Here is a 135,012-nt window from a genome sequence, read left to right on the forward strand (position 1 = left end):
ACGGTTTCGTTTGTTATTTAACAATTTTAACGCATATAAGTGAAAGAACATGGGTCAAAATCATAAAAATTATTAAGGCTAATAAAAAAAAACCGGCCAAGTGCGAGTCGGACTCGCGTTCCAAGGGTTCCGTACATCACACAATTTAAACAATGTATTTTTTATGTGAAATGTGAAACATGAGTCTTAAAAATGTCTTTAAAAAACCCGTAGGGGTCGGATCAAAAACTAAGTAATTAAGTCCGACTCACGCTTGACTGCACATTTCTTATAGGTTTTCCTGTAATCTATAGATTAAGATCTATTTTATGTATTTTTTTCAAAAGTTTAAACCCAGTAGTTTCGGAGATAAAGGGGGGAATGTTCATTTTTTGCCTATTTTCTTGAATAGCTTCTAAATTGTTTATCGTAAAATTATAAAAAAATATATATTTGAAATTCAAACAATGAGCTCTTTCAATTTATATGTAACACAATATAGTTTGAAAAACTTTATTTTTTATTTTCTCATTTACCCCCCAAAAGTAGCCCCCATGTTTAAAATTCATTTGTTTACGTTACATGTCCGTCTTTGGGTCACAAACTTTAGTATGTATACCAAATTTCAACTTAATTGGTCCAGTAGTTTCGGAGAAAATAGGCTGTGACAGACGGACAGACAGACAGACGCACGAGTGATCCTATAAGGCTTCCGTTTTTTCCTTTTGAGTTACGGAACCCTAAAAATCATTTATCCATATTTAAATACATTTTATCGTATTTTTATAAATCTTAATTTTTAGTTTTAAAGTATGTCGATAGATGGCAGTGAATTTACTGTGGTTACAAATTTTACTATGACAGTAGCGCTCTATCCTATATATCCTCTTTGCTCGTAGACAAAGCATTTCTAATCAATAAGTGAATATCTAGAAGACTACTGAGGTAATGTTTAATATCTACTCGTGTCGACCTCTCTGCCACCCATTATATGGTCGGCCATTACATATAAATAAAGGTATTTAGTAGTGTTATTAAGTAGTTGATTATTTTGTAATTTTATTGCAGTGCCCGTAGTTGTGTTCCAATCCTAAGATCTTTTTGTACACACAAAGCAATGATTAAATAATTAATATGAATATTTTACAGTTCGTAGTTTCCTCGCGTTGGTGTGGTGAAAAATGTTGTGTTTCCCTCGGTGGCAAAATTTGTTTAACCCTCGGGTTTTGAAACTCTCGCAGGCTCGCAACGCTCAAGGTTCCACTCGCTACGCTCGTTGTTCTATTTTGGAATCTTTCGCTTGCTCGGGATCTATAGATATTAGCACGAGCGATTAAACAACAACTTTGCCCCCTTGTAAAACAAATAACTACATATTTGTATTTAATAAAAAAACTGGCCAAGTGCGAGTCGGACTCGCCCACCGAGGGTTCCGTACTTTTTAGTATTTGTTGTTATAGCGGCAACAGTAATACATCATCTGTAAAAATTTCAACTGTCTAGCTATCACGGTTCATGAGATACAGCCTGGTGACAGACAGACGGACAGTGGAATCTTAGTAATAGGGTCCCGTTTTTACCCTTTAGGTACGGAACCCTAAAAATTAGTATTACTAGATGAAAAAAACTTACGGATAATGTCATTCAGCCAAAAAAACAATTAATTTTATAGTTTTTTTATAACTATTTAGAAATAGTCATAAAAATAAGCCAGACCATATGATCTGGACTTTCTACCTGCCAGACGATCTAGAAAGTTACGTATGGCACTTACTCGCACGCAAAATTAAGTTTGTTATCCTGTATAAATGTATTATGCGTTACAAATTTATTTTTGTAGTGCAGTAAATTAAAGATAGAAAGCTACAAATCAGGATGTACGATTATGTGATTGTGAGTATGAAGATGTTTATGTTTATAATAATTATGTGTATAGGAATTATGGTATGAATAGGGTATGGGCATATTACATATGAAATTTGTGACAATGTCCGGTTGTGCCTATATATATCTCCATAATATTGTAGATCCATGGGTAGTTATAATTATAACGACTGAGAATAACTACTCCAAAATGCTAACACAGCGACATGATAAGGCGACATGCATACTTCCTGCCTCGCACAGCTAAACTGTGGAATGAACTGTCGCCTGCGGTATTTCCGGACCGATATGACCTTCAAACCTTCAAGAAAAGAGCGTACTCCCATCTTAAAGGCCGGCAACGCACTTACAACCCCTCTGGTGTTGCGGGTGTCCATGGGCGGCGATAATCGCTTACCATCAGGTGATCCGTCTGCTCGTTTGCCTCCTATTTCATAAAAAAAAAAAAAAAAACTTTTTTGAAAACTGATTAAAATGATGGAAATTGGCTTCATGCCTGAAGTTATTTTATGTTTTCTTTTATATTATGTAATGTTTGTTTATGCTCAACAATAAAATCTTATTCTAATCGAAATTAAGACATACTAACATTAAATAATTTCACGGTTTAGACTCACTTGTTTTAGTCACTCGCGCGACATGAGTGCTTAAGAAAGTATAAGTGCTTGAGAAAGGAGACCTAGGCTCTCCGAAGCATGTCGCGCGAGTGACTAAAACAAGTGAGTCTAAACCGTGAAATTATTTAGGTAATCTTATTCTAAGTTTGTATTTGAACGAAATATTTTTTATTCGGATGTTTATTGCCGTAATATCACGTTACAAATATATTTCCTTTATTAATTTTTTTTATCATAGTATGTCAATTTTAAATTAAAGAATTACAATTTAAAATTAAATAAATAACTACCTAAAGATAGAGTATAAAAATTAAACTAACCTAAAACATAAAACCCAATCATAAAAAAAATGCCCCGTCCAACAGGTCGGCCTGCGGCATGGACCCCATTACGCCGGCGGCGTTACCTCTCTGTACCGCTAAGGCGATACGCTGAGAGAGGTACGCACCGGCCCTAAAATTTAAAATAAAATTTTAAATTTAAATTAAATTTGAATTTATTAAAATATTAAATAAAAACTACAAAAATTACGCGTGAAAAGCTAATCATAATTGTATACATAGGCAGGCCTATGGAACTCTCCGCGCGAGCTCGGATTTATACCTACGACTCGTTTCCCGCCGGCGGTACTAAAGCTAGCCAGTTGCCAACTTGCCACACGCGCTCACGCACGCACGTCACCGCGCGCTATGCCAAAGTAATGTCTTCGTAACGAACAAATAACACAGCTTATAGTGTGGAGTGATGCAGACATAACAAAACGAATGAAAAATATCTTTTTTTCCTCTTTCGACAGATGAGGAAAAGTAAGTAGACATTCTCAATATAGGTATTTACACCTACTGTTATTACTTTTACGTTAGTTACAAGCTACGTAGGTACTATTAAATTGTTTTAAAGATGTAGGTAATGTTTTTTACGACACATTTATAGTTAGATATCTACCTAAGTTGGGCAGACTTAGTCCCTGGACGAAGTAGCTGCCAGCCCTCTGGTCATCAGAGGCGTCTACGAGGCGCTCGGAAATGCTTTTGAATAATAATTTCGCACTGGGCCCCCACGGTCCCAGAGTTTCGACTCCGAACGGCGCAAATATGTAGCCCTCGCCGAGGACAGCATATTTGCGCCGTTAGTTTAGTTCTGCCGTTGTGGCCGCAGCACCCGCCTTGACGGAGGTCGCCTGTAGGTAGGACGGCGCAAGCGTGTCAACGCTGGTGGCGTCCCACACAAGCGTCCTCCCCAGCTTCTACCTAAGACACCTAAGTGTTTGAAAAAAGCGTCGGCAATACTACCGTTGTGTCGGCGCGCGCGGTGCGGGGAGCGGCGTGTTGAAGGTCACTCCATTGTATTTTTGTGTAGGTATCAAAACGGTAGGTATTTGCGTTTTCTTTGAGAGATAAGTATCTGTTCGTAAGAACTAATATAATCTGTGACATAGGCTTCATAATAAATAATATGTATTTATTCATTTAAATAAACTTTATTGCACAAGATACAAAAACTGTACAAATGGCGGAGCCATAGCGCACTTATATCGGTAAAACCCCCGCCGGTGGTAGCACTGCCTGAATAACATGAATCTAAACTCAAAATTTTATAGTACTTAATTCACACGCGTCAATATTTCAACATCGTTCGAGATCTCGAAAATATTAATCGAGATCTCGATCAAGATTGCAAAAATCGAGATTTCCTGCCGTCGAGATTGAATCTCGAAAATTCGCTCGAGATCTCGCGAGATCGAGATTGCATTCCCTAGACTACGCTATAGTTTATGTATGACAAAACATTTGTGTAATTTTTAAGCAAAAGGTACCACATTGTCGCTTGCCATAAGGACGCTCTGACAGGTTTTTCGTATACATACAAACAATTTTCTTCCTTATGGTAAACGACAATGTGGTACCTTTTGATTGAAAACGTCACATTGACTAATATATGTATGTATAGCCATTCCAACCGAGACTATAAACAGTTTCTAAATAAAACGAATAAATCATTATTTTGCCGATCTTCAAAGTGAGCGCATCAACCAGGAGTAATTATATCATTTTAGAAGTTATATTGTAGACAAAGGTATGCATTATTTTATTATTATTATCTTGTAATTATTCAGTCAAAGAATTCGGGTTTAAGATATTTTATTACCTGTTATTTAAGTAGCTTATGTCAACAGTTTTTACTGTTGTGCTCATTTTGTATTACTGTCCCTCTCACAAACATAACATTATGTATTATCTATAACCATTAACATATGTTTTTAGTTTGTTTTTAAAAATTTTGAAAGTTGGTACATTCTTAATATTTGGTGGTAAGTCATTGTACATTCGCGCTCCCTGATATGTTATGTTTTTTGTGCCAAAATTTTTGCTCGTATAAATGGCAGGGATAACTTATTTGCGCTACGCAGGTTGTTTCACTTTCTTATTTGGTTTGACAGTGCATGGTTTTATTAAGGATTTTTTTATTCAGTAATATAAAATAAAATAAATAAAAATCATTTATTTTAGAAAACATAGGTTCCATAATATAGTATTATAAGTGTAATAGTTGCAGCAGGCTCATTTGTTTAGATTTGGAATAAACTGTATTAGTTGGGGTTACGAGTAGGTAATCGTAATTAAACAATAGTTTTATTATTTTGTTTTGGGCAATTTGGAGACTCTTAACATTTGTTTTCGCGACACTGCCCCATATGCCAATCAGGTTATTTAGATGCGATTTAACTAGTTAGTTATATAGGTATATCAAATTTAACAGTAGGGGGAATGAATTTAACTACCTATGTTTCTTATTGAACCCATGCTGCTAGATGGTATGTCGATAAGGACACGAGTGAATTGCATCGTAGCTATTGTACATTAATTGAGGAACTCTTCAAATCTTTTTAGGGTTTTTAGGGTTCCGTACCAAAAAGGTACAAATGGAACTCTCATGGTGCGGCTCTGTTCGTCTGTCTGTCTGACATATTGCTAAATATCTCGAGAACAACTGAAGCTATCGATTTGAAATTTGGAATGTTTATGAACAACGCTAACCCAAACACATTGGATGTGTATTTTTTATTTTTTTTTATTAATTATAAAAAATGCCTATTTCAAGGGGGGCAAAATTCCAAAGTCTAGTTACTAGGTCAAGTAAGATATCATTTGAAAGAGCTCGAATTGGACATAACAAAACAATTTTTTATTTGTTTTTATAGTAAAAAAAAATTGACTTATGAAGGAAAATCTGAAAACAATACCATCCCCCCCACCCCCTTATCACCGAAGTTTACCAACGAAAAATTAAGAAATTTTTGCATAATAATAACATTAGCATAAATATTACAGGAAATATTAATCACACCTCTATCTTGAAAACGTTTTTTTTATTATCATAAAACATTTTCTAATTTAATTTGCAATTTAAGCCCATTTGCCTGTTTTTGATATGGTGAATTATCTATGAGATTACACTAAAAAACCTTCTTTCAAATAAATCAAAAGTTGTTGAAATCGATTCACATGATAAGGAATTATCCCTGAAAAACCAACATACATACAGGTCGCGCAAATTAATTAGCCAATTTGCCGATAGATGGCGCTGTACACAATTACGCTTAGTACCTTACTGGTTTAACGTTACTTTTATAATTAAGTTGTATATTATGTGTATTTACCTGAATAAATAAAAAATAAATAAAAATACTTCTGGTTAAAAGTCTTTCGTTATTCTATTTACATGAGAAAATTGAGTTAAACGAACTCGCACTTGACCGGGTTTTTTTTAAATTTTCATCCAAATACCAGGCATTTGCATATTGAGTGGTATTTGGTGACATAGGGTGATAAAGACTAGAATGGAACTCTTCCACGATATACGGGCCAATTCGAACAATGATCTAGATATCAGATATCCACTAGATATGAAGCAGAAACGTTAACGTAGTAGGTATTTAAGGAAGTCATGTCAAATTTGACATTTTCGCCATTCCGAATGCCCTCTTGAACGATCTCTTTAAGATTTGCTTAAGATATTACCATAGAGTAACTTATACTAGAGCGGTACTGTCATAGTAAATTTTGTAACCCCAGTAAATTCACTGCCATCTGTCGACACACTTTAAAACTAAAAATAAATAATTACATAGAGTAACTTATACTAGAGCGGTACTGTCATAGTAAATTTTGTAACCCCAGTAAATTCACTGCCATCTGTCGACACACTTTAAAACTAAAAATAAATAATTACATAGAGTAACTTATACTAGAGCGGTACTGTCATAGTAAATTTTGTAACCCCAGTAAATTCACTGCCATCTGTCGACACACTTTAAAACTAAAAATAAATATTTATAAAAATACGATAAAATGTATTTAAATATAGATAAATGATTTTTTTTATTTGCATTAATTATTTTTATGATTTTGACCCATGTTCTTTCACTGATATGCGTTAAAATTGTTAAATAACAAACGAAACCGTCAACGCCATCTTTACGACAGTTGGCCAAAGCTAGTAGCGCCCTCTGAACGAGAATCAAATTTTCTTGATTTTCGAGGCACGTTTTTTCCTTAGACTTTATCCATCTATTACGGAGTTATATCTATCTTTGACATTACTTAGACATCCAACGGATATCTAATGGATATCCCAAAACGTCACAATAATTGTAACGTGAAATGACAAATTGGTTTCTCGAATCGAACTGCAAAAGATAACTATATCTCGTATTGTCGTAATAATCTACTAGATCTCGTATTGTTCTCGTATCTAGTAATTATCCCTCCTCCTCCTTGCTTCGTTCTCCTCAGTGCTGAGGGTCGTGACCTCCTACGTGGAGCACATGATTATCACTAGTAATTATCACGTTGTTCGAATTTACCGGATAGTATTTTACATCTTGGGGCTAATTGTAATGGTTACGTGATGCACTTTGGCCGTAAGTAAATTTAATAGTTTAAATGTCATTTCGAACTGTTTATTGAAGTGGGTTTTTTCTATTAAAAAATTACACATCGGTTTGTTTAAATATTTGATCCTCGTTATTACCACGATTGGTTGGCACCATTTAAACAAAACATTACCTAATCTTTTATTTATTCCAATAAATATTTTCAAGCATCCGTCGACTCACGTGCCGGTTATCAACTGTCAATGACTAGGGTAAACTCGCATTATTTGGTGACACGCCAAATTCGGTGACAAGTTTTGAAGCATTACACCCAGGAAAGCTAGTGAATTAGGGCATTTAGGGCCTTTTAAATGGGACCTCACGGCTTCACGGCTCCGGCGGCTTTGCCGTGAGGCCCATTTAAAAGGCCCTGATTCACTAGCTTTCCTCGGTGTCATGCTTCAAAACTTGTATCACCGAATTAGGCGTGTCACCAAATAATGCGAGTTTACCCTATTTGTCGTTTTTGTCAAAAAAAATCTGGTTTCAGAATGATCTGGTTCATCGCCCTTATGCTGTCTACTATGTTACTTTACTGGATGAGATGGCGGATTAAGAACAAGAAATTGCTGGATATTTCCGATCGGCTCCCAGGTCCCCCTACGATACCGATATTGGGTAACGCATTACAACTAGTGGGCCCTCCTGAAGGTAAGATCGTTTCCTATCCAACCTAACATAAAATACATACATACATACAACATCGGTAAAATACATAGTATGTCCTGAAATTTCTGATGAAAAAAAAAAGGCTAGAATACCTGTTTTTATCCCATACCTCAGTAAAATAATCAGTATAGATCGAAAATCGATCAAAGATAGACGCAGACAACATACATACATATAATCACGCCTATTTCCCGGAGGGGTAGGCAGAGACCACGGATTTCCACTTGCTACGATCCTGACATACCTCTTTCGCTTCCTTCACTTTCATAACATTCCTCATACACGCTCGCCGGTTTAGGGTGCTCTTGACCTGGCCTTTCTTCAGGACGCAGACAACAGGACTATGATAATACTATTTTCATATCTCATGCTCTGAAAGAGGGTCATTGTTGTTCTAAAAGGTGTGCAGAAAATGATATGTGTCTGCACTGGAGCATTTTACGTTCGAAGTATGACTTTTTTTACGATAAGCAATTGAAATTTGAGTTTAAATGGATTTGTTATAAAATTTCCATTCTGATATTTGACTCCCCATTCCATAAATAACGATACTTTTGTCTGAATTGTTAATTTAAATTACCCTCAAGAAATACTTATTATATACTATATGGATGGTATATAATAAGTATTACGTTATGGATGGTTGGACGTGTGTTATGAATGCTTGAGGTTCTGCTAGACGAGGAATGAACGGCCTTCTTCTGTTATATGTTAATTTAGATTTGTGTACTATGTGTATGAAATGTCTATTGGTTTCACAGTGCTTTGGATCACTGTTATGCTGTGAAATGTAATGAATAAAAAATAAAATATACTTAGTCATGTTAAAAAAAAATGCATTTTACTTTCCTCGTATTCGAAATGAAAAGTAGAATGTTTAACTCGGGTGAAAGCCATCTTGTCTGCCTCGGACTATTGGCGCTCTCACTGCGTTCGAGCGCCAAAATGCCTCGGCAGCAGTGAGTGCCTTTCATCCCTTGGTTAACAATCTACTATACTTATTCTGTGACAGTACTGTTACCGTACGAACTCTCAATTATCTCATGCAATGCAACTATAAACAAAAAATATTTGAAAAGAAGTATGTCTGCAGCGCTATCTTATATTTGAGACAATATGTTCCTATAGTCTCTAAAACTATAGTAGGTACATATGCAACATTTTGTTTTATGATCGCTTTTCCTTACTCTTTCTGACAATGCGTACAATTTTTAGGGTTCCGTACCAAAAAGGTACAAAAGGAACCCTTATGGTGCGACTCTGTCCGTCCGTCTGTCTGTCACATTGCTAAATATCTCGAGAACTACTTAAACTATCGATTTGAAATTTGGAACAGTTATGAACAACGCTAACCCAGACATCTTGGAAATGAATTTTATTAAAATTATTTTAATTAAGTATAGACAATACCCAATTTAAAGAGGGGGCAAAATTTCAAAGTCTAGTTACTAGGTCGAGTGGGATATCATTTGAAAGAGCTCAAATTGAACATTACAAAGCATTTTTTATTTTGGTAGTAAAAAAAATGGAATTATGAAGGAAAATGTGAAAAAAAAATACCATTCCCCTCCCCCCTTATCTCTGAAGTTTACCAACGGAAATTTATGTAGTTTTAACATAATAATAACAATATCATAAATATGGGGCATTTTCTATGAAAAGGGAACTTATTGTCGATGGCGCTTACGCCGCACAGCGTCGCGCGGCATTGTATTTATATCGAAGCATTGTTTATAATGGCGTAAGCGCCATCTACAATAAGGTCCCTTTTTATAGAAAATACCACATATTACAGGAAAAATACAATTACACTTCTATCTAGAAAACTTTTTTTTAATTATCAAAAAACATTTAAGTACTAATTTAATTTGCAATATCAGCCCCTTTTCGGGTATTTATTATAATTTAAATTTCTATGAGATTAGGTACACTATAAACACCTTCTTTCAAATAAATCAAAAATTGTTGAAACCGGTTCACATGATAAAGAATTATCCCTGAAAGACCAACATACATACAGGTCGCGCAAATTAGTTAGCCAATTTGCCGATAGATGGCGCTGTAAACAATTATGCTTAGCCATTACAATTCTACTGTACTTCTGGTCAAGTCTTTCGTCATTATAATTACATGAGAAAATTTTAAGTTTGTACGGAACCCTCGGTGCGCGAGTTAAACGAACTCGCACTTGACCGGTTTATATTTTACGATAGGATTAACCTAAAAAAAATACACTGCCCATTCATTTCGGTTTTTCAGGGATAATTCATTAACATATTATGAACCTGTTTCAACTTTTTTTTATTTTAAAGTATTTTTTTAGCTTAATGTCACAAAAATTCTATAATAATAAACAAATTCTGTTAAATTGCGAATTAAATTTGGAAATGTTTCTTTGGTAAGTAATCCAAGAAATAATATTTTTTCACAGTGTATAAAAAAAAAAATCACAAACTACATTCAATGCGTCTGAACTAGCCTATTTTAACCGACTTCAAGATTTCAAAGGAGGTTCTCAAATCGGTTGTATGTTTTTTTATTTCTTAATGTTTGTTACTCCATAACTCCGTCATTTCTGGACCGATTTTAAAAATTCTATTTTTGATTGTAAGTATATACATACAAATTGGTCCCGTTTTTGTCAAAACGCAGTCCTGATGATGGGATCCATGAGGAATCGAGGGAACTCCTCAAATGTTAAAGGGATATGATTTTAGTATTGTCATAAACAAATCAAGCACTTACATTTAAAAAAGTGACATTTGATGAAGTGGAACTGCTGATAATGATCAGAACGGAACTCTTCAATGACGCATAGTTCACGTTTGGCGATTTGTCCTCTTCGTTATGTTTGTTAAGCAAGTTAGGTTTTCAAGAAACATTTTTGTCAAACTCGAGTTCTGATGATGGGATCCACGAGGAATCGAGGGAACTCCTCAAATGTGAAAGGCATACATGTAGTGATTTTTGTATTTTATCAACAAATCCAGCATTTCCATTTTAAAAAGTGACATTTGATGAAGTGGAACTGCTGATGATGATCAGAATGGAACTCTTTAATGACGCATAGTTTACGTTTGGCGATTTGTCCTCTTCTTTATGTTTGTTAAGCAACTTAAGTTTTTAAGACATATTTTTGTCAAGCTCGAGTTCTGATGGTGAGACCCACGAGGAACCAATGGAACTCCTCAAATGTGAAAGGCATACATATAGTAATTTTTGTATTTTCATCAACAAATCCCGCATTTACATTAAAAAAAGTGACATTTGATGAAGTGGAACTGCTGATGATGATCAGAATGGACCCGGACCGAACTCTGACCCAAACTTGCACCCGGACAGCCGGACACGGACCCGGACTCGGATCCGGACCCAGACTCGGACCCGGAAATGCTACTAGAAAAGTGGGTTAGGTTGGTGCGTGGGTTTTGAACTGCGATTCTCACAAAACAGAACTGCTATCAGAAAAGTAGGTTAGGTTAGGTTAGAGCTGTGACCCTTACAGAAAATAAAGGCTATCAGAAAAGTAGGTTAGGTTAGGTTAGAACTTACAAAAACGAAATGCTACTAGAAAAGTGGGTTGTTTTACCTTCTTTTCTACATAATTAGGCAAAATATGCTGTCTTTTTCATTTCATTGTCTGGAATCTAAGAGTGCACCATCAACAATAAGTGAACTTTCAGCGGCATCCCCCATTGAAGTCGTTTTTTTTTCTTAAAAATTATTATATTATAACTATCCTAAATTTAAAATCGATAGCATAACTGATTCTCGAGATTTTTAGCGAATGTGACAGACTGACGGACAGACAGGCAGATAAGGATTCCTTTTTGCTTTTTTGGTACAGAACCCTAAAAGAGACATAGACCATACAATAAAATGTGTCATTTTCAAACACAAGGTACCACATTGTCGCTTGCCACTAGGACGCTCTAGCCTCTAACAGGTTCAGGTTATTCGTATAAAGATACAAGCAAATTTAGTCCTTATGGTAAGAGACAAAGTGGTACCTTTTGCTTGAAAACGTCACAAATGTTTTATTGTTACAGAGTTAACAAATATTATTAAAAGGTACCTGCAAGAGTATGGTGACCTCTTCAGGGTGTGGATTGGACCTGATCTTAATATTTTTGTGAACGATCCCGATGACATAAAGGTAATTATAATAAAGAAAAAAGTTTAAGGCGGTTCCCTGAGCCAAAAGGCGAAAAATCTCCTTATATAATCATATTTTTCTAAGAGACGTTGATATTCGTAGACGTGGAAAAAATATATGTAGTTATTGATTATATTATCTTTAATTTATAAGCTTCCGATACACGAATTATGACACTTCGCTCGATACAATTAATTCCCAAAGTAACCTCTAACTAGGACTTTTAATCCAACTTTACTCGGTTATTTATTATGTGACACTATAAATAAAAAAGGAAGAAAAAACAATCTTAACTTAAATAGTAATTTTACCGCTTTCCAACTTCGATATTGTAAGGCAACGTTTATAAAATAAATAAAAATCAACAAAATTCGATCAAAATTGACACTTGGCGCGCATGGTCTTTCCCGTTCCTTCTTGCGAAATGTGACAGTGATCCTTTTTTTGGTTTCGTCATAGGTATCCCATAAGGGTACATTTCGGATTGCGATTGCAGTAGCGTTGCAACAGCAGAAAATGGGCCATCTCCATGAAACCGCATAAATAGCTGACATAAATTACTTATATTTAAATCTTTCGTTTCTCAGACGCTTCTCAAAAGTCAGAAGACCAGTATTAAAGGCCCCCAGTACAAGTACATAAAAGATTACTGCGGATCCGGCCTTCTCAGTGGTTCAGGTACCTCCGAACTTATTTACAAAATAAGCTTGTTGATGGAACTTATTAATTGATCAAGAAATCTCTTATTGAAATACACCAGTACAAAATTATATATCATTCGCATTATCTACTCATGTAGGTGAGTTATGGTGTAAAATTATGGTCCCTGAATAAATATTAATTATAGTACCTTTAATACGTCAAATTCTAGGTCCTAGTTGGCGAATCTGCAGAAAGACGGTACTACCCAACTATGGCAAAAAAGCTTTAGAGGCCTATGATGAAGTGATCAACGACGAAGCTAATGAAACTGTAAACCGGCTTATGACTAAATCGGGAGGAAAACCGTTTGACATCTACGATGACGTAGTGTTGGGCACCACATACACTGTTTGCCGTAAGATACTAGTCAAACTGAACATTAGTGTCACTAACATCATATCTACATATAAGGAAAGGCCTTTTCTCGTTCTTTATATGAGGGGTTTCGCCTAAATAAAAAACTAAATTAAATTAAATTATCTGTCTATTTCTAAGATGCACGGATTAGTTGCCAAATCTACGTGTTACTGGTATAGTCAAGTGTAAAAAAAATTATGAAAATATTTATTTCAGACACCAGGTGTCCATATTTTTGTCTACAAGACTATATTAGTACGTTACTAAGAAGAAATAAGACAGAAAAAAGAACAAAGAAAAATATGGGTGCATACAACTTACTCAAAAATATGTCCCAAGGTTCTTAGTTCGCCGACATAAGAGCTATGGGACAAATTTTTGAGTAAGATGTGTGCACTTATATTTTTACACGACTGTACTGTTTATTGTTTCATAGTTGGGAATAAGTTTGTTACACCATTGATAGATAAGTAAGCTTAGAGTGTTCACCCCATACATACATACAATATACATACATTAAAAACCATTTATAATTTAAGTTTTAACCGAGCTTTGCGTAATCTTATTTGTAGTAAAATTTAAGCTTAATAAGTATTCAGTTTTAAGCGAGTTTTAAACTCATTACTATTGCGTTTTACTATACGCCCTATACAACTTGAACTTATTATTATTAAGGGAAACTGATTCACACTGATTGGTGAATGCGAAATGACGTGAAACTCGTGCGTGAGATGCGCGCCAATCATCCAGACGATCGTAAAGGTCGTTACAAAACCAGTTCAATCTGTAACAAGTTGTTATATCTGAATCGGTTTCCTATACATGTGATTACAAATGCCTGAAAAGATTTTACTTTTTCAGGGACATTAATGGGATTGACAAGGGAACAGACCATAAACCTGCCAAATATGAATGACAAATTTCTACATGATGCACACGAGTAAGATAACTTTTGTATTGCAAATTCCCATGAATATTACCACAAAGTTGAAAATTGGAGCAGTAATCGTGATCGTCTGTCCATATGTCTCTCTGCTATTAAAACAATTAATAAAATTATAGATTGAAAGTGGACGTCCATAATAAGAAACGTCATTTTTATGTGTATTGCCACCAGCAGCGATTTTTAATAAATCCTAATAGATAAATATGGAATTTTGCCTAGTAGGCCAATCAAATTAGATCCATAATATTTTTTAAGAAAAAAAAAACCGACTTCAATGGGCGATGCCGTTGAAAGGTTACTTATTGTTGATGGTGCACTCCAGACAATGAAATGAAAAAGACAGCATCTTTTGCCTAACTGATGCTGTCTTTTTCATTTCATTACTAAGCAGGTAAAACCACCCACGTTTTTAGTAGCATTTCGTTTCTGTAAGGGTCATAGTTCTAACCTAACGTAACCCAATGTTCTAATAGCAGTTGGTTCTGTGAGGATCGCAGTTCAAAAAAAAGTCCAGGTCCAAGTTTGGGTCTGGGTCCATAACGAAGAGAATAAATCGCCAAACGTGAACTATGTGTCGGTGAAGAGTTTGATCATCATCAGCAGCTGCACTTCATCAAATGTCACTTTTTAAAATGGAAATGCTGGATTTGTTGATGAAAATACAAAAATCACTATATGTATGCCTTTGACATTTGAGGAGTTCCCTCGATTCCTCATAGATCCCATCATCAGAACTCGAGCTTGACAAAAATGTGTCTTGAAAACCAAACTTGCTTACCAATCATAACGAAGAGGACAAATCGCCAAACGTGAACTATGCATCATTGAAGATTTCCGTTCTGATCATCATCAGCAGTTCCACTTTATAAAATGTCACTTTTTTAAATGTAAATGCTTGATTTGTTAATGAAAATACTAAAATTACTATATGTATGCCTTTAACATTCGAGGAGTTCCCTCGATTCCTCATGGATCCCATCATCAGAACTGCGTTTTGACAAAAACGGGACCAATCTGTATGTATATACTTACAATCAAAAAAAGAATTTTCAAAATCGGTCCAGACATGACGGAGTTATGGAGTAACAAACATAAAAAAAAAACATACAACCGAATTGATAACCTCCTCCTTTTGAAATCTTGAAGTCGGTTAAAAAGCGTTTTGAGGAATGAAATTCCCAGCAAGCTGGAAATCGTTTTAATACTTTCATTTGATCCTAATAATCCGTATAATCCGAGTTTGCGCAATCCCAGGAGATGTGCATACATTTTGGGAACCTTAGGAGATCTCGGTTTTCGCGGTAGGCCCTCAGACACTGGTGAAAAGGCGTTTTAAGATTTTTTACATGATCATACCAAAAATAAAGAAATTTTAAATGGCGGCCATTTTTTACAATATTGAATACGAATTCTTATCAAGGTACAGTTACCTGCAATAATAAGTTACTCTTCGAAGGCCGCAAAAATATGTACTGTGACATGCTCTTGTGGCTCTAAAAATAAAATCGTGTCAGATATTTTAGCGGCGTTTGTTGTGTAACATATTATTGCAGGTGACTGTACCTTTCGGATCCTTAAATATCAATTTAAATTTTCATTTTTTCATTTTCTGGAGGGGCGCGGGGCGCATTTTGTGAATAGTTTTTGTGTTTGTTAGGTTCTAGTTTAGGTTAAGATCTTTGTAATGTTTTATTTTGTATGACATGTGTGTTATAAATTGTTTTTCCATAATATATTTTAATAAAATTTTCATCATGATTAGAACAAATTTTCCGTCGGACCTACCGTTTTCGGACCAAATGAAGGTATAAAAAGATTTGCAGCATGCTGGGAATAAATTCTTCAAAAAAATTGTAATTTGATTGGCCTACAGTGCGTATTTCACTTGTAAATAACATGAATGCTACTGTCGTCTTGTCATATAAAAACAGTTTATTTTTAGTATTGTACGTACAAAGGTACGAAACCCGTTATTTTGCCTGGTCCAACTCACTTTCTGAAGAACTTTTTTAATAAATATATTAATAACGGGTCACTCACGTATTTTAAGTCGAAAAACGCTCGACATGTACGTCGACGAATACGTGAGTGACCCGTTATTAATATATTTAATATGTCTGAGTCTCACGGAAGTTTTGTTATTAAAACTTTTTAGTATATACTTAACAGTTTTCATGAGAATGACTCAATGGTACCTTCAAGTTGATCCATTTTACTGGATGACCAAATATTATCAAAAACAAAAAGCATTGATAAAAAAAATCACTGAAATCGCAACTGCAAATATAAAGCATAGACTGGAAATTCTGGAATCGATGGACGAACGTAAGATCAAGGAAATCCTGAACGCAGAGGGTGACAGCACACGTAACACAGAGCTCAGCGTCATCGATAGGCTCATGTTATCTAATCAATTACCGAGCCATGAAGAACTGGTGAAACAATGGTTCACTCTTTTTACAGCAGTACGTATGATAATATATAAATATATTATTTTCTGTTCTTATCAGCACATACTAAAAAGACTTTCACAAAGAATTACTGGGGTAAGTAAGTGCAAAAATGTATGGAGAGGTATGCATGCACTTTTTTCTTAGGCGAAGCCGCTTGGCACGATTGTTACTTAGGTCAAAAAAAGCTGATTTGGCCTCGTAGCCACGAGATCGTACCGTACAAATCCCCCAAAAAAAAGCGGGAGCGGGGGGGGGGGAATGGACGGCTCCCCAGGTCCTATTTGTGCTAAATTTCTATTTGCTTTTAGCAACTAGGGCAAGTTATATATCATTTTCTTATAACTTAGACTAGAAATTCATTTTTGATATAACCGTTTTACCTTTTCATACAAAATAATGATTTTCGAACAAAAAATTAAAATAACATTTCATTTTTTGTGACAATTTTGGTCTTTACAGACACAGTGTGGCGATTTTCACTTTATGAAAAAAATGACAATTTAGCCCATATGTATTCTTTATTCTGGATAGGATAGTATCACATTAAAATAGTAATAATTTTAATATAACTATAGGCATTCATACATTTTTTTACAACAAAATAATTATAGCGCGGTGGCGATTTCCATAGATACTTTCATTTGATCCAAATTAATTGGAATTAATGGCCAAAGACAAAATTGAAAATAATTAAAAAATACGCTGAATTTGGCATATTAAAAGCATGAAAATGTGCTATTGCTTGCTCAATGCATTTTTGCCCTTTTTTGCTACCAATTTGTTGTTTTCGGTTTTCTTTCATACAAAAATTTTACCCTCCTAGTTGACCCCGAGTTAAGGGTTGATTTTCTAAAATTTTATTTCAATTGATGTTAAAAAAAAAACAGATTTATATTTTCAGTCGTTTTTAGGTTTTACGTGAATTTCAATTAAAAACAATTATTTCATAATATCCCATACATTAACACCTAATAAAACTCTACATTACTTAATTTATTTCCGGACATCATACAACCTGAACCACTGATGAAATGGTGCTGAAATTTTCAACATCGATAATTTATTACTAAGACTTCGCTGTCCGTCCGTCTGTCTGTCTGTTCGTCTGTCACCAGGCTGTATCTCATGAACCGTGATAGCTAGACGATTGAAATTTACACAGATGATATATTTCTGTTGTCGCTATAACAACAAATACCAAAAACAGAATAAAAAAATTATTTAAGTGGGGCTCCCATGCAACAAACGTGATTTTTTCGCGTAATGGCACGGAACCCTTCGTGCGCGAATCCGACTCGCACTTGGCCGGTTTTTTAAACATTTTCGATCTTTGATTTTGGCCATAATTCCATTTCTATCTGGAAATCGTCACCGCTAGGCGCTACAAATTATTCTTTCTTGACAAAACTATGTATCAATGCCTATTTGAATGCGATGATTTTCAGAATCATTACATAGTATAAAACAAAGTCGCTTCCTGCTGTCTGTCTGTCCTTATGTATGCTTGTTTTTTTTAATAGATTAGAGTGATTCAAGGGGAAGGTTTATATGTATAATACATCAGCATTGCACCCGTGCTAAGCCGGGGCAGGTCGCTAGTAAATAATAAATGGGCCAACTTGAAAAAAAAAAAAATTAAGTGAAAATAGCCACACTGTGTTTGTAAAGGCCAAAATTGTCACAAAAAATTACGTTAATTTCTTTTTTTGCGCGAAAACAATTTTTGTTGCATGAAAATCGTTCTAGATTATTTCAAAAATGAATTCCTCGTGAAAATTATAGATAACTTGCCCTAGTTGCTAGAGTAGACCGAAATTTAGCACAGATTGGACCTTGGGAGCCGACCCTTTCCCCCCCTTTTTTGGGGGGCTTGCACGGTACGATCACAGGGCTACCGGGCCAAATCAGCTTTTTTTGCATGTTGCACTTACTTACACCAGTAGTGTCACGACGTTGATATCATCTTTGTGGGGTGACCTGGCAACAAATATCTGTACCAAACAAATAAAGTTTACCTACTGGCATATTTATGATGTGCGTGTACCTATTTATTAGGTTAGTTACAAAATAAAATGTTTTAGTTAGCTTTTCAACATGTTCACAGAGTCAAGAGGCGACTGCCAAGATAACATCATACGCTTTGCTAATGATGGCCTATCATCCCGAATGCCAGGTATAATATAATCCCTTACCATGAGTTTCCCACAAGCGTTAACGCTTGTGGTTTACGCTAGCGACTAATGCATCTCAAGCATGATGATGATGATGATGATGATGTCATCACCATCAGAATGAGCCAGACGCACATCAGTGCGTTTCGACTATCAAGTCGAATCAAAAATCAAAATGGAAAATCATTTATTTATTATCAGGCAAGTGGCAACCAAGCCTCAAAGATACGTACCTACAGACTAATATACATAAAATAATAATAATCTTCAAAATAAAGAATCATTCAATTTAGGTGATCAGGTCAAAACTAGACCAATGGAGTGCCTGCGCAAACATTATAGCAAAACGCCACAGAGGGCAATCGCCTCTCATAATAATTTAAGGTTTTATCAAAATTTTGCACGTTACTTTACTTATTCCTGTACCACAAGACTTTTACTGTTATGAGCCCGTCAGACCCTTGAACATTATGTAACACAACAGTTTTCTGCTGTCTCACCAATTCTGTAACGTATTTACGCATTCGCTAGCAAATGACACATAATATTTGAAAAAAAAAAAACGGAACTCAAATATTATCTTACTTCACATAAAATTATTTAAAAAATGCATTTATGTCAGACAACATGGTCTATATTTTGTTAGTACATCCTAACAAACTTAAAAATAAATTTAAATAACTGTCTTAGGTACTAAAGATAAACGCAAGGAGGACCAGTGTCTTATTAGGCTAACGTCCCATCTGTCAGCCACAACGGCCAGGATACTGTGGCGGCTGTCGCGCACCCTACGGAGCGTCGCGGCGCAGCGCTTGCGCAGTCGCGTGGAATCCGTCCACATGAGCATCTGCGAACATGCCCGACGCTCTGCAGTACCGAGGCAGTCGCAACAGTACCCTAAACGCGTCATTATATAGTACGCGCATGGCGTTAAAAGCCGTTTGCGTGTACCGCGTCCACAGGCTGCAGGTGTACAGCGATGTACAGAACGCTCGGAATAATGTTATTTTAACTTGCGCTGTACACCGGCTGAACCTGCGAGCTGTCATATTGACCCTGACGGCCAAGACCCTCCGCTCGCTCTCAATATCAGCGTCATCACGGAAATCGTCGGTTACACTATGTAACACCAAAATATAAGAAGGCCTTTGTCATCCCAGTTCCCAAATTATCAAACCCTAGTTCTCTAAATAATTTGCTTTGGCTTAATGTTTACCAACCTATGTGTAGTGGGAGTGGATGGTTTGAAAATGTGATGTCTACCCCAAACTTTTTCATACAGTTTTTGTCGGGTAGTCACACTAAGCTCTGTTTTGACATTTTCGTTCAATTTCTCGTTATACTTTATGAATCTCTCCTGCACCAACATTTCTGTCTCTGTTTGACACAATGGTTGACTGGTAGAGAAGGCCTTTTGACATTAAGTCCGCCAGTTGTACATTTTTCTTTGTTTGTGCAATAAAGTTTAAATAAATAAATAAGAAGCACATTTCAGACAGATATGTAGTTCTTTGACGGTCTGATGTTTATGTTCATGTTGATAAATTATAACGTACAACAAAAAAAATTGAATGCGAATGTTAATAAAACATTGTTTTTTATAATCAGGAAAAAGTCTACGCCGAAATAAAGGAGGTTTTCGAAGACAATGTCCGAGATGTCACCGAAGACGACCTGAAATTGATGCCGTACCTAGACATGGTGTTCAAGGAAGTAATTCGGCTCTTCCCCATTGGAGTGATGCTTCAAAGAACCATAGCTGAAGACATTGAAATAAGTATGTACGGAATTCTCTTGTACAAAAAGGGCTTTGGGTATCTCTAATCTATCACGATTTTTATAATACTTACTTAGGTGACAAAAATCCGTGAAAATAGATTAAATTAATAAAACCAGTTCAAAATAAAAAAATAACCCATGAGTGAAAAGGTTGACTGATTTTATTAAAGGGAAATACGTAAACACAAACGTCGTTCTATTGGTGTTCTGTTGTTACCCTTTAAGGATGACTCAGGCTAGACCGGGCCGGGGCCGGGCCGGAGCTTCTGGCGCTTCGTTTTCTATGGAAAGCACCACGTGATCACCGATCAGCCGTCATAGAAAATGACATGGCGGACGCCTATTCCCGGGTACGGCCTGGTCTAGTGTGAGTCATTCTTTATTTGCCTCAATAGAATGGATCTGAGAGAATAATAAGTGTAAGCGTAAGTTCCATAGGTTATGGAAAAAATACCGTAATCCTTTAGACTACGAGACCTTTAAAATATTACGTAAACGCGCAGAAAAAATGGAATTACAATGCTACAACGGTTATATATACTACGCGGAAAACAAAATTAAATCATATCCAAATTATTTCTGGTCGTATATTAAGTCGATTAATACTAAAAATAAAATACCTAAGACTATGAAATATAAAGATCGCACAACCTCAGACGGTGCAGAAATTTGTAACTTATTTAATGATCACTTTCACTCCGTTTTTGAAAAGTCAGATACTAATTTGCGAGTTGATACATTGGTGCCACCAACTGAACCCTTAATTGACGCAAGTAGTATATATATTGACCGTGCTATTGTCCACAAGATATTGAACACAATCAATACCAACAAAGGTGCAGGCCCGGATGGTATTCACCCAATTTTTATTAAAAATTGTTCAGCGAACTTATCGTCCCCACTCACTATTCTTTTCCAAAAATCCATTAAAACTGGTTTCGTTCCTGAAATCTGGAAAAAAGCTTTCGTAACTCCAATCCCCAAGGGTCAAGTTAGCCAAAATATTGAACAGTATAGGCCGATTTCAAAATTATGCTAATTTAACAAAATTTTCGAAAAGATAGTCACAAATCAACTCTCGCAAGTAGTCAAAAATCACATTAGCCTTAATCAATACGGTTTCTACAAAGGTCGTTCAGTAGATACTAACCTATTGACTTTCACTAATGATATATTAGTAGCGATGGATGGAGGCGCATGTGTAGAGGCCGTGTATACAGATTTTGCCAGGGCTTTTGACAAAATATGCCACAATACACTTTTACTCAAGCTTTGGCACCTTGGAATACACGGAGACTTATTCCGCTGGATAAAGTCATATATAGAAAATCGGAGCCAATGTGTTGTTCTAGCAGGTTACGCCTCTCAATGGAAGTCTATTAGTTCCGGAGTACCACAGGGATCTCATTTAGGCCCTTTACTGTTTACGCTTTTTATTAATGACATAGATAAATATATTAAAAACTCGAAAAGTGCTGCTCTACGCAGATGATACAAAAATTTATAAGATTATCAATTCTGTTGAAGATTATTATTTGCTCCAAGATGATTTGAAAAATTTTGAGACATTTTGTACTAAAAATAATTTATTTTTAAACTTGAATAAATGTTGTATCATCAGTTTTTCTTAGAAAAAACATAATGTTAACTATAATTTCACATTAGGCAACAATAATCTGAGTAGAGTAACACAAATCCGCGATCTTGGTGTTATTATGGACTCAAAACTAACGTTTATACCTCATTTAGAATCGGTTATAAAAAGGGCGTACAAACAACTAGGTTTAATTTTACGGGTGGGAAAGCCATTTAAAAATAGTGTCACTTACAAAATCCTTTTTAACAGTTTTGTTCGCAGCCACCTAGAATTTGCCTGCGCAGTATGGAAACCCTATCATAATGTTCATATTGAAAGAGTGGAGCGAATACAAAAAAAGTTTGTTAGAACCCTCGATTTTAGAACTGGTCATACTCACCTTAACTATAACGAGTCGCTGATACATCATCTTTTCAAAATTATGAACAATGTAATGTCCCCTCACTACTACATCAAATACGTTTGAGAGTTCCTCGTAGACGTCAGCGCCACTGTCAGAAGAAAAAAATGTTTTCCATTCCCTATAGTAGAACATGCTATGCACGAAATGTATTTATAAGACGTGTTTGTAAACTTTTTAACGAAAATGAAAAACCTAATAATTTGGATTTGTTTAACTGTTCCATTAATTCATTAAAATGTGTTTTTCGGTAATTAATTAATTATGTAAATTTTTCTTATGTATACTTATGTCACTTTCCGGTAATCATGTCATTACTTAGTAATTTCTACATTACTTATTAACTTAATTACCTGTACCTACTCATGGGTCGAATCACGAGAATCGGCGAGGTTTTTCTTTTAGATATAATTTACAGTTTCAGTACAAATCTTCCGCCGGCTCTCGTGAGTTTTACCTATACCTACCTTCAAACTGTTACTACCTAGTACCTACCTACATTATGTTTTTGTTGTTTTATAGACTGCAATTTATATACAATAATGAAACTCCAGGTCTTAATTTAAGAAATATTTGTAAACTTGTTTGTAAACGACTGTTTGTTTCTTAAATAAATAAATAAAATAAAAACAATATAAGAAATACTTGTGTTTTAGGCAAAGCGACACTGCCTGCTGGGAGCTCGCTCGTGGTGCCAATATACCACCTGCATCGCGACAAGCGGCATTGGACCAAGCCGAACGCCTTCGAACCGGAAAGATTTAGTCCTGAAAACTCCAAAATACGCCATCCGAATTGCTACATTCCTTTCAGCCTTGGACCGATGGATTGCATAGGTAATATTTTTTCTGTTACACTATCTAACCTCTGTACTGCTTGTATTTTTAAGTACGTATTATGATTGGTGCTCTATTAAGAAGTTTATTTTATGCGATGGTTTTATAATTTACTACATTTGAATCTTTTAAGATGAATTTGAACAACTCTATAACCTAAAATATCATGTTGAATATAAATAAAACCAAATGAATAGATTAACAAGCAGTGGTGTAAAAGTGACGAAATGCAAGTGATTATTTAACGAAAGATTAGTTGGAAATTTAAATTTTACTTGTTCATATATAGAATGTCAGAAACTAATCTACAGTGAGGAAAACTACCTAAATTAGTAAACATATAGGATTCGCTAATTATTTAACAAGCAGAAACGTCTGCGAACGATGCTATTGAGCTTTGAGTAAATTTTAAAGTGGAAAAATTACTGCCTTGGGTGAGACTTGGTAGTAAATTTTTCACTTATGAATTCACACCTAAATATTGGGGGATCTATAGTCCATTTTGTCCGCAGCCATGACATATGACCACATTTTGATTTCAGGGAGGTACTTCGCTATCAAACTTGTGAAAACTATATGCGTCAAGGTGCTTCAAAAGTTCCGGCTGACTTCTCCAGAGTCGTACGAGGACATGCGGCTCGTGATGGCAGTATCGGTTGCCTCCGTCAATGGCTACCCTGTTCAAGTGCATCCGAGGAGTTAAAAATGTGTTCGCGATAACTGTAATACAAGAAGAAGATGGTGATCAGAGATTAAGTTGGCGTGCACGAATGTAAACTCAAATTAATAATAAATGGGTCATACACCTTTTATTGTCTGCTATTAAACTCGTTCGTGTCTTCCCTGTAGCAAAGTTAAGATAAGCCAAGATAGGTACTTTTTCGTGCTATATATAAAGATATGTTTAATAAAAATGGAAACTATAGGTCTAGACTAAGAGAAGAAACTGTAACAATATTTTATGTATGACCGTTTGTTTCATATTTAAATAAATAAATAAATAAATAATCAAAATTATGCTGTTCACAGTAACTTTAATACTCAATATTTTTTATTGTCCTACAAAAGATTAACACCAAAATTCAAAAACAAGTGCCCATTATATACTACTCAAAAGAAAATAAGCGCCACTATAGTACATTGTGCAACGTGGGGGGTAAGTGTAATTTTGCAAATGAGGTCTTAAGATGCACGACAGCCGCAGGCTAGAGTGCATTAAAGACTCGAATTTGCAATATTCTTACCCGTGGAGTTACACACAATGTTTTTCATCACACTTGCGAAGAAAAAACTAAATTTTAAGCGAAATTATTCTTAAATACGGTGACATTTTAAACATTCTTCCGCCATTTTTATTTTTTTTGGCAGTTTAGGCATCGAAGGCAGACCCATTAGCATTAAGCCACAATTGAAAATTGTGTAAAAATATTTTAAACGGCTATTAAATTAATCAAATTAAATATTTTTAAACATAAACAAAAATATTAGGTTATAAACGTCAGTATTTTATAAGTAAAACTAATTTATACGTACTTAATTCATATGAATAAGTAACATAATTAAAAAAAAAGCTATAACTCACTCGTGAATTTTTTTTCACAATCCATAACTCACGCGGGAACGATATATACCTTTGTCCTTCAGTACACCTGCATGAAATAAGATCTTTTTTGAGCAAGTGTGATGAAAATAATTTTGATCATTACAGGAAAAATAATTTCATGCTCATTGAAATGTGAAACAATTGACTTATTATGTAATTTTTATAAGCAATGGCCAGACTGCACAGGATCGGGAAGACTGGAAAAAGTGAGGGGGAGGCCTTTGCCCAGCAGTGGGACATTATAGGCTCCTAATAATAATCATTTCATTTTTTTAAAGCATGGCAGCTTGTGGCGAGCTGTTGGGGAGTAACGACCCCACGGAGCCGAGTGCTCCCGAGAGTCGGCCAGGGTCGGTCGGAGTAGACCCCACGGGGACCCGCAGGACTCTCGGCTCTGGCTTGCCTTCATTGGCCGTCCAGAGAGGAGTCGTTAGAGCTATTATGCTCCAGGGGTGGAAGTGAAAGATGCATAACACGCGAGTTGGCACTGTGGCTGTTATCATCAGTCACCACTTTAGTTGTTATTATGCTATATATACATAATTATATAGCCTCACAAGTCTCTAACTTCTAGATCTAGACCATTTTGCGGATTGTTGGTTACTAAATTGGATTTAGGTGGATTGGTTTTGCAGGATAGGTAATAATTTATTTTCTGGAAAATATTATTTGAAGCAAATGTCAAAATCATAATAAAATTAAAAATGTAATGATAACAGAATCTGCTGATGCATTAATGTTTTTAACAGCTTATTTCAACGCCATCTATCTAGCCGACTTAACACAACAATCTAATTTGGTTGGAAGGTACCTCGTAGCAAGGGTAAGGTTGTAAATCTTTTAAAATATGGCGTACAGATGTCGCTAGAGGCGTAGAAATAGCAATAGTAGTTGTGATTATTTGCTTTAAAAAAATTATATTACACAGAGACATAGCCAGGTCACAACTTTTTTAATTAGTATTCAATTTTTACGAAGTGAGGTAGCCTATGGATACGCGACCTGTACACTTCCACAGCCGGAGTTTTTTTTTTTTTTTTTTTTTTTTTATATTATAGAGGGGAAAATGCTTTTCGCATACCACCCAGGCGCGGGGACGGGCCTGGGATGGTTATGTGGGACTCCCGTATAGGCTCATGGGACCCACGGTTTACCCACTAAAAACCCCTCTTGACCGCCTCAGGGCTATAAGGCGAGGCCACAGGAACACTGGAGCACTCTTCCGCAGCCTCGCCAGCTGACGATGAACACCCTGCCGACGCGACGGCGAGTGGTATCATAATTTCAAGTGCAGTTTAAAAACTGCATGTGTAAATATTGCACATTCTTGCTATTCGAGTTTAGTAGGCACTTCTGCTACGCATAAATACCATAGTTGACAACGTTGACCGTAGTCCAGTCTGTCCAGTCCGGTCCAACCGTAGTGTCAACTTGACATGCGTAGTTGTCAAATTGTTTAAAGTATTCCCTCTCACATTATTCTTGGAAGTTAGACTGATCTTCATATTTTCACCAAAGAACATATAATAGGATAGAGCGGTATTGGCATAGTAAATTTTGTAACCACAGTAAATTCACTGCCATCTATCGACACACTCCTTTAAAACTAAAAATGAAGATTTATAAAAATACTATAAAATGTATTTAAATATGGATAAATGATTCTTTTTATTTGCATTAATTATTTTTATATGATTTTGAGGCATGTTCTTTCACTGATATGCGTTAAAATGGTTAAATAACAAACGAAACCGTCAACGCCCTCTATACGAGAGTAGGCCAAAGGTAGTGGCACCATCTGATCGAGAATCAAATTTTCGTGATTTTCGAGGCACGTTTTTTCCTTAGACTGTATCCATTTATTACGGAGTTATATCTATCTTTGTTTTCACGCAATAACTTCAAGTGAATGCTCTTACGGTAGATGTCGCTAGGTGCCTCCCTAAGGCGCATAGAGTTAGACCAAGAAAAGTCTGCCACGATTTTGATAGCACACGCAGTGCAAGTGTTATTTTAAACGTCAAACTTCTATGAATTATGAGTACCTATATGACGTATAAATAACACATGCACTGCGTGTGGTATCAAAATCTTTGCAGACTTATCTTGGTCTAAACTTATGAGGGATATGGTGGAAATATTCGCTGTCATCGGACAAGTCTCGGTAGCTCAGTTGGCAGTAGTATGGGCTGGTATCCCAGAGTCGTGAATGCGAGTCTCACTCGAAACAGTGGGTTTTTCCACTTTCACTATATATCTAATAATTGTTCAATGTTACTTACAGTTGCTATAGAAAATATAAGTAAAGGAGTTATGTATGAAGTAGGTCATACTATATTAAACTGTTATTTGAGGGTACGTTCCAATATAACAAACGTAACCGGTGCGTCCTACATAATATACCTAATACTTTCTCTGTCGGACGCTGATACCGATTCGGCAAGTGGATCGAATGTATATATCGATTAGAAATCAAGGGCCTGCGCCTTTTAGGGAATCGAGTGGTTAATTTAACATTTAAATGCAACTCTTTGGCCGATCATTAAATTTCATATCGATCGATACAGGTATTGCGTGCAATGAATAATATTACTATTAAAAGATTGTCAGTCATGAAATGTTGATAATTAAAACAACTGTATATTTTTTCGTCATCAAAATTATTTCGAGTCAAATATTTTTTTATAAATTTTTATTCGGTAACTAGCTTATTTTTGAACTAGTCAATATGGTAATAACCATATACTTACAATTTCTTGCTAGGAAGACCGTCATGGGGCAAAAACGTTTAGCATTTGTAATTTGGATACGTACGTCGCTCAGACATAGTAAGAAAGAAAGAACTTTACTCCTTCAGCCACCGACCTTCTGGAATATGAAGTATGTGTACAAACACAGGAGTTAAAATCGACGAAAAAGCTTCTAGACGGACTTCTCCACTTTGACCTTACCTCAAATGTGAATAAAAGAACATAAAACATTGAGGATATGAGCAATCTATCAATTTAATATTTATATATTTAAAGAAAAATTTAAATTTATTTTTGTAATTCCTATGAAAGAACATTTATGACACCATGTGAAAGATTTATTACAAAAAAAAGAACACGCAACCCACATCCATGTCAACATTTTTTATACAATTTCGTGTTCTCCATCAATTAAAATTAATTTAATAATGTAATTATTTAATTTGACTACACGTTCAGTATATTTTAATTAAATTAAAGAACACGCAACCGAAGATCACATAAAATTTTCATCAATTCCTTGTTTTCCAATACTAAAATACATAATTATTTAAAAATAATTTACACGAAATAAAACTATGAAAACGGATTATATCGCGTAATTTACACTATTTTTAATTCATAATTTTTAACAAATAACTCTACACGCTTATTCTCACTTGAACAGATGCGCAACTATCAACTATTATCGCTGCTGAAGCTAATGATAATAACTTTCGTTAAAATCGTTGAAGAGGAGCCAATTCTAACCTTACCTATGAATTACCTTGATAATTTCAAGTCTTGATAATTTATTCTAATTTTCATTTTATTCGAATTAGTTAAATTTGCTTGTACGAACGCTAGGCAAGTATGTGCGAGCGCATCATAAGGTGAGTTCGACAAAGTTTCGGACGTTTTTATAGGTGGGCTGAGATGATGTTGGATTTTTTTTCTCAGCTTCTGGATAGGTTTCGGACGTGATTCAAACACATACAGAATTAATAGTACATTTTGCAACATGGGGCGTAAGTTAAATATTGCTAACAAGAGTGTAGTTAAATCGCGAGGGCTTCCGGAGCGATTTATAGACTCGAGTTTGCAATATTATTACGCCCCGAGTTACACACAATGTTTTTCATCACACTCGCTATACAAAAATGAAGTATAAAGACAAGAAACTGACCTCAAAGCGAAAACTGGCTTTAAGCTTTGGGTAATTCTAAGTACAGTCTTTTTCAATTCGAGTTGCTTTTGTTTTCGAGTATAATTTGGGTGCGTAACAGCGGACACTGTTCTTAGTGAAAAGCGTACAAAGTGAGACCTCAAAGCGAAAACTGACACTGATGAGCTTTAAAAAACTCCTGATTCTAAAGTTCAGTCTTTTTTGATCTGAAAGTTTTTTATTTTTTATTTCAGTTATCAGGTACAATGTATTCAGGTAATTGTGGATAGTATTATTTAAGTAAACACCCAATAATGGGACGTTTACGTTCAGCGCGAAGGAACGCAACGCTTGAGCACCCAACGAAAGTGGATGTATGAAAATCCGATGTTTCCAGATTTTTTGTCGACGTATGATCTAGTGAGAAAATGTTACCGTGCGTGGAAGTCGCTAGCGTTTCTTACTTAACATTTTTAAAAATTTCGGCTAAAATCCCTTTTTTTGTATTTCTGCTTTCAGATGTGACTAAAGCAAATTGATAGTAAATTATACAACCTTCATAAACATTAACAGTTAAATTATGTAGTTAGGAGAGGCTGTCCGAATATCATTGAGATACCGACGGTATCCGAATATATTCGAATATATAATAATAAGTATGTTACATGGCCCTTAACGCTGTACACCTATAGCTTATCTTCTCTGATGTCTCAGTGCCGAGGTTGCAGTAGGTCACAGTCAAGTCACGTCCGTGATCAAGGCCACGGCAAGACAACGACACAAGCACTTATATTATTATACTTATTCTTAAGAATTGTAAAGAAAATGCGGTAAGAACCTCAAACTGTCAGTCTATTTATTAGAAACCCTGAGAGCTAAGGTACATATGCATTATTTTGCACATATCGCTAACAATTTCAAACTGCGTCTGGGTGACCGAGAAAATGGTCAGATGGTAATACGGAAATGTAAATTATAGACTGGTTCTTTATGTATAATTTTGTGTAATATTATTTCGATTACGTAATAAGTCCCTTTTTGTAATTGCGTAATTAATAGTTATTATATATTATTGTTTTCAAATAGGTGCTTTAATGTAAGTTGTAGTTGCAATAACCTAATTATTTGCTGGATAAGGGATCTTTGCTAGGATAGAGAGCATATAATTATAATGACATTCACTGTAAAATGAATTAATGAAGAAGAAGGCAAACATTCAGTAATTACCGATGCAATGGGAAAGTAAAACGCATTGCTCACAAATTTTAGTAAAAGAAGACAAACATTGACAGGCAGACAATATTGACCGTCGGCTTCGCTAAAGAGAAACGAAAGAAAGAGTACAAAAAGTAACCAATCGTTTACTCGTCTCATGTACATAGATAACGGTAAGAGTTTCTTTTTGCGATCGCACGTTTTGACGACAGTTATCCATACATATTGGCATAGCTGACACACAATGGTGGCGCAGGCGCCGGCACGCGAACACTACTCGCTCGCAAGTCATTCCGTTAGTCGGCTACTGAGACGGCTTCACTTTCCATCAAGCATCTCGGTCAACGAAAAATCGAAAAATATTACAAGTTTTATCTGTGAACGCATCGCAACTTGACGTTTGTTTCGGCGGGAAAATTGTCTGCAAATATGAGAGGCTTTTTAATTCTATTGACGCTGTGCTTGGTGTTTTCATCCTGTGAAATGAAGAGGAAAAAAGTGAGGGATTACCCAACGGAGAAGCAGTTGACTTTGCAACGAAAGGAAACGACGCCAGTGGACTTCACTAGGCTACTGGTGATGAGGGTTGTGTATGGAGTGGCGAAGATGATGGGCTTCCAAGAGCAAGTTGGTGATGTGTTGAATGGTGCTCTTGTGCCACCGGGAGCCGATGATGATGATGATGATGACTTTTTTGGTGATGATGACGATGACGACGGTATCTTTGGTGGTGATGACGATTACTAGTAATTTTGAACAGCAGTTTATGTGTTTGCCTTTGATAATTGTGGTTGTAGCCAACAAACATTATTTTAGTACTATGCTCAATTGGTTTCATCTACTATGTACCTACTTATCAAAAATAAGAGATATTTTGTATAATCTTTAGGTGTTTAGTATGTACTAAATGATAAAGTAGTACAATTATATGATCACCTATTTCTTCAGATTACCATGCTTTAATTTTTACAGGACAGAAGAGAGTTTTAAATGTTCATATAAATAGAAGCATTCAGTTTTACGAGTATGTTGTTGCATAATTCGTATTCGTCTTTTTACTTGCAATTTCCTCAAGAGTACCTAGTTTACTAATGTGTCTACAAGAAAGTGTTTATGTATATTACTAATGCTACTACTACATATCCTTTAATGTGTATCCATTATAGTACAATTCGCTACAATATTTCAATGTAAGTACATATTTTTAATTCACAAGGTTAGGCTGCTTCTCTGGGATATTTGACTGACAACCAGAAATTGTGAAAGAACACACAGTGTGTGTGAGTACATGGGGCCCATTTCTGGAGCTATATTAGTCGAATATTATTAGTGTGTTGTCATGACAACCCATACGATTTGGCAGTTCGTGGACTAATAATATTAGTCTAATATCGTTCGCGAAATGGGCCCCTGGTCACTAAAATGTATTGAAATTAATGTTTGTAATCAAGCCATAAATTTAGGGTACGAAATTTTTATAACTTTATTACCATTATCAATGGCAAAAACAAACACTTTTGCGTTAATTCAGATAAGTGGCTGTAGAGTTCTATAGCTAACCGTATTTATTTTAGTAGCTTTTATACCAAAACAAGACGTGCATTTATAATATTATTAAGTACTTATTTATAATTGTACTTTCTAGATTTAAGATACGTTACCTTGTTAACAATATGTCTAAGTTATTATGTACCTGTTAGTATTTAATCTTATTTGTTTAATAAACAATTTAGAACATTTTAAAATGAGTCACAGCTCTCTCATTGGTGAAGATAACACGGTATTTTACCATTAAAAACTGCTGTACGGTATGTATGTAATGAATGTACGTTTTCATTTCTACTTTGATATAGGTGAGCTATTTTGTCTAGTAATAAGGTCTAAAATTATACACGTGGCTTTAACCTTTTATTGCGCCTTGCCGTTTTTCATAAAAAACAAAGAGTCAGCATTATACCTACTTTTACTTTTTCTTCATGCCACAATAGATACCAGCTTTAAGTTCACTAGCTTATCAGGCGGTCTATTCAGGTAGTAATTTCTTGTTATCAATTTTTTAGTCTTATTTTAGTTTAGTTTTTAATTAGTTTTATTTTTGTTAGGTATACAGGGTGGAAAGGCACGACGATCCTTTCCGTAAAAGGGGGATTGTTTGGATTTAGTATTTCCTCTAAAGAAACTAGGCTCATATTCGTAACCGTTTTAAAGTTATAGGCAGTTAACTTTTAATGCAAAATACTGCAAGTGACAACCCTCATTAGGTTCAGTAACATATATGGTTATATCCTCTATGCTTAGAACTACTAATATCTGTGACCTAAAGACATTTCAGTGCAGGTGACAGATTTGACGTGCGGTCTGCAGCCGCAGTTGCAATAATACACTAAATACGCAAAAATGGCCATGCTATGTGCAGTCGGCCTTGTCATTAATTTTACTATGGAAATTGACAACAACACCGGCGTGTCGGAGCAGTAGTGCAGCTGCGGTCGGGAAAACGTTAAAATCACCATATGTGCAGTCGATATAGTCATTCATTTTACTATGGAAATTGACAATAACACCGACGCGTTCAGGCCGCTGCAGTAGTGCCGGAGCAGTAATGCAGCTGCGGTTGGAAATGGATTGTCACCTTTACCCGTGATAAAACCGTGACGCAAATAAATTGCAAATTATGCGAAAAAACCTATTTTCAAAATGCCCTTGGGAGCCCGCGATTACCTAAATTTGCTTATGTTATACGGGGAGTGTAATTATAATGCCTCCGAGACGTTACGACGCTTTAGACAAAGATATCCTCCACCATACCCAACTAGCCGTATGTCAATTTTATGTCAAATATTTTTATAAACATAAGTGTCACATTACACTTACATGTAGGTTGATAGTACGTAGTAATAGTAGGGTTGTCACGAAGAAGAAGATTCTTCTTCTTCTTCTTCTTCTTTGCCATGTCCCGTTATTTGGGGTCGGCCCTCCTCGTTCGAAGGCGCCAGGTTTTTCTGTCCTGGGTTGTCGATATGTTAGTCTGCGCCCGCTCCATGTCTTTGGTAACGGTTGTCCACCACGTGGTAAGCGGCCTCCCTTTGCCGTTCGTTTTGTCTGGGATGGCCAACGATCGTAACGAAAATCTAAACATTACGAATCGATTCTCCATCACTCAAACTAACCCCCCTTTGCGAGAAGGATCGTCGTGTCTTTCCATCCTGTATAATGTCTATAATATTATAATTAAATATTTGTTATGGATATGATCGGTCAGTGATATTTATATATTAACCAGCAATGCGCTGAACAGTGACAGTTTATTAAACTACTGATCAGCCAGCCATGTTATGCATACCAGCCAGCCCTTTCTTATAACTGATAAATGGCGAGACAAAATTTACTTGCCTATAAATAAGAGCAAGACTTAATAACTGCCATTCACAAGAAATAGGAAACTAGATAATTTTTAAGAAAAAAAACCGACTTCAATGGGGGATGCCGCTGAAAGCATTCTTAGATTCCAGACAATGAAATGAAAAAGACAGTATCTTTTGCCTAATTATGTAGAAAAGGAGGTAAACCGACCCACTTTTCTAGTAGCATTTCGTTTTTGTAAGGGTCGCAGTTCTAACCTAACCTAACCTACTTTTCTAATAGCATTTCGTTTCTGTAAGGGTCACAGCTCTAACCTAACCTAACCTACTTTTCTGATAGCAGTTCTGTTCTGTGAGAATCGCAGTTCAAAAGCTACCTACCCACGTAACCCACTTTTCTGGTAGCATTTCCGGGTCCGGGTCTGGGTCCGGATCCGAGTCCGGGTCCGTGTCCGGCTGTCCGGGTCCAGGTTTGGGTCAGAGTTCGGTCCAGGTCCGGGTTCGATTTGGGGTCCATGTTCAGACCCGGGTCCGGGTCCGGGTCCGAGTCCGGGTCCAAGTTTGGGTTTGGGTCCATAAGGAAGAGAACAAATCGCCAAACGTGAACTATGCGTCATTGAAGAGTTCCGTTCTGATCATCATCAGCAGTTCCACTTCATCAAATGTCACTTTTTTAAATGTAAGTGCTTGATTTGTTGATGAAAATACTAAAATCACTATATGTATGCCTTTAACATTTGAGGAGTTCCCTCGATTCTTCATGGATCCCATCATCAGAACTGCTTTTTGACAAAAACGGGACCAATCTGTGTGTATATACTTACAATCAAAAAAAGAATTTTCAAAATCGGTCCAGAAATGACGGAGTTATGGAGTAACAAACATTTAAAAAAAAACAAAAAAAAACATACAACCGAATTGAGAACCTCCTCCTTTGAAATCTTGAAGTCGGTTAAAAAGGTCGTAAAATTAGAATTTAATCGTGAAGCAATACCACGCTCGACCAAAAGCTAACTTGAAGCCATGAAATGAATGTCATACAGTCAAACGGCGGGGTTTTAAACCCAAAATGGCTAGGTATATGGCTTTTAAGGGTCACCAGCAAGCTCGGTTCTCCATACAAATGTAGTTACGCTCACATTTTAAAATGAGTAGCTAGTATGATCTGAAACTTTGTGCTAACAATTAGGAAAAGTTATATCTGTCTGTAATTAGTTTATGTAGCTTCAGATACTATAGTCCGTTTGTATGGGAAGGTGAAATTCGGCCGAGCTTGCCGGGGACTCTTAACAGCAGTAGTTCTCACTATTTCAAATCCTCACACATGCAATTAGCAACAGTGACTTTTTGTTCAAACCTAGATGCACCACCACCTGCAAGTCCAATAAGAGGAGGCCAAGCATGTGCTTATACATGGCTTATACATTATGCACGTTAAATGGCGCTTTCAAGTACCTACACAGAACTCTTAGCATGTCCACCGATGTCAAGCATACCTAATGTCAGGTCAAACCTGTGGAAATACCTTCTAGTGACGCTGACGAATAGATGAGAGACTAGAATGTATAAAGATGCATTAGAACAATGCATGGGATCGGAGCATTTTCCTTTGTGTACGAATATATGTCTCGTGACTTCGTGTTATTCATATTTATAACATTTTCATTATTCCATAGTATCTTAAAAACCTGCTTGACTTGAATATAAAGTTGTTGTCTTATTTACACTTTGCGATCCGTAATAATCTTGACCGTCCTCAAGCTACAGAGCTTTGTTTGAAATCATTGAGTATTTTTTTTATAAAAGCAATGTCCTTTGACTGAAAAACTGCCTTCACCGAAAAGCTAGGTAGGTTATTAAATATTATACGTAGTCGAACGGTGCATGTTTAAACTGCAATAAATGTAAGTACCTAAGGCCCCGCAATAAGCGGACTGTACCTGTAGTGAGGTGAGAAAGGTGAGATTGAGATTAGATGAGGGCGTGTCCTGAATTAAATAAACTCGAATAAAATAATTTGACTTACTTCTGTATGCTGCTGCCACCGCCGACGTAGAAGTCTCTGTGGGATGCTTGTTTTATAGGGTTTAAATAACTTTTAATTTATGATCAGAGATTTAATTTCAGGAGGAGTATTATTTAAAAAAAGACAGTGATATGACATAACTGCTTGTCGCTTAATTTAAGGTGGCCAGTACCCACGCCTTTTAGAATGAAAAGGTTAAAGTAAAGAAGTAGGTATAATATTAAACATAAGTTATAGTTGTTTCTAAGGCACTTATATATTTATTGATCAATTATATGTACTTTAAACGGGTCTCTATTGTTTCCCAAAAAGTTTTATGTAATAATGTATTGTTTGTCCGCATTTTCGTTAGTCATAATTTGTTTGGTTCAGAAACGCGTCACTTTTCAGGATTGCCATTAATCAAACCTAACCTAAGCTAACCTACTCGTATCTATGGGATAACCTTACGAAAATCCTGAAAAGTTAACGGTTTCAGTTTTAGGACTAATGATAATGACAAACAATACATTATGACTTAAAACTTTATGTGAAACAGAGGGACCCCAATTAAAACATCACATGTACAGATACATACCGTGTGTATCAAGTAAATGAATTACTTACCTTCAAGTACATTCATTCGGTGAAGTGATAACGAATAAATTTAGATACGTGATTAACATGATGGGATTCCCTATAATTACTACTTAATCAATTATTATCTTCAACATATTATTCCATCAGTTTGAGTTTGTATTATGTTTATGTAGCAGTTTCACGATAATCGTGGACGTATCGTGAGCTGTGACCAAGGGTCTTGGGTACAAGATGCATCAGGCGTAAGGTCGTCGCTTCATCTTGTTACACTTCCATGTAGTCTGAGGCCAGCTTTGGGCGCAAAATGATCTCGGGTCTCGTGTTGTTTGTGGCAATCGTGACGCTAAACGTGAGTGCTCTTGTTTGATTATTTATTGAGTTGTTTGTATGGAAAAACATCGCACAAATAATTATTTTGATCATTAAGCTTCGTCGCTTGTGAGATGTGTGCTAGTTCATAAGGATATTCCTTGTAATTTGAGATGTGAACACTGTTATTGCTTTTTATTTGTTAGTTTATTATTACCTACTTACTAAGTTTGTTTTATTTTTGCGTGCACCTACGATTTTATTTATCGACAGGTCATTATTAGTTACAGTTAGGTAATCAATTTGAATATGACAGTTTTATTAGTTTGGGCTGTATAGTGGATAAAAAGAATTGCTCAGTGTCAACTGACTTCTTTATGGCAGGTGAGAATAATTAATATTATATAGTCTCCATGGTTAATATATTATTTATTTATTTTTACTGAACTAGGAAGAGTAGCAAATTACAAACTAATGGTATAGGTACATGTACTATAGTTATCACTATTACATCACCTATGTCTACTCTTGTAACTTTACAACAACTGTTCTCGTAAATTACAGTTGTAAGATGCACAAATAAAGATAGAGGAAATGGAGGAAAACAGTAATATATTATTACTAATTAATTAGTCACTGATGAATAGAATCACAGCGGCTTTGAAAACGAAGATACGTCGAGAAAACTTCACACTAGGAACGAAAATCAATATACATACACAGCATTGTTACATTACATTAAACTTAAAAGCTATATCTAAAAATGAATAATACTAACCTTAAAATAAAATACTAAAAAAAATATCCCCCTGCGGCATGGTGCCGCAGATTCATGCTGACAGCATTTCCTCGCTGTACCGCTAGACTCATTCTTTGAGCGAGGAAGCTGCCAGCTTATTATAAGTATACATTTAATTTTTATTATTTTGCCAATTTTCTAAATTCCAGGCTGCCGCAGTGGTACTGGCTCCAGTGAAGGTGCTGAACGATGGCAACAAGATGCCGATGCTTGCACTGGGGACGCACAATTCAGTAGGTATTATTTATATGGGTACTTCATGATTCACCGACACGCATTTAGCCGGTTTTTGCACAATGTTGCTTGTTGTTGTTTCTAACTTCTGAATGTCCGCATATTTATGGTATTTTCTATAAAAAGGGACTTTATTGTCGATGGCGCTTACGGCATTATTAACGAAGCTCCGATATAAATACAATGCCGCGCGACGCTGTGCGGCGTAAGCGCCATCGACAATAAGGTCCCTTTTCTTTTCATAGAAAATGCCCCATTTGGTTCAAACATTCTAACTTTTTGAATCACTTTTGGATATCTGATTCTATTCAAATTTGGTGTACTTCCGTAATTCCTATGATAATAAAATAATATAATGCTAGTATCAAATACTTATAACGGGGAGGTAGACAAACAAACAAACAAAAGTTTAGGTTCAAATTAAAATACTCATTATACTATACTTTCCACAAAGAAGGTTCGCTGAAGATAGGTAGGCGTGGCGTTAGCCTGTGAACCTCTGCACCTCTGGGATGCCTTAGGACAACGACAACAACAGCATACATTTCACAAATCAGATAGACGACCTTGGTCATTTTATTATCTTTGTCACTCTTGCAGTGTGAATAAAAAGTTTTACTACCCCGATCGTCAGTTTATATATTATAACAGCAAGAAAGACGTTTATTGGTAATCTGATCTACCTAATTGTTCTAACAGACTGGTGAGGCAGCGTTCACAGCCACTGTGTCGGCCATCGAGCTAGGCTATCGGCACATCGACACTGCAGTCATCTACGAAAACGAGGAGCAGATAGGCAGAGCCATTGCTGATGTGATGAAGCGAGGACTCGTCAAGAGGCAGGATCTCTTTATTACAACCAAGGTATTTACAGCTATTAACGTGTTCGTTATAAACTGAAATAGGCGTCATATAAAAAAAGAAAAAGTGACCACGCCCTCCAGTGGCTGAGGCCGGAATCGAACTGGCATCAGCTTACGCGATTAACGCCCTGATGGCCGATGAACGCCAATCGTAAGATGGAAATTTTAAAGACCCTTCGGAAAGACTTATTTTCTAGAAGAGAACATTCTTACGCACCTATTTAAAATGGTTAAATTTATGTTGCATATTGGTTGGAATTGCAAATTTTCAATCAATAATTTTGAGATTGTAACTTGAAATTATTCAACGTCAATTATGATTTTAGGAGTATTTTAGGAGTATTTTTGGAGTTGAAACTCTAGGTCCATGGGGTCCCAGCGCGCATAAGTTGTTTGCAGAAATCGCGAAGCGTCTGGTTGACGTAACTGGTGACCGAAGAGCTGGCGGCTTTCTCGCACAACGTACCAGCATTGCGATACAGCGGGGAAATGCCGCCAGCATCCTTGGTACAATGCCTCAAGGGCCTATTTTAGATTTAAGCTAGTTATTAATTTCGTTTACGTAGTACCACTGTATATATCTTGTATGTAAATAAATGTTTATATTATTATGATTTTTATCATTTCAGATTTGGAATGACAAGCACTCCAGAGAAGATGTAGTTCCGGCATTGAGAGAAGCTTTGGGAAGACTCAACTTGACATATGCAGACCTATACCTAATACATTTTCCCATAGGTGAAAAGGTACCTATTCATACACTGTCTAATCCACATTACTGATATAAATGTTTCCAGCAAACACGAAGTTACCTAGAATAATTATGAATAATTGATGAATAGAACTTTTTTAACGACTGAAGGATAAAAATACCATCGACCTCAACGAAGCAACAAACACCTTATTCACTAAAGTAAAAGTATCCTAATCTCGAGGAAGTCTTTATTTAGATGATATATAGACTATGCAGATGCATTCCCTTTTATTAATACAAATACCCAGGACAACTCTCGTAAAAAAGTTTCCAAACGGTCGTCAAGCTCCAAAAGGTGAGAATAATGAGCCAATTGGCTCGCAAGTAACTATACAATTTAAATTCCAGGCTAATGATAAACTGGCCGATACTGATTATCTTGAAACGTGGATGGGCATGGAGGACGCCAAAAACCTGGGACTGACCAAATCCATCGGAGTGTCCAACTTCAATAGCGAGCAGATAGACAGGATTATCGCAAACAGTCACACGATACCCGCAGTGAACCAAATAGAGGTAATACTTTCTAATGGGAATACTTAGTCAAACCAAGAAAAGTCTGCAGACATTTTGACAGCACACGCAGTGCAGGTGTTATTTTAAATGTCAAACTTCTATGTAATTATGACCACTTATGACATATAAATAACACTGGCACTGCGTGTGCTGTCAAAATCTCTGCAGACTTTTCTTGGTCTAACTCTAATAACTCCTGATGTCTGAGTATCAAAATTTGGTATTTTAAATTTACCTAACTGTCAAGTTCACAAAAATTTAAAACTTGATTGGAGCTTTGTACTACGTGTAGGATTCCGGTCGTGAGGAGGATATAAGGATTGGAGAAAAACATTTTACTGATTAAAATACTAGATCCAAGCATCGCCACCATATTTAGATAGACACCATATTATTTTAACCTCATCTAGTGAACTTGTTAACTCCTCATATCGTATCTTAGTAGATCGTTGTGTTTTTGATTACACCAAAAAGCTCCAATATTGCTCATGTTCTTGCATTTATCAAAAGGTATTTTTTATGGACCTTTTGTGCAAAGGAGCTGTCAATCACTGTTAAGTTCTTGAAATCCCTTGTTGATCTGAAGCTTTTTAAATCTCATCATAGTGATATAATTATAAAGCATATGCAGAGGAAGCATATACTAACGTGGTTCGTTTTGCAGGTTAACCCGTCGCTGACGCAAGAATCTTTGGTAGCCTACTGCCAGAAAAAAGGAATTGTCGTCATGGCCCACAGCCCCTTCGGCTTTATGGTGGACCGTGAATCTCTGGAGTCCCCGCCTCCTGCACCCGATGATCCGGTACTGACGAAGATAGCAAAGAAATATGGGAAGACCACATTCCAAGTAGTGCTGCGGTATTTGGTAAGCAGATGCATCTAATCTTTCTTATACGTCTCACTTACCGTTCACACTCAGACTACACCAGCATTATTGCAGCAGTAAAGATAAAGAAAGTTCATTATTCAAGTAGGCATATTACAATACGTTTATGAACTTCAAATAAAGCTACGCCGCCAATATAGACAGTATAGCCACGTCAAAAGGGGCGGGGGGGGGGGAGGGGGGTTGCATTATAATTACTTCGGACAAAAGTTTCTACATAAAATTTTCTACCCATAGGGCCTAGCCAAGATGAAAATCGTAAATCGTATTTATGTAAGTATATCATATATAGGTAAAGTATATGCATAAGTTTATGATTTCATAGTATATTAATTAGTATTTATTTTGTAAATACTTATTTTGTAAATAGTAGGTAGCGATTATCGTTTAATTTTTTCTAGTATTAATCCTGCACCTAACAACCATCTCTTTTTAGCCCAGTGGTTGACTGGTAGAGAATGCCTTTTGGCATTAAGTCCGCCATTTGTACTTATAATTTTATGTACAATAGTTTAAATAATATAAGTAAATAAATAAATAATAAAATCGTACATCGCAAGTAAAGTTTTGGTTTGGCGTATGACGATGAACAATACCCAAGGAAGTCATTATTTATAAATCATTAAGTCAGTTCAAAAAGACAACAAACGCAAAACGAAATGAAAAATGTATCGTGCTGACAGATGCTACGAAAAGTCACGTGACTATTTCCATATATAATATAATTTCGCTTGACGTTTTTATAAGCGATTGCCATTTTGGCTAGGTCCCTAGGCTACGAGAGTAAATTTTGCTGCACCCTTCTCGAACGCCACTCATTAACCAATAATTAAGTAAGTAAGGTTGCCAGAGCTCAACGAGGGAGAGGAGTGTTAGGGTCGGCAACGCGCGTGTAATATCTCCGGTGTTGCAGGCGTCCATACGCTACGGTAACTGCTTACCATCAGGCGGGCCGTATGCGTGATTGCCACCGACGTGGTATAAAAAAAAAGTAATATAAAATTTAAAAAATTTAACTATTTCCAAACTTTCTTTGTAGGTTGATCGCGGAACAGCTCCAGTGCCCAAATCAGCAGACCAACGTCGCCAAAAGCAGAACATTGACATTTACGATTTCAAACTTACAGAGGAAGAAATTGCAGCTATCAACAAATTTAACAGTAATACCCGAGTAATAAAGGGCGTGTTCTGGTTTGACCACCCCTATTACCCTTTTAATAAAGACTAATTGCCACGTAAAATATTATGGAATAAGAATAGACATTAGTTTTAAACCCTGGCTACTACATAACTAACTAGAAATGTCTTTAAGAGTTTAAATATCATCACCATCATCTTAAATATCACTTCTTCGTGTGTCTTGATTTAGAAGTACATAATTATATCGCGTAAATCGAAAATTAAAATTTCGTTATGTGCATCTCTATTGCTCGAATATGCAAGAGTTACGAGATCTCAGACGATTAGACGAAGGAAGGAGAAGAGAGAGGCACGAAGTTAAGCAGTATGAAAGTCAGTCAAGAGGACAGTTTTGGGTTAAATGGTGCCATTCTTTGCTTGACTAAGATTATCCATTGTTAAGGTTCAACCGAGTTTCGAGTTAGTCAAATTGTGGTCAAAAATGTAATTTTAGGTAACAAAATATTTTACATTTGTAAAAAACACGAGGTGAGAAATAAAACACAAAAGTACTCAAAATACTAGATGTTACTTCATATAAAATGTATTATCAATGTTTATAAAATAAACATAAGTATACCAATTAATTTTGTTATTCTAGATTCCCCATTTGTGATTTTGAATTTAAAGGACTAATTAAATTATAAGAATAATAATATGTGATTTTGTTTTCATGACCCTATGTCAATCATTTATCTTATCAGATATGTAGCCTAATAATGAAATGCTGCTAAATACAATAACTCCACCAAAGTATTGTTCTTTCCAAGTATAATATCACATATATACGCTCCTAAAACGACGTAAAACTCATAGTTTTACTTTAAAAAGCCGTGCTTACGTAGGGTGACCATCTAAGGGTTAAGGCACTTTCCCTCCAGGGCCCATCATTCTTTTTCACACTGTATATTTGTTTCTTAAAAAGTAACGTTTCAGACAAATTAGTGACAATTTGCAATAAAATTTTCACCTCAGCAGCTAACAAACAAACAAACAACAAACACACACAACAACAAACAAAGTAGCTTTTTAATTTAGTGAAGGCCATGAACTGCCACTTCATACTTCTATTACAAATTCGTTTTTTTTTCTGTATTATTCTATGTAATTCGAAATACATTTTAACCTTTAATATGTTCTCACTACTGAGGTGAAAAATTGTATGTGCAACACGAGAGCAAAGTTATTTTACATCTCGTTTTTTTGAGTCCCACGCTACGCTAAAGATTCTAACTTAGAATCATTCGCTTTCTCGGGACTCAAAATAAACACTCGCAAGAAAAACCAACTTTCCTCTCTTGTTGCACAAATAACAATTTTTTCTTATATTAGCTATTACATCAATTTCCGATGTGGGCAGACGGATCTTAGCTAGTACAGTTCAGAGTTTAATGTTATATTAAAGGTCTGAAATATTAATGCGACTATTTTCGAACAAATAAGTCTTAAACAACTTTAATTTCATAATATTAAGGTTTTGGACTTTTTGAAGAAAATTGGATGTAGTGCTTGTTGTTCGGCGAGATGAACAAATTAATGAAATAAGGGACAACTGACCGTTTAGCATGACATGCTCTGTCACGCGCGACTCCATACTTGAAGTCAAGCTAGTCACATGGAGTCGCGCGCGACAATGCAAGTCATGCTAAGCGGTCTGGTTAAGCTTAATCGATAGACAACTGTCTGAAGGAGCCATCGATGCCGAAGAGTTCATCGTAGTTGGTCGGCCGACCCGGCCGGAGCGCCTCGTTGGCTTTCACTGACTCTTGCGCAGCGAACCAGTCGCGATACTCTTCTAACTTCAGTCGCCATTGTTCTGGAATGAGCGATAGTATTAGCATTTTACTGACTTGACGGCAATATGTTTGCCAGCGTGCGTGAAAAAAAAAACATCTTTTGTTTCTCCTCTTTGAATAGCATGTCCGTCTCCTTATCTTCATTTCCGTGTCTCCGTGTCGTGCCATCCGAATGTACCTAACCATTAGTATTTGAGAACACAGGTTGATGCACTTACCATGTAGAACGTCAATGCTAGGGCTTTTGCCGCCGTACTCAGCTGGCAGCATCTCCAGAGGGATGTGTTTGCTCAGCTCTTTCATGCCTTTGTGAACGTATATCTGTAATGTGACAGAAATATTTTAAATTGGTTAAACGTAATTTTTTTACACATATCTTCATTTGTAAATACTTACTAACAATGTACTTAATAAAGTCCTGTAAATCGATTTTAAACTTCCTCTAATAGTCGAAGATTAGACGAGATTAAGCGTAAGAGAAGAAGCGTCCGTCAAATCTTTTTCTATAGAAAGCTTCACGCGATCCGATCGCTGATCGCCCATCACAGAAAATGAAGTGACAGACGCCTCGGCCTGCAGCGGTATCATGGTCAACTTTTTGTCACTTGTCATATGATGCGTCACTTTTGACTTACGTGCTTGTTAGAGCGTGACAGGTATGGTGACAAATGATACCCGCTGGACCCGGACTTTTCCTTTAAGGATGACTCACGTTAGACCGGGCCGTGACCGGGCCGAAGCTTCCGGTGCTTCGTTTTCTATGGAAAGCATCACGTGATCACCTGTCATGTCATAGAAAAGTAAGCGCCGGAAGCTCCGGCCCGGTAACGGCCCGGTCTAACGTGAGTCATCCTTTACTAAATTAAGCCTAACCGCGCTGATATTTTCGCTGTGTTAGGAGTGATGCAATCTAACGAAAGTAATTACGAATTTCTGATAGTTAAAACACAAGATTCTTACTCTTTTCCTGATTTTCTCTTTGAGGAAAGGTTTGATAAAGTTGACAAAGCGTTCAACGATTGACGATGTGTTGATGATGTGGACTTCTTTCAGTTTAACTGGATAGGCTTCCTGTAAACATGTTAATTATGCTAGTTAGAAATATATAACTTAAAACATATAGGTAAATGTTCCAATATTTGATAATGATTGACATGCAGAATATTTATCCCCTCAAGAAAATTTACTAGAGGTGCCGATATACCGATACATTCTGCTCGTGATTTTTTTGTAATAATAATAAGATTAGACACGAAAGATCAGGCAGTTTGGCAAACGACCATCGTTGGTCGGTCCAAACCGGTTGAGTTTTTGAGTCTGCATGGTTCGATACAAGTTAACTACTTTTTAAGGTCATCGTGGGGAAAACCGGCATTATCATCGTTATTCTTAGAAATACCGTAGTAGGGCAATAACACTATTTATATTTTATTTACTAACTGCAGCACTCTCGTTAGTTATTATATAGGTCCATTAATTACCTTACTCTACAAACAATCTTACCTGGACACAAATCAAGAACTTCTTAATGACGCTAGGAGACAGCTTAGCTAAGAGACTAGGTCCCAGGACCGTGGCGTCTAAGATGTACACGTCTCCAGCAACCCCAACCTTCTCTTCCGTGAGTCGGACGTCACCGATCATCAGCGCCAGTTTCAACACGTCGGTGATCTGCTTTGAATCGAGATTGGGATGGGTGCCTGGAATTATTCAAACGAGGAAGATTCACACCTTATACATTTTACCTAGAGTTCCTCTGATATTTTAAAACGTGTTTAGACCATTTTTATGGTAAATGGTAAAAGTATAGTTATAGGCTTAAGGGTCCCCGGCAAGCACGATTCTCCATAAAAACGTAGTTACGCTCTCATTTTAAAACGAGTAGCTAGTTTGCTCTGAAACACTGTACTTACAATAGGATAAGGTATATCTATGTCTGTAATTAGTTTATATAGCCTCAGATAACATAGAAAAATACAGCGAATTAAAGTTTTTCATACAAAACTTGTTTTTGCTCTATTTCATTTGTTTTATAAACTGGAGCTATATAAACTAATTATAGACCTAGATATACCTCATGTCATTAATTGTTTGTGCAAAGTTTCATTACAATCCAACACGAAGTTTTAAAATGAGAACGAAACTCCGTTTGTATGGGAATGTGAAATTCGGCCGAGCTTGCCGGGAACTCTTTAAGTACCTACAAGTACTATCCATTTATAAAGTGTTTTTTATTTACTTTACGAAATAATTATGTGTCACACAGAGATATGTCAAAATAACTGATACCCAAGAAAGTAACAATATATAATTTACGGCATTATCTTTCGTTTCTACCTGGTAAAGGCACATATTTTCAACTCTTTGGTATTCTTTCTTTGCTTTCCTCTTTACACAGTGGTTTTTGTTGATGGATTTTCTCGTCTCTAGTTATCGAAAGCGTAATACGCAAATTAGTGAGTCGATTTGCCAATAGATGGCGCTGTATACTTACTTCTAGACAGAGTAACTTATACTAGAGCGGTGCTGTCATAGTAAATTTTGTTACCCCAGTAAATTCACTGCCATCTATCGACACACTTTAAAACTAAAAATAAATATTTATAAAAATACGATAAAATGTATTTAAATATGGATAAATGATTTTTTTATTAGCATTAATTATTTTTATATGTCTTTGACCCATGTTCTTTCACTGGTATGCGTTAAAATTATAAATAACAAACGAAACAGTCAACGCCCTCTATACGAGTGTAGGCCAAAACTAGTGGCGCCATCTGATCGAGAATCAAATTTTCGTGATTTTCGAGGCACGTTTTTTCCTTAGACTATATCCATCTATTACGGAGTTATATCTATCTTTGCTTCTAGATAAAAATCTTTTGTTTACATAGTTGCGTCAAATATTTGATAGTTTGTACGGAACCCTTGGTGTGCGAGGTAAATGAACTCGCACTTGACTGTTATTTTTTATATGCCTACCTCTGATTACTGTGACTCTTCTTCCATTCGGAGTGATCCCGGGCAGAGGCGGACCTTGTCTGAAATGTATTTTTTTTTAAATAACGATGTTTGTTTTAATTTAACATGAAAGATTAAAAGTTTAAGAGTCCGCAGCAAGCCCGGATCTCCATACAAACTTAGTTACGCTCTCATTTTAAAACGACTATTGCTCTGAAACTTTGTAATTACAAAAGAATAATTATTATCGTATACCAGAATTACCAGATATCATAGTTAAAAAATACAGAGAATTTAAGTTTTTCATACAAAACTTACTCTATTTCGTTTGTTTTATAAGCTGGAGCTATATAACCTAATTACCGGCATATCTCATGTCATTGTATGTGCAAGGTATCATTACAATCCAACACATAGTTTTAAAATGAGAACGAAACTCCGTTTGTATGGGAAGGTGAAATTCGGCCGAGCTTGCTGCGGACTCTTAAGTAAAAATCCTATTATTTTCAAAATATTATCCTTTAGCTTAAATTCGCATACACAAACGGTTTTTAAAATTATTAACAAAATGCCTGTATTTAATTCTTAGAAGAATCTAAGTAAATCTTGGCATGCGAAGCACCTCGGTAAATATTGGCGAAGGTGCCGCGTATTGACCGGCGGGCTTGACCAAAGGTCAACTCCGAAATTATAAATATGATTAATATTACAAATATTACAGCGGATAGAATAAGGTGACAATGACACCGCAACAATAATGGAAGCAGGGACCGGAACCGCTTACCCTAATCTAGGTTTTTTATCGAGTTAGTAAAACGCTTGTTTTCAGAAACCTCATAATTCGGATTAATTATATCACCGGTTGAGCTTGTAAAAGATTAACCCGATATAGAATTAATCGCGAATAGAGGTTAATGACTGAGTGCAAACTAAATTGATCTTAACAGTCGTAGTTAATAAATCGAGTTTAGTTAAAATGTCTTTCCATCTAAATCTAAGGTTAAAATTTGCAGACCATTTATCCAAAAGAAAACTACCTAAGAGTAGTATAACACTGCACAGCACTAATTTATATTGTTAAAGTAAATGTTCTAATAACAAGGGGGCCACTGACTATCAGTCCGCCGGACGATATCGGCCTGTCAGTTAGAACAAAAATTTGACAGTTCCGAACAACTGACAGGCCGATATCGTCCGGCGGACTGATAGTCAGTGGGCCCCTTAGTATAATTGTTATCAGAATAATCTGCAAGTTACCGTTGATTGACATTTTTATTTTGTTACCTACGTTCCTTTTTTTAGGATAATTAATCGTGAACGTGAGGTAGGGGTAGGATTGAGAAGTTTACTGTAGGTTTTCCCCTCTTCATTTGCCTTTGGTTCTCTTGAATTTGAACAGAATACTTACATTTTGGTCATGAATACGTCCTTTAGGGCTGGCTTAGTGATGTCCCGCTCAGTGAAGAATTCAGGACAAGCAGCTCTCATAGTGAAGTACATATCCAGCTTTCGTTTGCACTTCTCTAGCGAGTAGCTGCTACCGCGAAGAAAATTGAGCAGGCATTGGTAATCTGGAAATATATAAAAAATATGGTCAGCAAGAGATGGTGTTTCAAATAATCTTCCATTTTTGACAGCAAGCAGGAACTGCTGGTCTTCGTGCCTTCGAAATAGAATAGAACTATAGATGAGGGTAAACGAGTGTCGCCGCGCCCGCGCCTGTCACTTCCATCATATCTCCTTTTAAATTGAGTTTACTTAATAGAGAAGATTTTTTACGAAAACTCAAAAACGAGTCATCCGATCATGATCAAATAGTTTTCAGCCTTTATTAAGTTTCAGTTTCATGATTGTTTTTAGGGTTCCGTACCCAAAGGGTAAAAACGGGACCCTATTACTATGTCTATCTCATGAACCGTGATAGCTAGACAGTTTAAATTTTCACAGATGATGTATTTGTGTTGCCGCTATAACAACAAATATTAAAAAGTACGGAACCCTCGGTGGGCGAGTCCGACTCGCACTTGGCCGGTTTTTTCATACAAACCCACGGTTCTAAAGTTAGCGATTAGTTACGTGATTGGGGCAATTGGGGCATTATTTTATCTCTTATTGTGTTTGTCTGAGTGATTTAAAAGCCGGTTAAATGCATCTATTATTTGCTACATTCTGAATTCATATTTACAAAATCGAAATTAATGAAGTCGTTTAAAACTATGAAAACGAATTATATCGCGTATATTGAATTTATAATACATCCAGTATTTAATAGTCTTATTTCATGAGTAACTATCGCGGTAACCGAAGACGATATTAAGTCGTTAAAACTCGATTATTGTGATGGGTTTTTAATTAGTTGTACTATTTGATTGATATATTAAGTGATAAAATTGACACGTTTTACATTAGAATCTCAGTTTCTATTTAGCTTTATTCATAGGTATTTAGGTACGTACATAGGTGTTTAGGGATATATTTTGTACACCTATCAAACTTTACATACTTAGGTATTTATTATCAAATCAATTTAAGATTGTTTAAAAACTTTTTGGTATAGGTTCTTAATTTAATTTAATCAATCTATTATATTTTGCCATTTTTTTGTTCAATGTTTTGCGTCGCAGGCCACCATAGTACACTTAAGACATTTTGTTACCTTCACTTATGTTTTGACTAGCTTCTGCCCGCAATTTCATCTGCGTGGATGACGTCTGGCGATGATAATGACTAATAAAAACTATCTAATATCCTACCCCGGGCCGCAAACTATCACCATACCAAATTCCATTTCAATCACTTGAGCGGTTTAAGCGTGAACAGGTAACAGACAGGCAGAGTTTGACCTAACCCCAGTCATCAGGCAAGTGCGGCTGCTTCTTCAGCCAGTCCCTGATGAGGGCAGCGTCTCTGACATAAGTCTCCAAGTTCTCCTTCATTCCCTGATCTTATATACTTATAGTTTGATGTACCTTACCCCAGTCATCAGGCAATTGCGGCTGCTTCTTCAGCCAGTCCCTGAATTGATGAGGGCGGCGTCCCTGTCATAAGTCTCCAAGTTGTTCTTCATTCCCTGATCTAATATACTTATATTTTGATGTACCTTACCCCAGTCATCAGGCAATTGCGGCTGCTTCTTCAACCAGTCCCTGACGAGGGCGGCGTCCCTGTCATAAGTCTCCAAGTTTTCCTTGATCTTATATACATATATTTTGATGTACCTTACCCCAGTCATCAGGCAAGTGCGGCTGCTTCTTCAGCCAATCCCTGATGAGGGCCGCGTCCCTGTCACAAGTCTCCAAATCTTCCTTCAGCTCTTCCCTGATCTTCTTCCACATCTCGCCGGCTGGCTGCTCCAGGAGTTCTGACTTTAACTTCATGGTTACTGTAAATATAAACGTAGCTTTATGAATTTTATGATTAATTAGTCAAAATCAAGTTATTGAAGTTTTTGGTACACATTTTCGCTCCCTACGATTAATCAAATCAAATATCATTTAAGGCCAGAGCACACCGGCTGCATTTGCGTAGACGTGCACATGCCCGGCCCTAAAATGTTGGACCCGTGCACGCACAAGTCAAGCAACCGGTGTGCAGTTTCTTATATCTAAGGATCTGTAAATTACAACGCGCACGTGCACGCATCCGGTAATCGCAGGCCTTTAACGACAACAGCTCGTGCGTTACAATTCAAATCAGTCGAGCCATTTAGGCTGCAAAACATATCAAAATAATTCATATTCCTATATTCGTATACAAGCATTCGTACATTCGAGCATTACCCTCGTCTTCATCATTGAGGTAAAAACTATGATGTGATTTTTTATCCCAGATAATAATAATGATTAGGTGTATGATTTGCCTGTTTCTAGACTAACCGCAAAACGAGTGGAATAGGTACTCGTGTCAAGTTTAACAGCGTAATATTTTAAGTATAAATATTCATTCAAATACATAGTTCAAAATACCAAGTACTACATACAGTTACCTACTTACAAGATATTTGCACCTTAAGAGTCAAACGAACCCGACGCCAAAAAGCCGCTCCCATACAATCCAAGTTACGCTCATATTTTAAAATGACGTGCTTAGTTACAGTTACAAATAAAATGCTCTAATTAGGTACCTTTAAATTACTTGAAACTTGATATGAATATTTGCGTAAGATAATTATATCTGTTTGGTAGGTACCAGTTTACGTTGCTAAAAATTTCGATAGAAACAAAAAAATAAGTACTTGCTCTATTTTATTATTGAGGGTGCCACTTACTACGTAACTGTCACATTTTTGGCGTAAATTGCTTAAACATGGCAACAATTTAGTATGGAACTTTAAATTCAATTTTATTAAATTTCTACTAATTTATGTCGCACTATAGCTAGGGTATTCCCTTACCAAAATACTCGTATTCATACATATTAATGGCACATTTATATCCAAAATACCATCGCCCGATGAGCACATTAGTATAACCTGTTTTAATTATAATTTGTATTAACGGACACCAAATCTGTCGCTTTCTTTCTACCGTTATTTTTAAATAGATGACTAAAGTGACGTTATTAGCTAACTAGAGATACATAGGGTTAAAGAGGGCATACAAACGTTCGTCGTCAAAGCACTTCAGAATAGCGATGTGTTTCACAATCGTTTGTCACACGTTTATAATTCGAAGTTCAAAGTCGCACTCACTTTATTACAATAAGATTTAAATCTGATGAACAAAGGTTTTATTGGGTTTTTACTAATACCCGGAATAAACTCTCAGAGGCCGCATAATCATGAATAGATGTAGTTTTTATGTGTTCTTTTTTCTCTATTATATTTATGATTCATATCGTTTGAAATTTTAGCATCATCTTTGTGATCATCTGTATATATAGGTGTCTTTTTAGGGTTCCGTATCCAAAGGGTAAAAACGGGACCCTATTACAAAGACTCCTCTGTCCGTCTGTCCGTCTGTCTGTCACCAGGCTGTATCTCATCAACCGTGATGATGGATTTCTGTTGCCGCTATAACAATAAATACTAAAAAGTACGGAACCCTCGGTGGGCGAGTCCGACTCGCACTTGTCCGGTCTTTTTATTTTAATATCAATATAAAGGCTTTTTATAAATTGTAAACTTTTGGCTCTAATGAATGTCTGTTGAGTTTTTGCGATTTTTTATACAAGGCATCTTGATTATATGACCTCACACTCAGAGATCAATCAAAATAATAACCGGGGACTGGCCTTATCACGTCGGGGTCACCAATTTGGCTATATTTTTTGGGTTTGGTATAAATAAATAAAATAAAATAAAATAAATAAATATTATATGACATTCTTACACAGATTGAGTAAGTCCCACGGTAAGCCCAAGGAGGCTTGTGTTATGGGTACTCAGACAACGGTATATATACAATATATAAATATTTAAATACATAGAAAACACCCATAACTCAGGAACAAATATCTGTGCTCATCACACAAATAAATGCCCTTACCGGGATTCGAACACAGGACCATCGGCTTCACAGGCAGGGTCACTACCCACTAGGCCAGACCGGTCGTAATATGCCGGCCGGTATATGTACTAAGGTGTTGGGATCATTGCCAATAAAAGTTAAGACGCGGTATAAAATAATAATTTATATTAAAACAACTCAAAAACTAAACTAACAAATTATAATAACAAGTAGGGAGCGATATAGAATCGAGCTCGATCTTTTAATAATAAGTACAAAAAGAATGAGTTCTGAGTCAATAATCATCATCATCAACCATAGCAGCACGAGTTAAGCGTGCATGTCAAACAGAGGCCTCATGTAGGTGCGGCTAGAGTATGGTGTCCTATACCGAAGGTCAGGTGTCGCAAATCTTCGGTTGACGAGTTCAAGACAAATATTTAATTTATCTATGGCTAGATAAATTTGCTTCGTTGGTTTGGTTTCTTCATGCGTAATGTGTTTTTTATTTATTATGTAACGTCGGTATTTGGTACTACCACATTTTGTATCACATTTCAATTATTTTGTCTATTTTTAGATAACACAACACACCATTTAGATACGCATAATTGCTTTATGGTAATAATTCTTTATTAATAACTATTTTCTTTTATTTAGGGCATTAAAAATAAGTTTTTATGTTAGTTCAAACCCATTTCGTAGTATTAATATAATAAGTATAGTTGGTCAAGCAAATCTCGTCATTAGAAAACGGCGCGAAATTCCAATTTTCCATGGGAAGCAACCCTTCGCGCCTACATTTTTCAAATTTGCCGCCTTTTTCTACTGACAAACTTTGCTTGACCAACTATAGGTACATCTATAATTGAAAATAGATATTAATCTATGTTGTTTTCGTAATCTAGACATTTTTAAGCTCCATTTACCCTCTTGCGATATACCTCTAAGCAAGGAAGGAAGGAAGCATATTTTTATAGGAATTTAAGTAGTTACCTAGTTAAATTCCTATAAAAATATGACGGCCTCTGGCATATCTACATTTTGTCATTGCAACGACGGTGCAATGCGACGGTGCGACATAATAGATCGCCTTTAAATTAGTTTTGAATGATTCACGGTTAGTTTCACTAGACTTATATTGACCGGGATATAGACCGTGATTACCTTTTGTATTATTATTAACAAGTGTGAATGCGACCGTTGGTAACGTTGAAAGTGAACGCAGAAGACAGAGCGCTGTCTACACAACTTTGACACCCACCCGCTATCTTCAGTCACCCGTGAACATGATGCATGTAACTGCGTCGAAATATCGGGAGCTCACAAATAATACAAAAGGTAATCACGGTCTATATCCCGCCTTTAAATTATTATGGAGCCAATGCGCTGTGGCAATGATCTTGACAACGTTCCGAGCGCATGCATGCATCCTAACAAGCCTTAATCGCTAATAAACCTTTTCAAACCAAAGAGGCGTATGTCAAGCTGAGATACGCAAGGAAGTTGATTCTGATTTAATAATTTGATATAAAATGCATATATGGTGGCTCTAGGGGTTCATGGCGTAAGCCATGATAACTAAAAACGCCCGTTCTTCGAAAAAGAGCTTCGTAACATTTTCGTTAGTGTATGACATCTATTTCAGTTTATATTTTGATATGGCTTTTATCTCATTTTGATACGACAGTAGTGCTCTCAGGCGTCTCAAGCGCCCCAAAAAATTCAAGTATTTTTTGCAGCAGGTATGTAATAAGGGTTTTAAATAATACCTCAAATCTTCTACTTATGTGTTGCGCATTGCGCACAATATTCTTTCTAAGACAGCAGCAAATATCTAAAATGATAAATAATCTCAATTTGAAAATGTGATTAATTTTGAATTATTGCATTTAAAAATTATTGCATTTAAAAAAAATACAACAGTTGACAACGTTTATAAGATGACTGCTAAGCAGTTGTCAAGATCTAATAGCGTCACCGCACCGCACTTCAAATTAAGTTGATTTTGATACCGATGTCAATCATTTAATTGACAGATTGTAGTACTGGAGTATAAAAATACCTTACAAAACGCTACTAACCTAACCTAACCTAACGCTGATTGGTGGTCACGGCCAAGGTCGTGTTCGTATCGACACAAGATGGAAACCATATGAAATTGTTAAAGCAGAACCGGCTACAGGAACATAAATATACGTCTTTAGATAAATATGGGAGTAATGGCTTGCGTCACGGTCTGTGACGTTACGGAACATATACGCAGTTACAATGAACACTAGGGCCTTAATTTGTAGAAGAGCGAAGCGTTGTATGATGCGTTGAAACTTTATTTTACTTTAATAATCACAGCATAAGCACAGTAAATATCATGCATGAATAAATATTGCAAATTGTCAAACAATATATTACCATAGAGTAACTTATACTAGAGCGGTACTGTCATAGTAAATTTTGTAACCCCAGTAAATTCACTGCCACCTGTCGACACACTTTAAAACTAAAAATAAATATTTATAAAAATACGATAAAATGTATTTAAATATGGATAATTTTTTATTTTATTTGCATTAATTATTTTTATGATTTTGACCCATGTTCTTTCACTGATATGCGTTAAAATTGTTAAATAACAAACGAAACCGTCAACGCCATCTATTCGACAGTACGCCAAAGCTAGTAGCGCCCTCTAAACGAGAATAAAATTTTCTTGATTTTCGAGGCACGTTTTTTCCTTAGGCTGTATCCATCTATTACGGAATTATATCTATCTTTGATATTACGTATGCTCTACTACAAAACAAATAGTGATGTATATTGAATGTCCTTAAAGGGCTTATATAAACAGCTGATGGGCTACAAGATTAAGCAAATTTACCCTCAATGAAAATCTCACGGTTTTTGAGTTATACTTTTAATAATCAGGATTCTCATAAGTGCCGATATCTAAAAAAAGAGATTTTCATTAAGGGTAAATTTGATTAATCTTGTAGCCCATCATCTGTTCTATAAGCCCTTTAAGTCTTGGCGTTCGTTTTAGGGACACCCTGCATAAGTATTTAAACATTGATACTATTGTAATACTTGGAAATTTCGACCCATGCCATCGAGCCCGGGTGGCCGAGCGGTTCAGGCATCTGTCGCGTAAACGGAGGACGCTGGTTCAATTCCAGCCCCGAGCACTGAAGCGTAATTTTTTCCTTGGTATATGATATTTATTTCGTTTATTGATGTTCAGCTTATGAGTTTTATTCATTTAGCATTTTTTTTAAAGATATGAGGCAAACGACCAGATGGATCACCTGGATGGTAATCGATTACCACCGCCCATGGACACCCGCAACACCAGAGGCGAGAGTGCGTTGCCGGCCTTTAAGATTGGAGTACGCTCTTTTCTTGAAGGTTTGAAGGTCGTATCGGTCCGGAAATACCGCAGGCGACAGTTCATGCCAGCTTGTATTTGATTTATTTTTAAGGTAGATACACTGGGTACCTATTTTTTTTCTTTATTAACTTTAATATCAAGCTCAAGTACACCTACTTTTATAGCTCATTCTAAAATTTCGACGAGCATATTTCGCTTCTATTTCTTCGTTTACCTACTGATTAAATTAAGGAGGCCATTCCAACTTAAATTTTGATATCATAATGATGTATTTTTTTATTATTCTCGCATGCATTTCGATAGTAGGTATGTGCGTACATGTTCGTACATAATTAAATTGTGGCGAACGAGCGGGCGAACGATAGCAAAATAACTTCATTTCGACTTCGGGATGTAAGTTCGTAATAGCCTCCTTGATTTTAATCAGTAAGCGAAGAACAAGTTGCGGATACGGCCCATTATAATAATAAAGCTGTTATATAATATAATATAATATATAGGTAAGCTGTTACTTACCTATATTTTTTTTGTGTTTACATATATTATATTATGTTGCTACTCGTCATTCATAGAAATTACATACTTAATAAGTCGATCGTAAACGACCGAAGAGGAAAATGAGAAAAATCTATTCCAATGTTAAGGTGTGTCCAGACTAACCTAACTATAAATAGGCCTCAGAGCGCCTACTGCGAACCACGTTCGACGTGTTGCCTCCCCTATCACACGTAAGAATTTACAAGTGCGACAGAGGCAACACGTCGAACGCGGTTCTCGGTAGGCCCTCAGATCTCAGGTTGTTGGTAAAGAAGTTGCGTGGCGATTTTCTTGTAGTAATTACATTTTGATTTACTTAACATAATACAAACTCGATAGTACGAGTAAGTTCTATCAATCTATATTAAAATAAATAAATAGATATTATGGGATAATCTTACACAATACATAAATCGACCCAGACCACAGAATAAATAATAGTAGTAAGTACAGAAGTTTCACTCTCTAGCAAAACGCGTCTATTACGACAGATATGACCGCAAGGTGGCGCAAGCGCGAGCAGGCGTCCGGTTCTTAGCGGTGAGTGGCAATTACTATGGCTAGACACCAAAATTGGTGTGGGCCGCGTGGGGCCGCATGTACTTGTAGCGACGCGACGCGACGAAATCGCGGAGTGAGCCACGCCTGCCTAGACCTAGTCCCACTGTGACAGTAAGCTTAAATACGCTTGTATCGTGAAATGAGGTGGGGATGAAAAGACAATGATAATTTATAAATATAGATAAAAAACTTTAGGTATTACATAGTAAACAATCATAACTTTGGGACAAATAAGTCCCAAAGTTATGAGTTGTGTAAGTAATTAATATTTTATTTGATAATATGACCGCAAAAAGTGCCAAATGACCATCCTATACCTACTCATTTAATTTTAAAGCTAAAAATACGTAGTTAAGTATAGTGGCGACTTTGCACCTTTACCGAGTTTGAGATCCACTAGTCCACTACAGCCTTGTCTGTGTATTTGCATGTTAGCACAAAGCTAACACAAGTTAGTGCGTCATATTTTACACAAATTTCCCCTTAAGACAACGGACTAAAGTTCAAAATACAAACAACGCTCTGACGTTGACTTGACAAATAGATTGTGGCACTAATTAACATCTTACCACAAGTAGGATCTTCAAAAAATATTACAGTGCTAACCTATAGTATGTAGCGTTTAAAATATGTATAATTTATTATTACAAAACTGAGATGAAACAAATGATCAGAAGTCTAAAGTTCTAAACCTAAATTAGCCTGAGGCATTGTGCTAGGACACTGGCCGCGTTCCCCCTAGGCCCTAAGTGAGGCTGAGTTTTTGCGCAAAAAATTCGCCAGCTCGTAGGTCCGATGTCCGATAGATACAATTTCCGGGCTTCATTATTCATATTAAAACGGACGATCTTCGGTGTTTAACTTTTTTAATTGAACAAAAACTATGCACTTCACCATTCAATTTTTAATCAGCAGTTAACAATTTTTTGTGAAAATTAATCCTGACGTGTATTGCTATAAAAATGAAACTAACATTTTTAAGTTAAAGTAATACACATTTTGATAGAGTATTATGGGCTTGTATTAAATAAGTTTTATTTAAATCTGATACATTACCTATGGAAAGTTACTTGTAAATACTCTTCATGTTGTACCTACTCTTGAACGGACATCGACATTAAAGACGGATGTTATACCTAGGTATATTTTTAGGGCCATGTCCTAAAATGTCAAATTAGCTAATATTTATGCAAATTAATCCAAAATCAAAACTATGTCATTATGAGCTTCGTAAACGCTACAACTAACAACGTGTTGTTAAATAAATATAAATAAATACTTACATTACCTACTTACGTTATAAATATCTGTTTGCGAAAATGGAAAGATAATAATATAACCACAAACCAAGTTTGGAACCACAACCTATTAAAATATGTAATACTGGTGTGTCAGTCCGATCGCTATTGAAGCTTAAAATATATCATATTAGTGCAAAGACTGAGAAATATGGAATTGACGGCCGAGCGAAACGAGGCCATTATATTAAAACTAGGATGGTAATTCCTATCCCGGTCGAGGTATGTATGTACCTCTATAGTGGTAAAAAAAAATGCCTGGAAATGTAACCTGCACATGGTACGATTACACCATTTATTCAGAAAACTAAATACATTTCATTTCATTTCTAAAACCCAACCACAACCTAAAAGTTTATTGTACAGACAATTTATAAGTTAAATGAATTTTTTTTACAAACTGAATTAAAAAGTAAAACTAAAAGCGTTCAATTCGACCTTCATTGAATCATTCGTGTACTTGCATAAATGCCTTTCGTGGCAGCTGTGTTGAAGTTTAATTTTAAGAATATATAACTACCCTATTGTGTTAAGGCAACCGCAACGACCTTAACTATTCGACAAACAAGTAAATATAGACACTAATTTTTTTAGAGAAAAACATACTGAAATAGTAGGTATAGTTTTATTAATTTTATTTCATAAAACTTAGCAAAGCAACCTCTTATAAATCTCTGTAAAAAAAAATCTCTTTCTAATAAACAGTAATGTCAAGATGACGGATAAGGACCGGACTCCGGACCGACGATTATTAACGGTTTGTTAGATTTGAGAAGCGTTTACGAATAATGGCATTATTATTTTCAATCAGGTACTGTCAGTTATATAAGGCAGCCACATATTTATAAATATTAATTTTGATTCAATGAACTTTAAGTGCCAAACTTTGAATTTCAATTTCAATATAGGTACATTAAACTTCTAAAATTAATACTCATACAGCACTAGAGGTCTTTTCACTCAAGCACTTGAACCCCGACAATTCACCCATATGTCTACATACTTCACTATAACTGGTTTCCAACTTCAGCCTTGCATTTTACGCCTGATCCATAGGGCGTTCAACCGGACTGCCCTTAGTACAGTCAAGGTTGTAAATTGTAATACGGTTAATGGCACAGCGAAAATCATAAGGCCATGTATTTTTGTACCCAACTGACAGAGAAAGACAGGTAAAGTGTATCTGAGACGGTTTGAAGGATTTTTTGCCACACCAGCTCGAAAGGGTATAATATACTTCAAAAACTGACGAGGAAGTCGCATTTTATCCACAAGCGTGGCATTTAAGGGGATCCCATGCCCCAATGACCTTCGACCTGGATCCCTTAGTTGTCTAATATTTTATGTGGCTTATCTATTAGCAGCAACGGCTTTAAGCAATAAAGTATCCCATATTTACTTCAAAGTTCATTGTCTTCGAGATATTTGGCATCAAAGATGAATAATTTTGTGCCAAAAAACTGGTTTTCTGGCCATAAATTTTATTTTAATTAATTTTAAATGAAAACCAGTTTTTAGAGACGTCGACGACGAACCTAAATATGTAGACTGCATATTATGTAAGATTTTTCACAGCAATCGAGATAAGAAGTGTTTTTTGACAATATTAAAAAAAAACATAAAAAATATGTACTCATTTCTTTCAAAATCCTGTAGACAATAATTGAGATAAAAGATTGAAGAGCCGATAGCCGGCGTTTGTCTTATAATTCTCTGTAGTGTAAAAGTAGGAGATACGATTTAAAACTTGTTAAAAATCGATGAAAACCTCGGGTAGCCTCTTAATCTGATGCAAATATTGAGTTATTTTCTCATGTTGGCTGGGTGAATTAACTTTTAAATGATGATAATTGTGATAATGATTTTGAATGATGAATATTTAATAGTTTTATCAGATTTTTAGATTGATCTCATTTGAGAGCTGATATTAGGTATTACTATAGATTTTCTTTTGTTTATTTATTTTTTTAATTTGATAATATGAAGTTATATCATTTTTGTATTTAATTTTAAGTAGGTAGCAATAGTATTCATTGGTAATTTAGAATGTAATCCAGGTATTATAATTATTTAAATCTTGTTATGGACACCTATAGGTACGTTAAAGAATACGTCGTTAGTGATGTAATAGAGAAACGTTAGACTCAATAATTATAGGTACTTAATTTAGGACATTACTTTTATATTCGCAAAGACCAGTAAATTAATAAAGAATGTTAACTTGCGTAGGTACATGATGCTGTTTATTTTAATAGCCGTGTACGTGGAAACAAAGTCACCATACCTACTTCTATTACTTAGGTAAATAAAAATAAAATACTTTCTTGCCTGTTAATTACTTGAAATAAAGGGTTAATACTGTATCACCACGCATAATAGCCGTAACAGCTATTGAAAAACCAGTTCAAATTTGGAGCTTATTGCGCGAGAATACCAATCGCATGAGTTGTTCATTTGCTTTTACAATACGGTCCACGTATTATAGATTATTATATATACAAGCTGTAATATGCATGGTGTGATATACTAGTAGGAATTGTCTCATTTGGTTTAGGTACAACAGGCTATTTAACATACCAAGTTATTATAACTTATCATATGTTAAACTCGATTACTCATACAATGTATACGTTCAATAAATTTATCTAATTTGAATGAACCTGAAATGGCAACACCATAGGCTATTTTCGGTGAAGGTTGAAAGTCTGTATTAAATACTGCTCTATGATTGTAATAAATTATAACTACGTGTTTGAAAAAAACTGCCATAGTCTTGATTTCCATTGTCTACAATACAATAATCGCATAAATCTTAATAATAAAAGCTGGCAAGTGCGTGTCGGACTATGCATATAAAGGTTTTTCGCATAATGAACGTGACACAAATTACACAATTATTTGGCACCTACCTACGTACAATATACCAAAACCCAATAATAATAACCAATTTAAAAACAACAAAACAAATACAAATTATTTCCAACATTTATATTATACAATAAAGATGAAATAATAGTTTTTTTAAGGTTCACTTCTTATTTTTTTATGATAATAAATTAGTCTAGAAAAGAAACATTTTGTGCGACTTTCATACCAAATATCTAAAAATATTTGCTAGATAAAAAAAATCTTACAAATCTATCTTTCAAAATATTCAGTAAATAATTTGTCTACATTTAATTTGTAATCATTTTTACATAAAAATGTTTTTTTTAGGTAGGTAATGGTTGTTTGATTAAGACATACCGTCATTACGGTCGCATACACAAACAGCCGCACAGATATACGTGATGGAACTACGAAGTCTATACTATTACGTAGTCAGATTATCAGACGAATGTTTCTACACTAATATATTATGCACAAACAATTAGTACACTTAATTGTGCAGCGTATCAGGATGCAGCAATGAGGTGAAATAAGAAATTCCCCTAAAAAAAATATTAGATTAAGATATTTTAAAAGAAAGGTAAGTGTTTTCTTTTTTAATAAAACAATCTATATAATTATAAAAATTGTATACTTACTCAGTTACTCTGGCTGGCACAAAATATCACAGACAATTTTATGAAGTACAAACTATAATAGGGCGTCCGGCTGGCCGCCTTACCTAGAGATGACTGACCGGAGCTACGCTTCTGGTATTGTACGGACCCAAACGGCGCACCTCACATAAGAAAGCCGAGTCATCACCATGTTTACCAGTGTAATGTGAGCTTTAAATCCCTGAGAACTATGCGTAATAGGAGAACAATAATTTATTGGTTCGAGCAACTAACTTGACGAGTGGTAAGCGGATCTAGGTCTTTAGAATCATAAACTTCATCAAACTATTGTTAGAATAGTCGTTAAAATTTAAATAAACGGTCGGGTTCTTTTAAACTTTAAAGACTCGTTTTCTCTAGACTGTCATTCATGTCAGTTAAGTAATTTATAAAAAAAAATTAACAATAAAATGTAAACGTTAATTATCGAATCGAATACCAACATTACTTGGACCAATTATCAAGCACAGAGTACCTACCTAATGCTCATTCAAACCGGTACAAACACGGTGTCTGATTAAGAGGGAAATTAGAAGGAAACAGAAGATATGGCGCGCCGCGCGAAACACAAAAGATATGGCCGTCACGCGGGCTATTATCTAAAATGGGGTTGGCCGGTCGAAGTATTTAGCAGATGGCGCCAGCATAGCTTGCCCGTCCATCCCTAGAATAGTGTCAATTTTTTTTATGGAATTTTATGCCCTGGATGCCAGCCCTTTTAGCCAAATGTCATAGAAAAAGGAGCAAGCTATGATGGCGCCATCTATGCAAACCTTTGAAAATTGCCAGCCCCATTATATTGCTATGGTATGCAGGGTAACGATATACAACTGAAAATAAATGACAATTCGACATATTTTCGTGTTGTTTTTCTATAGAGCTAACTTGACCTTCTAAATTTTGGGTGGAGTCGGATCTTGAAAATATTGTCTAGTTTTCGTGTGATTTAATGGCATTCACACTAGATTAAAATGTGTAAAAACTAAATATAAAAATTAAAGTTATACTTTGGTATTATAGATTTGGTGTTCATACACTGATAGTAACGATGACAAAAGCTTGAAGCCCGTCACAGACGGAGCGATAATATATCGGCAGATACCGTAAGGTGCGGCATCTTACGGTATCTTTTACGTACTATTTAACAGAGTCCACACACGAAGCTGTAATAAACAGGGTGGCCAAAAAATATGTGCAACTTTTACTATGGGACCAACCCCGAAATCGCGAAAAAAATTTGGCTGTTTCATACATTTTGGCTGGTCCATTTTCTAAGGTCGGGTACATATTTTTTTTCGCGATTTCGTGGTTGGTCCCATAGTAAAAGTTGCTCAGAATAATCCCAAAACCTCCCTAGCAACGGGAATGCACATATTTTTTGGCCACCCTGTATATTTTGGTATCCTACGATATCTTATCGCAAGGCATCTTAAGATAACTTATTAAGATGTTATAGCTCGGTATATTACGATATATTTTGGTATATTTCGTCTCACTCTCACAATATAGGTGCTAGACAGAGAGCGATTGGTATCGTTATCGTTGGCATGTGTGGTGCTTAGAGTTAAACTAAGAAAAGTCTGCAGATTTTGACAGCATACGCAGTCAACGCAGTGCAGGTGTATTTTAAACGTCAAACTTCTATAAAATAATTTTTTTTATAGCATACGGCCCGCCTGATGGTAAGCAGTTACCGTAGCCTATGGACGCCTACAACACCAGAGATATTACATGCGCGTTGCCGACCCTTCAAAAACCTGTACACTCCTTTTTTTGAAAAACCCCATACTGTAGCCCCTCGGGAAAACCTCGGCAGGGAGATTATGACGTATAAATAACAATAACACATCTCTGCTCTTTTCTTGGTCTAACTCTAGCGATGCTCTAAGATAGCTGTCGGTATCTTACGGTATCTGCCGATATATTATCGCTCAGTCTGTAACGGCCTTTAATCGCGCATCAAACGATTTAAACGTGCAGTCATGCGCATAGGTAACTTTACGTATGAACTTAAAGGCCGCTTGATAGTTCGTGAGCACAATATTAATGGTGTTTGGTACTCAATAAAATTGTGTTTTGTTATAGTGTTATGAGCAACGGCTGGGGGATAACGGCCTCTTTCCTTGGTAGAGAGTGCCTACAATGACGGAGGACCTGGGTTCGAATCCAACGCTGACGTTGCAGTTGGCGTGCAGTCCCAATACAAATTGCAGTCGGGTTGCAGTCCGCCTGTACCGGCCCTGAGTAAAGGATGACTCACGTTAGACCGGGACGTGTCCGGGCCGGAGCTTCCGGCGCTTCGTTTTCTATGGAAGGCATCACGTGATCACCTGTCATGTCATAGAAAAGTAAGCGCCGGAAGCTCCGGTCCGGACACGGCCCGGTCTAACGTGAGTCATCCTTAATGGTTCCGCCATTTAGAACATTTTCCAAATAACGAACAGCGTGGAGCACGTGGAGCGTATAGTTGCCGTTCTCGAGAACGGTACACAACTAAGTATGTGACGCCTATCTAAGTATGTGACGCCTATCTACTGCATAAGTTCGACGGAGCATGCATCATTGACGTAGGCATAACAAAAGAATGTCTTTGTTTTACACTTTTATTTAACTTAACTGCATATAAATTAGACACATTTATTTCCAGTAATAAGATCGGTAACGACATAAGTTATTTTTCCAAAAAATACATGTGTCCTTCTAATCTTATAACTTAAAATGTACCTAAACCGTTGCCTGAAATCTGTTTTTTTTTTTTAAATTGACAACGCAATAAGAGGATACATTAGTGATCGTTTTTCTATACTAACGTTCTCGACATTTTCCTCTCTGGTTTTTTTATGTGAGTTCAATTAACCAGTATCTGTGTTTGCACGTTTTCTAACATAACAATCGTACAAAAACCGGCCAAGTGCGAGTCGAACTCGCGCAAGAAGGTACGATTACAACACCGTCAAACAATCACGTTTGTTGTATGGGAACCTTACTTAAATATTTATTTTATTCTGTTTTTCGTATTTGTTATAGCGGCAACAGAAATACATCATCTGTGAAAATTTCAACTGTGTAGCTATCACGGTTCATGAGATACAGCCTGGTGGCAGACAAACAAACAGACAGACAGCGAAGTCTTAGTAATAGGGTCCCGTTTTCATCCTTTGGGTACGGAACCCTAGAAAACGAATCGTGGATCCATCGATATAAATAGTCTTTCTAACCAAATTTATTGATTTATTTAATTAGCAGATGCATGAGATAGATCCTCAGTCGATTGGTGACATAATCCTTTTAGATAATAGAAATCAATCAATTACCCATAAAAACGTAGTGCCATTTTACTCTTTTGGATACTGACAAACAAAGACTTATTAATTTTATTGATTGACAAGAAATAAAAATATTTATGCGCCATTTTATTCATATTTTTCACAGGTAAACAAAGAGTAGTAATTTTTTATTTATTACCTAAATTATTTATTTTACTTCTTAAGAAGTAAGAGCGTCAATTTATTACATAAATTGCACACAAAATCTACAAATCAATAAAAATGGTACCTGGGTTAAAGAAGTTGCATATTTATAAAGTAAAAATAAACAAATTTTATAATCGATATTTATTATAAATCTGAAAGAGTAAACCTAAAATCAAGTAGGTTACGTATAAGTAAATTATTAAAATAAATGATAACATTATTTTACCCAGTTATAAGTAATAAATGTAAAACAAGGAAATAAAGAAATAATAGCACTTAGAACATTAATATCACGAAATCCAAAATAAAATCATAAACGTAACAGTTATTTAAGCACATAACTTCCCTAAGCCATCGTAAAAAGGTATTCGGGTTATATAAGCACCTATGAAACCTTTTAAAGCAACTGACTTATGTTCAAAATATCCTTCTATTTACCTTAAAATTACAGTCTAAAATCAATATTTAAAACGCCGTGAAAAGATCGTCACAGTCAGCTGTTTGTGTCTAAATTTAGTATACTTAGTTGACTAAATATAATTTGCACCGATTAAGGATGACTCACGTTAGACCGGGCCGTGTCCGGGCCGGAGCTTCCGGCGCTTCGTTTTCTATGGAAAGCATCACGTGATCACCTGTCATCTCATAGAAAAGTAAGCGCCGGAAGCTCCGGCCCGGACACGGCCCGGTCTAACGTGAGTCATCCTTTAGACATACAAGTTGTTTGAAAGATCGGTGCAAATTGTATTTCGTGAACTATATACAAAAAAGTATTTTGGTAAAGACGCAAGCCATAGATTTATTTTGTATAACTTAGATAGTATACTTCCGATAGCACTGCATATATCTAGCCTTAAACATCAATCACCAAATTAACCATTTAAAATCTTGTATAACTTGTGTTTTAAAGGAAATTTACTGCTGAAGCTACATTTGAACGCTTGCATCATTAGGTATCATCGTACGGGCATTTTTCGTCTTAAGGTGTTTATCCCACAAATTATTGACAATCACTGGTTAACAAAAGGCACTCGTTACATTCATCACTAAAACTAGTTTCATTAGGTTTTAAAACCAGCTAGTCTCATGAATACAAGGACAGCTGCTACCCTTAGTTTTTGGCGTTACGCCACCACTTGAATGAGAAAGTCCTTATAGTAATTTAAACTAAACTAAACTGCGTCCAGACGTGAACACATCTAGTCTATAGAGAGCTGTCTAAAGGAGCCATCGATGCCGAAAAGTTCGTCGTAGTTGGTGGGCCGCCCGGGCCGGAGCGCTTCATTGGCCTTCACTGATTCCTGGGCCTTGAACCAGGGGGTGTATTCAATCAGCTTCGCGTGCCACGCTTCTGTAAATTTAATGATTACGTTATAGTATACTCATGATATTTTAGGAGAGTAGCACTTTAACCTTTCATATGCTAAAACCAAAAAAGTTAATTAGTGGAGCTCTACAACTACGACTGAGAAACCCTCGTTTAGGGTAGGCGTTATCTGTCAGTATCTGAGTACTGGAACAAAGGACGTAGCCAAAATGAACGTTATATATAGTCAAATGCCAATGGAATAGTAAAAAGAAAGATCGGGGTGACAGAATAATGTTTTGATTGCAGTTTTCTATAAACGATTTTCGCTTGTCTGGGCCCCCTGTTTTATACGGAATGGAAGAAAATATAATATATAAATATCAAATCGACCCTGTCCCACAGTGAGCTCAATAATGCTGTTATTTAGGGAGGTAGATGATAATGTACAATAGATAGATATAGAAATACTTTAATCCATAAAAAAACTCCATTTATCAGGAATAATACACATACTAATAAATGTCCTTACCGGGATTCAAACACGGGACCTTGAGAAATACCGTTGCCGTTAAAAACCGGCCAAGTGCGAGTCGGATTCGCGTTCCAAGGGTTCCGTATATTGCACAATTTAAACAATGTATTTTTTATGTGAAACGTGAGTGAAATGTCTTTAAAAAACCCGTAGGGGTCAGATCAAGAACTAAGTAATTAAGTCCGCCTCACGCTTGACTGCAATTTCTAATAGGTTTTCCAAAGTTCTATTTTGTTTATTTTTTTCAAAATTTTAGACCCAGTAGTTTCGGAGATAAAGGGGGAATGGTCATTTTTTGCCTATTTTTTTGAATAACTTCTAAATTGTTTATCCTAAAATGATAAAAAATATATATTTGAGATTCTCACAATAAGCTCTTTCATTTGGAATATAACACGATATAGTTTGAAAAACTTTATTTTTAATTTTCTCATTTACCCCCCAAAAGTGGCTCCCATGTTTAAAATTCATTTATTTGCGTTACATGTCCGTCTTTGGGTCACAAACTTACATATGTATACCAAATTTCAACTTAATTGGTCCAGTAGTTTCGGAGAAAATAGGCTGTGACAGACGGACAGACAAACAGACAGACAGACGCACGAGTGATCCTATAATATACTACTAATATATAACTTACTGTTAATATCAGTAAGGGATCCTCCGTTGCCACCATAATCTTCCGGAAGCATCTCCTGTGGGACGTGTTCGTACAGAGTCGAGAAGTCGGTGTGGCAGAAGATCTAGAAATGATTAATAGCTGGGTGAAGTTTTTTAGTGTGTAATTACAATACTTTTGATGAATGTGACCCATTATGACGAAAATATTACGCTATTTAGAGGTTATTGAAGATTCAATAACTAAATAGATACATAAAAATGCATTTTGATTAATTATTTACTTTAAATTGTTGTCTATTATGCTCTTTACTCCATTTCATTTCATGATGAAATAATGATACATAATTACATATTTTATAATAAGCTTAATTTTAAATGAACGCCTGATTGAAAGATAAAACTTGTATGGTTTGTGATATTGCTGTCGAGTGTTAATAAACATTTTATCGGCGCGCTTATTGAAGCGGTTAAAGATAAAGCGGAATCCGTGCGCTAGGTACTTTGCTAATTTCATATATTTAGTATTATTTAAGTAACTATGTTGCTATGCCCTAACGGGTGCATGTTGTAACCTAAGATATAAATAAGACCTACTGTAAACACATGTATTTAATAAATGATATGAATATGAATATTTTTGTACACTAAACCTTAGTAATTTACTTTTTTTTGTGCGTATACTTTGTATAATGTATTCACGAAAACACAGCAACTCCTTGACTATCTACCTACCTACATCTACATGCCTAGTTAGAACGTTAGCGCAACTGTACTGCACATATATATCCATAAAAAAATCTCTTCCTTACGCGAAAGTGAAGGACAAAGAGTATAATAGTATATGTATAGATGTGTATAGTAATGTATATAGTAATGTACATGTATGGCATAATTTCTGGTGGTGACTTCTATCGGTTAAAACTGACGAGGGTCTACCGCGAAAATCGAAAATATCTGCCCCTCTATCGCTCTATCGCTCAATAAGAAAGAAAGCTAAGATAAGAGAGAAAGAGTGATAGAGGCAGATAACGAAATTTAAGTTTTCGATTTCTGTGGTAGGTAGGCCCTATGGTCCTAATCAAATTTTCAGGCATATTGAAATCATAGGCATTTGTATCACCAATGTTCTTAGCTTTCGGTACCAAAAAACACGAAAATGTAAGAACACATACCGGTCAATTTGAACAACTTGATAATTACTAGACACGAGAACAATACGAGATCTAATAAGATAAGATAAGATAAAAAATGTTTTTATTGCACAGAACGAATACAATTGTAGTACATAGTAGGTACATATCACAAATTACAGAAAAGAGTTGGTGCAGAACTGAATTGACATTCGGAGGTTCCAGGAGTCCCCGCACTAGGCTAGGCCTGTATCTGATGTACATTTTTATGTCATGCGAGTTAACTAGAATAATATTTTTTACAATTGAGGACAAAAATGAGATTCAGGTTTATATACCTGGATTAAGAATAGATACGTTATAGTTTAGATCTTAACTAGTTATCTTTTGCAGTTCGATTCGAGAAACCAATTGTGACGCTACAATTATTGTGACGATTTGGGATATCCATTAGATATCCATTGGATGTCTAAGTAATATCTTAAGCAAATCTTAAAGAGATCGTTCAATAGGACATTCGGAAAGCGGAAATGTCAAATTTGGCATGACTTTCTTAAATATCTCGTTATCGTTTCTGTTTCATATCTAGTGGATATCTAGTTGATACGAGTATCTAGATCATTGTTCGAATTGGCCCGAAAAACAGGTTGCTTGCCTTGACGTTTTACTTTCTTAAAGGTTTAAAATGTAGTTCTTTTCTTACTCGTTTCCTGATTTTCTCCTTGAGGAAAGGCTTCACGAAGTTGATGATTTTGTCGATGAGTGGCGACGCGTTTACTACGTGAACCTCCTTCAGCTTTACAGGGTATGCTTCCTGAAATATAACAAAAATTCTTTGTTTAATCATTATTGTGGTTTGGTATTTTTACTGTCGTACTGTTTAACTTGTTTCATTATTTTTACATATTTTTTGAAAAACTCAGGCGTCAGAAATTCAGAATTGATTAACCAATTGCAGGACGACGTTGCAATTGGCGTGCAGTTCCCATACTCATACTCATACTCACACTCATTTATTCATACAAATTGCAGTCGGGTTGCAGTCCGTCTGTATCGGCCCTAAGGCTCATTGGGTGAAATATGATACGATTTCGTGGGTGAATGTAATGCTATAGGCTCAATGAAAGTAGACGCTTTGAGAGCCAAAAGGTATAACATGTCTTTCTCAAACATGTAAATACAAATTAAAAATAAGTCTTCGTAGTCATAACAAATTAAAAAGAAAACTATGTTTTAGAAAAAACAACTAACATTCATCTATGTGTAACTTATAGAGTCACGCATTAAGGATGACTCACGTTAGACCGGGCCATAACCGGGCCGGAGCTTCCGGCGCGTCGTTTTCTATGGAAAGCATCACGTGATCACCTGTCATGTCATAGAAAAGTAAGCGCCGGAAGCTCCGGCCCGGACACGGCCCGGCCTAACGTGAGTCATCCTTTACTCAACATTGACCAAAACTATTATAAATTGCAACATATACCTTTAAATAGCATTTTTTACCATTCACGTCTAAATGACCATCATAATGATGTGTAATCTTAATACACATTTGTGTGTCACCTTGAAACTTACTCTTAAGTACAGGTTTCACAACCAAGGCCAAGGTGTCATTTAAGAGTTGCACATGGGCACTTTTCTCACTTTTGTTTACCTTGGAATTATTATGTCAAGGTTGATATTGTTCTCTTATGATGTGTGTTATGGTTCTAATGGGAATTGCGTTTTTCGGTTTTGTAACTTGTACCTAATAGGTACAACTTGTAAAAATCTACTTACTAAATACAAAGGGCAATTGAGAAGTGATAAAAAGATTGCATGAGCAATAAAATATAAATAATTGGCACCGATTCCCCGAACATCTTGTATGGCAAATCGGCGCATTTTTTTTTCTTATAAAACAATTGATATAGCATTGAAAGATAAGGTTAAGTATGTTTTATATCCCCTTTCTTAATTAAAATCATTTATTATGCCATAAATTGGCCATATGCCATATGCCATACCTATCTACATTTAGGGCCACTAAGCGCCACTTGCACCATTCATTTAAACGGTTTAAGGGATTAAGCGGTTAAATCGTTAACCCAGTGTCAAATTGTACTGGTAACCAGTGTAACTCCAGATTTAACCGGTTAACCCCAGGTTAGTGGGATGGTGCAAGTGGCGCTTAGACAAAAAATCGTTGCAAACGCTTGTTTCCTTACTGGAGAAAGTCACGATGGAAGACCCCCTACATATAATGGTCTAGTAGGTGCATACCCATGGAAGTAATCCTTCCAGATTAGCTAATATCGGTACATGATATTTACCTGCACACAAATCAAGAACTTTTTCACAGCAGTGGGCGATATCTTGGCCAAGTGGCTCGGAGCCACGACAGAAGCGTCAAGAATGTAGACATCTCCTCCAACTCCCTCTATCTCCTCTTTCAGTCGCACGTCGCCGATCATCATGGCCATTTTGAACGCGTCGATCAGTTGATGGGTGTCAACGTTCTTGTCTATTCCTGGAAATGTACGCGTCTTTTAAGAACAATATAAGAAAATTAACTTTACCTACCGAATATGTAACTAGGTCAAAGGTAACCTTACGCGTTTACGTCACTGCTTCTTAGTCAACTGTATTACTATGGATATAATGATTGACATCTTTCCTATACCCGTACCATGAGTTAATGACAGTGTCAACACCGACATATACGCCAACGTCTATATATTTTACTTTCTATACATCTCGCTCGCACTAATATGTTAGTACGAGCGAGATGCATATAAATTAAGTTACCTACGTTCACGCTAGCGTTTACGTCACAGGGCGGACGTGGCGGACACCCTATAGGTACATAGATTAGTATATGCTATTTGACGCTATACATCCAAAATCACTTGCGTTTCTATGTGTGAACGGCACTTCTGTACACGCGGCATGCGTCATTGTATGTGTAAGTTGCTTAAAAACAGTACTAAGCGGTCGGCAAAAGGTCGACAATCTGCTGTCGCGGGGCGAGGTAATTCAAATCGGGGCGGGGCGGTGCGTGGCCGTTCTGTATGATAATACTATTACTTATTCTGCGTTTACGTATCTGTGCCAAACTGGTGCTAGCCAATGTATTTACAGTATCAATCAAAATATTCAAGATATTGGCACGTAAAGTATAGCGGCTAAGTTTGCTAAAACAAAAGAAGTCATTTAAGAAACGCAGATTCAACCCACTCAAAAATATGCGCTATCGCAAGTATCGCAACATCTATAAAAACGTTTCACCTTGACTAGCTCGTAGTTTGACGTCACACAAGTTTAAAAAAAACCGGTCAAGTGCGAGTTCGTTCGTAAATCGGGCACCGAGGGTTCCGTACAAACTTTCAATTATCTCAATGTAACTATAAGCAGAACAGACTTTTGATTTTGACATGAGCATAATTGTGTACAGCGCCATCTATCGGAAAATTGCCTAACTAATTTGCGCGACATGTATGTTGGTTTTTTAAGGGTAATTCTTTATTATGTGAACCGATTTCAACTATTTTTATTTTATTAGTGGTTTTAGTGTCATAGAAATTTCAAGTATAAATGCTCTTTCACTTGACCTAGTATCATGATTGAAATTTTGCCCTCACTTAATATTGGTCATTTTCCATAGTTGATAAAAATTAAATGAAAAATTCGATGTGTGTTTGGGTTAGCGTTCTTAGTAACTATTCCAAATTTGCAATCGATAGATTAAGTAGTTCTCGAACTATTTAGCGATGTGACAGACGGATGGACAGACAGACGGACAGAGTCGCACCATAAGGGTTCCTTCTGTACCTTTTTGGTACGGAACTTTAAAAATGATTGTCAATGGCAATGGCCCTATCTTTGTCATAAACGATGAAACTGGATAACTACGTAAATTAAGTAAACATTTTTTTTTGTTAAAATTATTTGTGTTGTTCAAATTTGTTGAAACTAACCCCTGCAGATAGTGACACGTCGACCGTTGGGGGTCAGGCCTGGCAGCGGTGGTCCTTGACTGAAACGCGAATAATAAACCTGATTATACAGGGTGGCCAACTTGGAGGTATACAATTTTTTTTGACGCCGGTAAATATGACAGTTGTTGCATGAAAATTACTTAATGTAGATACAGCAAATTGGTTATGGAGCGTTTTACGACGGAACAACGTGTTTTAATTATTGAAACGGGGAGACCAGTGCCCAGCAGTAGGACCTAGGTAGGCTAATAAAAATGAATGGATACTCACGCTCTGTTAGCCAGATCCACCAACTCCGGCCGGCACATGTCGCGATTGCAGAAGTACTCGGGGCACGCGGCACGCATGGTAAAGTACATGTCCAGCTTACGCTTGGTCTTCTCCAGTGAGTAGCTGCAGCCGCGAAGGAAGTTACGGAGGCATTGCTCGTCTGGAATGTTGGCATGTCAATTAAGAATCTGCGCTAAGCTGACAGTATCAGGAGGGCCAATAAATGTAGTTTCTATACAACAGAATATTTGTCGAAACACCTGACAAGCCGACAGCATAAGGGAAAAATTCTAAGATATCAGGGAAATAACCCTTTTGCTACTTCTTCCTCTATAGCTGCCATCTGCCACCAGTAAATTGACACTTATCACAAAAGTAGCGATAACTTCTGTCAATATTTTGTTTCGATTTGGGTTTCACGATTTTAACATTTAACTATGCATTTAAATGAGCTTGGGTACGGTGACAGCTGTCATCTCCATACAATTTATAACATTAAAACGCAAAATATATATTGAGATGACAACTGCCACCGTACCCAAGTTATGTGAAAAATACTATGGTTCTAGGAAAAAATTAGCCGAAAGAATGGAAATGGCTGATTAGTTAGATAACAAACTGTGCAAAGCGATAACGATAACAGTTTTAGATCGATGAGCAATGTTGCTGCAAACTGATGCATTGCCACTAAAAACTATTTGTAAGCACTTTAGTTACAGCACAGATAGATATAACTCCGTAATAGATGGATACAGTCTAAACGTGCCTCGAAAATCACGAAAATTTGATTCTCGATCAGATGGCCTCACTAGTTTTGACCTACACTCGTATAGAGGGCGTTGACTGTTTAGTTTGTTATTTATAATTTTAACGCATACCAGTGAAAGAACATGGGTCAAAATCATATAAAAATAATTAATGCAAATAAAAAAATCATTTATCCATATTTAAATGCATTTTATCGTATTTTTATAAATATTTATTTTTAGTTTTAAAGTGTGTCGACAGACGGCAGTGAATTTACTGGGGTTACAAAATTTACTATGACAGTACCGCTCTAGTATAAGTTACTCTATGGTTACAGCTTTTCGAAATTATTAATTACTCGGTTAAATTAACCGGTTAACCCCAGGTAAGTGGGATGGTGCAAGAGGCGCTTATAAACTTTAAAATGATTGTTTGAAAGTTATTATTAATTTACTGTAAGTACCATTAACTTTATATATAGTAAAGTAGTAAAGTTGAAATTTAGTCGAACAATTCAGTATAAATATGAGTTGACTATAAAATATGGACCAGGTCTGAACATAAAACTTGATCTGATACTTTTTTACAAGTATAACTCGAAGTTACAGCAATCATAATTAGCATCGTTATCGTTGCCTTGTTATTAGATGTAAAGATATAACCTGTAAAGTCATGTCATAGATGAGTTCAAAGTACCTATCCGGTTTTTCAAGTATGTATATGGAAAAATTCATGGAAATTCATGGACATTATTTCATTACATTCTTACATAAGTATCATCTACTCATAGTTAAATACCTTGTTTTAAGTTAGAATAAATCCTTACACGTAACTTATACACGTTGCAGTAGAATCTAAAGTGAATGGTTAAGAGATTGGGCCCTAAAATATCATCATTAAAATGAAAATTGTATGCCAAAAACAAAAATTATATCAATTTAAAATTGTTTTCGCAACGTTTACGTCATCTCACCATTTCCACTATCACAAAATATGAATTTGATCCGTAATTAGAAATTTTTTTTAGAGGTACTGTATCGTTACAATACGTAACCATTTTATACGTCATAATATCATGAAATCATTATCATTGGCACTACCAGAAGTGCATTAAGAATAAAGCAATACCTACATTTCAACTGCGTCATTTCTTAACCGATGAGGAAATTATTATTTTTTAATTGAAAGTATATTTTTGCAGATCGGTCCCATTTTTAACAAAACCTGTTCTAAATATAAGACCCATAAGGAATCGAGGGAACTCCTCAAATCCTAGTTATGCGTAGTGACGTTTGTATTTTCATCGGCAAGTGAAGCATTTTAGGTAAGGTGGGGTAAGACTAACATAGTTTATTTTGCTCGGGGCAAGACAAACAGTACCGTAAAACCTCCCAACTATAGTCTATAAGCTCCCAAGTATGGTCCAAATTTAATTCTAATATCTTCGTTCAGGTCTGAATTTTATTTGAGTTTTTAAGTTGTAAGGCAAAATAGTTTTATAACGAGGTTTCTATACAAGTGATAGTCTTACCCCACCTTACATTACATTAGAATAAGTGATATAATGATTGATCATGGATGTACCAACTCACCAAACTCATCCGGCAGGTGCGGCTGCTTTCTCAGCCACTCCTTGATGATTTCGAGATCGCGGTCCTTCGTGTTCTGATCTTCATTCAGCTCGATTCTGGTCTTCTTCCACAGTTCACCCGTGGGCTGAACTAAAGTGGCTGCCGTCATTCTGATAAAATGTTAATTTTTGGTAATTAATAATTATATTATTTTATTTTTGGGTTTATCTAAATATTTATAATATATGTAAAATCTAAATCTAAGTATTTATATAAGATCCTTTGGAGTTAAAACTCTAGGTCCATGGGGTCCCAGCGCGCACAAGTTGTTTGCAGAAATCGCGAATCGTCTGGTTGACGTAACTAGTGCCTGGTTCCTCGCACAGCATTGCGATACAGCGAGGAAATGCCGCCAGCATCCTTGGTACAATGCCTCAAGGGCCTATTTTAGATTTAAGCTAGTTATTAATTTCGTTTACGTAGTACCACTGTATATATCTTGTATGTAAATAAAGAGTATTTATATTAGATGATCACCGCCTGAATATTAGTTGGCATATTCAAAACTTTAAGCGCCACTTGCACCATCCCACTAACCCGGGGTTAACCCGTTAAACCGTTAACTCAGTATCAAATTGGTGGTCAACTGGTAACCATGGTAACTCCAGGTTTAATCGGTTAACCCCTACGAGTGGCCCTACGAGTGTAGGGTACAGATTTCGCTTGGTCGAGTCGGTTAGTCCCCTTCATCTAGCAATGCCCCGAGTGCATCACCTTTGATAAAGATAATGCAATTTTATTAATTAGAAGGCGATCATTAAATTGCAAATCAGGACACAGATTAAACGAAGGACAGTTTTACCTATTAGTGTCTAGAATCGATAATTTTGTTGTTCGTTAAAAGTTATAAATAAGTTTTGAAAATGTTACCTACGCAGAACTTATCTTGTTTTTATTGGTTCTCGATATAAATATTTAACAGTATAATTGGGTTTATCAGGTATAATTGGTCGGTCGGCACAAAGATTTGAAAACGTCGACGTCGTCGTAGATTTGAAGTACGAGTAAAGAAAGTTTAAAGAGGATATCCTGTGAATACTTGTAGGTATAGGTATGTGACTTTATGTATGTATGTATGTGTATGTATGTCTGTACCTAACATTTCCTGTAAAGTGTTGATAATTGTTTTAAAACTTGATAAGATCTTCAGTTATTATTGCTGTGTACATAGAGTGACGTAGGTTTTCAGTGTCACGTTCGGACATTGTATACTTACACACAATATTATAAGAGTATACGCTTAGAATAGATACGAGTCAAGGTTTCTTTATTTTTCTATGAGATAAGAATATTTTTCTAAACCTCACTCTCATGAAAATATATTATTTTGGTCATAATGTAAATTTTTAAATTTAGGCGACAGTGAGACTTGCAATTGTAGCAAAGAAGATGAAATCTCCAATTTGTTTTTGTTTTCAGTAAGAATGCAAAGCGCGACAAAAACGTCTCCGTTTCAGCTTGGTCAAAATACGAGTATGTCTGGCTGTTCTTCTCTATTGGTTGCATGTCTCAACCTATTCGATCTAGACATCTAGACAAATTAAATTTGAAATTATTATGAACACTACACCGATTTTTATAGAATAAAGTTCGGCTGTGTCATTATTACCTAAACGTCAAATTCTCATAGAAATTTTACATTAATTGACATTGCCATAACTTGTTTTTGGAAATGCCATGAAGAGTTAGCTTGGTTCGACTCTATTTAATTAATCATGTAATGGATAAAGGAGGCCAAGGAGGATATCAGCCTGTCAGTTAGAACAAAAATTTGTCAGTTCCGAACAACTGAAAGGATCGTCCGGCAGACTAATAGTCAGTGGGCCCCTTAAGGCCTGGATTCTGTTTTACGTTTAAAATGAGAACAGTTTCAAGAAATCCCCTAACATGAGTAAAAAAAAATTATGATTGTCCGATGATTATCATTTAGTAAACAGGTACTTCCCCGGTATCGCTAAAATATAAAAAAATAAAAGTTAATATAGGCATGAACCTTAAGTAAACACACTTATATTTGTTTGTGTGTACAGTTCGCAATAACGCATAGAATAAAATTAATTGTGTATATTTTTAACTTATTTGTTCTTAACACTAGTGCCATTTATACCTATTATTAAGCGAACAGGATTATTCAACTTACTTAACCTATTTTAAAATAATTTAAATATGAGGCGAGGTGAGTGAAATCGGCCCTTATTTCTCATGAGTATAACGTTCAGTAGTGTTCATATTTAAACTATTTATAGATTTATCTATGTACTTAAAGCATTTCGCCATATTAGAATGTTGCTCAAATTTCCAAGTCGCTGGTTCGAAATGAAATGCCGGTTCCTGGGCTATGTAGGTCGAGGATATATCTTGTTTGAGATTTAATTTGCTTATTCTGAGGTCAGAAAAAACCGCATCTACTTACACCAATACGAAAGAACTGATAAGTTTTAATATTGCCTCTTTCATTAATAATAAACGCATTATGATTTAGAAAATATTGCTTTTTTTTAAGTTCCACAAACACCAGAAAGTATTAATCATAATGCGATTTTTAATGTAATCTTTTTTGTTTATAAGCAAATAATATATATTAATAATATTAAGGTGTCAACAATAGGTTTGTAGGTATGTCGAAGACCTTGAAAGTATATCGAGTACATTTGGTAATCATCTAAGCTAAATTCTGCATCTACTAAGCATCAACAAAGTGCGGCAGGACCACTATCGACGACGTCATATGTCCGCAGGAGTATTATATTTATTGCGTCGCTTCCACACACTACAAGTCGGTACCGAGATGACTTAATAATCTTTTATTAATATTTTATAGTGTTGTGTAAACTTTATACAATCCTGTAACTTTAAGAAAAAAAGTGACTTATGTCAGTGTCACAAGAACTCCAGAAGTCAAAAAATAAATGTGCTTAAATATTAATTTTATTGAATAAGTAATTACTACAACAAATAGTAAAAATACTCTTGCCAGGTGAATAACGAATTTTGATTAAAGTGACACCTGGAAATTTTGAAACTAGAGTTCTAAATAAAATGAGACAATGTTGGATATTCCGTGAAAATTTGAAATTTGTGACGTTTTTTCAATAAAAGATTGAATGCGAAACCTCTGAAGAACTCAAAGGAGACAGCAGCGGTATGTTTTTACATTTTGTCTTCGCACAAGTAGGTAACAATCAATCAACGAATCGTTTATTGCACCATGGCAAAAACATGAGTTGTTACATTATTTATACAAGTACCTCATGGACCCTAAAAAGGTATGACAAACATTTCCTTATACTAAGATTTATAAATTGTTTACATATCTCGTGTAATAAAGCACAAAAAGTAGCATCGATAACAAAGCTATCTGCGAAGAAATCATTAATCTTTTTGCGTATGTTATATAAATCCCTTTCCTTTCTTTATATAGTCTGGAATATGATTGTAGCATTTAGCTGCTGCATATAGAGGGCTTTTCCTATATAGGTACAGTGGAATCAGTTTATTATGACTCCGCTTATACTGACCAACCTATGACGTAATTACTGTGCGAAGTTTGGTTTTCATATAAAATTCTTTGTGACAAATTCGGATAAGATGGCTTCGCTTATAGTGACAAATCGCTAACCATGACCTATAAATCCTATTTCCTTGAAATTATGTCCGGTGATACTGACACATTTGCTGGTTTTCGTGGCCGTCCGTCCCCACGTTTTTTCCTGCGAGGACGTTTGGTGCGTGCGTTGCGTGTAAGTTGTTTTAGTTTTGATTCCCAGTGAAGTTGATAGTACAAGGTTAATAAAACTCATCTTTCACAAAGGAATTTGAGATAAATTTGGAAAAATTTACAAATATAAGAAGTTAATCAACTATGTTTTATATGACATCCGCTTAGTATGACGTGTTTGTCACTTCCCTTCGATATTATTATATGCGGATTCTACTGTACTTGTTCTTTGGGAAAAAATCTTGTTTGTATAAATCGAGGTTTCTAGTTTAGATGGCAATTATGTACTTAGTCAAAATACATATATAGTAAAAAAATCAAATTTTTCTACATGCTTTTTATATTTTAATATAGTTCATCTAATTTTCGATATTTGGCAAGGTTTTCAAACAACTTATTAGTTGTTTTTAGTTGTTTCTAGTTAAAACAGTTGTTGAGCTATCACTGGGAATGACAAATAATATCAAGCTATTTTTCCGAGTGTGTACTTCCGAAATACCATTTTTTTTTCTCAATAGCATCCTTTTCCGAAAGCATTTCTACCCATTCGCATATTTTCCCATTAATTTTATTTTCCAGTAGCTTATTTTCCTGTTACGTTTTCTAACCATTCGCATATTTTCCCATTTTTATTATTTTACATGCAGTAGCTTATTTTCCTGTTACGTTTTCTAACCATTCGCATAATTTAGATATGTATTCTATTATAATGTACGAGACACTAATTAGAAAATAACTTCTTTTTGTAAATCTGTATCGTACAATTAAATAAGTCGGTTCTGGCGCACTGTTTTGCTCGCCGTTCACCTAACACACTCCTCCTCGCTTCGCTCGTCGTCGCACCTATCTATTTTTTGTCTTCCGTCATTGTAAACAAATGAAATATATAGCAGGAAATTATGCGAATGGTTAGAAAACCTAACAGGAAAATAAGCTATTGGAAAAAAAAATATGGGAAAATATGCGAATGGTTAGAAAACGTAACAGGAACACACCTGGAACGTTGAGACACAGGGAAACCTACTTTGAGAGCCAGGAACCAATGTTAAGTAATAATTTAAAGTTGCAATAAAGATTAAAGGAAAATAAGCTACTGGAAAATAAAATTAATGGGAAAATATGCGAATGGTTAGAAATGCTTTCGGGAAAGGAAGCTAAGTATTGAGAAAAAATTAAATGGTAAAAACTGCGAATGGCAAAAATCGCGATCCGGAAAAAACGATTTCCGGAAGAGGGAGTACACTCTCATTTCTCCATCACAATAATAACAGCATTAATGAAAAACATTTCACTGATTTAAACTTTTCACGATTTTTACTCATTATTATTCACAACGACGGGACTTAATCGCGTAAAATAAGTTTTAATATTACCTCCGACGTTTCGAGGACGGCGTTGTCGTCGTTGTGAATAATAATGAAAAACATTTCATTCATAAATAAATTTTCCTCTTGCTCAACCTTGTATTGAGTCGGTATTGTTTTTCCGATCATTACAGTTTTCTCACACAACCCGATATTAAATTTCCTTTTTTATTCAACTACAAAATTTAAGAAACATATAAGGATAAACTTGACTTACTTTTAACCGGTCGTCCTTGCACTTAAAAGTTATTGCGAAAGTTCAAGTTTGTGTGAACCTGAGACGTGCGCCTGCCACCGTCGATCGAGACGTACTGAGTGAACCGGCAAGCGTGCTAAACTCTTGTGTTGGGCAACAGATTGAGCCAAATGAACTATGCCAGTGTTTAGTCACTGGAAGCAAGGGTGCATTTATAATAGAGATAATACAACTTTTGAGATTTTATTACAAAACCTTAATACATACTCGAGTGACGTTTTCAGGACATTTTTCATTACAGCGGCAGTTAAGCCTTAGGGGGCTTTGTTCGTTGTCATTATTATTAGAATGTATATATAGGTACTTTTTGTTAATAAATAAATGAAGAAAAAAAAAAGGAATTTAGGCTTTTTGAATCTGATATTACTCTTACAGCGCACGATACTTAGTTACTTACTGCCTGCTACAAATTAATCGGACTGAGATAATATCAAATTAAACTGAATATATATATTTTTTAATTTAATGAGCTTTTGTATTTGTCGTGAGAACTAAAATAATAATGAATATACCTACTTAACTTTTAATCACCGTATTCTCGTCCCATTAAAAAGGTTGAATGACCATCTCTATTGGTATTAAAATTAAGAGACGGAGAAGACTAAATACTTAGTAGAGGGGGTGTAAGTTACATTATAAAATTACTTTTTTTTTCTCTAACAATAATGCATTGTAAAAAAAACTGTAATAGATGTCATATATTAAAGAAAAAGTGACGAAGCCCTCCATATAGTAGTGTGACTACTTTAAAAAAACACAAATCAAAATATTTAATAAAATAATTTGATTTGTTCCCAAACTTGTTAATAATGCATTGTGTTAGAAAACTTACGAACTAATTACATACATGCTTATAACTTAATAACTTAAACTTAATAACTTAAATTACTGTTGCAATAGACTAATTACATACATGCTTATAACTTAATAACTTAAACTTAATAACTTAAATTACTGTTGCAATAGACATGCTTGGATAGGAGATGAAGTAAAAGTGTGTATCGAAAATAAACACATGTTTTGACACAGTAACTTGTTGATTTATTTTGACTGTTATTTCCAACATGTGGACGCAGCTTAACACTGCATCCGCAGGTGGCTGCCTGGCAGGCCTTGCGGATTGCGACACCGCGAGAAAAATGCGCGAAACTCGACTGGTACTACTAGTACCGTACTACTGAGACCGAGCTCTAAAAGGGATATACTTACCTTACCTTGTCATTTACTTACTTACTTACTTACTCCGTTGGCTCAGCGACCCAAAATGAGACTTGGCCTCCGACACAAGACAGCGCCACTTTTCTCGATCCTGTGCGACCTCTCGCCAATTGGTGCCTCGAAGCTAGCGCAGATCCGCCTCCACCCTGTCACACCAGCGATACCTGGGGCGTCCAATAGGACCTACCTTGCCATTACCTTGTTATTTAAGTGCTTGATTTTTTTTAAAATCTATTGATCTATTTTATTTACATTTTATAAATAAATATTTAAAACTAAAGTTTAATTAGTGTCCAGTAATGTCCCGTAATCTACAATCTTCATGGCATTGTTTGGTAGGTAATGCAATATTGATATAATTAATTTACTTATAATTGTGCATATTGCTAATGCGGTTCGTGACGTCTTCAACAATAATATTAATAAAATTTTGTATGTCTTTTATTTTGTTTTGTATATTTTGTTATACACAAATGTTAGACTTTAACTCTATCTGATTTTACTTAGTTTTTGATAAAAATGTTGTCGGGTTTGATTCAATGCTCGTCTGGCAGAACTCACGGTTGATTATTTTAGCTAAATTTCTATATAAATTATATTCTCTTATCGGCTCTTTCCTGCGAAAGCTATTGTTAACCGCTATCTTGATAATATTGAACGTGGGGTAGGCTGGTTTGATAACAACATCATTCGTAGGTGTGTTTATCATTATATCGCCTCACCTCTTTTATCGTGTTGTTTTTTGTTTTTGTTTAGCGTTATCTTGACTTTTCGGCACTGCGGCTCGCTAAAGGATATTGGGGTCTGCTTTAGAAACTTCTTCCCAAGTTATTACGGACATCGCTGCCATTTGATCTTCCATCCCAGACGAAAAAAGGCATTGTTTGATTTAGTCCGGTTTCCTCGCGACGTTTTCTTTCGTTGAACTATATAGCTAATTTTTAAATGACTTTTTTTATCATACAGAACGATTTCTAAGAGTAAGCGCAAGCACTGCACTTTTTCTGATAATTTTTAGACGGTCCCCTTTAAATGGCTCAGTAGGTACGGATATGATACGAAGTGTGATGTAATGACAGTGTCTGTCTCTTACATTACACTCTGCAGGGTGCGCGACAGCCGCCACAGTCTCCAGCCTCCAAAGTATGGACCATGTAGTCTGAAGTTTTAGCATTTTATTTTATTTATAATTTATTTTTAATTAATTGCGTGGTGTCAAAAATTGATAAACCCATAATACGCCTGCTGGAGTTTGCTGAACACACTTTAGGAGTAGCGGCTCTTAACTATATTATTTTTTCTTTTTCTAGTTTCTAGATAAACCGTCATGAATATTTAAAAATAGGAAAGGTGCCTGGCTGTGGGTCACCAAACAGTAACTATATGAAATAAAAAATACAGGTATTTTCACTTCTTGCTATAGTCATCAGCAGCAGAGGACCAAAAGTCCGAACCTAATAATTTAAAACATATTTTCAATATTAAAATATTTCGTAAACTCTAAGTTACGTATTCTATTCTAATTCATCCACGCTCCATTTAACCGTGCAATAGGACGACCTGCATCATCCGGTAACGGTTGCGACGAAGTGTTTCCAATCATTGGTTAATTGTGTGCAAATTGCTACTACAATTGAATTTAGTAACTTAATTGTAATATGGCGGGAAAGAGGGGAGGTATTTGCCCATCAGCATTTGGATTTGCCGGGGCCACACTAACGAGAAACGGCGGGAAATGCCGTTGATTATCGCGATATTCCGTGTGGCCGTATGAAAAACGTCGAATTAACGCGATAATTAACGCGTTTCGGAACGCTGGCGTTGCTCTTAAATTATTTTAACCATACACCGTACCGTACGTAAAATCAGTGAACATATGAAAGCATACCTTTACCGGTCACACGTGGCGTCCTTATTAAGGTCAATTTTAGGACCACTTCTTTTTCATATATACATAAACAGCATCTGCGAAATTGTACTAAAAGGGGATATGGTATACGCAAATGATACTAGTATCTTTTACTTTGGGAACTCTATCTAATTTCTAACGATTTTTTTTAACAAGTGGTTTCATAATAATTTACTTACAATAAATGTCGCAGAAACTGAAAACAAAAAAATTGCCCAGCACCCATCCCCAATAATAAATTCTTTGTCAAGTGGGTGTTCTTTTTACTTTTGGGTTCTATTTTGTAGTTTTTCGTTGTTTTTAGCAGAACTGAAAACTATAAATCCTGGCAACATACTTATGACATATATTATGAAGAATTTAAAGATGAATATTTTGTTCTTTGTCCGTTTTGTTGTAACTTCCTACGATTGCTTTTTTCCGGTTGGGGCTTTGCTTTGAGCTGAGAACCCGGACTATAATGTTAAGTACAATTAGTACAAAGTATGGACGTTATTATACTCCTCCAGTCCTCTTTTTTCTAAATCAGTCTTTTGACTTCCTTACGTTCTTCTTAACTTGGGTGAGGTAATTAATTCTAGGCACATGACTGTAACTACTAATTCACCAATAAAATCAGGTTGGCTTAGAAAAACTTTTGGACATAACAACTATGGCTGATTTTTATTAACGTACTGCTCACCATCGTCAGTTCCGTTATCGTTCATACTTACACCTATAGGTTCCTTCTTTTAAGGATTAATATCATTATGTGCTAACCCTAAATTTGCACCCTAAATTACAGGCTATTGTACTTTTTACGTTTGCTTATGTGCCACTGACTTGGTTTAAGGACCTGGCAGTTAAAAGCCCGTTTAAGTATAATGATATCCGACTATTCATCTCAGTCATTAAATATAAGAACAATAACGGTTTACTTGATATTTATACAACCTTGACAATAATAATCCCTTATGCTGCAAGGCCTAGTATGTATATAGTCAAGTTTCTCCATATACCATCCCAAGCAGCCAAAAATTACTTTGCGTACCTTTGGTCTCCTTGGATCCGAAAGCTAATAAATGCTTCTTCTATGATTAGAACCCAGGCCCAAAAACCTAAACCAGGGCTAAGCGGTTATTAATCATAGAATCATCGTTACTAAAATTATTTATTTATTATGTAACTCTGGTAAAGGAAAACATGATAAGCAAATAATACATTCTGCAAATAAATTCAAAGATATGCGTGAAATTCCAAAACGCTGTTACTTATGTAATTCCATCTAATTTAACTCTGTACGGACTTAAATTAATAAAGTGTGAAAGTGACACTATTGACGTCATATTTTCATAAAAACTTAACTGTTATTGCAAAGTTGTTTTTTCGGACGTAATGTCTATACGCATTAGTAGGTATATTTACTAAATCTTTAAAACTAGTACCCAGAATTTAGTTAGATATATTCCTGAATTAGATTCGACAGATCTATAAATAAATATTAATAAAAAACATATTATAAAAAAATAGAGTATTTATTGGTCCAAACGCCTAAAATATTCAAAGCAAACATCAAACATATCACCGCAAACATTGAGCAACCTTGGACCTTTAGCTTTGGTCCACAAAATATTTGGTCCATATAATACAAGAGCACCAAATAGACTAAATGGTAACTAAGTAAAGCGACAGTAGAGAGACGCTAACAATACGTTGCCAAATTAGAAAGACATCAATTTAAGTATTTTTGCATGACAAAGTCTTTTGAATTTGGCCGAGTATTAAAAATTATACCTAACGCCAAACACGAATGGTGACGGTCCTTCTAGATAAAAAAAATACATGAAAAATATTATTATAATTTTTTGGCGCTTTCTAACAACCGATCAAGTGGAACCTTTTGACCAGAACGACATTTAGTTATTTTTGAAATAAGATCGTTACCATTCGTCGTTAGGCTTTATCCTAACTGAAGCGACAAACACAACAGAGCTACAATATAAAGAAATAGCTACCACGGTAACTGTCATTTGTCTTATTATAGTCGCGTAGTTTTCGGAGATCACATGTCACTTTCAGCTAGGATTACGTCTACGCCACTGATCAGTCGATGACGAGTTGACGGAAGGAACCGTCGATGCCAAAGAGCTCATCGTAGTTGGTGGGTTTGCCTGGTCGGAGTGATTCCTCCGCCTTGATGTTTTCGTGCTCAGCGAACCAGTCTTTGTACTCTTCCAGTTTCTTCACCCATGAATCTGTGGAACAGCAAAATATGTTAAACTAATTTTCTGAATAGGATATTTCGTGTCTAATGCGCCATAACGCCCCATGTCAAATTGTCTTTCCATGTAAAAGTCAGATTACTCATTCATTAATAAACATTAAACAATAGTGATATGTAAAATTGACAGTAATTTAGTGTCAAGACAAGAATATAATAAACTTGTCAAATTAATTATCTGTCCACATGTCACGATTTGCATTGAAAGAGAGGTACCTGATGAAATTTACAATAATCTTCAAAATGAGGAAGATATGTCTTCTGAGAAACAACATTATTTTTAACGACTTACGTCAGAACAGCATTGTTATTGTCAGAACGTTAATGAAGTATTATTTTATAGATACTAAAATATATTAAATAAATAAAATATTACATTCGTCTTTCTTGTCTTACTTTACTTTGCTCGCCACTAGGTATTTAATTGTGCTCCAACAGTTTTTACATATGAAAATTATATCACAAAAAAATAACTGTCAGAACATGATTGTAATGATGGCCTACTTTAAATCGGCATAATACATTTCAATGTTACAATCTTAGTGCCAGTTGCACCATTCGCACTTGACAGACTGATCAACGTCACGCGGCGCGCCGCGGCGGTTTACTATGAAACTTTCCATAGAATAAAACTTAGCGAAATCTTTAACGATGACAAACAGTTTAGTGCAACTGACCCTTATTGTATGTATGTTAATCTATAATTATCACACACTACGGATCTGACTAATTTTCACCATCAAAGTGACTGAGCAATTTCAGCGCGTACTGAAAAAGAGAAATGTTTCTAGAATAGTTGACGCAATTTAATAAAAATGAATACAAAAGAGTTGCAAACTAAGCTTTAAAATTGTCTGATTTGAATCTTTGACTAATAAGTTTATGATGTTAATTTCAGAATAGTTATCAAAAATTAAAAGTTTTCTATTGTACGGATCAGTAGTTTCCAAGTTGTACATAACAATATAAAGATTTATCAATATCTAACTTACTATGTAGATCATTCATGGAGCCGCAGTTGCCACCGTATTCTGTAGGAAGCATTTCCTTAGGAATGTGCTTATAGAGCTCATTGATATCGGAATGGAGATGAATCTGAAACAAGCATTAAAATAATGGAAACTCGTTCAATGAGGTGATACAGCTTACGCGAGAAATTGCCATGTGAGCTTTGAGTAGACATACGTACGGTCACGGTAGTCTTTAATACTTGATCCATCTAAGGTCCAAGCTAACTTGGTTGTCAATATTAACGGTATGAAATGTCCAATGCAAAGTAAACCCTAAATGGCTCAACAATTAAAGTCCGTGACTGTTCAATGAACATGGTTATCGATATATATGTAGCTTCGGAAGATGGCAGACTATAATGGGCGATACAGATTGCTCGTTACACTCATCAGTATGTACCTAAGGTTTCCCAGGTTAACCAGGTAGGCTATTACGTAGTTCTTTGCCAAAAGAGGTTTGCAAACATACCCTGTCTCTGATCTTTTCCTTGATGAAAGGTTTGACGAAGTTGACGATCTTGTCGACCAATGGCGACACGTTGATCACATGGACTGCCTTCAGTTTGACTGGGTAGGCTTCCTGCAAAACAAAATAATTTTATTTTATTATTTTATTTTATTTAACTACAGCCCAAGAGTGCAAGCATGAACATCCGCAGTGCAAGCGTGTTGTCTTAGGCTGTGGAATAATAGGGATACCGCCGTTTAGCCAAAATATTTTTCGCCAAATTTCACTTCCCAACAAACTTATGGCATCAGTTTCATTTCCCAAATGAAATTTTAGCAAGTTTTTATTTCGCAACCATTTCATTTCGCAACCCCATACTTGCGAAATGAAAATGACGTACTAGGTTGGGTTAGGTTAGGTTGGATTATAAAAATTTGCGAAATGAAATTTTGCCAAATGATAATTTGCGTAAAATAGTTTGGGAAGTAATACTTTGGGAAACGATTTTTGGTAAACCGGAATAATATTAGGCCATTTGCTTATGGCCAGCATCATAATACAAGACAACGATGGATACGAATTATGGAGTCATTTGAGAATCTTCTTTATTTTATTAAGGACACAATTAAAGAATAGTGATCGTGGTGCCTTGCATCCATCGCTCGATGTTAATATGTTGTCGACATTTGAAAATTTACCGGTCACATCTGGACAAGACTACACTGGAGAACTTGGGTGGGTGTAATCCTCAAAGAGGAAATAGTATGCCCGCCACCGGGCAATACCATGCTAAAGAAGGTGATGATCATGAATGAGGAAGGAAACCTCCATACCTGTACACACACGAGGAACTTCTTCACCAGCGTTGGCGTGAACTTGGCGAAGTGTGTAGGCGTGGCCACGGAAGCGTCGAGGATGTAAACGTCTCCGGCTACTCCCTCCTTCTCCTCATTGAGCCTCACGTCTCCCAGCATGAGCGCTAGCTTGAATGCGTCTGCCACGTTCGGGGTTTGAATGTCTTTGTCTACGCCTGATTGAGAAAAAAGGATGGAATTAGTCAATTATAGAAAATAATTTTGCTTCTGCGATTTATAATAATAATATAGTGCATAAATTTGGGCTAATAGTTGTAAGAGTTGAATTGAAAAAATTGAAAAGTTTGACCACGCCTTTTCGTTACTAAAGCGATAAAAACATGTCCCGGCGAATGGATTGCAATAACTATTTTTTGGACTTTTACTTTGAACATTGCCCTCCCTTTTCGTCCGATATACTCCTATTATGTATAAGAAGTTTTCATAGGGCGAGTTAGAACATTTTTATAGCCATTTTTTATGTGTTAAAAAAATAAGCAGTTCGTTTTCTTACCTCTCATTAGGACGACACGGCGACCCTCAGGAGTAAGTCCAGGCAGAGGCGGCATTTGCCTAAAAAATAATGTTCGTTAGAATCTACACTTGCATGTCTCATATCCTAATAATATAACGTATATTATTGATGTACCTTTTTGCATAATTTTACTTAAAACGATAAACGCGAACAACACGGATTTATATACTTAAATTTGGTACATAAAGAGTTGTTGATACCTACCTATACAGGAATAATTGCCTTAGATGATGAGGTCGAACGATGGACCATTGTATGGGAATGATTTAATAATGTCACTGAGACAAAGTCGCAGCTACTAGTCATAAATACATTAATACACGGTATGGATGTTGCAAAGTACACTTAAAAGTGTTGAACTTGTCATTTTTTCCTCCAGTTTTTAAATAAAATATTATTTCTCAATTTGAATCTTGAAAGAAATGACATGCCGCGAAAAAAATGCCGTAAAAAATTTTGGTGAGTAGACGTAGACAATCAGAGAACGTTAATTTTTAAGACCTACATGTAACCTTAACAAGTATAAAAACAAGAAAACTTTTTTGGTGTTTTGTAAAATATCTATGATGTAAATCCATAAAAAAAAACTAAAAAGAAGTGTTTTTTTTCTGTACACTAATATTTCGTAACTACAAAATTCTTGTAAGAATAAACATACTATGAAACAGCCCATAGGCTATAGTCCCAGTGAACGGGTATAGTCCCCTCGCTGGCTCAAAGCGGTTTGGGAACTTAACTCACATATGTAGGTACACTTTTGAATTTTGTCGCGGATCTATACAGGTTTTCAGTGTTTTTCCTTCAACGAAAAGCGACTGGTGAATATCAAATTATGGTATTAAATATCATCATCATTATCATCATCATGTCAGCCGATAGACGTCCACTGCTGGACATAGGCCTCCCCCAAGGCTCACCACTCCGACTGATCCTGTGCCGCTCGCATCCACCAAATTCCCGCGACCTTCACCAGGTCGTCGCTCCATCTCGTTGGAGGCCTACCAGCAGTTCGTCTTCCGGTACGCGGACGCCACTCCAGAACCTTCCGGCCCCACCGGCCATCAGTTCTGCGAGCAATGTGCCCCGCCCACTGCCACTTAAGGTTTGCAATTCTGCGAGATATGTCGGTGACCCTAGTTCTATTAAATATATTGTGAAATAATATAATAATATAAAACAATAATTCAGCCTATAAACGTCCCACTGCTGGGCACAGGCCTCCCTCTCATGCGCGAGAGGACTTGGGCCCTTCCCACGCTAGCCCAATGCGGATTGGGGACTTAATAAAAAATAAATTTATTGAAATAATTATATTCACCCCTATTTAATACTATGTTCATACGTAAGACACTCATTTTCTTTTAGGTAATTTTTTATTTATCTCATAGCAATCATCTCACAATAACTTTTACTACGAAAAATATATGTTAAGTTACAATGTTTTTCCATTTATTAATGATCCAAGTACAGTAAATAACACAAGTGTTTTCAAACCTAAACCTTGAGAATATTATGTGGTCTGAAATAAAACTGCCGCTCTCATCAAACATCAGACAAAAAGGATCACGCGCACTTTCGAATCTTTTGATCTTAATAGAAGAAAAAATGTCGTAAGCTATTTTTCTGTGAGTTGTGCAGTACAAAGCACTATGTTCATTATTGTACCCGATGGAAATCCCATAAGTGGTACGCTACGTTTAATTTTAAGTAGCTATCTTAAATACCATGATTCTTACATTTGTCACGTATGGAACATGTGATGTTCTTTTTACATTGTAAAACTAATGAATTTAATAGAAAAATTACACTAGGTTACGCCTTCTGTGAGGTGATGATAAAAATGGTTGTCATTATTCCCAGCGTGTTCCCACTATTTACACAGCTCACTAAAGAGGACCAACCTAGAGAAAACTGGGTATCGTTCTGATAAGCAACATTCTTTTTACCACACCAGCTGGTAAAGGCTCTCTTGATTGTGCGAAAACTGATGAGAAGTTGCATTTTATCCACATGTGGGGCAAAGTAATCTGATGCAAACTTTGAGTTGTTCCCTTTTGTTGGCTGATAGAATTGACTTTTAAATGATGATTTTGAATAATAAATATTTAATAACGTTCATTTGGATTTGACTTTGATTTTACAGTTAGTATTTTCGTCGCGTTGAGTGGTGAAAAATTTTGTTTCACTTGGTGGCAAAAGTTAGTTAAACCCTTGTGCCTTGAAACCCTCGCAATTTTAGAATCTTTCGCTTGCTTGGGTGCCAATATTAGCACGAGCGGTTAAACAATAAACTATTATTAATTTTGCACTAGCAAAGGAAGCAAAGCAGTTTGTATAGTTGTATAATTTTTGCCCCTATTTAATGGACTTACACAATATTGAGGATCTCCTGGAGCTCAGGGCGGGAGACATCGCGGTCGTTAAAGAACTCTGGCACGGCCGAACGCATGGTGAAGTACATGTCCAGTTTACGCTTGGTCTTCTCCAGGGAGAACTTGCAGCCGCGAAGGAAGGTCATGATACGCTGGTCATCTGGAGATGCAGATTTATGAATCAGTAACAATTATTAAGTTATTTAATGTCTGGACTTCATTATAATAGACAATAGTCTTAGTAAAAAGGTTAGGTGACATTATAATAGTTGTCTGAATTTTAATCTGTAACCAATATAACAAATATAAAAAAACATTAAAACTACCTAAAAACTGAACAAAATAAAACTAAACTAACATTAAAATAAAACTACTTAAATATTAAACTAATATAGAAAAAAAAACCTATGAAAGGTCCCCCAAGTCTGTCCCCTGCGGAAGGGTGCCCATGAGGCTGGCTACATTACCCCGTTGGATGGCTATGCCTATTCTTTGGCCTACAATAGTTAGTCCAGCACAAGTAAAAGGTCGGTAATTGGGAGAAAAGAGAGGAAACGATAATGCCAATAATCCTAGTAGACTAGATGCATTTTTGATTGCTATGAATTTTATTATTGTATTGCATTAATGATTTTTCTTTAGCAGATATACTGATGTAAATGCTCATACATATGCAAAAATAATATGTACATAAAGTCTTGTATAGAGATCGTATGACAAATATATAGTTCTAAGCACTATAATAGGGTAAGCGCCTGCCGGCGCACGGTACGCAAAGTTCACCACATAGATAGGTAACACTTAACACTGATTTCACACAATACACACATAGTCTTCAAATGCTGTAGGTAGGAAAGATCTTTGCGGCTGACATAATATATGGGCTCCCAGTGGGCACAAGCCTATTTTCTATGAATGAAAAGAATTAACACTTACCGAACTCATCAGGAAGATGAGGTTCCTTCTTGAGCCACTCCTTGATATGGGCCAGGTCAGCATCCTTAGTGTCCGCTTTCTCGTTCAGCTCCTCCCGGATCTTCTGCCACATCTCACCAGCTGGCTGTTCTAGAGTCATCTTGGCTTCAGGAGCTGAAATTAGGATAAGGAGGATTTAATATTTATTTTCACTCCATTATAATATTTATTTATTTATTTCATCCTCGAAAAGATGGGTGAAGATCGGGTGGCCAAAAGGGCCAACTGGGGCCAAGGGTCAACCAACTGGACGCCTTCCTGTTGGTCGTCGTAGATATCGTTGGGCGGATGGAGTGGAGGCGGATCTCCGTGAACTACGCGTCGGCGAAAGCTGGCGTGATATCGCTCTGGACCGGGCAAAGTCGCGTGGTCTTGTGTTGGAGGCTAAGACCCATTTTGGGTCATCGGGCCAACGAAGTAAGTACGTAGTAAGTAGATAATTGTGACGCATAGTCTGATCCTTTACTTTTGATGCTGACTGTATTCCTAGATTCGTTGACTATAACCCCTTTAGCACTTGTGATATGTGAATGGTTAATTTCATAATAATTGAGCTCTATTAGTGATATACAGGCTGTAAATTTAGTCACCTGCAATAATTTACGGGGTGAATATATAGGTCCTACTGAGAAACACTTACTATGGGACCAACCCCGAAATCACGAAAAAATTTACTCTCCCATACATTTTGGCTGGCTGATGATGATATTTTGCATAGGAGTCAATTATTTTTTTCGTGGTTTCGGGGTTGGTCCCGTAGTAAAATTTGCTAAGTATGATCTATATAGTCATCCCGTAAATTAGTGCAGGTGACTAAATTTACAACCTATATAAGCGACTACCTACGTTGGTATGTATAAAAATTATAGATAATGTTTATGTGATGCAGACATTGTTATAATATTATCAATTTGTCAGTTAATTACCACTTAATACAAAACATTAGCATGCAGCAAACCTACGGAAACAATGCAAGTGTTTTTGGAACCTGGGTTCCACCACCACTCTTTTATGTGTAATACTTTCCGCATGATGTAAATGTATTGCATTAAAGTCAGTAAACCGAGAAACTTAATCCACTGTATACTTATTTGCATTATGTTTACCGGCCAAAAACATTGCATTATTTCCGAAATGTCTGTCATCAAGCATCATTATCACGAAATGGTCTAATATTTGTTTTGGGCAGCATTGCAGCAATTTGAATTTACCTTTTTGTCTATGTCTTTCGTTACCGCGATAGTTACGTTTCTCATAGTTTTATTGCCAAATAGAAAAATAACTGTTTAAAAAAACTCTATAGCCCGTCTAAGCTAATTCTGCACAAAAAGGGGCATATTCTGATTGTAATAATCACTATACACCTAGCTTATCTATAAAACAAAGTCCCCGATAAACTCAAAAACTACTGAACGGATTTTCATGCGGTTTTCACCTATCGATAGTGATTCTTGAGGAAGTGTATAATTTGTTAACCCTTGCGATTAACTGGAATTTTTATGAATTTCATATTCCGCACACCATCAGTGACTCAACAAGATTGTATTGTTAATCTTCATGTAAGTCAACGGAGGTTTATCAATAAATTACCGAACCATACATAAAAACCTACTTCTTTTTTTTCACTGTGCTTGCGCATATACAGTACACATGCAGTGTGCAATCCGCACGATTAAGAAACTACGCTTTCCAACCTTGCGTGTGACGACACAGCAATCAGACTTCAACTATGGCCACTGATGACTGGGGCGTGACGATGCATATATTAATAAGACTATTAGGATCAGTGAAATTGTAGACCTAGCGAACACCCATGGCTCCGCCATTTTTAAAAGATTTCCAAAAACTGATTCGTCGATAGAATTCCATATAATAATCGATCGTGCTTATAAAATTTCACGAGAATCGATTGAGAAATGCAATCTATAGAGGAAGACAGCAGGCGGACAAACGAACAAAAGCGATTTTGCTCAAGATAAAATGGAAACCTTTGTTTTCGCTCGGTCAAAAATAAGTGGAGACGAGTTATAATAGGTAGGGAACTCCTATGGATAGATAAAAAAATTCAATGTCTGTCACGAAATAAGTAATTGAATTGTACAATTTTAAGTAGGTACAATAAAGAAATCAGCTTCATTATGAACATTATGGAAAAATATCGATCCAGACAAATGGCTCAAAAATATGTGTACACGACTTTATTGTCTAAAATGTAAGAGCGTACACATATTTTTGAAAGTTTGGGAATGTATGTCCTTGATTGTACAGTAATGATAACTCACGTCGCGTCGAGTGTTGGTAATGTCAAAAAAACATATGACTGCCATCTACGTTTATTCCAGTGTTTGTTAAATTTTTATAAATTATGAACAGTTTAACGGTAACCGATCCGTAATGATTTTTATAGACAATAGTTTCCTTCCACTAACTAACACTAAAAGTTGTGATAGTGAAAAGTAAAGGTACTGTAAAATGCCTCAGACCGCCTTCTGTAAACATTTTCAAACTAAATTTAACTAATCAGCGTTCCTAATTTATAGCGTGAAAGGTTTCTTGTATGAAAGGAGTTTTTTTTTAACAATCCGGCCCGAAGTTTATGTACCGTGACTGTTTTCGTGAGGCAAAAACTGAATTCAGAAACTTTCACCTGTTAATATAAGCTAGATGTACAAGAAACATGTACCTACTTACGATATCGGTTTTTTTTAAAATGTTGGTTAAATAATTTAACAGGTTCGGGTTTGATTCCCTGGGATTCGTTAGCGCTTTTAAATTTTGTAGTTTGATTTTTGTAGTTTTGAATAAATTGAATACAAATGGTTTATTCGCAGTAATATGGTTACAATGGTTTTAAAATATGTAATGTAAGTTATCATGAAGTGTTGTCTAAGGCCAAATACTTATGTCTAACTCTTTGAAAAGTCTATTAGGTTATTCTACTGGTTTCATAATGATTATGTTATAAATGCTAATAGCAATGTGGCTCAGGCTTTTAAATAATGTTGTCCTACTGATAATAATTGTTTTGAACAAATGTAAGGAAGCACTATTATCTCTTGTAAGGAAATATTAATGTGAATAGGATTTAATAAGCCATAGTTATCATCGTCACAATATTGTTCTATTGCTCAGGTTGCCTCGGATATTTTTTTATAAATTTAGAACCCTGTGTAGACACTAGCAGAACGAAAATATAACTCGCATGACTAAGGGGCCCTATTCGAGATGCACAACTGTCAGTTTCGGCTTCAACATCAGTTCAACAGTGGAATGAATCATTTGTTCATCAACTGTGGAAAGTGTCATTTGGTACAACCAAAACTCATTCATTGAAAAAATTATGCAACAAAAATCAACTTTGTTTTCTTACTACTATACGGTTTAAAATGGCTCTGAACTCGGCGTGGTTCGGTTTGGTTTCGTTGTCACCTAACTGTGTATTGCTAATGTCAAATTTACCTATTCGACAACACACGATTTCTTCCATTCAACTGAAGTTCAACACGAAACGTCACTTAACGCATGTCAAATACCGCTCCAGATATAGATTGACATGCGAATATAATCCGGGATGGAGATGGCATTAAAAGAAGGATAATAAATCGCTTCAGCACAATGCCCCCCTCCCCGTCTTTTCTAGCATCTTTTCTTGTGGCTGCATATTCAAGTTCATATAGCAACATAACTTTTACTGCTAAAGAAAATTTGTAAACTTCTCTTTCCTCTCTTTCATCTTTTACTACGATAATTGCTCCTTCCTCTTCTATTCATCACTCCAGTCCTAGCACATACTGGCCCCAGGAGTTGCCAAACAGTACACCCGTGAAAAAACATGGTTGCATAAAATTGTAGCGTAATGACACGATGAACTTATGTTTGATCAAGTTTGTTTCGTGAATTTTAACTGACACGCAATTTGTTTGCATAGCTACGCTTTTTGCTCCACTTTCCAATTTAGGAATTCCAGTTCTAAGTGAAGAAGTGATTGAAGTGGCGTGGCATGTTGACTTTATTGAAAGTTGGCATCTGTATGTCCTGCTTGACATTATTATTTTATAAAAAAAATCTTGATTCAACGGGGTTGATTCAAGATGGAAAAGATACATTTTTAGGGTTCCGTACCCAAAGGGTAAAAACGGGACCCTATTACTAAGACTCCGCTGCTGTCCGTCTGTCCGTCCGTCTGTCCGTCTGTCACCAGGCTGTATCTCATGAACCGTGATAGCTAGACAGTTGAAATTTTCACAGATGATGTATTTCTGTTGCCGCAACAACAACAAATGCTAAAAACAGAATAATATAAATATTTAAATGGGGCTCCCATACAACAAACGTGATTTTTTTTGCTGTTTTTTCCGTAATGGTACGGAACCCTTTGTGCGCGAATCCGACTCGCACTTGGCCGGTTTTTAATGTATATCTGTAGTATATGTGTTTAGTATTGAAATTTGTATGTGTGTATATAAATTAATAATCACATTAATCTCCAAAACCTACTGACCTCTTTAAAAGTTGAGGGTGTGATTGCTCCAGAGTAAAGAGCGCTATTTTTTTAAGGGTCTTCAAATTTCGAGTATGAATACGTGTATGTTTTTTATTTATTTATTTTTTTATTACAAAAAGGCAAGCATTTGACCGCAATCTCACCTGATGGTAAGTGACGATCATTTATATCATCATCATTACATGCATGTTCTAAGATTATTGTCTTCTTCAAATATCAATAGAAAAATGATTTACTTCTCTTTGCGCAGAAAAGGGTGCTAATGTAATAAAAAACTGCTCGATTTGTAATAACATTGTCAAACTTGTCACAGTTATAATCAATAAGGAAGCCAGTAGGGATCTCATTTCATTATTGTTACGAAACAAGGTACGAAATAGTAGCGAATCAAATTTGTTTACCGTACCTACCTAATGTTCAAAACTAAAACGTCACTAAAAAATTGGCCGAATTCCATAGCTAATATCCATCTATCGGTCGGAGCTTTCCAAATAATTCCACCCATTCCGATATAATAGTCTGGTTGTGCTATTTCTTAACAATCACCGTACTTATTTTTTGCTCTCTTCTCATTTTCCACAGCGTGTCTAAAGAGACGTAAGTTCAGTTTAAGATTTAATACTCTTTACTGAACGATATACTGCTTTTAAGGTGAATGCTCTGAGAGAACGTGATCGCAATTCGGACTGTTTTATTCATTTTTTAAATTTAAGTACCGTTTGATACATTTCAGGGGTAATGGCTGGTTTTATGCGGAGTCTTGGTTGTATTTTATGTTATTAAATTTGGAGTACACAGAAACCGTTAAATGTTTAGCTTTTAGGTTCTTTATAGTAACTTCTGTTATGACAAAAGTTCCATAACCTTACAGACTCTTAAGTGGCCCACTGACTATCAGTCCGCCGGACGATATCGGCCTGTCAGTTGTTCGGAACTGTCAAATTTTTGTTCTAACTGACAGGCCGATATCGTCCGGCGGACTGATAGTCAGTGGGCCCCTTTAGAAACGTAATAAAAATCCCGTATTTTTATAAGATTAAATATATAAATATTATATGTAGTACAATTTTACGCATATCGATCTATCTAAGTCCCACTGTAAGCTCAGTAAGACTTGTGGTGTGGGTACAAGGCGACGATATACATAGTATATATAATTACTCACATACATAACTCAGGAAGAAATATTTGTCATAAACACACAAATAAATTCCCCAACCCGGACCTCCGGCTACATAGGCAGGGTCACTACTGATTAGACTTAAGGCGGTTCCCTGAGCCAGAAGGCGAAAAATCTCCTTATATGATCCTGTTTTCCTAAGAGGCGTTGATATTCGTAGACGTGGAAAAAATATATGTAGTTTTTGACTATATTATCTTTAACAACATAGCTTCCGATACACAAATTATGACACTTCGCTCGATACAAATAATTCCCAAAGTAACCTCTAACTCGGACTTTTAATCCTACTTTACTCGGTTATTTATTTTGTGAAACTATAAACAAAAAAAAGAAGAAAAAACAATCTTAACATAAATAGTAATTTCATAGCTTTAGAAATTCTATATTGTAAGGTAACGTTTTTAAAATAAATAAAAACCGACAAAATTCGATCAAAATTGACACTTGGCGCGTATGTTCTTTCCCGTTCTTTCTTGCGAAATGTGACAAAGACAGCGGCAAACCGATGGAACGGCCTTAAGTGGCCGTTAGATTTAAAGAAAGCTTTCTTCCGCACTCATGAAAGCTATGATAGCTCTTTTGTTCACTTTGTTTTTATTTAAGAGGCCCCGGCAAGCTCGGCCGAATTTTACTCCCACAAACGGAGTTTTGTTCCCATTTTAAAATTACGTGTTGGATTGTAACGAAACGTTGCATATACAATGACATCTTATTGACAAAGTTTCAGAGTGATCTAGCTAGTCGTTTTAAAATGAGAGCGTAACTACGTTTGTATGAAGAACCGAGCTGAGCTTGCCGGGAACTTAAGCATTTGGTTTAATGAGACTAATAGACACTAAATAAGTACGGTGTACGTTATGTAGTACCAAAGATAGATATAACTCCGTAATAGATGGATACAGTCTAAGGAAAAAACGTGCCTCGAAAATCAAGAAAATTTGATTCTCGTTCAGAGGGCGCTACTAGTTTTGGCCTACAGTCTTATAGATGGCGTTGACGGTTTCGTTTGTTATTTAACAATTTTAACGCATATCAGCGAAAGAACATGGGTCAAAATCATCAAAATAATTAATGCAAATAAAAAAAATCATTTATCTATATTTAAATACATTTTATCGTATTTTTACAAATCTTCAATTTTAGTTTAAAGTGTGTCGACAGATGGCAGTGAATTTACTGGGGTTACAAAATTTACTATGACAGTACCGCTCTAGTATAAGTTACTCTATGGTAGTACGTACGTAAGGCGTATGTGGTACAATGTATACCAGAGCCTATTTATTGGTATGAAGCAAGCATCGCGGAAGTCACGTTCCATTTCAAAAGGCGTCGCTTCATTTGTGAAGATGGTCGTTATGGCAACACTTGTTATAGTCGAGTAACGTCGTATATGGTTTCAAACTAAGGACACATGCGACTTTGCGGTTTTTTACGAAAAACCTTTTAGGACTTATTCGAAATTTAAATCGGGAAAGTTGTCAGTTACTAGACATTTATTTACGATAGATATTCGTATAGGAAGAGAAAGTACCACGTGTAAGGGACGTTAGGCAAAAATTGTTAACGAGAGTCAAACACGCATCTAATAATAGCAGAATCGTTCATATTTTAGTTATAAGAAAATAAATACAATTTATAGCTTATCTGGTATTAGTTGACAGATTTAATAATTTATTTATAGCTTATCTGGTATTAGTTGACAGATTTAACAATTTATTTATTTATTTAATAATTAATCCTTGGATTCGATGCCCGCGGGATTGTCCGCTAAGTAATGGTAAGTAAATAAAAAAATAACCTTTATCTATCGTCTTCATCTATCACACCGTCTTCATCTAACCTTTATCTATCACAGCTGAACCAGAAACAGAATCCTCTCTATTTGGTCGTGGACGATGGGTTTTCTATTTAAACTGTAAAGACAGTCAGTACGTCTAAGAATTTGTCGTGATATAAGTTTTATATGCAATTTTGGCTTAATGTTGCGCCTATATTTCCAACGTGTATAATATTTTCGTCTAATTTAATTTGCCTAAAACTGATATTTGTATATTTCGACTAACAGCCAGATTCGAACTTTAAGATCAAACTTTTCTTCAAACAAAAACGTCACTTTTGACACTGACATATCCGATCCATATCGTATCTTTAGCAAATTTTTGACGTATCTTAAACTTCGAATCAGAGAGCCTACCGCGAACCACGTTGGACGTGTTGCCTCTGTTGCACTTGTAAATTCGTACGTAAGTGTGACAGGGAGGCAACACGTCGAAATTTACCTAAACTGAATAGGTACTGTGAAATATTGAGAATATGCATCAAAGAAGCACGGTCGGTGCATCGATGAGAAATCTACGACCATCTCTGCACGCGATTTCTCTAGAGGCTAATGCCCGGTGACTCACGCTATGCTCACAGTCGATGACAAGCAGTCAATTAACTTAATTGTTAAGAGGAAAGGGGACGGCCGCTTCTCCATACAAACGCAATCCCCATTTTCCTCTGTGTATTATAACATTATGCAAAATATTTTTGCGTAACTTGTTGTATATTAACCATAACGTTTGACTTTTTTTCGATTTTTTGATTATTGTAAAAATTAGGGGCAAAAAACAGATTTCATACAAATTTTTAAATGCTCCTAACTTTTATAATAATGAAAAATTCGAAAACATCAAATGTAGGGGCATAGCTGTTGTTGATATACAACAAATTGTAGTCAAAATATTTTCAATAATGTTAATATCCAGAGAGGAAAATGAGGAATACGTTTGTATGTACACACTTTCGTTATTTTTGTTAGTGCTCCTTTACACGCTTGTTAGCCGTGATTTTCTTGCGCGTTTTGATATTCTTATTTTAGAATAAATTTGAATATAGTAATATAATATAAAGTTTCCTTGTTTCCTTTTCCTTTCCTTTCTTTCCTTTCCTATAATCTTTAAATTACATCGTTGAACATAATATAGCGTGAAATCATGTGATTACTTTTAAGATGCGAATGTAACTCAAGAGAATTACCGACTATATACAGCGCGACAGTTAAATAAGATTTTTAATCAATCTTCAATTTGTCAATAGGGTATTTCACAATTTTTTATTAATTGTATCAGTCGCTCAGGTATGTTTTGAGGATCATATGTCTGTATGGGACCCATTGCCTTAAATTAATACAAAAATCACAAATGATAGACAAAGTCTGGCACCCGCACTTTACTGACAAAACGCTCCTAACAAAATGGCAATACATCGTGACGTCACCATGTAACGTCGCTATGCTTACAAGCCGTTTGAACGTATGTTTGAAATATTTCGTTTATATATATATATTGCTGCCATACATTTTTTTTAATGTAAGGAATCGAATGGTACCGTTATTTTTTTTCTTTTGGGATGTTTAAAAAAAAACCTAAATGTTGAAACTGATGTCTTATTGTATTTATTTTTATTCCCATATTTTTTTTTGTCTATTTATTGTGATAAATTGCTCATTTTCTATCTATTTAACTAGATTTAGTTATAAAATTTAGCATGTGTCAACAACCCTATTATAGTACTTGTAAACTGTTGTGTTAACACAATTTTTGATCAAATAATTTGTGAGGAGTCAAAATACTGTTGGTAATATATACTGTTGTGTGACTGCATGACAACATTGACAACCTGCACTCGTATTGCTAAGAAAAGCGTTATAAACAAATACAACAAAACAAATCAAAAAAATATTTTATATAATAATTTGATTTGTTCCCTAGTTGAAAAGCCTTATAGCTGTAATATTACCGAAGCCAGGAAGGCTTATGGCTTATGGTGATATTGTCAATAGTTTAAACTATTAGTAGTATAGGTTGAATATTGGAATACCAAAAACAATAGAAATACTTAGCAACTTCAATGGTTTCATTGTCATACTTGACGATGAAATAATTAAAACGAAGTAAGTACTTACTAGATACTGGATTACCTGCCATATATATAGTCCGACAAGAAATTGTAGAAAATTATTGAGGGCGCCACTTCCTACGTAACTATCCAATTTTTGACGGAAAATTGAGTGTTTTTTTTAGTTGCATTTTATTTCATTTCTACTATTTTATGTCACGCTATATGTTTGCAACTATAATAGGTATTACTTGTAGGTATACAATAAAAATTTGGAAATGCTAGTTTTTACGCTTTTTTTGTATGAAATAATTCATGTCCTGATTTCACGGTTCTGAAGTAGGAAGTAGGATATATGATAATGAAAAGGATCTAACCCGAAATTATTATAATCCTACCTCCTAATTAAACACCTACTAAACAATAAAATTGTGTTTTAAATTCGCATTTACATTTCGTACATTTATTATTGGCATTAACCACGTGGACGTAAAATCTATGATCACTGTAAACTTTATTTCCTACAATATCCAGGATCAAACCATCACCACAAGCACAACACTATTTAAAGAAAATAAACACACCTTTAAAATGAAATATCAAGTCACACGCCAAAGTCTCTACGATGTACACACTGGCACTTGAACGCAACGTGTTTGTAGTTTTAGAACACTGTTTTAAAAAGAAAAGTTTGAATTTGGAAAAGGTTTTTTTCGAATCGTGGCGCGTGCCCGCGCTGTCTTGAATGCAAGCGATTCAGCCAGCGCGCTGCTTTTATTATTTCGTCACGCGGTTTGAGCGCGGTTGCAAGTGCATGGGCTGGGGGTAGATGGCACTTTTGATATTCTGTGGTTAGTGCGTTCCGTTTTGGTATCTTGGATTACGGTAAATCTTGTGTTACCTACATTATTAACATAAGAGTCCATCTAAAATAATATATCTTTGCACCGACTTAAATATAACAAAGTGATTGAGTGTCATTACATTAATGACGTCATATTTTTATAGAAATTTGACATTAATTAATTGACACACTGTCATTACAAATGGCATGCATAGTTAGCTTGGACTGACTCTAGAATAAGAGGAATTAAAAAAAAGCATTTATTTCGGACCACAAAAAAAACATGAAAGGTTGGTTCGCAAGTACACATTTGTCCCTGCGGGTACTTAAAACTATGTTAACTAGTTACCTTAGCTTATCACTAAAAACTACATTTCATATTTTGCTAATTTTGCGATGCAGGTTTGACCAGTGCTGCATAACTAAGCGAACAATACCTATCATTGAATGACCACTTTCTTATAAGTATTTTGACAGATAATGAAATTCATACATGTTGTCTTTGGAATTTCACTTATACGTTTTTTTAACAAGGTGTCTGCGTTCATATTTTGGATTAATATTCATTTTGCTGACATTTTTTGGATTAGGGAATAATAAGACCTGTTAAAACACCGCCTTGCTTAATGGTATGAACATGTAAGTAGTGTCTGATAATTTGTATTTGAATTACGAGTATATTGAAGATTTGTATCAAGCAACAAAAAGACCTTTATAATTTCCAGATTATGATTACATAAAAACAAATATTGCATGACCGGATAAGATTCCGGTAAGAAATCGGTTTAAGTATAACATAATGTGTTGTATTTGAACCTAAACCGGGGTGCACATATCAATTTAACAACTAAGTATAGTTTTCCTATGATCAATCACAGGAAACTTAGTTGGTAGAGGGAGATTAGAAACTTTGACCAAGGTAGTTTATAAATTACGAGAAAAATAGGTAAGGTCAATCCGGATATATGTGGCTCACTGGTATGTGTAGCTGGCATTCAAATCGGAGCCTGCTTACATATGTGTTTATTGCGAGTTCATACATTTGTTACTTGCTACTTACGTTTAGTGGCAAATGTATGAACTCGCAATAAAAGCTAATAAATATCTAAACCCCTATGTGAAGAGCAGCCTCACTTATCCGTTTTTTTTTTGTTGAATTAATAAAAATAAAATTTATTATTTTACATTATTATAATCGCATTTATAAGTAAGGAACTGCGTAATCTATACATATAATAAAGCGGAAGAGGGTCGAAAGTCTGTACATGGAAGATATTCGAAAAAAAATTGGCTGGGGATACTTAGAATCGATAACAGAACACATTCCAACAGTTTTTAGATTTTTTGTCTGTTTATCTGTTTATCTGTTTGTCTGTTTATCTGTTTGTCTGTTTATTTGACCGCGCAACTAATGAAAACGGCTGAACGGATTTTGATGCAAACTTTACTAATCTGTCGAAAAAATCCACGGCCAGGTTATAGGCTATAAAAATTGAGAAATTTTACCCCTAAGGGGGTTAAAAAGGGGATGAAAGTTTGTATGGGGTTCAAGATTTATTTTAAGCTAGCAATTTGAAACTTCGTAAGAAGATATATTATTGAAATACAAGAAAACTAATTTCAGCGTTTTTGAAAATTCATCCCCTAAGGAGGTGAAATAGAGGTTGAAAGTTTGTATGGAGATCAATTTTTTTTGAGTGCGTTACTTGAAACTTTGTATAATGGGCATATTATTATAATACAGGAAGTGATTTTAGCGTTTTCAAGAATTCGTCCCCTAACAGGGTTAAAAGGGGATTGAAAGTTTGAATCCATTACAAATGCTTTGAAACTTCTTAGAAAGGTATGATAGACGATTACAAAAAAACTAATTTTGACGTTTTTGGAAATTTAACCCCTCAGGGGGTTGAAAAGGGGATGAAAGTTTGTCTTGGGGTGCAAATTTTATTTTAAGCTAGGAACTTAAAACTTTGCAAAACGTTATTATATTAAAAAGCAAGAAAATTACTTTCAGCGTTTTTAAAAATTCATCCCCCATGGTGGTGAAAAAGGGGTTAAAAACTTTATCTTGATAACTATATCATTTTAGCTACTAGGCCAAGTTAGGTATCGTTTTTGTATAAATCGGGTATGCCGAATTCATTTATGATACCAAAATGACACCATTCCCGAGTGAAAACACAAAAAATATGAAAAAACTTTTTTTAATTTCTCTTTACGCTTAAACCGCTAAACCGATTTAGATAAAATTTGGTATAGAGATAGTTTGAGTCCCGTGGAAGACCATAGGGTAGTTTTTAACCAAAAAAATGGAGACTGCGTTTGCATGGAGAAGCGGCCGTGCCCTTTCCTCTTAATAATGGTCACGAAGGTGGGTACTTTAAAAAAAAACATTTTTCAGTCAATGTCAACGATTTGGGACTTAAATGCGTTACCATGCCTTCCCGAAAAAAATCGAATCTTTCGCGAAAGTCTCGCAATGCATTGCGGCCACAAGGGGCACGGTCTCAGGAGTCTGAGAAAAACCACGGTGAGAGACTCAGTGGCGCTCGCTAGCCAGCGCCAGCGCGAGTTCGATTGTGATCCCAAATACATCGTACGTAATACATATGTAGGCGCAGATCCTGACGGAGTGTGGCGCCGGAGAAGCCGTGTTCATCCTGCGTATCCCCCTCATTCCGAGCAACTTCCCGTTCCGCTTCAAGTGCCTATACAGGTCCCCGTGAGCGTCTGCTTCGCTATGACCATCAACAAGTCGTAGGGGCAGATACATTTCCCACTCCGAAAACAAAAAAAAGGGGCAGACGCTGCCCGCCGCCGGCGTCATGCTTAGACTGATTTGACTGGAGGACCGATTTGGATGACATGATTTTGATGGGAAGACCCAAATATTCCGAAATACGTTTTTCCGATTTTTATAACCACGACTTTCATAATCCCGATTAGTTATAAGTCCGAAATATCAAAATTACGATTTTTAAAAACACGATGGAATAAAATCACGAATGTGCTATTTCCGAAAACTTAAAATCCGATTGCCACTTGACAGAAAGCTTAAAGTTCCGATTTTACACATTTCCGGAAATATTTTTTTTCCGAATTCCTAAATTCCGAAAAATCATTGTCCGATCGGAAATAAAATAATTCGGTATTCAGAAATTCGGTTTTTTACAAGATCGTAAAAATGAAATCCGTGATATTCAAATGAAGACTCACGTTTTAGTAATTATTACGGGTACCTGTCGTGCCGCATCATGTTAAATTCGGCATAAAATATTTTTGGCATAAAAATTCGGCATAAATAAATTAGACAGAACTGCGAACCTGCGAACCCGAACTGTTGCTAGAAGTGGGTTAGGTTAGGTTAGAACTGCGACCCCCAAGAAAACGAACTGATGCCAGAAGTGGGTTAGGTTAGGTTAGAATTGCGACCCCCAAGAAAACGAACTGTTGCCAGAAAAGTGGGTTAGGTTAGGTTAGAACTGCGACCCCCAAGAAAACGAACTGTTGCCAGAAGTGGAAATTTAAAAATTGGGATATTTAAAATAGGAATCACGTTAATTCGGAATAAGGGCAATTCCGAATTCGTGATTTTGAAAATCGTAAATGTTAAATTCGGTGTTTGCCACCATCGGAATTGTTATAGTCGGAATTATGTAGTTCGGAATTTACAATATTCGGCTTTTTGGGTTTTCGGAAATATAAATCTTCGTGATTTTCATCATTCGTAATTATGACAGTCGGAATTTTGATGGGTCGAGCATTTAAAAATCGGAATGATAAAATTCGGCATTCTAAAATTCGGAATAAAAAATTTCGGAATTATGTAGTGTACCCGATTTGTATAGGTACAGTCAAGGACGTAAAAATACAAAAATGGTACTGTATCGTTCGATATACACCTACTACTCTATGCCGTTTAAATCACGTCAAAAATTTGAATAAGGGCAAAAAAATATTCATTTTGGAGTGTAATTTAATTTAGTGGTAGCAAAGAGGATATAATATTATAGAGCGGTACTGTCATAGTAAATTTTGTAACCACAGTAAATTCACTGCCATCTATCGACACACTTTAAAACTAAAAATGAAGATTTATTAAAATACGATAAAATGTATTTAAATATGGATAAATGATCTTTTTTATTTGCATTAATTATTTTTATTATTTTGACCCATGTTCTTTCACTGATATGCGTTAAAATTGTTAAATAATAACAAACGAAACCGTCAACGCCCTCTATACGAGAGTAGGCAAAAGGTAGTAGCGACATCTGATCGAGAATCAAATTTTCGTGATTTTCGAGGCACGTTTTTTCCTTAGACTGTAATCATCTATTACGGAGTTATATCTTTGGTGGTAGGTACCTAATTGTAAAATATTTTATCTGGACTACAGTCCTCTAGCGTATCCATCTGTCAACTTTACTTTAAGTTTTGTCTCCAGGGGACAGGGAGATAAATTAGGGGTGAATTAGCCGCTTACTGACACAGACCGAATTCCACGCAGGCGAAGCCGCGGGCACAGCTAGTGGTTAATAATTAACAAAGTCACATTTGACTTCCGGTTCGAACGCCATCTTGATAGTAGCCTCGTGATTAATTCCTTTGTTTTTTGCTCATTAATATTGTTTAAAGTGTAATATCGATAGCTTTATTATACAATAATCTAATGTGGTAGTGTGCAGCGAATGGAGAATTAATCTCAAAGCGTGTTTAACCACCATTTTGGAGTCAACGGCCGGTAGTCCACGTGCTTCTCGTAAAATCCAGCTATCGGTTTTACGAGACAACTACAACAACCACCGAACAGCGTCGTGCTCTAAGAGCATTTATTTTGTTCCTACCCTTTTATGTGACATTGGCTACGGGCAACACCGCCCTCAAGTCCATCAAGAAAAGAAGAAAGTCACATTTGTTTGTAGGTAGGTATATGTTCCCTTTATTTTTTTTATTTGTACGGATACACAGAAGTAATTCCTAGATTTTCCTAGATTTCTCCAGGACTTGTTTAGTTAGTCGAGATTTAATTGCCGAAGGAGTCCTGGAGAAACCCTTTAAATATTATAGGCACACTACGCAATTTTTAGTGTTCCGTGCAAAACTTTGTTTTGACAAACGGAACACTTATGGGATCACTTCGGTCTTGCAAATCAGTTAAATGCGTTTTTCTCAGAGACCGTTTTACATAGATACCTAAAATTTGAAACAGTTATAGCAATTACCACCACTAATATTGTAAATAAGTCAAAACCGCTTATTTCTTTTTTATAGTAAATTGTGTGTTTAATATTATTACAACCGTTGAATGTTTTATAATCCATAATCACACGTAACAAACTTCGGAACGTTCGATGTAGTACTGGAGTACGCCTGAATGACCGAGAAATGCGGCATGCGTCATCAGGTGAAGCAAGCCATGCGGTCTGGCCCAGCGGCGCAGCGACCTTCTATTCGTTGAAACATTGTGACAGTTTGAAAACTCAGTTTTTCCTATCGACGAGGATTTTCCGCTTGGGGTTAATTAATGAATAAACCACTTTGATATTTTCCAAATTCATATTTAGTAAACCTTAATATTATTATGCCTTTCTTCTCAAGTGTGACGCAGCTGTCAGATTTCGTAACTTACTTATATAAAAATGGTTTTAAAAATATATTATACATTTTTTTATAATTATACTTTCCTGAAGCTTTCATAATCAATTGTAAAACAGAGATTATGTAGATAACGATTAATTAACTACACATGTAATTAATGGTAATTATTTATTTTTATTGTTGATACGTAAGCTTCTCGCCTTATAATTATGAGTTCAATGCTCTTTTAAATAAAGTACTTTCCACAGGTTTCATAATAGTCATATCAAGTTATTAAGTTAAGTCAAGTTGGTTATTTTTGCAATTTTCATTTACATGCAGTATACCCCCTCTGACAATTATTATCTCTAGCGGTTAGTAAAAAAGTTGTGTGGTGATTTTCTAGTTAAAGATTGCTGAGGTTTGGGACTTAAACTAGTTTGAATATACGTACGTAACGTACGTACGTACGTACGTATTTACGTACTTAACATAATGTAAATCAGCTTTATGCAGCCAAACCTTTATCCAGTATGTATGTAAATACTTTATTGTACATAAGATAATTTAGAATACAATTAAACAAAAAGTGTACAAAGGCGAACTTATCTCTATAAGGGGTCTCTTCCAGTCCATAGGTAATTATAATAATTTCTTAGCAGCCGCTTTAGTCAAACGGTAGAAATTACAAGTCCCATTGCGACTACAGCAGCATTCTTATATTATTAGGGACCCTTATATACAGTCGGTGTCGTTTAGTACCAGTATATAGCAGCATCAAAGAAATCGTTGAACATTAGACTTTCCGTTCGTCGCTACATCTATTGTCGAGTAGCAGTACTAATAATTCCGCTACTTGACGCTATATGTCGACTACGAAAATAATAGTCTTGGTAACAAAACTGATGTATGGAGTGAGCACTCTATGTCTACTTAAATATCTTTGACAGCATATAGCAGCAGTCCCGTTGACCGAACTAGTGCAACTTTTCAGTAGCAGTAGTACGGTTGAAATATAGTACTGAACTACCGATACGTTGTAGTAGCAACAGTTCGGTTTGTTATATTAAGAATTGTACTTTTATTCAGTTAAGGACAGATTCTGGTTACGGCAGATTCTTTTTATCACATATTCGTGTTATGGCAGAAATTGGGCAGTCGCGACCAATAGCTTAACCACTTACATTTTCAGAGCAGAAAACTGAGATTTACTTATTCAGTGTTCAATTCAAATAAAAAGACAACATTATTGCGTTCCACGTTGCTACTTTATAATATTGTTACTTTCATCAAGAGTAAAGAGAGCGTAAAAAATATTTTGAGTTCAATGAAGCTATAGCTATGTTTATTTTGAGATCAAATAGTTATACCTTTTATATTTTAATGAAATTACCGAAAACGACAATTACGGATTGTTCAATAGTGGTATGTACCTATAGGACAAAATAAATAAAGTCTATGATCGTGGCATATAACTAGGTGCCAAATTGTGCCCGTTAATTGATGTTTAAAACGTGAAATAAAACTATGAAAACGGATTATATCGCGTATATTGAATTTATAATACATTACACATTGAAATATTCAAACTTTAATAGGGAAGATGGCTTTTCTCTACCATTAGCTTGGGATCCTGTAGTCCATCTGATAAAGGAGCAAGCGAGACATAGACTGTGAGACCTTAGTGTTGGATGATGTTGGACATTCCGAGTATAATATGTTTTGAAAAGATGTGTCCCGCCGAGTTTGTTGCCGGTCCCATATTGGGATACCCTCCTACAATTTAGGAGGGAATTAAATCTTCTCGGGTCCGTGGTGTAGGGTTGGAGCCGGCGTAGTTTTTATCGCGTATATATATATATATATATCTTGACTTGAAAATAATTGTAGTGTATAACTAGCATTATGCACCGATTTTGCATGTACAATCAGCCTTAAAGTTTATAGTCTATGATTGTTCATTATTTTTAGTATGTGGGTATTTTTGCACTTTGTAATTTTTCCTCAGTCACCCGTTGACCACGAACGCTGTAAAGGGTTCGAAACGTCGGGATGTATTATAAATTCAATATGCGCGATATAATCCGTTTTCATAGTTTTATTTCATGAGTAACTATCGCGGTAACCGAAGACAATATGATGTTTAAAACCTTTTCACCTCAGCAGCTCGAACAAGCCTACTTTCGTCACTCCCTGGACTCCCTTTCGTCGCACCTTTAATTTAGTGAAGGCCATGAACTTCATACTTTTATTACATTTTTTTATGGTACGGTACGGTACGCTACGGCACGGTACGGTACGGCACGGTACAGTACGGTACGGTACGGTACGGTACGGTACGGTACGGTACGGTACGGTACGGTACGGTACGGTACGGTACGGTACGGTACGGTACGGTACGGTACGGTACGGTACGGTACGGTACGGTACGGTACGGTACGGTACGGTACGGTACGGTACGGTACGGTACGGTCCGGTACGGTCCGGTCCGGTCCGGTCCGGTCCGGTCCGGTCCGGTCCCGTATCGTACCGTATCGTATCGTATCGTATCGTACATATTATAATACTTTTTTTTTCTGTTTATACTGTGTAATTCGAAATACATTTTAACCTTTAATATGTTCTCACTACTGAGGTGAAAAATTATGTGTGCAACACGAGAGTAAAGTTGTTTTACATCTCGTGTTTTTGAGTCCCTCGCTACGCTCAAGATTCTACCTTAGAATCTTTCGCTTTCTCGGGACTCAAAATAAACACTCGCAAGAAAAACCATTTTTCCTCTCTTGTTGCACAAATAACTATTGTGGGTCCCTACGTCTACACAACAATATACATAAACACGAATTATCCAAAAGTATACAATTACACCGTATCAAGATATGTACCAATTTTCACCCGTTTTCCTATGTTACATTGTATAAGTCAACTTGTAGATCCACCTGCAATAATACAACGTTACACGTTACAACGTTTCTAGAGCCATAAGAGAGTGCCACATATTTTTGCGGCCTTCGAAGAGTAACATATTATTGCAAGTGACTGTACACCTATCAACATAAATCAAACATTATACTTATGCATCTTAATTAGAACGGAATAAGGGTCGTCGAATTGCTAATGTAAGTTGTCGACTGTACGTTTGCAACGGTGTTATGATGACGTAATCGGATTTTAAACCGTATTACTCGTATGTCTGAAATGCTTGCTAAATATAGCAGTACTGGCTTTAATAAATTTTTACTATTTTTACGAAACGTGTGACCATGCGTACATTTTTTTTGTGGACATCAAGTCAACATCACGTACCTATACACGAATCGAGTACAAAGAGATTTAATTAAAAATGGAACACAATGAAAACGCTTACAAAGTAATTATACTTAGTCCATTTCACTCCACTATAATTAAAATCTTTTACATTTCATTGCAACGTCTTGCCTTATTTTCAATCACAGATATACTTAAAGTAAATTTTTCCTTCAAAATTGTAAGTAAAAACAAAATATTTTTACAGATATAACGATTTACAGATATATTATTAAATATTATATTCACGATTAGTGAATCGCTACATGAAATTGATGAAATACCAATCATCACTCCTAGAGCAGCCAGCCATTTACAAAAATGATGCATACTACCAATCCATCAAAGATTTCAATAAATTGCTACTTTGCCAAGCCAAAACGAAGTATTTCGTGAAAAACAATTAAAAGTACCTTCTATTCTATCGCAGTTTTTTGATGATAACTAATGTTATAGAATTTATTAATAAATTGCTGTGCCTTCGTATCGTGTTACCAATGCAAATGTGCAATAATGCAATAAACAAATTAATATGAATATGATATTAAATTTTGAAAAGAGTTGGACACCCTACTGTCATTACTAGTGCGCGACGCGCATTGCGTGTGGCTCCACATTCGCCGATTTGTCGGATTCACCAACATGTTTTCTTTAAAACTTTGCTTAAACATCAGAGCACTTCCAGGTATTTAATAAAGATCAGTTGGTTTTGTAAGCTGTTCATATTTCCCATCAGGTACTAAAATTACAGTTGGATTGACTTATTATCCTACATAGGTAGTATAGGTACACATAGGTAATATTGAAATGACATATCGTTATGAATAAAACCGGCCAAGTGTGAGTCGGACTCGCCCACCGAGGGTTCCGTACTTTTTATTAGTATTTGCTGTTATAGCGGCAACAGAAATACATTGCTCAAAGGTTGACTGGAAGAGATCCCTTATAGGGATAAGTCCGCCTTTGTACATTGTATATATTTATGTTCTTTTATTGTGTTTGTAATCTGTCTTATGTACAATAAAGTGTTTACATACATACATACATACATCATCTGTGAAAATTTCAAGTGTCTAGCTATCACGGTCCATGATCAATTTAAACCTTAACATACTCGTAGATGGTTTAAGTGTATAATTTTTTGATTTTTCTCGAAGTCATTTCTTCTGTAAAACAGATTTGAAATCCTAAATATAAAAAGCTATTATATAAAATTGGGTGATTTTAGGATCGTGTTCTATAGGTAAATCAACTACTTATTTCACTAAAGGGGACGCGGAGATGACAGCATATAGCTGTATTTTTATTTATCTATACTATGTAGTATAAGCTTAATTAATTATTGTTGTTAACAATAATCCGCACAATTTCAACTGTCTAGCTATCACGGTTGATGAGATACAGCCTGGTGACAAACAGACGGAAAGACGGACAGAGGAGTCTTAGTAATTATAGGGTCCCGTTTTTACCCTTTGGGTACGGAACCCTAAACAATCAATCAAACTCTTTTTAGTCTCAGAGATATAGTAAAAGAAGACTACGAGACTTTAGCGTTTATCTTAAGCTAGGATACCTATGCCTGCGCAGTTTTGCCTGTACAGGTTGAACTGCACTACTTATGGTAGCGCTATCACACCGAGTCGCTTGTCAAGTCGTAAAATTGTTTGTTAATGATGTTGTGCAGTTGTGAGCAGATCTCAGAGCAGACTGTAAAAATGAGCTAATAGAATAGAATATATTTTAATTGTAGTAATTGTACATCGTCATATATACTTAAAGTTATATAATACGTACGCAGTGTCAGTTTGCAATTCCGTAACACTGAACCAAACTGCATTTTTTCGGTTTTTTGGCAGTCAAAATGTAGATCATCTGATTTTATCTGTTCCGGCTCATTTTGCATTTTTCCAGTTTCATTATATTTAATAAAGCCTGGTGCCTTCTTCTTCTTGTTAAAAAAAATGCACTGCCTTATTGCGAATAGATCAATTTCCTTCAACGGAAAAATGGTATTGCATCTAATATTGTATACTTACCTACATCTTGAAAAAGTAAACCTTAAGTATATTGATGAAGATTAATTCTAAATTTTACGCCTGCAGTCATAGTTTTACCTGTCGGTGGCGATGTCTCTTCTCTTCTTTGTCGGTTCCTCATTACTGAGGATCGTGACCACTTGGTTTTGCAGCTCCTGTGATTTGTCTCCATCGGTGGCGATCAAAACGCCAATTAATAAAAAAGACATACACAAATCGTCCTAGTCCTAAATGGCGAACATAAGTCCTAAGTAAGTAAGGGTTAAGTAGGTAAGTTTAGGTTTAAGATAAAGTTAAGTTGCATATCAACAGCTAACACAAACGCAAAGGAGCCTCGTCTGCCAACAAACCACTGTGTGGTTTGGCAGAAGAAAATAGGTATTTAGTTGTAAGTAAGATCTTTGAATAAACGTTTTTTTTTTTTTAATATTTGTTTTAGCTGAAATTCGGACCTTACAATCTTTGCAATAAAACCGAACTGATCCACTCTTCCCCTCCTTGCTAAAAGGTACTCACTGTCATATTTAAAGTTTACGTTATCTAATAAAAATATTATCATTTTTATTTATTTTATTTTTATTTTATTTTATTGGGAAACAAACAGCTTACAATCTTACACATTATTATTTTAAGCTAAACAAACTTTGCGAAGCATTGTTTAACGTGCCGTTTAATTAATAATGGCCGTTTTCTCTCGGCTTTTCAATATCGCGATTAGAAAGCGCGGTCAGAGCGGATCAGCGCTCATTATCTCAAATTGTTGCTTTTCCTGCGCATGGCGATTGGTAGAAGTGTTCAGACAGACCAGTAAGTGTAGTAAGATGTCTTAACTAGAGGAACAAACGTGACAAGTCAACACGACAGAGACGATGACAATTGCAAAGACAGTTACGCTTACGGCAAAATAGGTACTTGTCACGCTTTTCAGTCGAGGTACAGATTCTTTCTGGCCTCATATGTCTAAAACTATGCTCACTTCGTTAAAACTCAAATAACGAAATCATTTAGGTATTTTAATTTTAAACGATGAAACTCACGGGTGTTGATTTTACATAGGTAATACCTATCTGATATTCGAGACAGGGTTTTCTCTCCGTCGAATCCTTTAAGAGGGGCCCGTAAAGCCAGGAAATTAGGAAGGAACGAAATATTAGGCGCGCCGCACGAAACCTGCGATGGAAGATTTCGCGATCGAGCGCGTTTTACCGTTCTTCCTCAATATCTCTGAAAGTATATTTCTGTTTAAAAATAATTAAACTCTGGTAAGCCAAATTTGTTAGTAGAAAAACGCGAAATTCAAAAGTTTTATGGCAGAGCGATCTTTAGCTCCTACTTTTTAAATTTGCCGCCTGTGTCTTCTTCTTCTTTCTCTCCCGATCCCATTGTTTGGTTTAGGATCGGCTCTTTGGGCTCTCTAGAGGTCTCTTTCTATACAATATCCTATTTAATGAAAATAATGTGGTTCCACTGTAAATTGTTACGCTGCGCAGCACTCCGCAGATTTATCCAGAAGCGCCTTACACTTTCAGACTGTTTCAAGCATTCGAGATAGCATCAAACTTGCCACTTGACTGTCAGACGTTAATTGGATAAGTTTCTACGGTGGCTACTTGAAAAATTATACCCGTACACCGTACATAACGAACTGGATATTTTTGGTACGATCTACGTTTTATTAAGATATTCTGGGTTAGTAATAGAACAAAAATAGTCGACGTAGCTCGGAAAGCAGCCCGGCTAAAGTGGGACTGGGCTGGTCATGTCTGCCGAATGCCGAGCGAGCTGTGGGCCAAAAGCGCCACAGAGTGGCAGCCCAGCTCAAAACGAGGATCAGGCAGACCACGTCGGCGATGGCGGGACGAGTTAGACTCCTTTTTAAAGGAATGACCAGAGACTGCACAGGATCGGGAAGACTGGAAAAAGTGGGGGGAGGCCTTTGCCCAGCAGTGGAACATTATAGGCTCCTAATTAAAAAAAAATAAGTAATTAGCCAGACCAGAGTTAAGGGATTCCGAAAATACTGCGACAATTTTGAAAAATAGTGAGCGTCCTTTATCTTCGCGGAACCTTCCATTTTATCCAAGATTATATTCGATTTGAAAGGCAACTTTAAACCAATTGTTTGTCGATAAACATGGAAAAATGGGTACATAAACATTAAATTAAAGACTGTACACGATGAAACCCGGCGCATGATGTGATATACATTTTCAAGCAGCACTTTTCCCTTAATAATTTGTTGTTCTCAAACTAAATAATAAAATTAGAAACCTTATATAAAGTTAGGTTGTTTGTGACTTTGAGCATTATAATATTCCACAGTACCTATACTTTTTGTCCACGGTTTTCTGACAGTCTACCAAATTTTTCAGTTAAAAATATTTTGTTATTTTTAATTATACATATAACATTACAATATAAATTATTGTAGTCTAATCTATACGAATTTATATTATGATCGTCAAGTCATATACAATTTAAATTCTGTATAAGTATCAAGCAATATAATTATAATTTAAAAACATTCGTTACCTACTAACAAAGATAGATATAGCTCCGTAATAGATGGATACAGTCTAAGGAAAAAACGTGCCTCGAAAAATCACGAAAATTTGATTCTCGATCAGATGGCGCCACTACCTTTGGCCTCGTATAGAGGGCGTTGACGGTTTCGTTTGTTATTTAACAATTTTAACGCCCAATGAATGATATACCTAATTACTCTCAGATAATCATATGATTTAAAAAAATACAATGAATCTCCTTAACGTGTCACCAACAAGCATAAAAACTACCTATGTAGAAAAGAATAGAATAGAATAGTTTTTATTCTTAAACACACAGCACACAGACAATAGACATGCATTAAAAGAACATAGTGAAACCTACATACCTTTACTTCAGTAATAATGGCAAAATAAATCAAATAATTGTGTGCACTTAAATCGGCAATCGTGCTAGCGAAAGTAAGGATTTACGGCATTGCTCGAATTTTATTGTAGGCGGTGAGTGTGTCCGATGATCATTTTTCATTTCTTATACTCTGAATGAGGGTCATTGTCGTTCTAAAAGGTGTGCAGAAAATGATACGTTTCTGCACTAGAGCATTTTACGTTCCAACTTCCAAGTACGATTTTTTTGCAATAGAAATTTGGGTTTAAATGGACTTATTATACAATTTCAATTCTGATGTTTTTTCCCCAATTCCTCATTCCATGAAAAACCTATACTTTTGCCTAAATTGTTAATTGAAAGTACCCTCAAGAAATACTATAAAATGTATACTTAATCATGTTTTAAAAAAAACACATGCATTTTACTTTCCTCGTATTCGAAATGAAAAGTAGTGTTTAACTCGGGTGAAAGGCATCATTCCAGCCTCGGACTAAACCTCGGCGGAAATGAGTGCCTTTCATTACTTGGTTAACAATCTACTATTATTAGGTAGGTACTATCAGAGACACCTAAATTGTCAATTGAATATATTATGAAATTTGGTTCACCATCCTGCTTGGAATAACAGCGATTCGATATACTTACTTCATATTTCGCTTTTTTAACATGCATACTCGTTATGTTAGTCGAATAAGGTATAAAATGGGTTTTAAAATACAAATACTGCGGATGGTAAAAGCAGTAGCATTAGTGACGACACGAGGCACAGGTTGTGTGTGACAAGGATAAATTGCTGGGTTGAAGATTCATTGGGCGTACCGGTGTGTGGTCTATATTGCAAAGGTAAAAAATAACACTCTATTTATTATTAATATTATGTTTATTCTTGAGCATTGTCATATTGTTGCTTTGCCCGAAGGTTGACTGGTAAAGAATGCCTTGTAGCATTAAGTCCGCCTTTTGTACATTTGTATTTTCTTTTGTGCAATAAAGATTAAATAAATATTTAGTATCTGATGAATGGACGGTACATATTTTTTAAATTATTGGTACGTAGATTTAAAAAAAATACCTTAATAATTAAAATCTCTCTACACGTGCAGGTTCACTTATGATTGTAATGAATTTAAAAATCATAGAGTTTGGTTTGGTTTAAGTGTATATTTTTTTGATTTTTCTGGAAGTCGTTTCTTCTGTAAAACAGATTTGAAATCCTAAATATAAAAAGCTATCATATAAAATTGGGTGATTTTAGGATCGTGTTTTATAGGTAAATCAACTACTTATTTTACTAAAGGGGACGCGTAGATGACAGCATATAGCTGTTAGTTTGTAGTATAAGCTTAATTAATTATTGTTGTTAACAATAATCCGCACAAATTTTAAACTTCTTAAAGGTAAATGAAAACAATATTCATTGTTCATGTAATAAATTATAGCGTTATATTAACCAAACAAGTATCACAATGCTTTACTTTTTTTAATTATATTGAAATTGTTATACCTTCAAAACGAGGAAATTATTCAATTAAAATAAATTTATGAAATCGATACATGATATATCACATATTTAGTTTATATGCGTAGGTACCTATACTCTGATTAAACATAACGATGAGTATGTTTCTCTTAAAAATTTAGTGTCAATAATTATGGTCCAGCCAGAAACTAATAAAAAAAAACTAAAAAAAAAAAAAACTAACTAACTAGTAAAACTTTAATTTTTTAAGGTTTACACAGACATCTAAAAAATAAGCTACTTTTACAGGAACAGGAAACACTATATGTAGCAGTAGCACGCATGTAACCCGTGGAAGATAGTTATATACTTTGTTGTAAACCGTACTGATAAATATTTTGAAATATGTCTCACGATACTTTAAGTGCGACTTTGTTGTTCCTTAAGGTATATTTTTTAATGAGCTAGACACTTTTTATATGTTGTATACATTAAGTAATCAGTTAAAAACGTAAACTAAATTGGTAGATCTTATCATATATATTTAATTAATTACATAGAAAGTGGTATCAGGCATGAAATTAAAGTAAATAGTAAAAAATCTAAAGTAAATTATAAAGTTACGTTTATAATGCATTGCGGTTATCTCATTAAAGACACTAACCCAGACATCAGTTCATCTAACTATGCCACTATGTAGCTACTGTCTTTTTTACCAACAATCCTCAATTGGATTTAAAAAAAACTGAATATCACACATTGAAATCCTTATCAGTTCTAATTCTCAAAGTCCGATATGCCCCATAGGTCCCCTCATCCAAGTCATCATGTCGGTGCAGGGATCGGCAGGAGTGCGTGCGTGTGATCATGTCGTAAGACCCTATGTTGCCGCGCACGCGCACGGCGCTCTTATGCCGCGTTCGTGCGCGCGTTTCGGGCTTTAGGAATGTGTCGTAGTATTTACGTTCTTGAGATTGTAGCCACTTTGAGTTTGAGAGGAGCTTCTTAGTCCATTCATCTGAAAAAAGGAGTCATTCAAATACTATATGCTATGAAATTCAGGATTGGCAGACTTAGAGCGCCTACAGACTATAGTTACAAAAAGTGGCGCTTTGAGGCGTATTAAATTGAGATGATGGATGATGATGTCATAAACAAAAGCAAGACGATGCCCAAACGAACGGGTTTCTACTTATAATACAAGTGATTTTTTGATACCTAATAATCATTATTGCTATCCTTTATTATTGTTGTATAAGGACGCACAAATTAAATTAAATCATAAGGGCTCAGTTTTATTTACATACGAACGAATCCACGAGTACATTATTTTAGGTAGTAAAATTAAAGATCACCATTTAGATCCTTCATGGCTCCCGCCTTCCCGCCATACTCATAAGGCAGCCCTTCAACAGGGAAGTAGTCCACACCCATAGCCGTATTGATCTGCTCGTCACCCGAGTGAATCTGGACCACTTTGCGTCGCCAGGGGTACAGGCCCAGGTGGAGCAATAGCAGTGACATGGTCTTCAGGCGCTGGGTGTTGATCACGTGGACCTCGGAGAAGCGGGTGGGGTAGGCTGACTGATATAATAGATGATTTGATTAACTTAGTTGATAGTGTTTCTAACTATAGAGGTAGCGGTTGTAGGGCAATCGTGGTAGCAACAATATTTAAGGATGAGCTTGAATGCCTTAAACTTTTGTTCTTTAAGGGCGACTTGCACCATCCACTAACCCGGGGTTAACTTTTTAACCCGTAACCCAGTGTCAAATTGTACTGGTAATCATGGTAACTACAAAAAAAAAAGTTTAACCAGTTAACCCCGGGTTAGTGAATGGTGCAAGTGGCCCTAACTAGTCTTAGTTAGATGTAGCTGGTTGGATGTGGCTGGTTGTGTTGGTGTCTGTGGCTGGCTGTAGTGCTGGTTGGTGTGATGTGTGCAACTAGTGTTGGTGATGTAGGTATTTACAAAAGAATACCGTCGTGAAGTAAATAGCTACTGAACACAATAATTGAATAAACAAATAGTTCTGCATCTGAACTATCTGTTTGGTGTTTGGAAATTCTAAATCTACTTCTGCTTATCGAATTACAGCTGATAACAGAGCGATACTACTATTATTTAAAAATATTAACCGAATTTTTATCTTATCTATAGATTTTGTTTCGATTAAAGTGGTCCGTAAAGAAAGACAACTTCTTGGCTTAAAAATCTACGCAAATGTTACCAAAAAAGCACTCCATCTATATTGCTATTTTCATTGCCAAGTTGCATAGCGGTAGCAGACGGCATCCTAAGAAAATACATTTTGTACTAGTCTTTATACTAGTGGCACCACAATCAAAACCAATACCTAATTAAAATTCCGTTAAACAAACACTACCACGAGCGGTCTCATCTCTCCGGCGCATGGCAATTATGGAGGCATTCGAGCGAGAAACCCACAGTCGTGTGCAGCCAACCTAATTGGGTCTCATCTCCGAGCTAAATATGTCGAAGACGTGTTCTAACCTATTTTAAGTTAAATTTAGAACCCTCTTCAGCAAGGAGGAAAGTTGTTTTTCCGACGACTCCATTTAGTAGAATTAAGATGTCGAAAAGTTCGTTAAAAAGGAGTATGTATTTTCGTGAATTAAGCCGTAGTTTAGCTTTATAGAAAACATAGGGTGTATTGCTCTTTTTGTGAATGTTTGACGACATGACTGGAATCTACATACTCGAGCTTTGCCTCTTTGTAAAGCGCAATGGAGAGTATTTCACAAAACTGTCCTCAATTAATGATAACTTGCGCGTGCAATATAAATATAATTATCGTATCCCAAAGGTGAACAATAAACTTATGGATAAAAGTGCCTACATTGCAGCAATAAAAGTTTTTAACAAGTTGCCTGTTGAAATAAAGTCAGTCGAATGCAAACAATTTAAAACCATTCTAAAAAATGGCTTATTAGTAGAGTGTTCTACAGCATGAAAGAATTTGACGCTTATGACAATAGTGCATGCATGTATTAATTTTGTTATTTAGTTATAGGTTAGTCTTAAGTATATTGTACGTCCGTGATGGACAAACTGTTGCATCCTAAATGTATTATTGCCAACATCTCTGTGTACACAGTTATACAATAAATATTATCTTATCTTATCTTATCTTATCCTATCTTATCATACGGTGAAACAAAAAGCAGAAACTTAAAAAGCAGAAACTTGCTAAATAAAAACAATGATTAGGCATTTACCTTCATACACCAAATGAAGTCCTTCCAGTAGGTGCCTTTAAAATGATTCTTGATATGAGCCGGCTGTAAGTCAGTAACATCTATAAACACTACTTCTTCTCCTGGAGTTTGATCTTCTCGTAACCTGAAATGATTAGGCATACGTTAATTTGATTTATAAATGGGTATTGACATATTAAGGTTGACTACAAATGCAACGCTGAGTTAAAAACTCATCCACCTTTCATTTCCACGCTACGAGTTTATGTTAAAATTTTGTCGCTAGAATTTTAGTTAGTGTTTTAAATAATGCTATTTTTGTAACAATTTATTATCCATCAAATTAGCCCTTAATTTTTGTATAAAGTAATTTAAGTAAGTTGGCAAGTTTGGCATATAAATATTCTCTCCCTTTCGTTAATTTACCCGTCCCAAAATAACTTCTTTTCATCAAATCAAAAGTTCCAAAATAATTGAAATAGACAATCTATTTGAATAGCCAACTAATATTAAGTTACGAAAACAATATTAATTATTCAAACTGTTATTATTTCAAAAAGCTAAAAGGATAAGTAAACAAGCTACGATAGACAACAAAGGAAACTAATATCTCTTTTGTCTGACCGTTATAATAAGAGGAGTTATTGGAAATTCGCGATAGATAAATTACTTTTCGCGCAAATAGGTTTACAAAGGATAACTACAGTGCGGCCAAGATAGTACTAAAGGCACCGTATTTACAAAATGTAATAGTTTAATACATTCGCAAATGTCCACCTTCATCAAACATTTCGGTGAAGCCATCGCTGACCGGTGGGACAGATCAATTAATGTAGTAATGGCCTGGCTAAGATCCAAAATTATGAATTCGATAATTTGAACCACCAGTTTTGTAACTACTCTTGTAGTTTAAGTAGTTATGTAACTGTTTAAAGAACTTTAATGTTCTCTAGAATTGCTAATTAACTTCAAAAACTGTTCCCAACGTTTTTTCACACATGATATTATTATAATCCAATATACTCATCTAGCATATATAGGCTTTTGGCGATACCGTGTGTCTGATCTTACTTCTTAGTCTTACGTTCTGATCAAAATGGCTACATTGTGCTCACCGTATATCTAAGACCATGAGCCAGCGGGCCAGCAGCGCCCTCGCTGAGAGAGGTCTGTCTAGAGCTGTCGGCGCTGGTAACCGTACCAACGTCATACGTCGTCCGCCAACGCTGCGTGCTCGGAGGGGCACTATGTAGCTGGAAAAAGAAACAGATTCAAGTTTTTTTAATTCATTTAAACGATTGTTTTAAACCTCAAAGATTTTTTAGTTTAGTTTCTAAAAGAGTCGGTAACTCGTATGATACTCCTGGTGTTACTAGCGTTCGTAGGCTACTGCAACCGCACACCATCACCTATCCTTGTTTGTCACCGACGTGATAATGAAAATAACAATTTCCAAAAAAGATTTATGTCGTTCATAATTCAAAGAAATCCTAGATAAACTAAATATATGAAATACCTATACTTTCGCTCAACTTAACTTATTTATTACAATTGTTTATGAAATGTGCTAGTTCGTTCAACTATGAAGTTCTTTGTAAACGTTCTACAATAATAGGAACGCAAAAGCAATTTTATAGCAATATGCTACGACGCTTTTCATAGGCGAGTTGAGTCTTCTTGTGCATATGTATGCTCCGTTCATCCGTATTTACTGAAATATTACTTTCAACGAGTCAGGGCACCACGATTTCAAAAAGATTAGGACAATTTATAACTCAAAATTTGTGTAAAATTATAAAAAGTAGGCAGTGTATGTATTACCGTCACGTTACGCGTATGGAAGCCACTTTAAATAAAAATAAAAAAAAATAAAAATAGCCTTTATTCCACCATAATTAAGTACATTTTTTTATTATTATGTATTTCCTTTGCATGCATAAAGATTCTAGTTGCACATATTGTATTGTATTTAGAATATAGAATTGTATAACACAGGTAAGTGACTAGTAGTAGGTATTATTTATAAAATATAAAGATTTAATTTAACATTCTATTTCAATTTCATTATCTATTTTTATCACAGTCTTTTAAAATTAAAGCCATTTTCACTATTTTTTTTAATTATTTTTTATTTATATTTTTATCTTCTTCTTCTCCGGCCTTGTCCCATTTCTAATCTATATTTATTACGTACATAATTATATGGGTCCTCCCATATAGTTATGGAGCTTAAGGAGGAGGAGGAGGTTAAGCTTTAAAGCCCTTAACTGTGGCTACGTCGAAACGAAATACGCGAACATAAATAACTGTAAGACAACGGTTTTTGAAATTTCGTTTAAAAATGTTCTAAGTTTAAATGAGTTTAATGTTTTACACGATTTCAGAAGTCGCCTAGGTAAGGTTACTGAAGTAATATATTAAGGTCATCAATTTCCCGTGCTAAATTACACTGGTTTCGTTAAGAAGTTTAACTACCGCCCTCTAGCAACTGTACAGAATTACATAGCCTTGTTCGACTATTACGATATTCCCAACCATATTTCATATTTAAATTTTAAACGGGGCTAAACTTATGCGTACTTGTTTTAAACTCTTAGAGATTGTTGCGTAAAGCGAACGGAAAATGGAACTTTAGTTAAGTCATTAGTCTTTAAACTGTCATAAAAGCGCCGTATCATCCGTGATATTAGCGATTGTAACTTTGTGGCTGCTACCGGGATAGGCATTGTTTTAATGTGGGGCCTACATATTAATTCAAAAGTGGTATATAGTAACCCCGACTCTGATCAGTCAACTATACTTGACGGCCTCCGCTGAAGGTAGACGGGAATAACTCCAACGTGGCTAGTTTGTCAAGAGATGCAGCAGGGGTGAGGTTTTTTAATGTATAAGTCAACATTTCATGATGCGTAAGTTCGCATCATGACAGCTAGACAGAATACCCTCGTCATCCGGATGTAGCTTGGGCCATAGTTCAGTTAGCCCGCCCGGGCCTTTGGCCTCGTTATACCGTCTGACACGCTTCGTGGCCTTGCCCTCATTTGTACTGCATGTGGTCAGGAATAAGTCCAACGAAGTTAGTTCGCCAAGACACGCAGTAAGGGTGTGCATTATTGTTGACTTACGCATCTTGACAGCTAGATAGAATATCCTCGTCGTCCGGATGTCGTTTGTGCCATAGCTCAGTTAGCCCGCCCGGGCCTCTGGCCTCATAATACCGCCTGGCGCGTTTGGCGGCCTCGCCTTCGTCCCCGCTGCAGGTGGTCAGGAATAAGTCCAGCGTGGCTAGTTCGTCTGGTGAGGCGGCGCGAGTGAGATTGTCGCGGGCCCATCGCTGGGAGAACGAAGCTGCCGGCGACATTCTGCGTCTGGAAAACGAGATTTTGCTGTTGTTATGCTAAATTACATATTGTTCACATTTTTACCCGACTTCAAAAAAAGGAGGAGGTAATGACTTCAAACGTTTTTTGTACCTGTTACCTCAGAAATACGTCATTTATAAATCGATTTGGAAAATTGTTCTTATTATATGCGCTACGTATTATAAGCGCTAGCATATACCTAAAAGGATATTTTATTTTGTTCTTTTTGAAGTCGATTTTTGTTTTTGAAGAGATAAGCTAATATTAAATCACATTTACAAACGGGTCTATCGCGAATTTATTTTGTTACCTTTATTTACCGACGTTTCGACACAGGTTTCACTGGTCGTGGTCGCGGCTAACTGACGTCCCAGCAAAATGTCAAAACAGAGATTTGTGTGACTACCCCACGAAAAGTGCATTTAAAGTTTGAGGTAGACATCACATTTTCAAACCACCCACTACACATAAATGTAATGTACACACAATAGTCCGATACGCAACACTCACAACATCCGCGTACACATCCGAAGATAGATCCCTTGGCTTTACTTCTGGATCACTGGTCCCCAAGTTGCCGATAAGTTAAAACCATCTTCCCTATTAAAATTTCTGGGGTGCTTCTTGATTTCAATCGCTTCTCGCACAACTCGAGGATAATAATGGCGTTCAGTGGAGACAACTTTTGGTTTATGAAGCTCAATCCAGTGATTTGCGCCGCATGTAAATATAGGTAGATGTTCAGCGATCGCGGACTTGTTTACTTGGCGATTTTTTACTGCCGCTATGTGTTCTTTCACTCTCTCTTGCACACTTCGTTTGGTTTGACCAATGTACACACTTCCGCAACTACATTCTAAGTTAAAATTGTATACAAAATTACTGACTTGTATAGTTATGAACAGAAAACCCTCATGTTAGTAAATACCAAGTTAGAATATCTCTATTTCTGACCCTATCTGTCACTCATCATTTCTTAATCCGAAAGTTCTTCAAGTATTCCAATTTTTTTTTATTACGTGAGTGCAATAAGGAGAATTTCTGTTCATGTTTTGTTATTACCAGGTTTTGAATTTATGTATACTTTAAATAAAATATACCAAGAACATCCTCTTATATTCTACTTTAGTCTGCAGCGACAAAGTTTGGCGAAGTTTAAATTTTCTCAATAAGAATATTTCTCTCAGTTTGCAAGTTCTGTTTACGAGTTAAAAAACTTCTGGAATACATTTCGAAATAAAAAAATTATAAACAGAACCCCTAGTGTCCCTGCCTGTGAAGCTGATGGTCTTGGGTTCGAATCCCGGTAAGGCCATTTATTTGTGTGATGAGCACAGATATTTGTTCCTGAGTCATGGGTGTTTTATATGTATTTAAGTATTTATATATTATATATATCGTTGTCTGAGTACCCATAACACAAGCCTCCTTGGGCTTATCGTGGGACTTAGTCAATCTGTGTAAGAATGTCCTATAATATTTATTTATTATTTATTTATTTATTAAATGTACATTTCATTGACACGAAAGAAATTTACACTAGAGGTACAGGTAGGTGGGTAATAAAATGTGTAGTTAAAAACTTATAATTTACTCTTTATAGTGCGGCTCCTTAAATAGTTCGATGAATGTATGGTCCCATCCGGCAGAAAGCACAAAACTTAGCATGCATACGAGTATTAGCTTTTAGGTTTATAAGAATAAATAGAAGTAGAAACATGCCGAGAAGTTATTGTCCGACTCGCACTTGGCCGGTTTTTTTAAACGAATAGCCTTAAAATATGGGAGCATCAGGTGCTTCCAGGTTTCAAATTGGTTTTCTTTTTTAATATAAACAACCTCATCTGCCTCTTCCCCCATCTTAACCCACTCCCTCCTTTATAGTTATCTTGCACAGAATTTCCCTCAACTGTAGGAAATGGAAATATATGACAATGTCGACGCGTTCCAATATTTGCTCCTTTTGAATCGAGTCGTGTCGCTACCTATTTTTTGTGGAGAAAAATGTAATGCATTGACATTGCTTGTAGACCTTGACGCTTCTTTGGTTTTGGCTAAAAATATAGGAGTCAGCGTTAGTAAAAAATATTTTTTTAAATAGGTAAAACCAGTCATAAGACTTCTCGTAGATTACGGTATGGGAGATGGGATAGCGCTAGGGTATCGGCACAGGTTGCGTCCCAAACCAACGGCCGTCCCATCTTCCATGGCACGTGGGTCATGCCGTCGGGTCTATATCGTTGTCTGAGTACCCACAACACAAGCCTTCTTGAGCTTACTGTGGGACTTGGTCAACCTGTGTAAGAATATCTTATAATATTTATTTATTATTTATTATTAAAACCTTAATGTGCATGTTCAGATATTTTTGAGCACCTTGACCGCTCAGATATGTGTAATAGTGAATGTACCTAAAATGTTTTGAGACAGCTTTGCGAGTGCTTAAGCTGCAAATGATTGTCAATCCGCAAGTTTCTTACATCTTGAACCTATATTTACCACGTGCCGGTTTTTACGGAGTCTGTCCGCCTTTCACGGCTAGTGCCTTCGCCCTTGGGTTTAGCTTGAACGGTTTAGCGCACCCAAGGGATTTAGAATATATGGTTTCATCTAAAAAATCTAGAAGGGAGTAAGCCCAGAGGGAATAAAGGAGCGTTGTATGACGTTTTGGCGTTGCTGTACCTAGTTATACTAAAGATTGTACACGATGAAACCCGGCCACGCGTGATGTGGTAAATCTTTTAAATAAATGTACATTTTCAAGCAACACTTTTTCTTTAATAATTTGTGGTTATCAAACTACATAATAAAATTAGAAACATAATATAAAATTATACCTTATTACATTTCACAATAAGTACCTAAAATTTTTTCTGATTGTGTTCAGATTTATATAGTTCTGAGGTGTTTTAACTTTGAAGTAAAACAACTTTCAGTGCTTGGAGTAGAAAGTTTTCCTGACTACCTCAAGTAGAAAAGAGTTTCAAAAAGATGATATTCCAGTAAGCATAAAACAGCTTATGAAAATATAAAGACAATTGTGGCATTATAGTATGTACGAAGCGAGTGAAGATTATAAAAAAACGCTGGGCAAAAAATTTAAGGTATGATGGATGGATATATTTGGCGAAAACTCACAGAAGCCCATACATTGTAAGTAATAAGATTGTATTCTTATTATAAATTACAATAATTACAGATTATTATACTAAAAGAACTGCTTAAATATGTGCATTCGGTCAAAATATATACCAGCAGGCGTATTATGGATGACTTTATCCACGTGATAGAATAACTGTCACTTTTTAACACCGCGGGATTGAAAGTGACGGACACCGTTTTATCACGCTGTCACGTAGACAAGAACGACCATCATATCCCTACTGATCATGCATGGCCGGGTTTCATCGTGTACAGTCTTTAGTAACGGGGCTCTGAGCTGTGAACCTTGCAATTGCAAATAATTTACACATGGCGTTTTTCTATTATGATCTTTTATGTCAAAATTATTTTAAATTAGATACACCAACGTATCATGGTCACGTTTTTGTCACTTGTCACAACATGCGTAACTTTCGCACTTACGTACTTGTTAGAGCGTGACAGAGGTATGGTGACAAATGATAGACAGCCGTCCATCTTAGCCCCACTGGTTGGAAGTAGAAGTGTTGAGTCATAAATGTAGGTATATCACCAAAACATTTAAATAAAACAGCTTCACGAATCACTCGCTAGCCATGGACAACAAAAAAATATTTCCTTTGTAAAAACAGATCACGAGATTTGTTAACACAATTGAAATTAAGTAGTTTAAACACCTTTAAATGATGATGAGGTCATTTTTGTTAAAGATAAACTTTTTATGAAAACACGACCTATTTGGTGCAGTAAAAAGATCGTTTCTTCGGTTTCAATGATGACGGTGCAGCCCTATCCAACTCGTCTACCTCTACCCTGTAGTAGCGTCGTTTTCTTGATCATTTCTGTTTTTAAGGAATGTGAGCCAAACGAAATAAAATAGGTTAGCGCATTGGGGTTACTTCGAAAGCGGGGTAATACTGAAAATGGAAAATATCTGATCTGTCTTCTCGTCTGTCGTAACGTTGTCTGATATTAATTAAAACTGTTGTCAAAGACATCAAATCTATAACAGTTTTAGATCAAGAAATCAAAATCAGGATCCAGAGAACTAAATTTGTTTTGAGGTTGGTCAGTATTAGGCACTATGTTAAAATTATACAGTTTTAAATCCGGTTTAATTGACTCACCAAACAAAGACTGATATATAAGAAACGTTGAATGACCTTTGAATAACAATAGGAAGTCTAATTTTTAACTTCACTTTTTATCGGCTTAACATAGATTTTATCGATCACAAAACTACGCATTATTTTGTACTTTAAACACTCATGCTAGTCATGATGCTCGTTCAATTGAAACTTTAAGGGTCCCCGGCATGCTCGGTTCTCCATACAAACATAGTTACGCTCTCATTTTAAAACGATTAGCTAGTTTGCTTTAAACTTGTAAGTACAATAAGATAAGGTATATCTATGTCTGTAATTAGTTTATGTAGCTTCAGATACCAGTTTAAAAAATACAGCAAAATTTTTTTCATACAAAACTTGTTTTTGCTCTATTTCGTTTGTTTTATAAACTGGAGCTATATAAACTAATTATAGACCTAGGTATACCTCATATCATTGTATATGCAAAGTTTCATTACAATCCAACACGTAGTTTTAAAATGAGAACGAAACTACGTTTGTATGGGAAGGTGAAGTTCGGCCGAGCTTGCCGGGGACTCTTAACTTATTTAATTGCCCGGAATATTAAGTTGCTGAAGTGTAAAAGAGACATTTTACTTAAACTAACGTTCTTTTGGACTATTAACATGAGTCCTTCTGTCTCAATAGAAGTAATTTAGATAATAGAATAAATCACTGATGCGATACTCCTATTTCAATATTACATAAGTTAAATCCCTAAATGAAGTCTTCAGTCAGATTCATATTGATCATAACGCAACCATAACAATTTTTAACATAATATCGTGTCATAACGTTCTGGGTTATTATACACAACATGATATGTTATTAACTTATTATACACAGCAACACGCGCATAATTACATGAATGACACAAATTTGACAGTTGACACTCAAACTCCGTGGCTCAAATTAGCCAATCCGACCTTTCCGTGTTGCAACATCCCGGCATAGGCGTGTAATGTCAAGGGAATGAGATAGGATATGCATTGTTTCGTGCTCTTTGAATTTCCTTTCCATTTGCCGGTATTTGGGTCGGTTTGTTTGTGGAAAACAAGCAGCCTGACGGTAAGCTTAAGAACGTATTCATTTTCATTTCAAGTATGCCTGTAAGTGAAAAACCTATGTGCTGTGTTGTTTTGGCTTCCCTTTTCGAAATATTTAGTTCGGAATATGTAAGTTCCATAATAGGTCTATCCTCGTAAGGCCTACGGTGCTACCCGTTATACTAATTACATACTTAAATGTAATTTAGACCATTTTCCATTGAAAGTTTCTTTTATTTTCTTAAAATTAACAGAAAAACATGCAATTTTAATAACAAAACTTCCGTGAGACACAGACATATTAAATATATTAATAGCTCCTGATGACGCTCCTCGGTACGGAGTGAAACATGTCGAGCGTTTTCGACTTAAAACACGTGAGTGACCCGTTATTAATATATTTAAAAACATGCAAGCCTATTTCCTTCACTATTTCTTTCAAATTCAACTTGCACTTTTTTGTACGGTGTAGTACTGTACTTTGATAATGTAATAAAGTGTTGCCAACGCGCTCATGCTAACGCCGAAGTTACAAAAGTGCATATACGTTGGTGATCGCTTTCCATCAGACGAGTCAGCAATCGGCAAACTATAAAAAATATCCATCACTGTAAATGTGTAACATCACAAAAACCATAATAATAACAAAACTGATGTTCCTGATTTACTTTGGTTAAGCATCATCAGGTTCATTAATAATGCCGGAATAACAACTAAAGGAAAATTAAATGCATTAAAATGAACATACACGTAAAAAACAGGCGACTATGGAAGCAGAAAAAACCCGGCCAAGTGCGAGTCAAGGGTTCCAGACCATTACACCAAAAACGGCAAAAAAAATCACGTTTGTTGTATGGGAGCCCCACTAAAATATTAATTTTATTCTGTTTTTAGTATTTTTTTGTTATAGCGGCAACAGAAATACATCATCTGTGAACATTTTAGCCTGGTGACAGTCGGACAGACAGACAGACAGCGGAGTCTTAGTAATAGGGTCCCGTTTTTACCCTTTTGGTACGGAACCCTAAAAGACATCACAGATACTTTATAAAGTGTCTTAGTGTGAAAAGCGTAAACTGCCACCCAATGATTTTCGCTTTGTAGACTGTGAAAGTAGAAGTTTTAAAGGCTACGTCAAAAGTTTCGTTTATTGGACAAAGATTGGCAGAGATTTTTGAACTTTCTCTAATACAAAAGTTTGAGTCACCTCCTACTTATGTACCTAGTGCTGACAAAGATTTTATGACATCACAAAATATCACGGGAAGCTTTTCTTACCATCTTAATGACAACTACTAGAAATAGCTTATTTACCAGTGGTCACCAGAATTACCATTCCATTCACCTCCGTGACGTGACCGGTTGGAATTGCTTATTACACAAAAGCACAGATCACTCACCTCTCTCTACCTACTCGTTGATTGAATAATATGCTATCCTATGCTATCCTAAAACTACTGTCGAACCTCCTAGTGGGAATTGTCTTAGGATGTAGGCTATATGTACTGTTTTAACTTTGTCTGTAAATCTTATTGGTCTGTATCTGTTTTTTTCCCCAATAAAGAAAAAAAAAAAAAAAAAAAAAATATAGTGAAAAAAAAAAAAAAAAAAAAAAAAAAAAAAAAAAAAAAAAAAAAAAAAAAAAGAAAGATACTCGTATGCAGACTACACCAGCATTTTTGCAGTAGTATTGCAGCGCGACATTACTTCCGACTCCATTGCTGCCGCAAATGTCAAAATTCCGGGAGGCGACATCGGCAGTAATGCCGTGCTGTAACACTGTTGCAGTCATGCTGCCGACTGCATTACTGCAGGAAATGTCAATATTACACTTATATTGACAGAAAAATATTCTCAAGACGACTTCGCCATTTTAAAGTCCTACCGGAAAATCCCCTTGTCATCATCATATTCCTTGCATTGTCCCAGCGTTTTGCCACGGCTCATGGGCCCGCTTGGCAACTAATCCCAATAATTTGCGTAGGCAGTTTTTACGAAAGCGACTGCCATCTGACCTTCCAACCCAGAGGGTAAACTAGACCTTATAGGGATTAGTCCGGTTTTCTCACGATGTTTTTCTTCACCGAAAAGCGACTGGTAATAATAACAGTATCATGATAGCGTTGTTGGATAGGTGGGACTCCCCTCTGCTGCAGCAGTGGACAAAACTCCACACTGCAGTAAAATAAGTTAATTTATACTTAGATATGTAGGTTAAGATTAGTTTTGTAATTCTTCTAACACTATTTTATAAGTTAATGTAATATGTAACTAACAACTATGGATTTATGTCCGAAATAAAATTATTTTATCGACCTCTGGATTGCAAGTCACACGCTCTTACCGCTAGGCCACCAGCGCTTCCCCTTTCGGAAAATCCCCTTGTAACGCTTGATAAAACGTAGTCTTTTGAATGTAGTCTACAAACAAAAGGCAAGAAATATGTCATGTCGCTCGTTTCGACGTATTTCAAGTCATTAGACGAAAATTGCGCTCACAGTGAGTCATTGACTTAGGTCGTTGTCCTCTGGTCAATTACCTCACTGTCATGTTCCTATAAACATAACATAGCTGTTAAGCCTAAGCATAATAATAAAAACTGTCAACGTATTTTTGGGCCACCCTGTAGATATAGTTTATAGTCGTGTCTCCATTATCGCATTAGTGATAGGTCAGAATCCATTAATCCCAGATAATGGGCGAGTTACTCCGCTCCGTTTTATCCTGCTGAGGTCACGATTATCTTGGTCACGTAATCTATGGCCAGCCCGCGGTGTACCGAATATTAGTGTTGTTTACAACTTGTCGTCTGAGTTTCTGAGTTTAAAAGCCTAAATGGTAGAGGTTTAATCCTTCATTATTTTTGATATGACATTAACTATATCTTTTTTATAGGTTATAGCATATTTACTAGTCAGAACAGAAGTATTAAAAACCCGCGGCTTTCACCCTGCGCCGATTGAACATTGATGTATTTCTCGCATAGGTAGGTACTGTGATTTGCTAAGGTACTACTATCTATTACAATTTGGTAGGAAACATATTCCCTTCAATCCATTTATGTTTGTTTGCTCTTAAGCATAATAGAAAATGCGACACGATATTCAAAGAAACATTTATAATCATTCATCCGGTATTGCAGGCGTCCATAGGCTACGGTAACCGCTTACCATCAGGCAGGCCGTATGCTTGATTGCCACCAACGTGGTATTAAAAATTCATGTTTGCCGAGGTGCGCAGACGGCTTCGATAGCGCAAGGAAACTGCCTGCGCTGCTTAACAGTGTGCGGGAGTAGCAACAGCATGTCAAACATGATATAGCGGTTCTCAAACGTTTTTGGTGACGGAACCCTTTTGGAAAGCGAAATATTTGACGAAGCTCCAAATAAAACATTTTCGTTCGTCACTGTAGACCAGATATCTATAACAGAGTTGGTTTATTATAAGTATTATCGCGGAGAACAGAGGCTTTGAGAATGGCTGCTGTCCTCTTATGCGAAAAATGAGCCAGTTGACCAAATCAGTTTCATATATTGATTATTTAAACTAACATGTAGGTTAAGTTTTAAATAACAATATTTGGACCATTAAGTACATACTTTTATATTGTGTTGTCTTTTAAAATAAATAAATTGAAATGTATTGGATTGAATAAATAAAAGAAAAGTTGCTTTATCAATAAATGTTATTCGTTATCCATTAGCTGGTGCAGGAAATCACCTCGCTCCGACCTTCCGACTGGTACTTGTTTCGCGTTGGACGGCTTATACGAGTATCGAGAAAACACCGTTATACCAGTATTATAGGACATTCTTACACAAATTGACACGTCCCACGGTAAGCCCAAGGAGGCTTGTGTTATGGGTACTCAGACAACGATATATATAATATATAAATAATTAAATACATAGAAAACACCCATGACTCAGGAACAAGTATCTGTGCTCATCACGCAAATAAATGCCCTTACCGATATTCGAACCCGGGACCATCGGCTTCACAGGCAGGGCCAGAGCGGTCGTCACGTCATAACCGTTGTTGTGACATAATTTGTTTGTAATTTATGACGATCATTGATAGTTTTATATTTAGATGCATATTCAAATTGTAATTTCATGTTATTAAACGGTTATGGATGGATATGATCTCTCAATTGTCAACAGTGACATATATATATATAATACTTGCTGAACAATTGTTGGTCAGTTTGAGGAGTACAGCCTACAGCTTAATTTATTGCTCCTGTTACAGAAAACACCCGGTATATTATAAACTGATCGGCGATTGGCCCTAGTCTCACCTGATGGAAAGCGAAGACAGGGCCTAAGATGGAGCTCACAGGTTCAGTAATAGCCTATTCACTTTTGCTTTAAAGATACCGAGTTCATATTGATCTGTAGGCCGAGCACATGATTGGCGCGACAGTATCTCGCGGCGAGATAGACTACCCGTTTTTTTCTAACTATATTAATATAAGAGGGAGAGGTAGTCTATCTCGCCGAGAGATACTGTCGCTCCAATCATGTGCTAGCCCGGCAGGGAATACAAAATTCATAATAATTCATAAGCATACCCCAGCTTGACTTGGTTTGGCGCTTAAAAAGTGCGAGGACAAGTGAAGTCGATATCGACAAAATTATGACCTAGGGGCATGGCACAATGCGTCCGATTCGCACGTCGCTCCGAAGTTTGAGTGAGACAACGCTATGCGCATATTATAGCGACATCTCACTCGCATGTCGGAGGGACGTGTGAATCGGACCAGTGTACCATGTTCCTTTAAGACAGTACCGTTATGTAATTTTTAAATAATTATATATTATTCGTTTTTACAATAAAATTAAATAAATTATTACTTGATGTAATTTTAATTATCAATTATCTTCAGAACAACTCCAGTCAATGTCAGATGTCGGATATTTACTTTTTTCATGCTTCCGGTTTGTCAAAGGACTGTCTAATTTTAAACATAGACAGAGAGAATCATACTATCTTTGTCTTACACTAGTTCTAGCACCCAACAGAAAGGGATGAGTATAGTTTTTTTTTGTTCTTATTTCTTTTACTCACAAATTGGTTTGACCAACTTTATTGCCATTTTCAAAAGTTCCTTATCAATAAATAAAATAAATATAATGTTACCCCAATGCACCTTACTACGTTTTCGTAAAAATAATCGTATTAGAGTGCCTTAAGGGCCCCTTTAGGCCCCTTCCGCCGGACGATATCGGCCTGTGAGTTGTTCGAACTGTAATTTTTTTTTTCTAACTGACAGGCTGATATCGTCCGTCGGACTGATAGTCAGTGGGCGCCTTTAGACAAAGCTTTGGCATTGGGTGTCATATTCTAACATGTAAACATACTAAATATAGTAAGTAAATCTACTTACGTTTTCCGTAATTGTACAGCACTCAAACAGACCGATTTGTAAACAATTAGCAATGCCTCAGATGTTACCTTATCGATCAATGGAACTCTCATTTGGGTATGCTAATTATCACTAATTTGTATACTATTAGAGTACACTATAACAGAGTTCACTAATTAGTGCAGAGTGTACGTAATATACCCACGTATGTACCGTCAG

General features: G+C 35.9%; 7 protein-coding genes across 9 annotated transcripts; 3 read left to right on the forward strand and 4 right to left on the reverse strand.

Annotated features, from left to right (window-relative positions):
• The first annotated feature begins 7,902 nt into the window (after positions 1 to 7,902).
• Positions 7,903 to 24,199, forward strand: LOC134750126 (cytochrome P450 4C1-like). Its single transcript, XM_063685236.1, has 10 exons — positions 7,903 to 8,067; positions 12,135 to 12,241; positions 12,829 to 12,919; positions 13,113 to 13,298; positions 14,162 to 14,240; positions 16,402 to 16,711; positions 18,804 to 18,872; positions 20,479 to 20,647; positions 23,303 to 23,482; positions 24,025 to 24,199. Exons 1-10 carry the CDS (start codon positions 7,908 to 7,910, stop codon positions 24,183 to 24,185), a joined length of 1,512 nt encoding a protein of 503 aa, XP_063541306.1. The 5' UTR covers positions 7,903 to 7,907; the 3' UTR covers positions 24,186 to 24,199.
• Positions 24,200 to 30,255: 6,056 nt separating this feature from the next.
• LOC134750085 (uncharacterized) lies at positions 30,256 to 31,292 on the forward strand. Its single transcript, XM_063685178.1, has one exon. The coding sequence runs from the start codon at positions 30,624 to 30,626 to the stop codon at positions 30,939 to 30,941; it is 318 nt and encodes a 105-aa protein (XP_063541248.1). The 5' UTR covers positions 30,256 to 30,623; the 3' UTR covers positions 30,942 to 31,292.
• A 5,091-nt stretch (positions 31,293 to 36,383) lies between these two features.
• On the forward strand, positions 36,384 to 42,642 carry LOC134750138 (aldo-keto reductase AKR2E4-like). Its single transcript, XM_063685255.1, has 7 exons — positions 36,384 to 36,510; positions 37,419 to 37,502; positions 38,203 to 38,367; positions 38,996 to 39,112; positions 39,469 to 39,636; positions 40,301 to 40,501; positions 41,562 to 42,642. Exons 1-7 carry the CDS (start codon positions 36,466 to 36,468, stop codon positions 41,748 to 41,750), a joined length of 969 nt encoding a protein of 322 aa, XP_063541325.1. The 5' UTR covers positions 36,384 to 36,465; the 3' UTR covers positions 41,751 to 42,642.
• On the reverse strand, positions 42,282 to 61,325 carry LOC134750143 (alpha-tocopherol transfer protein-like). 2 transcript variants are annotated; one of them, XM_063685261.1, is made up of 8 exons: positions 61,214 to 61,325; positions 49,682 to 49,840; positions 47,867 to 48,029; positions 46,480 to 46,538; positions 45,001 to 45,197; positions 44,458 to 44,568; positions 43,716 to 43,818; positions 42,283 to 43,517 (listed from the first exon to the last, which is right to left on the reverse strand). In XM_063685261.1, the coding sequence occupies exons 2-8, from the start codon at positions 49,833 to 49,835 to the stop codon at positions 43,366 to 43,368; spliced, it is 939 nt and encodes a 312-aa protein (XP_063541331.1). In that variant the 5' UTR covers positions 49,836 to 49,840; positions 61,214 to 61,325; the 3' UTR covers positions 42,283 to 43,365. The 2 variants fall into 2 exon arrangements, with proteins under 2 accessions (XP_063541332.1, XP_063541331.1); XM_063685262.1 differs by lacking the exons at positions 49,682 to 49,840; positions 61,214 to 61,325 and adding an exon at positions 49,307 to 49,387 and having other exon boundaries at positions 42,282 to 43,517.
• A 4,475-nt stretch (positions 61,326 to 65,800) lies between these two features.
• LOC134750145 (alpha-tocopherol transfer protein-like) lies at positions 65,801 to 80,376 on the reverse strand. 2 transcript variants are annotated; one of them, XM_063685263.1, is made up of 8 exons: positions 80,221 to 80,376; positions 74,883 to 75,031; positions 72,544 to 72,703; positions 72,253 to 72,311; positions 70,609 to 70,805; positions 69,000 to 69,110; positions 67,186 to 67,288; positions 65,802 to 66,055 (listed from the first exon to the last, which is right to left on the reverse strand). In XM_063685263.1, the coding sequence occupies exons 2-8, from the start codon at positions 75,028 to 75,030 to the stop codon at positions 65,904 to 65,906; spliced, it is 930 nt and encodes a 309-aa protein (XP_063541333.1). In that variant the 5' UTR covers position 75,031; positions 80,221 to 80,376; the 3' UTR covers positions 65,802 to 65,903. The 2 variants fall into 2 exon arrangements, with proteins under 2 accessions (XP_063541334.1, XP_063541333.1); XM_063685264.1 differs by lacking the exon at positions 80,221 to 80,376 and having other exon boundaries at positions 65,801 to 66,055; positions 74,883 to 75,030.
• Positions 80,377 to 84,885: 4,509 nt separating this feature from the next.
• Positions 84,886 to 102,284, reverse strand: LOC134750146 (alpha-tocopherol transfer protein-like). The gene is made up of 8 exons (XM_063685266.1): positions 101,994 to 102,284; positions 91,802 to 91,954; positions 90,866 to 91,025; positions 88,473 to 88,531; positions 87,938 to 88,134; positions 87,126 to 87,236; positions 86,639 to 86,741; positions 84,886 to 85,620 (listed from the first exon to the last, which is right to left on the reverse strand). Exons 2-8 carry the CDS (start codon positions 91,938 to 91,940, stop codon positions 85,469 to 85,471), a joined length of 921 nt encoding a protein of 306 aa, XP_063541336.1. The 5' UTR covers positions 91,941 to 91,954; positions 101,994 to 102,284; the 3' UTR covers positions 84,886 to 85,468.
• Positions 102,285 to 118,067: 15,783 nt separating this feature from the next.
• LOC134750383 (uncharacterized) lies at positions 118,068 to 124,117 on the reverse strand. The gene is made up of 5 exons (XM_063685545.1): positions 123,875 to 124,117; positions 121,865 to 122,002; positions 120,771 to 120,894; positions 118,885 to 119,113; positions 118,068 to 118,547 (listed from the first exon to the last, which is right to left on the reverse strand). Exons 1-5 carry the CDS (start codon positions 124,108 to 124,110, stop codon positions 118,282 to 118,284), a joined length of 993 nt encoding a protein of 330 aa, XP_063541615.1. The 5' UTR covers positions 124,111 to 124,117; the 3' UTR covers positions 118,068 to 118,281.
• Positions 124,118 to 135,012: the final 10,895 nt, after the last annotated feature.

Source organism: Cydia strobilella, chromosome 19 (assembly GCF_947568885.1).
Source record: "Cydia strobilella chromosome 19, ilCydStro3.1, whole genome shotgun sequence".
NCBI lineage: Eukaryota > Metazoa > Arthropoda > Insecta > Lepidoptera > Tortricidae > Cydia > Cydia strobilella.

What these genes read in the sequence shown, in the direction of transcription:
- LOC134750126 (XM_063685236.1), top strand. Translation starts at nt 7,908, where the DNA reads ATGATCTGGTTCATCGCCCTTATGCTGTCTACTATGTTACTTTACTGG. An exon ending in CACCACATACACTGTTTGCC is followed by an intron (nt 13,299 to 14,161) that starts GTAAGATACTAG and finishes TTACTTTTTCAG; the next exon opens with GGACATTAATGGGATTGACA. An exon ending in GGTTCACTCTTTTTACAGCA is followed by an intron (nt 16,712 to 18,803) that starts GTACGTATGATA and finishes ACATGTTCACAG; the next exon opens with AGTCAAGAGGCGACTGCCAA.
- LOC134750085 (XM_063685178.1), top strand. Translation starts at nt 30,624, where the DNA reads ATGAGAGGCTTTTTAATTCTATTGACGCTGTGCTTGGTGTTTTCATCC.
- LOC134750138 (XM_063685255.1), top strand. Translation starts at nt 36,466, where the DNA reads ATGATCTCGGGTCTCGTGTTGTTTGTGGCAATCGTGACGCTAAAC. An exon ending in CACTGGGGACGCACAATTCA is followed by an intron (nt 37,503 to 38,202) that starts GTAGGTATTATT and finishes TTGTTCTAACAG; the next exon opens with ACTGGTGAGGCAGCGTTCAC. An exon ending in CCGCAGTGAACCAAATAGAG is followed by an intron (nt 39,637 to 40,300) that starts GTAATACTTTCT and finishes TTCGTTTTGCAG; the next exon opens with GTTAACCCGTCGCTGACGCA.
- LOC134750143 (XM_063685261.1), bottom strand. Translation starts at nt 49,835, where the DNA reads ATGAAGTTAAAGTCAGAACTCCTGGAGCAGCCAGCCGGCGAGATGTGG. An exon ending in GACGTATTCATGACCAAAAT is followed by an intron (nt 46,539 to 47,866) that starts GTAAGTATTCTG and finishes AATACATTTCAG; the next exon opens with ACAAGGTCCGCCTCTGCCCG. An exon ending in TAGCATTGACGTTCTACATG is followed by an intron (nt 43,518 to 43,715) that starts GTAAGTGCATCA and finishes CGCTCATTCCAG; the next exon opens with AACAATGGCGACTGAAGTTA.
- LOC134750145 (XM_063685264.1), bottom strand. Translation starts at nt 75,030, where the DNA reads ATGACGGCAGCCACTTTAGTTCAGCCCACGGGTGAACTGTGGAAGAAG. An exon ending in ACGTGTCACTATCTGCAGGG is followed by an intron (nt 70,806 to 72,252) that starts GTTAGTTTCAAC and finishes GTACATTTCCAG; the next exon opens with GAATAGACAAGAACGTTGAC. An exon ending in AGGAGAAAATCAGGAAACGA is followed by an intron (nt 67,289 to 68,999) that starts GTAAGAAAAGAA and finishes AATCATTTCTAG; the next exon opens with ATCTTCTGCCACACCGACTT.
- LOC134750146 (XM_063685266.1), bottom strand. Translation starts at nt 91,940, where the DNA reads ATGACTCTAGAACAGCCAGCTGGTGAGATGTGGCAGAAGATCCGGGAG. An exon ending in CCGTGTCGTCCTAATGAGAG is followed by an intron (nt 88,135 to 88,472) that starts GTAAGAAAACGA and finishes TTTCTCAATCAG; the next exon opens with GCGTAGACAAAGACATTCAA. An exon ending in AGTTCCTCGTGTGTGTACAG is followed by an intron (nt 87,237 to 87,937) that starts GTATGGAGGTTT and finishes TTTGTTTTGCAG; the next exon opens with GAAGCCTACCCAGTCAAACT.
- LOC134750383 (XM_063685545.1), bottom strand. Translation starts at nt 124,110, where the DNA reads ATGTCGCCGGCAGCTTCGTTCTCCCAGCGATGGGCCCGCGACAATCTC. An exon ending in CTCATGGTCTTAGATATACG is followed by an intron (nt 120,895 to 121,864) that starts GTGAGCACAATG and finishes TAATCATTTCAG; the next exon opens with GTTACGAGAAGATCAAACTC. An exon ending in AGCCATGAAGGATCTAAATG is followed by an intron (nt 118,548 to 118,884) that starts GTGATCTTTAAT and finishes TCCTTTTTTCAG; the next exon opens with ATGAATGGACTAAGAAGCTC.